A 144,179-nucleotide genomic window follows, 5' to 3' on the forward strand; every position below is an offset into this window, starting at 1 on the left:
CTAAGCACATTAAGAGTTTGGTGTCAGGAACTATGGGAAAGAACACATTTATTTATTTATTTGAATACTTCAACAACCCGTACCTAAGTCCATCAACAAGGCTAGTAGACTTATTGGCTTGAGGTGTTTAAGTATAATCTCTGGCCTGTATTTACCTCAACACTAAACTATAAAGATAAATACTAGGAAGACAGGCTTAAATATAAGAGCAAGGAAATAGAACTAAAGAATCATCAAACACATGCTCTATAGAATTAGACTGTCTAAATACAGTACATTGAAGTTACTAAACAATAAAAACAATAAAGGGATGGAGAGATGGCTCAATGTTAAAAGCCCTTGCTTAAAAACCCTAACTGCCCTGATTCAATTCCCCAGTACCCATATATGAGCATCTCCACATGTTCTATTTAGCAGTCTTCAAAGTAACTATTACATTCAGTGAAAGTAACATTTAAATAAGAAAAAAAAATCATGTGACAGTGTTAGTCCGGTGAAGAGAAGATTTCAAAGAGATTCATACAAAGGTGCACTGAAAGTTCTGGGGTTGAAGAACTACTGCAACACAGAACACAGACTGAAGTGAGGTAAGATAGACAGGCATAGGGACAAGAGGCAGACTGCATGCTGACCTTCTGCTGATGCAACCACAGAGCTGTGTTACAGTAGGATATCATGTGACCGTTCATGCAGAAAAAAACCAAACAAACAAGGCCACCCAAAGTAACCCACAACTGGCCTGACTTACCAGGACAACCACCAGCTGTCTTTTGCTTCATTCCAGTGGCATCTCCACATCATTAGCTTTGCAAAAGTGCCTGTTCCCTTCATACATCAGGCACCATGACATATCTCGAAAGCCTGTAAAAGACTAGAAGGGCACTGGATTCTATTGTGAACCCCTTCCTGGAGTTCTTCCTGCCCCTTCAAAATCATCCACCTTTCACTAAAGCTTACCCACAGGATGATAACCCAAAACCCCGGGCCAGGGGACTCTCTCCTAAGGAGCCTGCACTCACCTCCTGAGTGTGTAGTTTTGCTTTGCTCAGTAATTACTCCCCACCCCTGGCCCCATTCATTACTCTGTTTCATGTCTCAGTATGTTCTCTGATGGTGGCGAGAACCTGGAAACATTGCCTAGTGGTCTCATTCTGTGTTCTGTAGCTATGAAACCTCCTCAGTCTTTACCCATGACAAATGGTCCAATGACGCAGGAAAACAGAACAATTTTCAACATGTTTGCACCTTTAAGTATTGTTTCAAAATACACAAAACAAGAAACTGAAAGGAGAATTAGACAATAATAACAGTGCTATCTGAAAATTATATAAATTAATGACAAACTGGGTAGCAAATCAGGGTAAAGAAATACGATCAATCTTATAAGCCAACCAGTTTTATCTAACGTCTATGGAACAGTTATCTGGACTTGAGGACATACATTCTCTTAAAGGTTATTTGGAATTTTCCCCAGATAGATGATGTGTAGGGCTTCAAAATAAGTACCAACACATTGATTTTTAAAATGATATAAAGTGTGTTCTTAAGCCAAACAAAATTAAATTAGAAGTCCACAATAGAAAAAAATCGGGAAAAATTCCAACTATCTGAAAATTAAATAGCATGCTTGTAACCCTTAGCTTAAAGAAGAAAAAACTGTAAGGGAATGGTGCACCATATCTTAAAGGAACAGAAATAAAAACCAACACATCAGAATTGACAGGCTGCATCACAAGCCATGCATAAGGAAATGTGTAGATTCCCACAGATATACCACCAAAGGAGCAAAACAACACTTCAACAACTAGAAACAATACAAATGTCTATAACCTGATAATTACGGAGGTATCCCCATACAATGGAATACTATTCTGCAGTACAAAGGAAAGAAGTGATACATGTGACAACATGAATATCAACACAAACCATTCTAACAAGATACCATAGACAGGGTAGATTAAAACCATAAATATTTACTTTTCATACTTGTGGAGGCTGGATAGCCTACAATCAGGGTGCAGCAGATTTGGGGTCTGATGAAGACTTTTTTCATGGTTTACATTCAACCTGCTTCTCAAATCCTAACATGGCATAAAAAGGTTATTCTAGTCTCATTCTCATAGAAGCATGTTAATTCTGTCATGGGAATTCTACCCTCAAAATTTCTTCTAAGGTTAATTATTTCCACAAAGTCCTGTCTCCCAATACCAACTCACAAAGAGTTAGGGTTTCAGTATATGAGCTTGGAGGTGAGAACATTCAGTCTGTTAAAAATGGATTAACCTTAGATGTACTATGTTGGTTTGATTCAGGGGTTCCCCATAAATTTAGGTGTTCTGGATGCTAGGTTCCCCAGCTGATGGCAACTGGAAATTAAAGCTTCCTGGAGGCGGTGTATTGTTGGGGGCAAGCTTGTAGGTGTTATAGCCAGCTTTCCCTTGCCAGTGCTTGGCACACTCTCCTGTTGCTTTTGTCCACCTTATGTTGGCCAGGGTATGATGCCCACCCTCTGCTCATGCCGTCATTTTCCCTGCCATCATGGAGCTTCCCCTTTGAGCCTACAAGCCAAAATAAACCTAATTTTTCCCAACAGCTGTTCTTTATTGGGCAATTTCTACCAGCAATGCAAAACTGACTGCAATGAGCACCATATATGAAATACTGAAGATTGGATGACTGCATCTTCTGTGGTTCCCTTATCATGGTGTGGCCAGAAAAAGCAACTCCACAGAGGAAGTAAACAGTGGTTGACTGGAGTTTGTGATAACAGGCCTTGGCAGTAGTAAGAGGTGACAGTATTTGCAAATGAGCTTCCAAGAAAATTTGGGCAGTTATGAAACTTATTATACTCACAAGACCATATATTTACCAAAGACTATTGAGTTGAATATTTCCAGTGGTTAAAATTTATGCTATTTAAGTTACACTGCAATAAATGACATATTTTTATTTATTTATTTATTTGAGAGAGAGAGGCAGATAGAGAAAAATGGACATGCCAGGGCTTCTAGCCACTGTAAATGAACTCGAGACACATGCACCACTTTGTATCTGACTTACATCTGGGGAATTGAACCTGAGTCCTTAGGCTTTGCAGGCAAATGGCTTAACCTCTAAGCCATCTTTTCATGCCAAATGACATATTTTTAAAGCTTTTAAAATCCCTGCAGTCTGGAAGAGATCAATTTGTCTGGACAAGGCTGGCTTTGAGTATTTAGATAAAGATAGAGTTGCCCAGTGATTCTTCTTTCTCATTCTCTGACTTAATTAACTCTGCTTTTGGAAAGATGAGTTTGTGGGAATTTTAAATGCTAAATTCCCCAGAGGCCTTTTGAATTTTTCTGTTGTCTTTGGAGGAGAACTATCCAAATAACAGATGCATGAGCTTCATTAATGATTAAAACTGTTTTTTATTTTTCCATAAAAGTTTGCCAGTAGTTATATTTACTTTCCCCAAGAATATTTCCTTCCAGCAGGTGCTCACTTTCTGAAGCTTCAGCAAAGCAACTATAGGGGTTCAAGGTCTTGTGAATTCTTTATTCAAGAATAGTTATTATGAATGAAAGTATTTGGGTTGGGAATGTCAATGGTAGAGTGTTTGCCTAACATGCATTAAATCTGGGGTTTTATCACTCCAACATTGAAAGGGGAAAGCCAATAACAGATATGTTTGAGTGATTAGGAGTCAATAAATCCTAGTACATACTTTTTATATTAATTTATATTTATATATAGGTAGTTGCATACCAGTAAATAGTTACTCCGTATAAAATAACAATATAGATCTCCGATTTCAATGATAGGTTTAACTTTATGTCCACCCCCTTTTCAGTCCAAGCTGATAGGTTTTATGTAATATAAATATTTTATTATTTCAATTAATTAAGGAAAAAACATATCCAAAGAAAAATGATAGTGATGTCACTTTCAGACAGACAGACACACACACACACACACACACACAAACACACACACACACACACACACACACACACACACACACTTTTTATCTTAAAACTTATACTTGGCTGGCCATGATGGTGCCGCCTTTAATCCCAGCACTAGGGAGACAGAGGGAGGAGAAATGCCATGAGTTCGAGGCCACCCTGAGAATACATAGTGAATTCCAGGTCAGACTGAGCTAGAGTGAAACCCTACCTTGAAAACCAAAAACAAAAACCCTTATACTTCAAAAGCAAAACGGAAATAGAGGCCAAAGGTAGACCAGAAAACTGTAAGGCTATTTTCTCAGTTCCATTAGCAACAACTGTGATTCCAGGCATTTAAAAATCTTCAATTTTCTTTTCTCCATATATTGAATGTGGTTAATAATGACAGTAATTTCATGATGTTGCTATGATGAAAAAACAAAATTAATATGTTGCCTATCTTAAGTAACATATTGTCAGGCCCCATAACCCTAAAGTGCACACAAAAGAGGTGACATTAACAGTTACAACCAAAATATCAGGACTAGGGAGATGGCTCAATGGGTAAGAGTATTTGCTGTAAGCATGAGGACTGGAGTTCGGATCTTCTGTATCCATAAAACAATCCAGGCATAACCACACTTGCTTATAACACAAGCATTGAGAGGAATGGAGTCTAGCCAAAACAATAGCAACCTTCAGGTTTGGTGAGAGGTCCTGTCTTATGGAAATAAGGCAGAAGAGCAATAGAAGACATCCTCCTCTAGCCTTTGCACATATACACATAGGTGCACACATCTGCATACATCTGCATGCATCACATACACATACACAAGCTCTAAAAAAAAATACATAGTAACTAAAATGTTCCTACCTTAGAGTCTCAAACTGGATCAGGATCATGAACCTCTACACCTAATCAAAGAATCTTTGTCTCATAAACACTCAGGAATGACTTGAATCACTCTGTTCTTGCTTCACTTTTTAAAAGATATGCTTTGATATTTATTTATCTGGACAGAGAGAGAGAAAGAAAAAGTAGGGGTGAATATAGGCATGCCAGTGCCTCCTTTCACTATAAACAATCTGCAGATTCATGCACCACTTTGTGCATCTGGATTTACATGGGTACTAGCAATTTGTGATTCACACCTGGACCATCAATGTTTGCAATCAAGTAGCTTTAACTACTGAGCCAGCTCTCCAGCTCTTGCTTCATCTTTATTGAAGGCCACTCTATTACTGTCTTGTCTTATCTGTGAAGCATTTTAAGCCCTTCTCGAGCTTGTGACAACTTCTTTAGAGCAATGAGGAGATGCTGATTTTTCCCATCTCTGCATCAGACTATTACCTAGGCCATAAAACAGTAAATTCAGATCCAATGAAGGTCATTGTTCCTAATGAAGAAAGCCACTACAGCTCTGTCTATAAATAGTGTCATACCATTTAGAGCAACTTATCTTCTTGTATTTGTTCAGGAAATAAATATCATGTCTTAATTTTCATGGGTATGGAATATAAAAACTTCACTTCAAGATCACTTCACCCCATCCCCACCAACATGTAGATAGATTTTTGGCTATTTTTATTCACATATGTACATTAGCAAATTGACTTCTAGTATAAGTTCAGGCATGACCTTGCCAAATCTAACTATTGTATTTGTATGAAATTTTTCAGAAAGCACAATTTTCAATTTCATGGTTTTGCCTGGGCACTGTGGTCTTCCCCTCCCTTATCTAACTCATCGGCTTCTAAGCAGCATTAACCTATTTGCATTCATTATGACTTTGGAACAAATTCGGCATAAGAATGCCATATGTGGCTTTGCAGATGTCACCTGCACACTCTAGGAAGCACAGTTCATAACCAGGCTCAATCCTGGCATTGCTGGATCTTTCAATCCAGAACTGTGTAAGTGAAGAATAATGTGGGGATAATGTTAACAGAAAGGCCACACAGCTGCATGAGGTGAACAAATCATTCCTGGCAGGATTGGCACAGAAGTGCCACAAGCAACACCATCACCGTGTCTTGGCTTGTGCTGCTATAACAAACACCTTGGACTGACTGGCTTCAATGGCAGACTTTCATTTTTCTCAGTTCTGGGTGCTGGCAAGGGTAAGATCAAGGTGATGACTGAATGCACTCTTGAGGAAGACTCTCCCTGGTTTGCAACAGCCATTTTTTTGAGAAAGAGAGAAGGGGAGAGATTATCTTCTGATACCTTTTCTTATGAGGGCACCAATGTTATCATGGTATCTTCAGTCTTCACAACCTCTCCGAATCCTACTTATCTTCTAAAGATGTCAACTCAAAATCTCACACATTGCAAGTTGGAGCTTCAACGTGTGCATTTGGAAGAGATATGTTCAGTGCATAATAACAACACGATGATGGAATTTCTTAAAACTGTCAACCATATAGTTTTCACAAAACTATGATCTCTCTCTGTAATGAACTTTAAGCTTATTAATTTGATATCATGTTATTCTACTCATTTTTAAATACTCATTTTCTAACACCATGTCTTTTCAATGCTTATAGAAAATTAGGAGTCTTTAGGTACATTAGTATATATTGAGAATATGTCAGCAAATAAGAATGCCTTTGCTTTTTCCTGATTTACAATCCAGAGAAGGTGATAATATGCTAAACACAATAAAATATCAAAGATATAGTGGTGTCAAATCCAGACAAAGCAAATTAATAACACAAAAGAGGAAACACTCATTCTACCCAAGAGAGAAGCTATGAGACAATAGAATAAAAAAAAAGAGAGAGAATAGAATAAAAGTTCAGAGAGAATAATAAATTTGTGGTAAAATTTGAATATGGAATACATATTTATAGGCAGATTTTTAGGGGTGTGGACATGAAAATGTTAAAGCAAGGTGTGGACTGAGATCACTGCCAACCCTATTTGACCCAAAGGGTTTAGACTTTACCCTGAAAAAATTAGGGATTTGCAGAAGAAAAGCAAGGTGCTTCAGAATCATTATCATGGTAATCGTAGCTATGCAAGTCCACAGAAGTAAAAACATGTTAGTTGACATTGGCAAGAACCCATAAAGACATAATGAAAGCCTGAATTAAGTAAGTAGCTATGGGATATGTATAAGAAGTAGCAGAGACTATCCAAAGGATCTGATTGGAGACTGGGTAGTATGAAGGCTTAAGTACAAAGAAAGAGATTAGAATGACTCTCAGTTTTCTGCCTTAGATAACTGGGTCTTGCCATAAGCTGGAACTGGCATAAAAATGGAGTAAAAAATCTGAGGTGGATGTGGTGGCCAATGGCAGGTGCTAGGTGATAAGTTCAACATTAGAATTCTTTTGGCCTAGATGTTGACATTTTCTGTGGTTTCCCAGAAGAGTCTCAGAGGCAGTTGGGCTAACAAATATAGGCCCCAGGGAGAGGTTTAGGCTGGAAATATAAACTTCACAGGCATCTCTTTAGGGTTTTATTGAAACCCAAGAGAGCATATAAAACAAAAATAGATGAATGCCATGGATATAGCCCTTTGAATTATTCACTTGTAAGGAGTAGGCAAGAAGATGAAAAGCCAGAAAAGAAGAAATGGTTATGAATATAGGTATAATAACAAAGCAGTGAAAAGACAATTACACAGAACTGTAAGAAAGAGCAAAGAAAAGAAATTGAAACATAAATGCATCTTTTGGATTTGAAAATAAATCAATCTATAGGTATAGAGGAGGTGGTCCTCTGAGAAGTCACTTGAGGGTTGAAAGAAAAGAGTATACCGTTGTTTGAGGAATTTAGCTATAATAAAGGAGAGATGTATAGGCATAGTATGTGAAGTTTATACATTAGAAGGACATGATATAGTAATAGTAATTATTACTAGTAGGTCTTGATCATATTTATAGCCTGTTTGAGAAAGTCAGAAAAGAAAAGGTTAAAGTCAGGTATGGTGGCCCACATCTGTAATCCCAGCACTTGAGAAGTAGAGGCAGGAAGATCAAGAGTTCAAAGGCCATCCTCAGCTACATAGCAATTTGAGTTTCAGAGCAGCCTGTGGTATATGAGATTCTGTCCCAAATAATTGATTAAAAAGAATTGAAAAGAAGATCAAAAGAAAGAAAGAAAGAAAGAAAGAAAGAAAGAAAGAAAGAAAGAAAGAAAGAAAGAAAGAGAGAGAGAGAGAAAGAAAGGAAGAAAGGAAGGAAGAAAGGAAGATGGAGAGAGAGAAGGAAAGGAGGGTAGGTAGGGGAAGGATCAAAGCAAAGAGAAAGAATATTAAATAAAGTTTAGAAGATTGTGAAGGTATAAACTGTGAATAGGATATAAAATATACCAAAGATGTGAAAAAATTAAAATTTATCTGGAGAAGAAAAAGTGTTTTTCTCCCATATATAAGTGGAAAGAGTACATTGAGTGTGATGCACATTCCTATACTCTTAGCATTCAGAAGGCTGAAGGAGGAGGGCATCTAGTTCGAGGCCCGGGTATATATGCCTCAAAACAAAACAATACAGAAACGTAATGAAAAGGGGAATGGAAATAACAAGGAAAATGTTCATTTGAAATTGTAAGTTTGTGGGCTCTGAGTAAAGATGCTCATATAGTTTATATCTGAGAGCTACATTTTGTGTTTTTTTTTTTTTTTTTTTTGAAGCAAGCCCAATAGATTAACCTTTCTTTATGAAAGAGAATGACAGTGAGCAAGAGAGAGACAGAGATTTGGCACACCAGGGCCTTCAACCACTGTAATTGAACTCAAGTCATATGTGCCAACTTGTGTGCCTGGCTTATGTGGGACCTGGGGAGTAGAACATAGGTAGGTCTTTAGGCTTCATCGGCAAGTGCCTTAACCACTAAGCCATCTCTCCAGCCAAGAGAAAGCTACATTTTTATTCTACAAACTTAAGGGTATGGTCACTGAAGTTTCAGCAGAGATAGGACTTTGCATTGTGCACTGTAAGGAAGTATGGTCTAGCTCCCTGTGAGAAACAGAAGAAAAACTTAAACATAAATAGTTAAAGGATTGACAAAAAATATGGATTAACCACTGGTTTTAATTCTATAAGTTTCTCATTATTAATGATGTTTAGCATTGCTCAGCCATCCAAATACATGAGTTGAGAAGGCATGGGGCTGGGTTTATCAATGGCAATGGATTATCAGAGGTAATACAGAGGGATGAAGTCTATGGGCTTTGAAGTGCTGGTGAGAGATTCACCATAGACCCATATTGGGTAGAAAGAGAAACTTTCAAGAGAGTGATGAAGTTGGAAGAAAGGAAAAGATTTTAGAACAGTCTCTCTCTCTCTCTTTCATTCTATTTATCTTCCTATCTCCCTCCCTCTGTTTTCTTTTGTTTGTTTGTTTTGTGTTTTAGGTAAGGTCTCACTCTACATACCAGACTAGCTCAGCTTTCCATCCTGAGTGCTAGGGATTACAGGCTTCAACTATGTGATGATTAATCTTCATTGTAAACTTGATTGGTTTACAACCATCATGGGACTGCTTCTCTGGGTGCATCGATAAGGGTGATTCTTTATAGAAAGGTTTACCTCAAGAGGGAAGACCTAACCTGAATTTGAGGGATGTCCTCCCATGGACTGGGGTTCTGGGCTGGACATCAGCCCCGCTGTCTCTCTGCTTCCTGACTGCAGGTGCTTTGTGATCACCTGCTCACTCTCCTGCTGCCATGCCTCCCACTATGACACACTGTACACTCAAACCACAAGCCAAAGAAGCCTTCCTTCCTTATGCTGTTATTGTCAGGCATTTAGAATTAGAACAAAGAACTGTAGAACAACTTTCAACGACATTCAAGAGACTGACAACATTGGAGGAGTATAATAGTGTTAAGGAGGGAAAATGACAACTGGATCTTTGAATAATGGAATTTACCAAGAGGCTCTTTCATGATTGTAGATTCAGCTACATGTTTGGGTTGCTGGAATGGAAGGACTTTGGAGTCAAGTAAGATCTGGCTATTGGATAGGCTTCCACATGCATGATGCAGTTGTGAGTGATGGTGGCAAAAGTTGGGGATCAAGAATGTGAGTCATACCAGAGGGTTTAGTGATGACAGGCAGCATAGTGTGCAGTGTAGATAATGAATAAATGAACATATTCAATTCAAAGACTAAAAAGTGTTAGTCATAGATGGGGTTTCACATAATCTTCTTAATCTATGAGGTAGACATGACTATTCATGTAATTTTTAGATAAAGAAACAGATTTAAGTTGGAACTTGCCATGAAAAAAAAAAAAAAAAACTGAGCCCATAATGACAGAGCAAAAACCCCTGCCCATATTTTCTGACTATAGCTCCTAAGTACTTTTCACAATAACACTGTCTTTACTGAGATTAAAAGTTTACCTGCTAGAGCACACATTTCACACAAGCTATAATGCATAATCCAAACAAAAGATATGTGAAATTTAAGACCTATTAGTAGATAAGTTGTACTCTCCCTGAAGCTACTGGTTGAAAGAGGAAAAAAGAAGTATTTCTCTCAGCTTGTGTTGAAGGAAACAAAAGGCCTATGTATATACACACTTGTCAAATCCTCTTTCCAAGTATAGAGAGATGTCTTTGAAGGTAAAATCACTTTCCACCAAAGCATGAGGGCCTCATTTGCTTATGTTCGATTTTCCAGCACCAATGTACTTGGCATGACTATGGATGCCTGGAACACCAGTCCTGTGGGGGATCTGAGACCAGAGAACATCTAGGGCTTGCTGGTCAGCCAGTTTGATTGACAAAACCACTCCATGTTCAGTGAGACTCTGTCTAAAGAAACAATGGATTAGTGATGGAGAAGACACTCAACAATCTCCTCTGGTTAACACACACGCACACACACACACACACACTCAAAAACCTCTCCTCAACTGGCTAAGGGAAATATAACTCTCTTAAGCATCCCATAAGAGCTTCTTGATATACAATTTATTTGCTATTTATTTTGTAGTTTTTTTTTTTTTTTTTTTCGAGGTAGGGTCTCACTCTAGCCCAGACTGACCTGGAATTCACTATGTAATCTCAGGGTGGCCTCAAACTCATGGTGATCCTACTACCACCTCCCATGTCACCACACCCAGCTTATTTTGCAGGTTTTTTAATACTAGCTTTGAATTCCTGTTCCTCCTGTTGGCTCCTCCCTAATGCTGACATGGCAATCAGGCACACCACAGTTCCTGACATATGATTTAACTCTGTTATACCAGGCTGAGAATGTCAGCTGAAAGGGGCAGGAGATAAGGCAAGGAAGAATACAGCATACTAGCTATTTAAAAATTATCACAAAGAAGTAGATGGTTCACATCTTAGTGTTCATCAACCTTGCAGGATTATCATATCCTCTCAATGATAGAACACTGATAAATTTGTTAAAGGAAATGTTTCCAATCTGTCAGACTTTCTCAGAGCAAGAATCATGCTGTTAGACATTATGATGATTTATTCTTTTCTTTTATGCTCAACATAACTATTAAAGCATAAAACAAACAAAACCAGAATTGATTCTTCTTTTCCATTTTGCTAGATGTTTTTTTTTTTCCATTTTCTACATGTTTTTCATTAAGTTTAATCATGACAATAATATTGAAGGTAGGAAATTAGCTTTTGGAATAGCTGGTGTTTCTTCTCCACCTAGTCACAAAAGCTAGAATATGGCAAAAACTAAGAAATGGTGAAAAAATGATGTTTTGCCTAATAATTAGTTGATAAAACATCTAAAAGAACAAACAAGCGACAAAGATAGGTGAAAAATACCTAAAGCAATCTTTAGCAAAGCTTAAAATGAAGAAGATGAATGGATGGCACAAGAAAGGGCTCTGTGTGTAAGGAAATGCCTAATGGGAAGATCACCATGAAGACAGGTAAAGTGAAATTATATATGGCAAAACAGAAGAGGATTGAAACAGTAGACATCCGTGAAATTTTGAGCATGGTCCTTACCTGCTAGACCTCGTGAAAGGGACGTGGGTTGTAAGTCAAGATAGTGGATCCTTCTGAGAGCCTTTGTTCCAGAAGATGTGGGTTTAGTGGGACTAAGGAAGAAGCTGCATCGAGAGGTGAGCTGCAGTCAGATGCCACAGACACCAGTTTTCCTCATGACCCACTAGATCATTTTCCACTACTCAAAGAAACACAAGGATCCCCAACTCATGGATATGCCTAGGGGTTAGAAGACATCTGATAACAGTAGAAGCAACATTAAACAAAACTCACCAAGGAGTCTTATTCCGGGGGAGGCTTCACAATGCAATAAGAGCAATCATTGGAGAACCTGGCCACTGAGTGTCAGGAGATAGTAATGATGGCCACACAGAGTGGTATGGGAGTCCTCGGAAGACCATTCCCTATCAAGCCTCTGAAGCAGAGATAGCGGCCTGACACCAAGCGCAAAATCCTAGATATTTACAATACATAAAAGCCAGGCATGGTGGCACATGCCTTTAATCCCAGCACTCGGTAGGCAGAGGTAGTAGGATCACTGTGAGATCGAGGCTAGCCTGAGACTACATAGTGAATTCTAGGTCATTCTAGGTCAGTCTGAGCTACAGTGAGACTCTACCTTGAAAAATAAATAAATAAATAAATAATAAATAAATGACAGTTAAACAGACACCAGTCTAGAACCTCTAGCAATGTACCATCTCTGAACAAGATGCACATTAATTATTGGGAACTCTTGTTCTGTTATAACAGTAATGATTAAAATGTTGACGTTATATCAATGCATTGAGTAAATGCCTCAGAAGAGCACTTCATGGAGTTGAATTAAATATAATGAGGCACAGAATATTCAGCTCTACTGGAGTACAAACTAGTTTCTCAGTCCCAGCACTGACCATGTCAGCAAGACTGACTACTGACTTCCGACCTCCAGATTACTAGCTCCATGGGAAGGGCAGGTTATTTGCTCTTATGTGCATTACTTTGCTCTAGGATCTAATCTCCCTCAACAGCCTAATTTGAGAAAGATGTAGGTTCTATTCTTGGAGGACCAGCTGTCTAAGCAGAACCTGGGAAAGGTGACAAAACTCTACTGGGAAAATGTTTGCCTAGAGTCTCTAGGTAAAGAGATCCAAAGACAATCTTTAAGAGGGAGCTGGAAAGGTTATATGTGTAAGCACGATGGGTCAGAGCGAACTGTCAGACCTAGAGTATCCACTGTGAAAGGACCAAAGGGAATTATATTTCTGTTTTATGTGGACAAATGAGCGAAATACAGATGTCATCCTTCCTAAGCCTGTGAAGTATTATGGCATAATGGAGAAAAATTATACATGGCCTGTGGGTCTAAATTTATGATTCAGATATTTCTACTATGTTACTTTAGGCAAGTTCGTTAACTTTTCTCTCCCTTTTTAAATCCTAATTTTCTCTATATAAAAGGAAGTGAGGATATATATATATATATATATATATATATATATATATATATATATATATATTCATTTATTTATGAGGGAGAAAAAGAGGTAGATAGATAGAAAGAGAGAGAGAGAGAATGGACATGCCAGGGTCTCCAGCCACTGCAAATAAAGTACAGACACATGTGCCACCTTGTACATCTGGTTCATGTGGGTACTAGGGAATCAAACCTGGGTCCTTGGACTTTGCAGGTAAGTTCCTGAACTGCTAAGTCATTTTTTTTTTCAGTCCAGAAGTTAGGATTTCTAAACTCACTGGATTTGAAAGACATAGCTAATATTATTAAAAAATTATGGAGGGGCTCAATAGATAAAGCACTTGTCAGCAAATGTGATAACTAGGGTTTGGATCTCCAGCACCCACCTAAATACTGGCTGGACAAGGACGTCATCTTTAAACTTGGGAGGCAGAGATGGGGTCCTCAGGAGAAGGTGACTAGCTAGACTAGCAGATTTAATAAGGCTCTGGATTCTAGTGAGAAACCCTTCCTCAGTAAATACCATTGAGATTGGTCAAGGAATATTTTTTTTATAAAATATTTTTATTTATTTATTTGAGAGTGACAGACAGAGAAAGAGGCAGATAGAGAGAGAGAGAGAGAAGATGGGCGCGCCAGGGCCTTCAGCCACTGCAAATGAATTCCAGACGTGTGCACCCCCTTGTGCATCTGACTAACGTGGGTCCTGGGGGTCAAGCCTCGAACTGGGGTCCTTAGGCTTCACAGGCAAGTGCTTAACTGCTAAGCCATCTCTCCAGCCCAAGGAATATTTTTAACATCAATGTCTGGCCTGCACATCTATGCTCACACACATGCACCTGCATACGTGTGTGCCCATATGCATGCAACTATGTATACACATACATGCAAAACACACACATACACACAAATATTATGCAATATAAGCACTCAATAAGTGAAAATCATTAAAAACTACCTTCCATGTATCTATAGCACATATACGTTGATTGCAAATTGAGATAGAAATGGAAATAATATATAGTGGTGATAGTTCATTGCTTTATGAACAGAATAGAATGTGAAGAGATTTTGAGGTATTCAGACTGTATCCTTGGAATTCACACTTGGCTTCCCTTTCCAGCTTATCTTCTCTTCCTCTTAAAGGATGCAGTCACTTTATTCCTTGCATATCCAGTGCTCAGGGAATCTGCCTCGCCTGCAATCCTCCCAACTAAGCCTTTGACCCCTACCATCACCTTGGGGTTGCTAATGTAATTGATGGCTCAGTTCTCTCCCTTCTCTCCTCCTTTGTATCCTTTATAATTCTCTTTTGTAAGTGTCCTTCCTTATACTCAAGCTATCTGAAACTTCCCAATGGACTCCTAACAAGTTATATGTTTCTAACAGGTGTTGAAGAATGGCTAGTTGCCAGTAACTATGGAATAACTACTGGCTTTCAGGAGTCAGGTATATACACCCACCCTGTCTCCAACTGCACTTGACATTGAGATTATGTCTTATATTTTCATTTAACTACAATGTTTGATGCAAATGGGGATTACAAATATACTTCAACAAAAAGGAAATCAAAGCCGGGTGTGGTGGTGCACACCTTTAACCTCAGCACTTGGAAGGCAGAGGTAGGAGCATCACTGTGAATTCAAGGCCACCCTGAGACTACATAGTGAATTCCAGGTCAGCCTGGACCAGAGTGAGACCCTACCTGAAAAAACAAAAAAAGAAATCAACCACCACTATCATGATGTAGTACCCATAGGATACTGTGGGGTTTTTTGCCAGGCATTATGCTCATAATTTTACATATATCAAGATAGGATTTTTTTTGTATTCTTGTTGTAAAGATAAGTCTGAGTTTTAGTTAAATAACTTCAGTTATACACATGAGGAAAGTTTGTGAGACTAAACCAGTGTGTCAGTAAAGATAGAAACATTTTAGCTGATGAAAGCCTTTAGCTTTTCCAAATCACATAGTAATGCAGATGCATTTTTTCTGTTTTTGTGTAATAGCAACTTTATCTTTGGGGCCTAAGGGGAGAGAGCTCTGTCACACTGATGTCACCACTATTTACTCCAGATTTATAGCCTTCGCTTACCCACTCTCAACTCAATTCTGAAAATGGAATGATTTTCTAGAGACCATCTGAAATATAAGATACTGGACACTGAAAATTTCTCACAACAGTGGTGTTGAAAAACTAGCTGGGCTTCTTCTCTAACAACATTTAAAACCAAAAATTACTTTTATTTCTATGAACAGATTCAAACCACAAAGATTTAGATGGCAGTAGAAGAAACCACACTGGCTATGGGCATAAATATTTTCCTCACCAAGGAATGAAACTTGCTTCCATTCTAATTCTGCAGAGACAATTAGGACCCATGGGAATGCAGCCACTTGGCCTAGCAGCCCTGGGCCATGGATCTCCCTGGGGAGCACTGTCTTTTAAGGTGCCATGGGGATCAGTTGTTGAGGCTAGTTTAAGGTCCTTGGGTCATTGTCTGAAAGAGGAAACAACAAAATCTTCATGGGAAAATTATGTAAAAATGAAAATAGCCTGAAAATACAAGTATTATCTAGCACTCTAGGGAGATGGTAAGTATAGTCTGAGAGGGGAGGGAAAAAAGTGCTAAGGAAAGATAATGGAAAAATGAAAAGAAAATAGGAATAGAACCCTACAGTTGTGTTAGGATCCTCCAGTGTGTCACTCTTTCTCTCTGCACCACAATTTCCTTACTGGAAACGATCCTTCCAGATATGTTCTGTGAGATACTGTCAAGGCTTGCCATTCTGTGGGGCTGTTTTCCAGTAAATCACTTGGTTGAAAGCAAAACATTTTTAAAACACAAAATTATGTATGTGTAAAAAGTAATATCATACAATGGAAAGGGGGAGAATTTTTCCATTTGCTTTCTTATCAGAAGTTTGGGGCTGTCTATTTAGCTCCATCCAACCTAACCTCTTAGGCACCCACTAACTCCACACCTACAAAAGAACAAAGCCGGTGATTCTAGAGCCTCAGAGTGGAGCTCCTGTTTGACTATGAAGTCTTTTCTAATCTTACTTTGCCTAACTATATATCCATGCTCCACCAGTGTGGGTCCCACTCACCCAGGCAGAAATAAACTTGCTTCTTTTTTGCATTCAGTAGCCCAGAGAACATATGTCAGAAACACCATGTCACATGACACATGATGTTGCCACTATTTCTTTTGTTGTCCAAACTAGGCTAGTCTAGACTCAAACACCAGCTGCTTGATGCCAGAGACTGTGCGCCAATCATCTGAGGGTTCTCAAAGATATTTGGTAACTCTTGACCCATATGGTAAAATGTCAAAAAGTGTGGTAAGTGGAAAAATGAATGATTATGTTGAAAAAGAAAACTGAGCCCAGACAAAAGAGAAAGGTAGTTGGTAGTAGATGACCTTGGAAATACTTTCCAAATCTAAGATGGTTAAATATTTTTGACACCAGTAATGTAATAGCTTTTGAAATATAAACACGATTTTATGTTTATGTTCTTCTGTCTTTACACTCATTATCTGTTGAGGTGCACGTGTTTCTGCCCCTCTTCCTTCCAGCATTATGGTATAAGCATTTTTCGGCTGACTACTGCTTCCCATCCTGCTCTCCCCTTCGCATACGTGCAGAAGTTTTTGTTCTCTAGTTACAGAGTGACGGATCGGAAGAAAAATATCTTTTAAACTGTTTTCCCAATTGCCAGGAGATGTACCTTTCTTTGTGGAGTTCTTTCTGAGCAAGGATGCTGTTACAATTAATTGTAAGCCAGTCCTGATGATGCACTCATACATAGACATCAACTTCCTCCTCTTTGATTCCTGCTTCCTGCCATCCCCCAACCCTGACTTACTTAAGAGAAAAATTCCACAACCCTTCAGGTTTAATGTGGATAGGGATTACAAATTAAAACAAAACAATCAGTGTGTATATTTCAAAAATACTGCAACACAGAAAACAGATAGACAGAACATTTGAACCATTTCCTCCTATAAGAAGCAAAAAATATCTTGTGTTTTTATTAAGATGGTACTATTAAAATATTGGTTCATTTTTCAGGAATTGGGGTTTCTTTAAGCATAGTCAATGCTTATATTATGTCTTTGAGTGTCCCAAATCAGGATTATGCCACATTTTTGTCACAGATAAGATCTCATCTGCAATGGGACATTGTATTGTGATTTAGAAACATTTATACACACACACACACACACACACACACACACACACACACACACACACATATGTGTGTGTGTGTGTGTGTGTATGTATAACAGAAAACTCAAACCCAGGTTGGAGTGTCTTATCCAAAGTCACAGTCACATTTATTGCAAAATCCTAGACAAGAGTCTACATCTAATGCTTCTCTGTTACAATATAAATAACTTCAATAAGCTCTCATATAGACTAAAATGCCCACCCTTTATTTCACTTGTTTATCTCCAGAAACTCCTCTGGAAAATGCCATCTATACTTTAGAAGTATATTGTATTCTTGGAGTACTCACTGCCACAGATTTGGTTTTCAGGTTAGTTCCTGGTCCCTAGTAGAGAGCAGAACTCTGAGAGAACTGTGTTCATCAGACAGGTATATTTGAATGTTGTGAGCAGAAGTCAGAACATGGCTGGAACAACATTCTATAACTGTAGCTTACAGATTATTTGTGATCTTTAAGATGATAATTAAATCAATTATGAAATATTGGAACATACAAAGTTAAAAGCATTTTAAATTTTTCTCTGAAAATCACTTCATGTAGGTCATGACAAGACACAATGTATGATGATACTTTTCTGTAATCCCGGCACTGAATGAGGAGGAGAACAAGTTTGATGCTAGCCTGGGCTACCTAGGAAGACCCTATTTCTCAAAAGTTGAGGAGCAGTAGAGATGGCTCAGTGACTAAAAGTGCTTGTTGTGCACATCTGACAACTGGAATTTAGAACCTAAGTACCCAAAAGTCTGTAATCCCAATGCCACTAAGGCAATCAAAGGTAGAGTTAGGAGAATCCCAAAGCTTTCAAGCCAGCTATTCTGGCATTTACAATGGCAAATAGCAAGAGATATCCTGTCTCAAACAAGGTTCAGGCAAGGACCCGTACTTGAGGTTTTCCTCTGACCTTGGCACAGGTGCTCCCATACATGCTGTATCAGTAATTTTTCATTGTTGGGACCAAATGCCAGAAGCAACTTAGGGAAATAAAGAGTTTATTTTGGTTTATGGTTTTAAAAGGCAGTTTTATTCTAGCTGGGAAGGCATGGCAGACCAGAATTCCAGTGTCACATCTTCACATCAATGGGAAGGAAGTAGAGAAGCAAGACAAGCAAGTTGGAATTCAGCATCACAAAGCCTGAGCCCAATGACACACTTCCTTTAGCAAAACTACTTTCTAAAGGTTGCATAACCTTCCCAAGCAATGCGATCTTACTGGGGATCAAATATTCAAACTCATGAGGCTACTGGGATCATTTTACATTCAGACTCTCAAACAGTTAACTACAGAGAGTATATTTTGAAGCCACATACCCTATATCTAACAATACATTTATATAGAAATTAAAGGAACTTTAAATCTCAGCAGTATAATAAGAAAATGCATTTGGAAAATGGTCAAATGCATTAAAAAACAATCATTTAGAGGCATGTATAGGTGAAAAATGGGTACATGAAAAGACATTCAATATCCTTAATCATTAAGGAAATGGAAAATTATATACAATGATGTCTCACTATACATTATTTACAAGGGCTATCATCAAAGAGCCATGTGACACCAAATGTTGGCAAAGATATAGAGAAACCATCTATTCACATGTTTCTGATGGGAAAAATAAAATGGTACAGTTATTTTGGAAAATAATGTGGGAGTTCCTTGGAAAACTAAATATAAATTTAACATATGACTCAGTAATCACACTCCTGCACATTTATTCCAGTGAAATGAAAACATGTGTACACCATATATATATATATATATATATATATGTTTTAATTATAACAGAAAAATCAGAAATAATTGAAGAACGTTTTAGTAGATGACTGTTTAAATAAATAGTGCTGCACGAAGATGAATAGGCCACTAACATACACAGCACCATGGATGAATCTCAAGGAAATTATGCTCAGTTTTAAAAAAGGACAACATGAAAAGTGAACATATCAAATGATGTTGTTTATATAACTTTCTGGAAGGGACAAAATTGCAGAGCTAGAGATAGTAGTGCTGAAGGATAGGATGGGTACCATTCTAATGATGTAGTGGAATAGCTATGTAGAACTTACAAAACTAAGAGCCAATGGCTGGTAGACATCACTGATAGACATAGGCTGGATGAAATCCCTTTGGGATAAGTGAAGATAGAGAGGATAGGAAGTCTGAGGCCTAACCCTTTGGGCCAAATACACTTAAAAAGAACTGTAAGTACAGGTTGGTAAGGGAACAATTAGAATGGAAAAGAGAAGATAAAGATGAGGCCAAGATTAGTTATATACTTGGCCAGACATGGGCGTGGTTTGGACTTGGGGGAACGTTAGAGTGGTAGGACTTAGACTGATTTCTCTCTGTGTTTAATATTTTCTATGTTACAGTGCTAGAACATTAAACATGAAAATATAATAGTTGAGGGCTGGAGGGATGGCTTAGTGGTTAAGGCATCTGTCTGCAAAGCCAAAGGACCCAGGTTTGATTCCGCAGGACCCACGTTTGCCAGATGCACAAGATGACACATATGTCTAGAGTTCATTTGTAGTGGCTAGAGGCCCTAACATACCCATTCACTCTCTATCTCTTTTTCTGTCAAATAAATAAATAAATAAAAATAAAATATTTTTGAAAGGTAATAAAATAATTGAAATATTCATTATTGGTTTGTTTTAAAAATCCTTTAGATAGAGTAAATTGATTTCTTACCCTGTAATATTTCATTTATTCCAATGACACTTTGAAACCATCATTCTTCATGGAAAAAGAGCTGGTTATTCAAGACCTTACTGAAGGCATTTCACAGGCATGATCAAGATTGTGTTCATGTCATACATGTTTGGCTGTCTTATATGAAATGTAATATGAGGAAAGTAAATTCATAATTTGTTACTGATAACTTTCAGTGTTAAATTTGCCCTCCTCCATAATCTGAGCTTTGTAAGATCAGAGACAATATCTAATCCTTCATACAGTGTGTTATACTTTGTAAGGCTCCATGATGTTTAAAATATTTAAGTCTATAAAAACACTCTAACACCTATACCATACATTTAAGTAAAGCTCCCTTGTTAATGACTATGCCCTGAGAAGAATTTATCTATAATTTTATATGCCCACAATGTTCCCTTTTATGGGTAGAATTTTATAGATCATAAATTCAAATGTTCAGAGAACCTTAAACGTTATTTATTTTACCATCTCTACCAATCCTCTAGTACTGAATTACTGACAGGACTTAGTTGAAACTGGCACTATTCTAACATTAATAATATTTCCTATGTTTTTGTTGGAATCTTTCTTCCAAGAACATTAAAAAGTAGTGAGGTAAGCAGAAAAAAAAAATTCTTCTCCAAAGGTCAAATCTTTAAAGTTTACCCTTGCATTGGCTACCATAAGATTTTCTCCATTTTTGCCTGACTTCAACAAGTTTTCTTCAGCAGAATTTTAGGGTACCTCAATTCTATTTGTAGATGAGTTATTTGCTCTTGAAGCCACAATGACTCAATTATAATGTCATGATACCACATTGCTCTTATCACCTTACATTTGAGACAAGGTTTATGAGTGGATTCAAACCATATTGCTAGTTAAAGGCCACTAAGTATTTGTCTTTGGCTTTCTTTTCTCCACTTACAATAACTGCAGTGATTGCTTCCAAAAAAAATGAAATCTGCACCTTGGTTCTCTAGTGTATCCACTCTAGATAATCAGCAGACAATCAACCAGACCTTAGTCATGTTTGCAGAATATCTTGAGACCCATCTGGGAACCTAGTTCTTTGAGGTCTTTTGTCCTAGATCAACCAAGATACATTAGGTAATATAAGATTAATTAATGAATGAGTACTGCAAATTTCAAATTCATATTAATATGGGATCTGTTGCAGAGTTGTACCTGACAATTGGAATACCATACACTGAGCAGAAATAGCTAGGGTAAGACAGAGGAAAAGAAACTTAAAGAAGATAGCCAGCACTTGTTCATTAATGGAACAAACTCACCTAATTTCTCTACTCTCTCTCTGTCTCTGTCTCTCTCTCTCTCTCTTTGCTCCATATATACATGCATAGACTTTTCATTGTGTACCAGTCACTTTCTCATTACTTTGACAAAATTCCCTACCAGAAGCAAATTCGGAAAAGGTTTGCAGTTACAGGTGTTTCAGAGTCCATCATAGTGGGAAAGGCATGGTAGGCTGGAGCAGAAATCAGGCATCACATCTTCATACCAGCACACAGGAAGGAGAAAGAGAGAGAGACAGAGAATATACTTCCTCCAGAAATGCATGCTAAAGGTTCCACAGCCTTCCTGAGCAGCTTTACCAGCTGCAGATCAAGTATTCAATCCCATGAGCCTATGGGGACATTTTACATTCAAACCACCACACATTACAATGACCATCTTCCTTGCTGTATACAACTGGAAACTAAACCATGAAAAGAGTGACAGTTTGCAAGTTGGAGGTTTGTTTTATCTGAAAAGATCTTACATATTGTGAAAAAAGAAAACTTTTCTCCCTCTCTTTCTTTCTCTGCTTACAAATAAATAAGTAAAAATTTAAAAACCCTTGATAACAAACAACCATGCTAATTTAGAGGCTCTTGCTACAGTATAGTGAGAAGTGATAAAAACTAAGCTAACGAGTTCAACAAGAACTCATTCTCCCTTTCTTTTATTTTCATACTAGACACATGTTTATATTACTCCCTACAAACAGTGGACTGACATAGACAAGTCCTTTCTCTACATATTTATTACAACTGAGGGAGCAAGGGCAGTTGATTTTAAATGCGAGAGCTTCCTGCTCAATTAAATAGTAACTTCACTTAAGATGTGTTTGTCAAATCAAAGGACAGTATGTGTGTCCTTTCCTTCTTTGGAATTTTGTGCCCTCCATATTACAAGACAGCACAGGGCTCTCACCTATTCCCCCCACTGTGGAGCAAGCAAAAGACGACATTTGCTGTCCCAGTTGGTGGAATAGACCCTCTCCAACTTCTCCCTTGATGTTTGGATACAAATTGAATCCAACTCTTCCTATTGATAATACAGATAGTCAAAATTAGGGTTACAGGTTAAAATGGCCAGAAGTAGATCTTAGCTATAGTCTCAAACACAGATTTATCAAGACATTTTGTATTTTGCTAAATAACTATTAACACAGCTGACTCTTCCTATCCTCTGCCTTTCTCTATTCCTAGTAGGTTCCTAAGGAAAGAAAGTAGTTTAACATCCAAGTGTCCTGAATAAGCTGCAGGAAGAATGCATACTTGTGTTCACTAAGTGTGTTTACTGTTTTCCAGGGAAATTCTTATTCCTGATGCTTTGAGGAAACTGCTTCCATGCCCTGCCTGTGCTAGAACAAGAAAATGAGTTAAAAGTCTTGTGAACCTTAGGCTTCTTATTTGCAAAACAAGGATAACTCATTTTAAATAACAATAATTCTGTTTCTTCTCCCTTCCCCTTTTAAGTTCATCATAGGTTTTATATATAATAAAAATGGTAAGTTTTCTGTCATCTCATATTGAGAATGAAATCAGAGTTTTCTCTTGGGTCTCTGGGAAACCCTGATAGAGTGTCAGACATCATTAATGGGAAAGAACAAAGATAAACAACAGGAGTCTTTGATCTTTGGGCCTGCTAATCAGTCCATTAAAAAAATAATAAACAGTGAGCTCAAACAACACTCTCTAACCACATTAAAAGCCAGGCAGTCTCTGGATATCAGCATGTTTCAGGGCCTGTTTGTCTCAACCAGATCTAATAAATAAGGTGGTTTTATCTCTGTCCTGAAAAGTAACATGGGCAAGGAAAAAAATGTGGAAAGCTGATCACTAGAACTGATCACATCTCTGAGCACCCTCAAGGGTCAATCTGTTGGATCCAATGTCTTTTCTATAGAGATTGTCAGTAGGGTAGGAAAAACTGATAAAATGTTTTACTTTATTAAAAGAATACATATTCACAGATCATTTATCATGTCTAACATTGTGTTGGATTCTAAAAGTGAGAATAAAAATATGAATAAATATTATCCCTTGCCACTCAGAAAAAAAACTTTATCAAAAAGTTATATAACTGGGTAAGGGGGAGAAGGGAAGGAATCTCGAGTTCAAGACCATCCAAGGCTATATTATGAGACCTTGTCTCAAAACATAGCAAACATCTGTATGTAAAATTGTGTTCATCTATGTATGTACGTATATAGATAGATAAACATGTTCACTTATATTTATATATACATATATAAGCTTCAATCTAATCAAATTATAATATTAGATCCATAACTAAGGAGTCATACTTAGATGCTTTGAAATTATTTTTTAGCAAAATTAGATGTATTTGCTTGGTTTCTTGCCTGACAGTCAATCTTTTCTTTTTTTCCAATGGATTGAAGAAATGGACTTTTCTAATCTTTTAGTTGTAAAGATTTCTTAGCAAATAAAAACCAAATTAACATCCTTCAAATAAAATAAATAGAATCTGCAAAGCTTACGACAGTTGTTCTGAAGGGGAAGAAATGGAGGCATTTTCTGTAAAGTCAGGATATGATAAAGATAGCCACAGTCAGTAATTCTATTCATCACTGAACCAGAAGCCCTAGACAGAAGACTAAGGAAAGAAGAAAAGAGAAGTCTCATAGAATTTGTCATGGAAGAAACAAAACAAAAATTCTTTTCCAATAATATTTTTTTAAATGCCACAAAATCTTCAAATAAGCTATCAGAGCAAAGACTACTGGATCACTAGATAAAATCCATTGCTTTATTATTAACCCAGTGAAACTATAAATAGATTATGCAAAAATTATATCAGTGTTAGCTGTTATAAATATTAAATAAGGCAATTAATCTCAAATAAATTCTTGTGCGCTAATGCTAATTTTTGAATAAAATTATTGGACTATCAAAAATTATGTGTAACCATGTCCTCCTAGGGTTAAGAATAAAGTGCAAGAGGGGTCAGAAAGAATGTAATAGCCAGAGGATGGGAAGGAGTGATGTCAAATGTTCTCATCTAGGCATGAGATGGCTATTTCACTTATAACCTCACAGTGACCTGACAATCTTTTTTAAAAAATATATTACTTATTTATTTATTTGAAAGATGAGACAGAATACAAACACACACATACACACACACACACAGAGAGGAAAACATGAATGTGCCAGGGCATCTAGCCACTGCAAATGAACTTCAGTTGCATGTATCACTTTGTGCATCTGGCTTTATGTGGGTACTGGCAAACAGAACCTGGGTGGGTAGGCTTTGCAAGCAAGTGCTTTAATTATGGGCCAATCTCTCCAGCCCCCTAGTAATCAATTGTAATAGTCCTTGATTACATATTAAACTGGTCTAAACTGACAAGTAACCGATGCCATAGATGATAAAATTACAAATCATAATGGAGCCTATGGTGGTTAATCACTGTTGTCAACTTGACTAGATTTGGAATTGCCCAGGATAAATACCTGTGGGTGTATCTATGAGGGTATTTCCAGATAACTTTAACTGGGTTCAACCTGAATGTGGGTGGCACCATTCTTTGCGTCCTAGATGAACAGTGGCCTCAGCTCCTGCCACCCTGTCTTTTCGCCATTATGGACTGTAATAAGGACTTAAACAATGAGCACAAATAACCCTTTTTTACCTTAAGCTACTTCTTGCCACGTATTTTGCCATAGACATGTAAAAGTAAATAACATAGCACCATACCACAGGTCTGAGAGCCTTAAAAGATTACCCATCCATTCCAACAGAATGAAAACTTCCTATCAAACATTTTCTTAAAATTATCCAAATTGCTATCCAATGTCTTGTGGAAAGTTTTTAAAGTATATTTTTGCAATAAATCATAGAGGGATCAGCAGATAATACTAGATTCATTTTAAATTGTTCACAGAGACAAGTGGCATTGTTCGCAATGTCACACTGAGAAGAGCTGTTTTTTTCCAGCAGACTAGACTTGTCATTAAGTGTCTAGATACTCATTGTCATAAGTGGCTATTTTGTTTTTAACTGAAGGCAAAGTTGAGGGCATAATCTGAGTGACTTCTGTGGAGAAGATAATTATTATACTGTACCACGAAGGACCACAGAATTTGTTTTAAGCTCCAATTTACTGGGTGCAAACAATGGATCAAAAGCTATTTTAAGCACTTTATATATGTTTTCATAGTTAATTCCTGCAGCAAACCATTAAAATTGACATTATCAGGCTCATTTTTACAGATGCATAACTAGAAATTCAAAGAATTAAAATAACATACCTACCTTTACAGAAATTGTAATAAAGCTGGCATTTAGTTTTATATCCTCAGCTATGACACAGTAAACAATATGTCAGGCATTTCCAAAGTCTTGGTTTCAATTGGTAGGATCTAACAATATGCTTGGGGAACAAATATTTATGAAAGCAAAGTGGTATCAATGCCAAGGCCTTAGAAGTGATGTCTTATAGCAGTGTTTAAAAAGAAACATATTGGGCTAGAGAGATGGTTTAGTGGTTAATGTGCTTGCCTGCAAAGTCAAAGGACCCGGGTTCAATTCCCCAGTACCCAAATAAGGCAGATGCACAAAGTGATTCATGCATCTGGAATTCATTTGTAGTTGTTGAAGGCTCTGGAGCACCAAGTCTCTCTCTCTCCCTCTCTCTCTCTCTCTCTTTCTCTCTCTCTCTCTCTCTGACTCTCTCTCTTAAATAAAGAAAGAAGGGCTGGAGAGATGGCTTAGCGGTTAAGCGCTTGCCTGTGAAGCCTAAGGACCCCAGTTCAAGGCTTGGTTCCCCAGTTCCCATGTTAGCCAGATGCACAAGGGGGCGCACGCATCTGGAGTTCGTTTGCAGAGGCTGGAAGCCCTGGTGCGCCCATTCTCTCTCTCTCCCTCTATCTGTCTTTCTCTCTGTGTCTGTCGCTCTCAAATAAATAAATAAAAATTAAAAAAAAAAAGAAAGAAAAAGAAAAGTATCTCAGAGAGATTTGTTGAGGGAGATGAGAATTTTTCAAAAGAAAATTGTTTCTACAAGTTACAGAGAAAAATGGATTCTAGGTAAAGATTATTGTAGAAGTTTATAGTTATACTCAAAGGATGGTGGGCAGATGGGCAAGTAGAGGTCACAGTTTATAAGTGAGGATAAGGATAAAAAGTAGAGATGAGTGAATGGAAGAAGACCTCAAACAACCCCTTCCTCCCTGTAAAAGTAGGAAAACTTATAAAGGTTCAGAAATTATGACTGTATTTTAGGGGTGTGTATGTGTGTGTGTGTGTGTGTGTGTGTGTGTGTGTGTGTGTGTGTGCACATGCATGCAAGCTTGCACTTGCATTAGTGTGTAGAAATCTTTTCAACTAATATTTTTAAAAATCTGCTCAGAAAAATACACAGTGATATCCAGGAATGTAGCATGAGGCTTATTTCTCAACTTCTCTTACTGACTTCTTCTTCAGTCCTTTCTCATAAATAACATGGAGACAGGGAGAAGGAATGAATATAGACCCTTGTTCTGGAACAAGGGAACACTGGAGGCAGAACTCAGATGTTCTCAGGGAGCCAGGTCTCCTCAGTCATGGAGGCTTCTTGATCATATTGCTGGCCTTGTTACAGATGAGTGGTTGTAAGGAAGGCTTTTTGGTTAATTAAGCATTCTGAATGTTTCTGCATGATGCTGAACTATGTGATTCATTGTGGAGCAAGCATATAGCCTTTCCCTCATGGAGTTCTGTGTCAGTGAACAAGTGAAGTGGTTTGCTGTTTGCCACCTCATACACAGTGAGTCAGTTGCTAGATTGAGGACTAATTACCCTTATAGTCTGCTCCAATGATTTCACTTGTTTTATTTTTCCTTTGTTGATAGTATCATTTCCCCCAGCCTGATTGTTTTTTTTAAATACCTGTCAAAAAAGAGAAAAGGAATCACTTGTAATCTTTGTTACTTGTTCCCACTGAATCCTAGAGTCTGTGGTAGGACAAACCCCATGTAGTTGTAAGCAATGTGTTTGATAAACTCTGCTGTGTTAATAGCTTTGGGGAGCATTTCTGAGCAGAAAGAAGCCCACTAAATTAGTAAGAGAATGATGAAGATGCAGTGAAGATGGGAAGTATTCACTCACTGAAGTAATTTCTGAGAAGAAGAAAAAACTTGAGACAGACTATGGAGGATTCTGTGTTCTCTGTCTGGTTCTTCTTTTGTTAAAACTACAAAGCCACACCCTTGGCGAATACCTACCTGACTTTGTAGGTCCCAAGCTGCTTCTGGTAAATTCTGTTGTGAAATTATTCACTGACTTTGTGTAGGACTCACATTGAGCACGTTAGTGAAAAGGGCAACAGTAGTCCTGTTAGCTCTCAGGTACTGCTTACTTACTACAGTTCAGAGATATAATGTATAATGTAATCACATTGAACGCTTAACAAAACTGTGAACTATTTTTAATTCCCCTCTCTTTCAGAGAGTTTAAATACCTTAAGCAAAGTTAAATAGCTAGTGTCAGAAGCAAACTTTTAACTGATTGATTCTAGAGCTCATGCCCTCAACAATATTCTACCTCTCAGGTTCACTGCCAGCCAAACTTGTGTGAACATGTGTGCACGTGTGTGTTTCATTTAAATAATAATACTCTATGTAGTGCATAAAGACCCTCACATAGGGCTGGAGAGATGGCTTAGCGGTTAAGCGCTTGCCTGTGAAGCCTAAGGACCCCGGTTCGAGGCTCGGTTCCCCAGGTCCCACGTTAGCCAGATGCACAAGGGGGCGCACGCGTCTGGAGTTCGTTTGCAGAGGCTGGAAGCCCTGGCGCGCCCATTCTCTCTCTCTCCCTCTATCTGTCTTTCTCTCTGTGTCTGTCGCTCTCAAATAAAAGACCCTCACATAAATGTATCTCTGCTCTTTTGAGTTTAGAATGTTTGTTCATACCCAAAAGAATTAATTTCCCTCTTTGTTTGTTATGGCCACCTATAGAAACTGCCTTATAATACCCCCTGCAGCCCATTCAGCATGTCTTTACAGAAGTAGCTTTTATAAACACAGATTTAATCATGTCCATTTAATATTCAGAAAACACAAGTGGTTCCATATGGAAAATGTAATAAAGTCTAAACTTCTCAGCCCTCCACCAATATTCCCCCTACTGAACTGACCTTGCATCTCAGTATATCATTCCTCTTTATTGAAGTTTTTCTTACAGTTGACTACAACCAATCCTCCCAGTGAGGCAGGCAGGGTCACCTTTTCAGAGATAAAAACTGACTACATAGTTGAGGGTAATAGCTCCACCCCCCAAAGTGAACAGTTTTGTTCTCCTCCTGGCCAAAGCAGAAAATGTTTGTAAGCCTATAAGGGGATATTTTTTTTTTTCCTTATCCCTTTTTCCCTAAGGGAGGCCTGCTTCCCTAGAAGCCTGACATGACTCTGTCAGTAAGATTATAAAATGCCTGAAACCATAGCATGGGATCTGGAATTTCCTGATCTCTTCTTCCTTAAAGGAAATCCCCTTCCCTAGAAATCTGACAGGAAGATATGAAGAAGAACCCAAAGTACCTAGACATCTGGCTTGACCAGCTAGGTCCTATCCAGTAAATTCCATTAAAAGACCCCAATCTGAGTCACAAGGCAGGTTTTCTCATTCTGGGGATCTCTTTCTGGTTTACAGGAGCCCTGCCTTCCTTTCTTCTCTTAAGTTCTATAACAGAATCTTTCTAAACTTCACCCTATAGGGTCATTGGACTTCATTCTCTGAATTTTTAAGAAAAGTGTCAGGCCACTGACTCACTGGAAGTTGTGTGTGACTGTGACCACCAGGTACCCTAACTCCCAGGTTAAAGCCCAACTAAGAGACAAGAAAGATTGAATCTCAGACGCTCCAAACGCCCATTTCCCAGGACTTGTGCTATCCATCCTTTTCCACATCACCTCTTCTTCCTTGAGTCTCTTACCTGTCACAAGTTTTGTTTTTTTTTTTTTTTTTTTTGGTTTTTTGAGGTAGGGTCTCACTCTGGCTCAAGCTGACCTGGAATTCAGTATGTAGTCTCAGGGTGGCCTCGAACTCTCGGCGATCCTCCTACCTCTGCCTCCTGAGTGCTGGGATTAAAGGCGTGCGCCACCACGCCCAGCTTGTCACAAGTTTTAAATGATTTAAGAATCATGTGAAAACATCCAATACAAAATCCACCCTTTTATTTTCTGATTGCACACTATGTTTGGATATGTTGTTTTAGTATGCATTTGAGCACATGCTTAATTGATTATGTATGTATGCATGTGTGTGTGTCTTATCTCATAGCTCTGTCTTATCTCATAGCTTCCTTTCACACAGAATCCTTTTAAGCAGAGGATAGGCACCTGATTAATTTAGTATTCATCATGCCTAGCATAATGTCAAGACAGTTGCATAAAAATTTGGTTACGTTGAATCACATATTCACTACATATTTCTTTGTATGTAGCTTTCTATAGCATACAGAGTGTTCTTATGCCATGAACTGACTGGCATGGACATTCTTTTTTTTTTTTTTTTTTTTTTTTTTTTTTTTTTTTTTTTTTAGGTAGGATCTTACTCTACTTTAGGCTGACCTGGAATTCACTCTATAGTTTCAGGCTGGCTTCAAACTCATGGTGATCCTCCTTCCTCTGTCTCCTGAATGCTGAGAATAAAGGGGTGTGCCACATGCCTGGCTACATCTTTTGATTTTAGTCCATTTTCTACTTCATACAGCAATTAATTCAGATGTTTAAGTCAAAAATTTTACAGAACTTATCCATAAAGTATGAACCAAATAATTTAAAGACATTATTTTTCATGAAGGATCTTTCTGTGCAATGAAGATTCCCACTCAATTAAATTTAAATGTTAGAGAGTGGCCAATAGTCTCTTGCCTAAGGATAAATGTGCAGGAACCAAAAGGAAGCGAAGAAACAAGCCATGAAAAGGTCTTGAGAAGTGTTTCAAGAAATAAGAACAGCAAATGCTTCAAGAATATTTTCTGGGTTTGAGAAATAGCAAGAACCTCACGATGCCTGAAGCATAGTGAGCTATGGATACTGTGGTAGGAGGTCATATAGGACCAACATGAAGATTCTTTTGTAATTGAAGTAAAATTTATGTACAGTGAAGTGAACAGATCTGAGGTGGAAAATTAGTAATATATATTTTTTCTTTGCCTTTCATTAGTGAGTATTCTAGTATATGAACGTACATAATTTCTCATGCTATTAGTTTCTGACTACTATAAATAAGACTATTATTAGTATTAAATAAATTATTGTGCTTATATCTTAATTTTCCTTGAGTAAATATATAAAGTGGAATTTCTGGGTCCTAGGACAAATGTATTTTTTAATTGAAATGTAACAAAACAGCTGTTTTTCAAAAGTCATTTTACTATTTCTCATTATTTTCAGCAATAGAGAAGAATTCTGGTTCTTCCATATTCTTTTTAATATCAAGCGTTGCTAGTCTTGAAAGCTTCGTTGTATGAACATACTGCACATTAGTCATATTTCCATCAAGTTATACTTTCGTGTTCCCTTTCCTTTGCCCCATTTCACTTAGGGCTCTCCTCAGAGGGGATGTCAGTGTTCACAGTGAAGCCATGAATAAAACAGTCTCTGCAGGGGAGACAGGGCCTCAGAGCACACCTTCCCAGCCTGTGACTCATAAATTTTTTCCATTCCTTTCTTGCACAGTGTTTCCTGAGCCTTGAAGGGTATGTTATAGGGTCTCCTTTAGTGTTGAGCTCTCAGCAGCCTCTGATTTTCTGCTTTGATGAATTTTAAGTTTCCTAATGTCTTCTGCCATCTCCTTGGAACAGGTTCTCAAGCTAGTGGTGAGAGCAGCACTCATATTTAGTCTGTCACTGCCTCTATAATGTTTCCTAGGCCCTTGTAGATGTGATAGAGATGACATGTCACATGCTAGGCAGTTGGCTTTCTTTTCTTGTCATACTGATGGGACTTAGGTCTCCCTGGTATTCACTGCCATCTCTAGATATCAGATTCTCTAACCAAGACTGAGAGCAGCATATATCATAGTTGATAAACATATTAATTATACACTGAAGACTTTTTATGGGCATAACTTCTCCTTTTAGCCCAAAAGCAGTGGAAGCTTCCTTCTAGGCTCTTTGTTCTCAGTACTAGATATGAGTTCCTTCCCATGAGCAAGCCTCATATCCAATCAGAGGGCAGCTGATTACCACCATAGCCTATGTGCCATTATTACACTGCTATGTTCATCTTGGTTGAGTTTGTTTTATAGCTTCAAGAATTCTGCTGGTTTATGTTGTTGATACCATTTTCCTCCAGAAGCTCCCATGGCACTTTAAAACACTGTGAGGACTAGCCAGCATAGAACTGGATGCCTTCTCAGTGCAGCATGATCTCTTTTTTTTTTTTAATTTTTATTTATTTATTTGAGAGCGATAGACACAGAGAGAAAGACAGGGAGAGGGAGAGAGAGAGAATGGGCGCGCCAGGGCTTCCAGCCTCTGCAAACGAACTCCAGACGTGTGCGCCCCCTTGTGCATCTGGCTAACGTGGGACCTGGGGAACCGAGCCTCGAACCGGGGTCCTTAGGCTTCACAGGCAAGCGCTTAACTGATAAGCCATCTCTCCAGCCCCAGCATGATCTCTTGATGTCCTACAACTTCAGCTTGTGGTGTCTTCAATAATAATGACTTACTATTTATATATTGTGGGTAACCAAGTGCTTTGGCAATGACCTGCATTGTTTTGAGGATCTCATGGATCTCCCTGACCAAGAACTCACTGTGGGCTAGGTAATCCAATTCAGGTACTTGGATTTGCCAGCAGTAGCTTAAGGCTTTAGTGTACAGCTTTCTCTATTCCTACAGGGTGATTTTACCCAACGTTTTCCTCCTTTCTCTTATTAAGAGAGTTATATATTTTAATTAGCTAACCATAAGGTAGGTTATTTTTTTTTCAGCTTTTGTTTTGCGGTAGGGTCTCACTCTAGCTAAGGGTGACCTGGAACTCACTCTATAGTCTCCAGGTATGTGGCCTTGGGTTCTAGCTCAGTACCAGAACAAAAGAGTGAAAAATACTGAGAAAAGGGCTGGAGAGATGACTTATCAGTTAAGACACTTACCCACAAAGCAAAAGGACCCAGGTTTAAGTCCCCAGGACCTTCAAAAGGCAGATGCACAAGGTGGCACATGTGTCAGAGTTTGTTTGCAGTGATTGGAGGCCCTGATGTGCCTGTTCTGTCTCTCTCTCTTTCCCTTTTACTCTCTCAGTTAAATAAATAAGAAATAAAATATTACAAAAATAAAAAAGAAATCAGTAAAATTAGAAATGGAAAGAAATCGTACTGACAAAGAACATTTATGAAAGTCTCACAGCTAACAGACTGCTTTCTCCCCCAAATCCAAAACAAGGCAAGGATGACGGCTTCTACTCAACATTGCACTTTGTGTCTAGTCCAGCAATAGATGAAGGGACAGAAATAAAAGGTTTGAGATTAGAAATGAATAAATATTGGCTGATTGCTTTATTTAAATGTTTATTTTAAAATAACCATTGTGTACATAGGAAAGTTCAAATAATCCTATTCCTACTTGGAATTTTTAAAATAAATAGATAATTTGTACATGAATTATCCATGGAAGACAAAGCCATGTCCCCAAAATTTAATGAAAACATCATTGAAAAATATCTCTTATTATAGACTACTTGTTATTGACAAAGAGAAAATGGAGAACCTTTCAGAGATCATTTTAATCAAGCCATCAAAATTAATGTCATCAATGGTAAGACACAAAATGGGGCAAAGTAAATGTCACCAGTCACAGTGTTCTCGATGGCACTCTGAGAAGGAAAATGAATTGTGAAGTAATAATATCCTTGTATAAGGGTTAAAACCTAAATCTCAATATGAAGATAGTTAAACACAAACTAACAAACAAATCTACGGAAAGTAAATATGTAAAACCAAGATGTACTTAGAACTCCAATACATATGAACAGAAAACAACCTCTTCATAACATGCCATTGACAAAAGGCCAAAATTTTAGCACAAAGAAAAAAATTGTCTCTCTCTCTCTCTCTCTACTTACAAATAAGTAGATAAAAATATTTGTTTAAAGGAGGCTGGAGAGATTGCTCAGTATTAAGATGTTTGCCTGCTAAGTCTAATAACCTGGGTTCGATTCCCGAGTATCTGTGTAAGCCAGGTGCATAAGGTGGCACATGTGTTTTGGGTTTGCAGTGGCTGGAGGCCCTGATGCACCCATCTTTCCTCCCTCCCTCCCTTCCTCTCTCTCTCTCTCTTTGTCTCTCCTCTTTCTTGCCAATAAATAAACTAAAACTATTAAAAAATGAAAAAAAGACCTAAAACTAGCTCACTCATCAGAGTAACACCAGACCCTTCAGCAAAAGCCCTAATGAAGGAGAAACAGGAGAAAGCCAGCTTTTTAAATATAGTTTCAACTAAAAATTGAGGCCCAGAGAGAACCAGGAGATGATACCCCATATGTCTCCTTTGCACCAACAGAACTCTTGATATGAATGGAACTTGTGTCTGCACAAGACTAATTGACAAGACATACCTACACCCATATACAATGCTCCTAGTTGCCCACAGTGTGGCATACTACCTAGGTAGGCTGGCTCTGGGGTTTCCAATCCAAATCTACAAACCAAGTGGGTCTCCACCTTACATAACTGAATCTGATGAAAGGATACATTTTCTATACTATAAAGACTAAGGTCCTTTGGGGCTGGAGAGATGGCTTAGCGGTTAAGGCGTTTGCCTGCAAAGCCAAAGGATCCTCGTTAGATTCTCCAGAACCCACTAAGCCAGATGCACAAAGGAGCACATGCATCTGGAGTTCATTTGCAGTGGCTGGAGACCCTGGCATGTCCATGCTCTCTCTCTCTCTCTCTCTCTCTCTCTCTCTCTCTCTCTCTCTCTCTCCCCCCACTTTCCTGCTCTCTCTCAAAAAAAAAAAAAAAAAAAAAAGACTGAGGCCTTCTGATTGAAGCTCTTTCTCTCTGCTTCTCCTCACTCTGGCCACAGAGATACATGTGAGTCTGGCCTCTCCCTTCCACCCAGACTGACTGCTCTGGAACCCCCAAATCCTACATCACTAACATCCAGCAAAGTATGGAATGATGTACTTCCATACTGGCCTGGTGGAAGGGACAGCATAATACTGTTTCCTGGTCTGGGAGAACTTTTCTGCTTGACTCTGCTTTATAGTTTGGGGTAACTTCTCACTTTGACTACATATATGGTTTTTCTCTGATCTGTAAATCTACCACTCGTGTATTTCCCTTCACTACCATCTACCACATGGATGCTTTCACTAACTCTAAACCTATTCCTTGTATATCTAAATTCCAGATAGCCATCATCTGATTGTTTTGGTCTCTGCTTTGATATTTTTCTTCTGTTATTCTTCTTTAAGCTCCCACTTTCTGCCCTTACCTTTCTTCCATGGAGAAGCACAAGGCAGATACTATATTGTGTTTCTTCTAACTCTTCCTATCTATGCACCTAAGTTCTATCTTCCATGATCTTGTGGCTCTACTACAGTCCTTCCCTAAATGTCTCAGTTTCTCTTAAATGAGCTATGAACTTTTCTCCATGTTCTTGTGGTTCTATTCCAGTCTTTCCTTTAAAAACTTCAATTTCTCAGGCTGGTGAGATTGCTTAGTGGTTAAGGAACTTGTCTGCAAAGCCTAAGGACTCATGTTCAACTCCTCAGATCCCATGTAAGCCAGGCACACAAGGTGATGCAAGCACTCAAGGTCGTACATGTGGTGCATGTGTCTGGATTTCAATGACAGTGGCTGGAGGCCCTGGCAACCAATTCTCAATCTCTCTTTCTCTCTTACTTGCTCTTGCTCTCTCACATAAGAAAGAGCCAGTTTGTTTGGCTTGCCTCCAAAAAAAAAAAGCTCAATTTCTCTTCAATGAACCTCATGAACTATACAGTGTTCTCCACCTGAATGCATGATTCTCACTTCCCACGTGCCTGTGGCTCTGCTCTAGCCTTCATCCTAGATTCCAATTTGCCTTAAATAAACCTTCGAATTTATGATTTCTGCTTAAGTAAGCTTAACAACCCATAATTTATCCTTCTTGAGCTGACTTTTAGCAATTATTTGTTAAAAATAGAATAGGACACAAAATTGGGATTCATGGACTTATGGGACCCCTGGAAATCCAAAGTCCTGCATCACTAACATCCAGTAAAGTATGGAATTATGTAATTCCAGCACTGAGTCAGTTGTTGGTCATATATATATATAGGACATTTACCATAAATATGTCATTTACTTTTTAAAATTAAGGAATAAATAAAATAAATAAATATACACATAAATTAAAGCAACTGAAGACCACCAAGGAAGCAAGCATTGTGGAAGATACTTAGAAGACTCTGATAGGTACAGTGATATATACATGTAATTCTCACACTTGGGAGACAGACCAGAGATCACTGTGAGTTTAGTGTCAGTATGGGCTACATACATACTGAGTTTCAGGCTATCTTGGGCTATAAAAATGACACATTGTATCAAAAGCCAATATTTTTTCGAGAAATGCACAGGAGTTAAGAAAAAAGTTCAAGCATGTCCAAATCAGGACCAAAACCAAAAACAAAATGAAAATACCACAACATGAATATGGAGAAAGATAAAGTAGAAACAGTATTTGAACTTACCAAAAAAGTATTCAGGCAAAGAAAACCTCTCAATAGTCACTCTAGCCATAAATGATCTTTACACTCCAATTTAAACATACACAGTGCTGAATTATGAAACAAGGTACCAGTTCTTCTTATCTATAAGAAACACAGCTCACTGGCAAAGATGCAAACACACTGAAAATTTGAAAATAATGGAAAATTATATACCACACAAGTAGAAGCCAAAAGCCAGTAGAAACAGATTATATTATCTCCCCAAAATAGATCCACACCAAAATTAGAAGAGGTAAAAAAATAATAGGGACTGGAGAAATGGCTTAGTAGTTAAAGCATTTGCCTGCAAAGCCAAAGGATCTGTTTGACTCTCCAGGACCCACATCCACAAGGAGGTGCATGTTCATTTGCAGTGGCTGGAGACCCTGTAGCACCCATTCTGTCTCCCTCCCACTCTCTCTCTTCTCTCTCCACCTCTTTCTCTCTGTCAAATAAATAAATAAAAAATATAAAAAATAGTTCAGTGCATATCAATAAAGGAAGAAATCTAGTAAGAAGATATGATTGTAAATATATGTGCATTGAATGTTGGTACACTCAGTTTCATAAAACAAATTCTGTTAGACCTAAAAGGTACAAGTTTGTCCAGATGTGCTTATTGTGGATTACTTCAATATTCCACACTCATTAATGGAACCAGACAAAAAAAAAAACAGAAAAGAAACTTTAGAGTTAAACTGTATCATAGAGCACACAGGAATAATTGGTTGGTAAAGTATTCAGTCTAACAGCATTAGAATATACATTCTTCTCAGAATCCTATAGCAATTTCTCCAAAATAGTTACTATTTGGGGCCATAAAGCCAGTCATAACAAAGTTAAGAAATAATAAAGATCAAGAGGCAATGTTTGGTGTTCACCAAGTACTTTGACCCTAAAGAGATGATTTTTTTTTTCATTTTATCTTAGAGTTCACCACTTACTCTTTCAAAAACACCAGATAGAGTTTTAAGAAGCATAAATGGTCTTGAGGGCTTATAACTAGAGCTTGGGCACAGGGAAACAGAATCAAGTAAGTTTAGTTTATTCCTCACCACACAAAACACATTCCTTCAGGCTTAGTTGAACCTTGGGCATACCATTGGACTAAAAATAGATGTAACATTTCTTCCTAGAACATTGTTTGGTTTACTATTGTTAAATTCTCCAAGCAAAGTTGTTTCCCCCAGAGGTTATATTTGGGAATTAGAAAACAAGGATCCTCCTTCATATGAAGGCAAGTTTTGTCTTTTACCAGGGTGCAAACTTCAGCAACCCAACTATTATCTCTGTGTCCAGTTAAATAAATATGGACTTTGTATGCATTTTCAAATGATCCAAATGTAATAAATTATTATGGCTGTCAGGGCCCTTTGCCTGATCTTGTCTCATTCTCTTGCTGATGTGTCCCTCCTGATGTACAGAGGTGATGTCCAGTCTTTCCTTATGCCCATCTTTTTACTGCCTTCATGGAGCTTCCCCTTGAGACTGTAAGCCCTCCCCCCCCCCCAAAAAAAAACCCTACCCTTCCATAAGTTGCTTTTGGTCAGTTATTTTGTGCCTGAAATGCAAAGGTAACTACAATGGGAAGCTGGTGAGGGCCAGACTTCACAGCCCTGCTGATTCTCCTCTCAAGTGTTAGGGTTTCAGGAGTGCATCACCATGCCTAGCCTTGGAATAGTGATTAAAAAATACCTGAAGGGTTTGAGTAATACAAAGTAACATGTGTCCTTGAAAGGTGGAGAGTAAAACATTTTATTTACCTCCAATAATGAACTTTTAACTGTTTGAATCTCTGCCTTGAAAGATATGATAAAGTACCACCAAGGATTCACTTTTTACATAAAACTGAGTCCAATTTTCAATTGTTTTTCTACTATTGATAAAAAGGGCAATTCTTCACATTATTTCTTCTTTGAATATATAATTGGCATCTGATTCACAAACAGAAGTTGTGGAACATTCTTTGGTCACTATATTGAGCATATTGATGAGAGTGAAGGCATATTCAGAAACCATAATCAGGTCTTGGTGCCAGCTCCAACATGCCCATCCTTGGAGTCTGGACACTCTGGTATGAGCTACACAGTAATCCTCCTCATAGGGTTACAGACCCATGAGGTCACTCATCCAAACCTTCAATTCAATTCCAAACTGATCACTTGTTCCCCCAAGGCAACAGGTGGAAGCACCTTCTTGTAGTTGCTCTCTTCATGAAGATTTTGTTTCCATTTTGCACTCTAAAATGTATCCACTTAACACATTTTACATACAAGTATTTGTTCTTCATGCTAAACTCCTCTTTTTCTAGTAAATTGTTACATTTGCCTCATAACTGGACAATGGTTGATTCAGAAATTAGAAACAGTATTATCCAGGAAGCATTTCTTTTTTAAATAGTATTTTTTCATTTTTAAAAGTTACTTATGAGAGAGAGAGAGAGGGAGAGAAAGAGAATGAATGGGCATGCTAGGGTCTCTAGCCACTGCCAAAAACTCCAGATGCATGTGCCACCATGTGAATCTGGCTTACCTGAGTTCTGGGGAATCAAACCAGGGTCCGTAGGCTTCACACGCAAGCACTTTAACCACTAAGCATCTCTCCAGCTGCAAGAAGCATTTTGTCAAAGATGGAACTTTGACATTGGTTCAGTTTGGGCTTAAAGTCGGTGCTGTATTTCTGGGATAGAAAATGGAATTTTGGTGGTATGACATTTCTTTAGGTATTAATTTTGATTGATTGACTGAAATAATATGTCTACTGAAGCAAGATTCTGAAGAGTTCAATTGTCTCTTCTGCTGAATCTTGATATTTATTTATTTATTTGGTTTTTTTTTTTTTTTTTCCATTTTCTGAGGTAGGGTATCATCCTAGCCTAGGCTGCCCTGGAATTCACTATGTCTTAGGGTGGCCTTGAATTCACAGCGATCCTTCTACCTCTGCCTCCCAATGTTGAGATTAAAGGACTGTGCCACCATGTCCAGCCAGTGCTACGTCTTTGTATTAGGAATCTAGTTTTCCCTTGCTTGAAGATCCTGTAATAACTACATCCAAGTGCTGATTCTCAAAGCCTACCCTAATGACCATTTGTTTATTCTGGAGAAAAGACAGGCAAGAACTGAGAGGAAATAGTCTATAACCAAGACACTTACAAGACTTTGCTATTTTCTATAATTTACACTGGTAGAATGTTTGCAAACACCTTCTGAGTAGAGCAAAGAGGATTGTGAACTTAACCTTAGGTTTATTTCAGATTCCTGATATGAATACTGCCCCCCATCAGATGTTCTGGGTTGCAGTTGGAAGTAGATTTAATAGTTTATTTGATGACTTGGCTGAAATAGGGGGCTATGTACAATAGTGTTAAAGTTGTCAGTTATTCCCCAGTTTCATGTGGAGGAAAGAAACCAAAGTTCTAAAGATGTAGAAATGATGAAGTTTAGTTATCATTTATAATTTCAATCCCCTTTTTCTTAACCTTTTGATAGGGTTCTTTTAAAATCTTTTATATTTATTTATTTATGAGACAGAGAGAAAAAGGAAGAGAAAGAGAATGGTGTGAATGGTGGACCAGGGCCTCTAGTTGCTGCAAATGAATTCCAGATGCATGTGTCATCATGGGTATCTGGCCTACGTGGGCTCTGGGGAATCAATCCCGCTTCCTTAGGCTTTGTAGTCAAGTACCTTAACCATTAATACATCTCTCAAGCCCTATTTAGGGTTCTTATAGAAACTTGTTTCCCAAGGCAATGAGTAATTCATGAGTGGGAAGAGCATCCTTGGGAGGTAAGCTATAGCTGTTCCATCATGCCATAGTGGCAGTGGGAGATGCTATCATGGAGGTGGATGTATACATCAGTGAGGATGTTGGAATTCTGAGGTAAAAAGGCCATCAGCAGTGCTTCATCACCTATGATAAGGCAGATGATTTTGTGGTGAGAAACAGCAAAAACAAAAGACACTTTTTATAACTCAGAACACTCAGTAGTGGCCAAATAATCTTTAAGAGAAAAATATAGAAACATCCCACCAAATTTTGATTTATGGAGCATGAAAATTTTCCCAAAGGGAGCTATAGCAACTTAATAAAGTGATTATTCACAAAGGAAAAAGATACACCACTCTTTTAGGGTTTACTATACACTTCCTTTTGAATCTGTTAGTAAATTGAGGTCTTAAGAGAGTCAGATAATACCTGGATTTTTGCTTGTCAGCATTTTCACCCACCTCATCACTATCTAGTTCTTGAATACAAAACTGAAAAAGGGTAAACTAGCAGAGAACAGAATCTGCACATGGGATCTCTGATTATTATAGGATGTGCCAGGTGAAATCCCATAAAATCTTTCCTTCTTTGCAAGATAGTAAACCATGACAGGGCTGGATTCCTGGGAGAACTGTAGATATTAGTATCATCATCGAAGATATGAAAGATGTGGTAGGGATGTACACAGCTCTATTAGCCCCATCTAATATAATTCTAGACTCTAAGTTTGATAAGGGAGTGACTCATCATAGGAACTATTCCAGATATGATACTTTTCACTAAATTAAGTCGACACAGCCCCCAGATATAGTAAATGTAGCTATTGCACTCCCAGATTTTCTCCTATACCATTGTGGAACAAACAACAGCAACAACTGTTTTGTCTGATAGCACTGACAACGAAACTGCACGGACTAGCCTGAGGCTACATCGACTCTACAGCCCTTTTCCACTGTATAGCCTACAGACAATTTAACTGTCTTCACATTCCATACAACATCACACCAGGGAAAGAGTTGATATACATCCATAGAAGGTTTTATTTTGCATACAATTGCCAGGACCAACACAGAGTGGCTCCTCGTTTTAATGACTAAAATGTGTTATATTGGCTTCCTACCAGAGATTACTTGTCAAAGACTGCCACAAACATAGTTTTTAAAAATTTCTTTCAGAAGTCTATAGCCAATGTACTTAGTTTAGAAGCACCAGAGGAGAAGTTCTTTGGCTTCTAGAGGCAGTGTGCATTTATTGTCCCATGTCCCATTCTTTGCCTCACTGTTACCTGTTGTTTCTATCACTGCAGGCATTAGATTCTTAACTCTCACTCTCCTGCCTCCCTCCTTGCAAGGACTCTTGTAATAACATATGTCCACTGAGATAATCCAGGATAAGTGTTCCTCTCCAGGTTTTCATCCTTAATTACATTACATGCAAAAGTCTCCTTTACTATGTAAGTTGACATTTATATGTTGTGAGAATTAGGACATGGACATCTCTGGTTTAAGGAAGGAGGAATGTTACTCTGATTACCACAGGGGCCTAGCACTGGTCATGTGCAAATACTAGATGAACTAAGTTTGAAAGTCACCACACAGAATGAAGGAGTTGAATCTGCTAAGACTGTCAAAGACAGAAAAGAAATGAAATTAGGAACTAGGATATATTTAAGACAGATAACCTATGATGGATAAATGCAACACAGGAGAAATGGCTCAGCAGTTAAGGAACTTGCCTACAAAACCTACCAACCTGGGATCAATTCCCTAGTGTACACGTAAAGCCAGATTCACAAAGTGGCACATGTGTCTAGAGTTTGTTTGCAATGGCTAGAATCCCTGGCATGCCCATTCTCTCTCCCCATCTCTCTCTGCAAATAAAGAGATAAAATAAAATAAAATAAAATAAAATAAAATAAAATAAAAATAAAGTTTGAATACTTAGTAAAATTTTAGTGGGGTCTGTGGATTGGACAATGTGGCAAACATTGAAGATATTGTTGGCTTGGTTTGAGACCACCTCAATAGAGCAAACACTTCAATAAAGTAAGTCAAAGTTTTGCCTCCTGGTGCACCTAAAAAGTTATATTAACATTATATCACAGCCTATTAAATATGTGGTATCATTACTTCAACAACTGTACACATCTTAATTAAAATGTTTTATTGTTAAAATGCCAATATTCACCTGAGCCATCAGCCAGTTATAATTGCTTTCCTCGAGGAGGGTTAGGCCCTGATGCTGATGGGTGCTAACTGATCCAAGTGGCGGTTGGTAACAGCTGGAGTAGCCATTTCAGCTTCTCAAAACTAGACAGCAGTGAAGTTACCTCATTGAATGGGTATTCCCTTTACAAATGACTTTTCCTGTAGTATGCAGTGCTATTTCATGGCCTTTCTTCTGTGGCAGAACATCTACCAAAGTGAGTCAATTATCTCAAATGATGCCACTGCTGTCACCTTGACCTTCTGTAACATTCTGAGTCCTTGGCGGTAATCTCAGCAGAGTTCTAGTGTCTTTCCCAAGACCAGAGTCCATCTTGAGAAAGTACTTTCTTTGTTCATCCAGAAAAAAGTAACTCCTCATCCACTAGAGTGTTTTCATAAGACGCCTACAACCCTTAAAGCTCTGCTTATGTTTCTCATTCTTTTGCTATTTTTACTACACCTATAATTATTTCCTCAATTCAAAGTTCCTCAAAGTCATCCATGGGGGTTGTAAGTCAGCTTCTCCCAAACCCTGCTAATGCTGACACTTCCAACTTCTATGAATAATGAGTGTTCTTAATGGCAAAAAAATGAGTGTTCAGAATGGCAAAAGTATCCCACAAGTTGTCTCAATTTATCTTGCTCAAATTCATCAGAAGATCACACCATCTATGGCAATTATAGTCTCCAGTGATGGCTAATCTCGATTGTCAACTTGATTGGATCAAGCATCTCCCAGAAGACAAACCTCTGAGTATGTCTATGAGGGATTTTCTTGATTAGATTAACTGAGATAGGAAGGTCCACCCTAAGTATGGGCAGTACTATTCCATGGCCTAAGAGCCTAGACAAAATTAAAAGAGGGAAACACACTCAGCACCAACATTCCTTTCTCTCCAACCCCCTCCCACTCTCTTTCCTTAATGAGAATGCAATGTGACCAGTTACCTCACTCTCCTGGGGCTCCAATTTCCCTGCCATGACGAATTTCACCCCCAAACTGTGATCCAAAACAAACCCTTCTTCCCTTATGTTGCTTCATGCCAGGGATTTGATCACAGCAGTGAGCAAAGCAACATGCCTCCCAAATGCACTTCTCAAAATCATGTCTTGACGGAACTTTTAGTCCTTGGCCATGGGCTGCAGAATGGTTGGTACATGACCAGGCATGAGAACAACTTCCATTGCTTTGTACTTTTCCAGGTGAGCTCTTAGGTGACCCAAAATTACCAATAAGAAGGAATGTTTTGCAAGGAAGTTCTTTGATCCATAAGTATCAACTGATGGTTTAAAATGCTCAGAAAGAACATGTTATAAGTAGGTGTACTATTTACCAAGCTTATTTGTTACATTTGTAGAGCATAGGAAGAATTGATTTAGCATAATTCTTAAGAGCCCCAGGACTTTTTTTTTTTGAATGGTAAATGAATGCTGGCTTCAACCCAATGACACCAGCTGCATCAGCCCACAGTGCGTGAGTCAACCTGCACTGTGAGGCTTCGAAGATGTGCATTAACTTGTCCTCTCTAGGTGGCATCTTCCAGTATAATCTGCTTAGTCTATACCCAAGTCTTTTTTTTTTTTTTTTTTTTTTTTTAGTGCAGCCACCTCTATCAGTTTATTTTAACTCGGTCTGGATGACTTGCTTGTTAGTAGTTTTCATATCGCTGTGATGAAATGTATGACATAAACAAGTTAACAGATGATTTTTTTTTTTTTTTGGCTCATGGCGTCAGAGGATTCAGTCCATGGTTGCTTGGCCCAAGTGCTTGGGAGAATATTGTGATGATGAGGATATATGGTCGACGCTGTTTGAAGAGGAATGAGACAGAGGGGAGGCATATGCTAGGAGGCCAGGCAAAGAATAGCTCTGTTCACCCAATTGGGTTCCATCTTGTGCCTTTCACCATCTCTCAGTAATTCATCATATTGTGAATCCATCAAGGGCTTCATCTGCTGATTAGCTTGGAGCCCTTACAGGCAGGACCTTAGGTATTTCTTACATTTTTTTTGTTTATTTTTATTTATTTATTTGAGAGCGACAGACAGAGAGAAAGAGGCAGAGAGAGAGAGAGAGAGAGAGACTGGGCATGCCAGGGCCACCAGCCACTGCAAATGAACTCCAGATGCATGTGCCCCCTTGTGCATCTGGCTAACATGGGTCCTGCGGAATCAAGCCTTGAACTGGGTTCCTTAAGCTTCACAGGCAAGCTCTTAACCGCCAAGCCACCTCTCCAGCCCCAGGTATTTCTTAACACAATCAAGCTGACAATGAAAATCACCCATCACTGTTAATCATCATCATTGTTGTGTCTTCTATGCTGGCATTTTCAGTGTCAACTTGCTCTATTCTTTAAAGTTCATTTATTCACAAGAGAAAGAGAGAGAGAAGAGGGAATGGGTATTCCAGGGTCTTTTGCCACTGAAAGCAATCTCCAGGAACATGTGCCATTCTGTGCATCTGGCTTTACTTGGGTACTAGGGAATTGAACCCAGACTGACAGACTTTGCAAGCAAGCATCCCCAACTGCTGAGCCCTCCCCTCAGCTTCATTGCCTTGTGCTCTCATGATACTCAAGTTTAGTTTTCTTTCTTTAAACTGATGAGCTGACCTTTATTGCTTTATGCTTTTCTCCTATAACTCCCTCACCATGCACAGTTTTCATAGAACAGAAGATCTGAGCCTTGTTATGAATTAATCATAAGGGAATGTTGGGATTGACTTAGTTTTCTCTGCAAATTACTGGAACTTTCTATCTCAGCAATGAGCCTGTTTTGCTTCCTTCTCAGTTTTGTGCTCATTAGAATAGCTCTTGTAACTTCCTTTAAGAACTTTCCATTTGCATTCACAACTTGGTTACTAGAAGAGATGTGTCAGAAAACATAAAGTGAGACTTAAGACTCTTCACTTCTCCTGAACATTCAGGGGTTACTGTAGAGTTAAATGACCAAATGTTGATCTTGTGAGCTCAGATAGTAGAGAAGTAGCCTGTGCAGCAATCAGACACATATACATTTATGGTTTGTTGCTTCATATGGGTGCCACTCATGGAGCTCCCCAAACAATTTTCATAGTAACAACAAAGATCTCTGGTCACAAATCACCACAGCATAATAAACATCCTATAATAATAATGAAAGATTTGAAACATTATTAGAATTACAAAAGGTGGCACAGGGACACAAGTGAACACATATATGCTGTTGTGAAAAGAGTGCTGATGGGAATTCCCCACCAGGGTTGCAACAAATACTCAATTTTTAAAAATTCAAACCTGTAAATTGATTTTAAAAACACAGGTTCTATAAAGCACAATACAGGGAGCATGCCCCTACATAAGTACTGCCATCCTTAGCTCAAAGGGCTGGGTATGAGTACTTCACACTGAAGTGTTCACACTGGCATGGTGTCATTTTAGAGAAAGGTTATTTGTCTGCTTATGTTTGTATGTACATGTATGCAGAAAAAGTAGGGGAAGAAAAGAAGAATTAAAAAATTATAAATCCTAGGCAAGTAAAGTATAGCATTAATTTATATTAGTACTGAATTTTGTAGGTTTAAAATTATTCCAAACTAGAAAACTTTAAAGTAAAAACAGACAAGAACATTATCCTTACTGACTCCTCGAAATGCTTAAAGATTTAAAGAGGATGTTTTAACACTTCATACAAAATATATTTGATAATGCTTTTTAAATAAGTTCCTCAAGATATCTTCTTAAAATAAGCAGATGAAGTAGAAAATCTGGAGTGTTATTTACTAAAAACATTGAATTTGTTATTGAAAATCTTCCTATAAAAAGTACTCTGAGCCTGGGTGACTTAATGGATAAGTTCATTCTGACATTTGAGAGGAAATTACACCAATATTTCCAAAAATAAATAAAAGGAACCTTTTCTAATTCAGTTTAGTATGTCAGTATAAACTTGATTGCAAAGTACATTAAAAAAGGAAAATTATTCACTAATTTCTCTCAAGAATACAGATTTTAAAAAAAATCCTTTGGAATTAGCAAATGAGCCTGGTCAAATAAAAAGAGTCATTCTGACCAACTAAAGTTATCCAAAGTTTCAATGGTAATCTAACTCTTAAAAAAGCTATCAACATACTACACAGAGAGGAGAGATGAAGGGAGGGTTGAGAGGGGAGGATCATTTCAATGGATGGATGAAAAGATTTAAAAAGTTAATTCCTACAAATCAGTAAGAAAGGATACTCAGCCCATTAGAAAAATGCATAGCATAACTTAACAATTTAGAAGAGAATACTCAAATGCTCAATATGCACATATAAAGTATTCAATTTAACTTGTGAGCAGAAGAATGCATATTATCACTCTGATAACTACTAAACTACCAACAGAACAGCTCCAGTGCTCCAATGTTAGCAGTCACTACTGTTGTAGGACTACAGAGGAGCTCTTGATGCTCCATTCCGTAATCCGGGTGTGTGTGTGTCATAAATGGGTGTTCAGCTGGAAAAAAAAAAACAAAAAAAAACCATAGCGCTGTACACTTTTTTTGTATACATGCACAAATCCAGGCACAGAAACACAAGCACCACATGATCTTATGTATAAAGTATAAATACTTGATCCCACAGACTTTGAGAGTAGAAATGGTGGTGACTAAAGGCTGAGGAGGGTAGTGAGTTGGGAAGGAGAGTCAGGAAAATTTCAATCAATGGGTACAAGTTATAGTTAAATAGGAGCAAAAAGTGTACTTTTCGTTTTTGGTTTTTAGTTTTTGGCTTTTCAAGGTAGAGTCTCAATCTAGCCTAGGCTGACCTGGAATTCCGTCTGTATTCTCAGGGTGGCCTCAAACTCACAGCGATCCTCCTACCTCTGCCTCCCGAGTGCTAGTAATAAAGGCGTGCACCACCATGCCTGGCAGGAGTAAGAAGTTTTGATGTGCACATATGGAGTACTATGACTACAGATATGATTATGTGCTGAAAAACAATAAAGCTAGAAGAAAAAATACTGAGTGTCTCCACCACAAAATGATAATGGGATCCCATTAACATGCAAAAATTTTATGTCTTTATGAAAATTTTTTATTTATTTATAAATTATATAATTTTTATTTATTTATAAAATTTAAATTTTATTTATAAAATTTATTTATATTGTTAGTTATTTATAAATTAAATAATTTATAAATTATTTATAAAATAAAGTTAATAAATATTGAAACAAATAAAAAATGCAGTGAAGAATGAGCTGCTGATCTTCTATTTCCATTCAGAGCAAGGAATTCCATCCCCAGTCTTGAGCTTGATAATTCTATATTCTCAGTAATCATCCTGGCTCACCACAATGCACTATGCCTGGAGCAATTATAAACAATAGTTTTGCATGTAGAAACACCCCCATAATCTATCTCTTGCTCCTAAGCTCTTTCCTAGCTGTCCTCACCATAAATATTTGTATCTCATTTGGTGGGGAGAAGAACACTTATTAAGATATACTAGAAGTGACCTGAGGCAGTCTGTTTGCCTTTACTATATCCCATTCCTAAAACTCTTGTCTCCCTATCTTTTCTCTCATGAACACAACCATGGGTAAATGTTCTAACCTTTCTTGCATGGAGTCTCTTTTGGAACTTTGATGACTCTCACAAAGATTTTCTCAGAAGACTGTCTTATGCACTTAAGATTAAAATGCACAAGGCACCAAAAAAAAAAAAAAAGAGATAGTTGTGAGAATATTGAAAAAAAGTGTGGCATAATGTTTACTCATAAATTTAATATTTAATATATCTGATATTTATTAGCAGTAGATCTACTGAAATGTCAAATAATTTTTAACGTGTTGTTTTTAATAGTCTCTGTACCAACTGTAATGTGAAATAAAAATATTCACAAAATCTATTGGAAAGCCCCATCTGCAGGTATGTTTATTGTACATTTATAAATGGATGAGATGCTATCTTTCAGTTATGTGCTATTTTAAAATGATGTACAACCAACCTTCAATTCTTTTGGAGGATTGGATCCAGTACCCCTGTGAATAGCAGAATTCAAAAGGATGATTGGGTTCTTTATTTTTAAAAAGGCCACATAAGTATTTACCTATAACAACATACCTCTTTCCATGTATTTGTAAATTATCTATAGAATACTTAAAATACTTACTAAGACCGAATACTACATGAACAGTTATCATATTCTATCATATGGGGATGATGACAGAAAAAAACTGTACATGTTTAGTCCAAACATAATTTTAAAAGTATTTTGAGACCAAGCCTGGTGGCACACACTTTTCACTCCAGTACATGGGAGGCTGAGATAGAAGGATTACAGTGAAGGCAAGGCCAACCGGGGGCTACAGAGTGAATGAGTTCCAGGAAAGCCTGGACTAGAGTGAGATCCTTCCTTAAAAATTTAAAAGAAAAAGACTTTGATCTGCAATTGTTGAATCCAAGAATGTAGAACTTGCAAAAATAAAAGGCCAGCTGTCATTTATTTTTTCCCATCCAAGCACACTGATGCACTAAATTTCATCAACAGTCTCAGTGCCTAAAATACTTGGATCACAGATTAAGAAGTTGTGTGTCAGAATCATTTTTTTCCATCCTAGCATAGTTCTAAATGATCAGACACCTTGGTTTATTTGGACTACAAGGTATAGCAATGACATGATTGCTAATTTTTTTTTTTTTGTTTGCCAGTTTCCTATAGCCCACTTGCTTCTATATTGAATAAAACTATAATAAATCATTTAAATATTTTGCCCATGTTGTGGGGTTGTTTTCTTGCTAAGTGCTGTTAGTTGCTTTCTTGCTTTCTAGGACAGAGCACCCAACCAAAAGCAGGTGATGAGAGGAAAGTTTTTACCTCAAGGGAAGCTCCATGATGACAGGGGAAAGCAAGGCATGAGCACAGACTGGAAATCACCTCTGCCACAGAAAGTGGGAAACAGCAGCAGGAGGGTGAACCAAATACTGGCAATGGGGAGATGGCCCCAAACCCCAATGTTTACCCACAACAACACACCTCCTCCTGAAAGGCTCCACCTCCCAAATTGCCACCAGCTGGGAAGCAAGCACTCAGAACACATGAGTTTATGGGGCACAGCTGATACAAACCATGCTGCTAAGTTTAAAACATCCTTTGTATATATGTATATTTAGGGAAAAGATATGAAGAGGTCCATTTTCTATCCTGGCTTTACTCTGTAAGCAGTTCATCATTTAGTGAGGAACTCACCTATTCATCAATGAATGTATGCAGCCGGTGCCAGGTTTATTAGGGAGTTCGGGCACAGGAAGCAGTATGCATATTCTGAGCAAGGGGCCAATCAGAAGCCCTTATAGACCAGTCTATTCCCATGCATACTTGTATACTGTCACGAGTTGATCTTGACCTACATCTTGCTTTTGTGGGGCCAGATGACACCAGTGGAATGGGTGTAATTTGAAGCAGACCATACAGAGACTTCTTTCTACCTTGGGTTTTGGTGTCCTCTTTCTTTGGAGAAGGCTTAAGTGTCTGCATATATGAATCTATCTGCATATATGAAATTTTACAGATAGTTTTAATACAAACCAAGCAACTAGTAGTGGTTTCTTTGGGAAGGAAAAATAATAAAACTAGAGAGATTATTTTAATTTATTTGTAATAATTTGTTTTCTCATGTTACACTTGTTTTGTTCTGGCCTACAAAAGCTAACAGCTTCCTTTCTGTGAGATGATCACTGGAAAAATGTACTATTCCTTGTAGTTTCCCTATTCTCTGCCTATGCTTTGGTAACTACTTCCCTTAAAAGGAAAGCTTCCTCCAATTATCCCAATGTGAGTATGCCATCCATGTTCCTCCTGACACACTAAAATTGCCTGTTTACTATGGGACAGGAAGGTTTTCTCATTCCACATGTCAACTCAATGAATCCAAATACATAGCTGCATTTAACATTACATTTTTTATAGATAAAGTGACTAATAGAGGGTTTAAGTAACTTGCATAACAGCTGGTAACACAGGCCAGGATTAAACCAAAGCAGCTTGGGCTAGATCCCCTCCTCTTTCCCACTCTGCTGATGGCATTTGCCAAAGAGCAAATCATACCATAATTTTATGGGGTGGCCTGGGGAAAGAGAGGAGTGGAGGGCTAGAGAGAAAATCAGAGTTCAATATATTTGTTTAGAAATGAATCTTCAAAGATGTTTAGGTAGAAGTATTGATCAGGGCTTCCCTCTGACTACCAATGTCACTGTGGATGGAGGGTCAAAACCTGGCCTTTGTAGCCTCAGAGGACAAATCGGGAGGAAGAAGTGAGTTTTATTTGATTCAAACATTAATTAGATAGTTTTGTTTTGCATTTCTAATGGGAAGTTTGACTACAAGCTCTCTAGACTGACATAACAGCTATGTGGCATCATTAATCTCCTTTTTAAAACAATTTCCTGTAAACCATGTTTAATTTGTGGCTTCTGAGATCATAGTTGCTACTTCATGGCTATTAAGATTCAGCATTAAGTTGATATCATACTCAGCAAGGAAGGGAGAAAAGCACAAAAGTAGAGGAAAGCTTACTCTCACCCTGCCCCCAAGGCCTTCAGATGAGTTGCTGCAAATTCTGCTGACTCACTTCACATTAGCTAAAAACATATGATTTGGCTAACTCAGTTACAAGGAGAACATATTTTGTCCATAAAGTACTAGAAATATTGTTTCTCACTATAGAATTAGGTTTATCTTTTGGTAAGTAAAAGGGAATAACGCATAGGTAAGTGGTGGTGTTGCAGACAGAATGGTATGATGAAGAGGAAAGCTTTACTTCTGGGAGTCTGAAGTAAACATCCTGTCTTAATCTGCTTTCCCTTGTTACAACAAATTACCTGAGACTCCATGACTTATGAAGAGCAGGGTTTTACTTTCATACCTGGTTCTATAAACTGAGAAGTCTAAGATTCGAGAGTTGTATCTAGTGAGGGCCTCCTTTTCCCTCAGCTCGTGGTGGAAAGTGGGAGGGCAAGCAAGGACATGTGAAAGAAGCAAAACACTAGGGACAGCCTTGCTCCTTAACAACTCATTCTCAAGAACATCCCTGGAGGGCAGACTTACTTGAGAAAGGCATTTATCCATTTATGAGGGCTTCACTGATATGACCAAAAAAATAAAAAAGAAAAAAGAACAGGACTGGGCCTCACCTCCCAACACTGCCACATGGCAAACGAGCCTTAGTGTGAGGTTTTGGTCAGACAAACCACATTTATGTCATGGCAGGGACCCAAGGCTAACCAACAGCGCTTCTAAGGAGGGTGTGTATTTTGGTCATGGTCTACATGGTTAGTTGGCAAGTCTCTGAGGGAACTAAAGTCGAGCCTGGTCCTCACACTTCAGTATAGTTAAACTGTAGTATGACAAGGGCTGAGATCCTTAGCCCAGCTTTGGGAGGTTGTATTCTACACAGGAACCCATGACCAACAGGGGAGATAGAGGCTACCATATAGCAGGCACTCCACTATCTAATTCACACACTGAAGTGGGTCCACACAACAGGACTTGTCTAATTCTCATTAAGATAACATTCTTAGACAATGCTATGATACTGGGAGATATTTCTACTTGTTTAATGAATTTGTTTATGTTTTCAGTATCGGAGATGTACTGGTGGTACAGGTACTCCATCTTACTTGTTTCAAGGGTTCCAAAGAGAAGTAAAACCAGCTTTAGAAATAGCCCAAGAAGTTTAGCATACCCTAAGGAAACAGATATAAACCTCTGTAATTATTCATATTCAAAGAACCCCAGAAAATTAAAAATAGTAGGGAACTTAGAGGTCATCTATTCAAATCCCTCATTCAGATGTGGGAATGAAAACCTTTTTAAAAAATATTGTGAAGAAGATGGAGACAAAAGATCGAAATCTCCTCCATCATCCAACTATGATGCTTATACTGTGGAAAGAGAATTGAGTCCGAGACATATTGGCTTAGAAAGATCAAGAAAGAAAGACATTGCTTTTAAAATGTCCTCCAGTGCTGTGTTAGATGATATGATGTAGTGAGGACATGGACTAACAGAATGTTCTTCCAACAGATTGTTTGTCTGGGGAGGATGTTGTTCTCCAGGGAAAGGGACAGCCTTTACAACAGCCACAGCTGACCTTGGGGATAAGTACTACATTAGGGTAATTACACCAGAGAAGCAGCTCTCACAGAACTATGTCAACTGTCTGTTCCCTTTAGAGACAGAGCAGGACTCCTTGTTTTCAGAATCTCCTGGTCAAAGAAGCATGGGGTCTGGACTCAGCACCATCCTGCTTGGGATGCCAGCTAGCTGGGGAAAGGCCAGTAAACAAAGTATGCCCCTCTCCCTTTGTTAGCTCCTGGTCTTGTTGGGGACTGTAGTGTTCTTGACTTGGATCTTCTCTCTATATGATCAAGATACTTAAAACTCTTCCTTCTCTACCCCAGCCTTTAGGGTCCAGCCAAGACATCTTCACAAGACCCAGTTTAAAAACCTTGTGTGATGGCTACAGCATGACAGGCTCAGTATAGAAACCTGAATACCACACAAAGGTGTCATCTCACATCCCATTGGCACCCTTGGAAGAAACTCTTTCTCTTTCTTTCTTTTCTTTTCTTTTATTTCTCTATTTTTTCAGGGTAGGGTCTCACTCTAGCCTGGCTGACCTGAAATTCACTATGAGTCTCAGGGTGGCCTCAAACTCGCAGTAATCCTCCTAACTCTGACCCCTGATTGCTGGGATTAAAGGCATAAACCACCATGCCCAATATGCTGGTTTGATTCAGGTGTCCCCATAAACTTAGGTGTATTGAATGCTAGGTTTGCAGCTGATAGAGATTTGGGAATTAAAGCCTCCTGGAGGCAGTGTATTATTGGGGGCAGGGTTATGGGTCTTACAGCCAGTTTTCCCTTGCCGGTGTTTGGCATAGTTTCCTGTTGCTCTTGTCTACCTTCTGTTGGCCTGGGGGTGACATTCACCCTCTGCTCATGTCATCATTTCCCCCCCACCATCATGGAGCGTCCCCTCAAGTCTGTAAGCCAAAATAAACCCTTTTCTCCCAAAAGCTGATGTTGGTTGGGCGATTTCTGCCAGCAATTTGAACCTTACTGCCACACTTGGCTTGAAACACTTTTTAAATATTTTTATTTTGTTTATGAGAGAGAGAGAGGTAGAAAGAGAAATGGAATGAGCATGCCAGGACCTTCAGGGGCTGCAAACAAACTCTACCTTGTGTATCTGGCTTATGGGATCCTGGGAAATGAACCTGGGTCCTTTTGCTTTGCAGGCAAATGCTTTAACCATTAAGCTATCTCTCCAGTAGGGAAGAAACTCTTTCAGGATTCAGTTTTCCAATGATGAAGTCTAATACAGAAATTGAAAGCCTTAAGGAACTTCAGTGTCAAGGGAAAGTTAAAGATAACAGAGATAATTTCAATAGCATCTGTTTTCCAGGAGCTCACTTTGTGAAATGTCTCATAAGCACTTTCCTGGCCCTTGTCCTCTTTTTGCTTCACTTTATAGAAGCCATTGAGGTGCCAAAGTCTTAATGTTCCCAAGGCACAGCAAAGAAGTGATACAATTGTATTTTTAACCCTGTCTTCACTCAGTTTTCTTTCCCACTCTGTTCTTCTGCCTTCTGAGAAGTCACTGAAAACTTTTGAGATAAATGTTTATAAAAAGCTCAAGACAATAAAGCAGATCGTAAAACATAACATATCATGACGTAGACTTGCTACAGCTAAATTTCAAATTAGTGAACTGGAAGATAACATTGAGAATACTCCTTGAAAACGCTACCCAGAAATTTAAGTGAAAATGTTCTTAAGTAGAATGGGATTCTCAGCTTCATCCATGGAAGGTCCCAGTGGAGCACAAGCAACCGTGGAAAGAAGTTATGTGAAAATAATGGTGAAGATTACCTAAAAACTGAAGAAAGATGTGAGATCATATTGAAAAGTTCAGTCAAGGTGTGACAGACTTGTTTAGCCACAGTTGGGCACATGGCTCTTAAGGAAGGGGTTTTATATTTTATGTCACATCCTTGCCACACCTACCATGAAGGCTTCAGTCGCAGAACTCAGCTCACCCAGTCAGATTTCTCTCAAATATGCACCCTTCCCAGGAGTGGGTAGACTCCTCCTCTCAGCCCCATTGGCTGGGATACCTCATGCAGGTGTGCCCACCTCTTCCTGAGCATGGACTCCATAATACATCTCATTTGCACCCAAGAGGAAGGTCTTCTCTCCTCACTGGGCTTTGAGCTGCACACAACTCTGGCCTGGGTCTTCTGAAAGATTATTTTTCTCCCACCCTGGCAGCCTGGCTAGGAAGGGACATATTATTACTGTTTTTAATCTCTTTGGAAGCATACACTTTTAAAAAACCCTTTCTCGCAGCTTTTGGATCTAAGGTCCATGTTGGTTTATATGGGCTTCTGGAACACATGGTGTATTTTCTCTGATCTTTCTGGTCACTTTCCCATCCCCTTTGGCCCTGAAACCCTCCACCCATCTCCCTCTATAATGTCCCTTTATGTCTGACTAAAGTGTGTTGGTATAAAAATCAGTCTCAGTCTGAGTTGCCAATGTTTTGGTTAATTAACAGACATGAACTCAGTGTTTGGGGTTCCAGGAAACACTCTGCTCCCCCCTACAACTTTTCTGTAACAAAGGAGTATTAAAAGCAAAGCCACAGTTCAAAAGGTTTGCTGTCCTGAAAGACTGCTCTCTATGGAGCAACCCCCGTGACAGGAGAGTTCAGCTAGTGAGGCCCTGCCAAGAAAATCCCTTCCAAGTGCTCAGAGCAAAGGACCCTGAACCACAATGCCCCAGCTAACCCAACTTTCTTTTTGAAATTCAAAAATTTACAATCTACTGCTATGAATCCATGAGAGAAGAACTGTGAGCTAAAATATACAGAAAAATGACTCAAAAAAAGAATAAAAAGAGGGGGAGAGAGGAAAAGTAATTATAGGAAGTACATAAATATATAAACAAAAAACAGTATAATGTACTGACAAACCTTTCTGAATAGAGACCAAAATCTTAGGAAAGTAACAACTTACTGCTGTGTGTGTGTGTGTGTGTGTGTGTGTGTGTGTGTGTGTGTAAGAGAGAGAGAGAAAGAGACAGAGAAAGACAGAAGCAGATAAAGCTTACATGTTGTCCTTAGCTAGAAATATAATGATGAGTAAAAATAACAGTAGAGGAGGAGCTACTGGATACAAGGCAACCCAAACCTTTTGTTTTGTTTGGTAAAGAAAAATATACTGTTTAGTCTGTTAAACAAAATTCACTTACTATATATATGTATGAAAAATTAATATATTTATTATATGTAGTTAGTCATTGAAATAACAGAATGTCTAAGCTCCCAAATAAGTAAAGCATAATAAGGATAGCTAAAATTGAAGGTTATTATATTAATAAATAGAAGATAGTACTGCAAGAGTACAGGTAAATATATCAATAAGCATAAAAGATGAAAGATTACTATACTTACCAATTATCAAAAAAATGTGGATGGACTCTGGTATTTGGCACATTCAGAGAAATATTTTTAACTTAAAAATCTAAGTGGAAAAGAAAAATAATCAACTACTAACAAGAGACAAATATTTTTTAAAGGTGATGTACAAAAGGTCATGTCAGATTTTTATACCAAATATTATTGAAAGACAGTGGCAGATATAATAAAAAATTAAATAACAATTAGAGATAAAGTGATCAAGACCTTGGAGAAATCTAAATACAGCTTCATAGCATTCAAAACAAATATTGATTTTTTTTTTAATCACTAAAAGGAGCTAAAAAGTTTATGTAATTCTCTGGGTATAGTGGTACACATCTGTAATCCTAGCCTTTGGGAGGTAGGGGCAGAAGGATCAGGAGTTTGGAGGACAGCTTTAAGGACATAGTAATTTAATAAGTTCATAATCAGGATGTGGGCTTGGGGAAGGTTTCGCAGGTAAAAATCTTAGCTGTACAAGTGTGATGACCTGAATTCAGACCCTCAGAGCATACATAAAAGCCAGACATAATCATGAGGATCTGCAGTCCCATCACACATACAAAGACATGGAGGCAGAGAAATGAGACTTCCAAGAAGCTTAGGAGCCAGTTAGCCTGGAATATGCAGTGGCAAACAAGAGAGCCTGCCTCAAACAAGGTGGGAGGTGAGAACTGACTGACAGCCAATGCTGTCTTTTGACCTCCCATAGGGGCCATGGCCTATGTGCACTCACACACACCATTGTGTAAGCAATACACACACACATACACACACTTAGCAAATTGGCTTGGGCTACAAGAGATTCTCGAAAGTAAACCATTATACATATAATTATCAGTGATCTAATTGTACATTTTCCTTCTACTAGTTTTGGTTTCATCATTCCTATACAGATATTATCACACAGTACTGAAAATCAAATAGTAAAAACATGGACATATAAAATGAAGAGAAGAAAAACTCCATGACAAGTATAGAAATAAACCAAATCTCAAATTCACTACTATTCACATAGGTAAAAATTAAAACGGCATGCTTTTTAACAGCTGTCACTGGAAAACTCTAAAGGCTGGAAGATGTTGAAAACTGGAAAAAATGAGAAGGAAGTGATAAGTTAGGGGACCAGATTCATATTATCACTCTATGATCTTGCAGTATTACACTTCATGAGCCAGTAATTTTCCTTTATGAACTACATTAGAGAAACTGCTGCAAGAGACAAATGCAGGGATGCTAAAATGCTGTCGCCAAAACAAACAAAAAAATTGTAAGTGACCTACATGTTTGAGGATGGACCTACAGAGAAATGCATTGATATTTGCATGAAGTAGAAGTGTCTCTAGCAATGACATCAGGGATCCCGTGTATACATGATTCAGTTAAAATGAATCAGAGCAGGTGATTAGGCAGGAGACTCAGTGAATGGAGACTTCCAGTGACTCCCATACTAGCACTCTGGAGTCTACACTCCTGTGGCATCATTAGGCACAGATAGATATATCTTTCAAGTATCCCTTGAGCTCCTTCTCCATCTCATTAGTTAGCCATTTTGAGTTTATGCTTCAGAATGTCTTGACCTGTTTCTCCCTTTTTTGCCATTTTAACTAATTGCCTTTTCTATACACTTACTATCATTTTGCTATGTGGATTTAGTTACTTTTCTTGTTTCTGTGACAAAATTACTGATGAAAGCAACTTAAGAAAGGATCTGCTTATTTTGGCTTACCATTTTAGGGTTTACTCCATTATAATGAGCAGGAACACAAGGCAGCTGGTCACATTGCCCCAGTAGTCACCCGGTGCCCAAAGATGTGACTGCTGCTGCTCAGCTTGCTTTTCCTATTTTATATAGTCCCCAACCCCAGCCCTAGAAGTGGCATTGTCCCATGCTTAGGACGGGTCTTCCCATCTCAATTAACCCAATCTACAAACTCAAGATATACCCAGAGGTTTGTCGCCTAGGTTTTTCTAGATCTTGTCAAGTTGCAAATTAATCATCATTGTATGTGTGTATGTATGTATGTATTTATGTACTTCAGAGAGAAAGGGATAAGAGGTGGCATTAATATCTTTTTAATTATGACCTACGGGAAGAAATAAACTTTACCTAGGATCCTGTGTACATATACATATTGATAACTAAAGCAGAATTTTTTTTTTCCTGAAATCAATACTTACTATTGCCATGCATTTTGTTATTTTAATTTTTATTTAATATAAAGCACTAGGTCAGAAAACACTAAGTTGACTTTATAAGACTTTATAGGTCTTCATCAACAATTTTAAAATTGGAGAACCACGTAATACAAATAATTTTAGAACAAAGTGAAAATTATTATAATGATATTTATTACCAGATTTAGAGCTTTTCTCAGAGATTACACAATGCTGATTATTTTCAGCTTGTACTCATGCCTGTTGTAGGCATTTGCATATTAATTTATCTGTATCTTCAGCAGGATGAGACACAGTTCAGGTAAATTTTGAGCTACATACTTCATGAGTAATAAGAGGCCAGGAAAGGTTGAAGAGCAAGGAAACGCAAGCCTAGCCAAGCATTACCAGGAGAGGGGTTGTGGGGATGGGTCTAAGTAATTACCAAAACCAGTTATCCATTTAAGGAATAACAAAATAATACGAAATTAGGAGCCTCTTACTGAACCTGGAGCTGCTGATTTTTTCTTTAGACTTGCTGACCAGGGAATCTCCTGCTTCTACCCCTCAGCCCTGGGGTTCCAAGCCTCCTTGGCTTTTCACATGTGTTGGAAACCCGTCCTCCTCTTGAGGCAGAAAGCGTTCCTACCCAGTAACCCATCTCCCCAGCCTCGCTATGTGTCTCGATTTACATAAATCGCAATTTTGTTGCCTCCATCACTAAACTCCAAAGAATCTTGCCTAAAGGCCCTGGACAGCTCACAACATCCTGGGCCTGCTTCCATGGCTCACACACCTGGTGTAATAGAGGATGCATTCGGATCTCGTGAGCAGAGGGCGTGCCTCTTCTCTGAATTCCCAGCGCCCATCTGAGTGTCTGGCACATGGCCATTACTCACGTACACATTCCCCCCACCATGAAAGAAAGATTTTTATTACACTGTAAAGGAAAAAGGAGCTAAATGATGTATGCAAGATTCCTTGCCAATATCTTTGACAGATCAAAAATGGCTAAAGATACTTTGCTTCTCCAAGAAACCTCACATCTCTGTTGTGGCTCACCTAGAATTCCAAACTTCAAACAAGAATGGCCTGTGTACAGCTTAGGGCCCAACCAGGCCCTGGAAGAATCAGTAACAGATGTCTGTGATAAGAACAGTCAGAAGTTCTGTTAACAGCAGTGCCTGCCGCCAGGAAGGGTCCCAGCCTCGCTGGCCTCCTGCACAACTGCTTCTGTTCTCCAGCGTGCAATTTCCCCTACGGCTCTGGATTGGTCCACAGAGCCACGGGGGGGGCGGGGAGAGAGCCTGTATATAGCTTGCAGAGGGAAAGGAAGTCCTGACAGTTTGAAAGTTTACAGAGACCCACTCCTCCTTAAAGAAGTTTATCTTCAACGCCGAGGAGCTGAACCACTCGCCAAAATGTGTAAAGGACTTGCAGCTCTGCCCCATTCCTGCCTGGAAAGGTGAGAGCCGAGCTATTCTAGATAGATTCCAGTTATGCAGGCGTGGGGAGTCTGCTCAGGGAAGGATAGCAAGAGGCAAGAGAGGTACTGGAGCTTGGGCTAAACTGAGGTGAAACAGGTGCTTCATTGGAGATGGGAATTCTTTCTTATCTGTAAGCAGTCCAGAGATGGTTAAAGAACTCAGTTTAGAGGCACACGAAGGGATATTTCATATTTCATTTAATACCCAGAACATCATTTTCTTCAAGATGCCTGTTCTGTAGGAGATGTATGTTTCAGTAGGTACATTCTACTGTCAAGTTGCCTGGGTTTGAAACCTAGCTCCACTACTTACTATTTGTACGGCTTTGGACACTTTGTTTACCCTTTCTATATCTCAGTTTCCATATCTGTAAAATAGAGTTCTGAAAAAGCATCTATCTCGCAGGCCAATTATAAGGATGGAGTGAATTTTCATGTGTTTGAAATGCTCAGAAGATTGACACCTAAGGGTGCTACATAAATGATGACCTTTGTTAATGCCTAGAGACTAGGGGAAGGAGAATTTCTCGTTGTTTTGGTGCTCTGCCTTCTCTAGCTAGAAGTAGATGAAATGCTGGGTAGAAGATAAGCCCTTAGGACACAGGCATTATTTGTTAGCAGAAGTGCTCAGATAAAAGAGTTGTCCCCGGGCTACACAATATTCTGGGAGGAATCCTAAATGTCTAAAGAACATAGAAGAGCCAACATCTTGTTAGAAGACTGCTTCTCCTTTTGTTAACAAATTTGCCTAAATTTACTTTGATCTGTGATTATTAGAAGAAACAACAGTTTACCCTTATTACTAACTCTAGCCTTAAAGACACTGCTAATGTTTATCTGAGAAGGTCATATTGTTTTAGTTGGCTTTATTTTTAACCTCTGCTTTTTAAAAGTTCAGGTTTTTTTGTCACGATTCCCATCCTAGAAATAAATTCAAAATAATTTCTGAGGAGATACCAATGTAGGGTAATCATTGCTTCCACTAAGGCTTTCTAGTGATTGGAAATGAAACTTTGAGGGAGCCTTTCAAAATCTCAGATTCTTCAGATAGATGAACATAAAAGCAGCTTTTAAGTCTAGTAGATTGTAACTGTGGCCTCAGTTCTGTTCACTGGACTACGAGGAGGAAGATGGGTTCCAGGGCAGGATAGGGTGGATTGGGCTGTGTCTTGCCACTTACTGTGGAAAACCTCAGAAACGGGGAGCTGAAAGGCAGCCAAGCTTCTTTGAATATGAGATGATGCACAATTGCTTCTTTTTCCGCTATTGCAAGTCTGAGGATGGCGCCTTGATGTTCTGATATGAATGGATGCCTTTAACCCATGTGCAACTGGCAGACGTTGCACAGGTGCACACAGTAGATAAATCTTGCTTCATTACCAGCTGAACAGCTGACTCTGAAAAGACTGTTACATCAGTCTACCAGGGGTTCTGTGATCCTATGACACGTGGTTGGCTTGGACTTGGTGAGTAATTGATAAACATTTGTTGAAATCTTAGCATTGTTACTATTTCTCTATATATTCATGCAAATATACATAATGTTTATGGAGACAGGACAGAACATTTTATCATTTATTTCTGTTACTGTTATGTACCTGATTTACTACTGATATAAGTATTTGTTTATGCTGAAGACTAAACCCCAAATTTTCATGAATGCTGAGCAAAAGGTCTATGACTAAACTGTTGCCCCTGCCTCTTGCTTTGTGAATCTTTTAATACTTAATAAATTCTTATGCTTTGCCACATAACTAGTGTTTGTGCAGGAAATACCAATAACTATCAAATTTTTTAGTAGATTGATTCTTTTTAATCTGTTAGAGTGTGTAGAAACCAGCAGTTATAATATGCTATTCTATGTGATTTCGTGATTTGTTACCATTTTTAATTAAGTCACATTTCTAGATGCAATTCTGCCTCTCCTTGTTCCAAAGAAATGGAATCATGAGGTGTTGCAGCTATATCACCCACCCATGGGCAGGACCTGAGACTGGCATACATTCCTGTGAATACCTGTTTTCAAACTTGCCTTCAGTGACCCTTCCCTCCCTTACCTGCACAGGCTCCGCCTTTTCACATCTTTTCTCTACACAGTGTGGTAAGGCCCAATGTTTACATAAACACATTTTAAAATCCATATAAAATAAATTAGAATAACAAAGATGCATTACAAACAACTAAGGAGAGCAATAGGCCAGAGCCAATTTTTATATATTTATAGAAACTATTCTACATTGATTTAGAGTTTAAGACAGTTGCTCATTAAAACTCCCAGTAGAGAGACCTTATATATTCTGTATTTTTAAAGGGCCACATAATCCAGACATTTGAGCAGCAAGTCACCACCATCACAGGATTTCCACCCTCTGCCATATTGAGTTCTGTATAGGGGGAATCCTATAAAGCCAATATGGTTAAGAAAGAATTGAGTCCATATTGAAAGTCATTTTTCTACTATGATTTTCAAATTTAAGTTTTAGGCTTCTTTTGAAATTCATTTCAGGGTCTCTCAGAGGTGTAAAGACATAATGACAGAGCCTCTACTGGGCTTATTTACATGTTGTTCAACAAGCTGACAGGCTTAGGATATCACTGAGAGGATGATAGACTTCATAGTGTTAAGAAAATGCATTACCTAATAAAATTCAAAGTGAGAAAGTCACTAAGAAACCCTTTCTCAGCTCTTATTGATGAAACAACTTTAATTGTTTCTCCAGATTATCTTCAATGCCCTGTGCACAAGCATCCTTTAGGCATCTAGATAAATGAACCAGACCCTCCCAACAACAAAATTTTATCCCAATTGGGGAAGCAAAATAGGAAAAGTTAGTCAGCAGTGTTTCAATATAGTATAAACAAATGAATACATGGAGTATGAAGAAGAACAAAAGTGAGTACGTGGGTGGTAGTGGGGGAAGATGTGATGAGAAGCTGCAGGAAAGATGTTTGAACTAAGTTTTAGAGGACAAGGATTAATGATGTCCAAATATGAAGGGGACATACAAGGAATGTCTTTGAGACCAAGGTGATAGGGCAACATGTACAAAGACATGAAGGTGAGAGAGCCTAGAAAGTTTAGCCAATGTTATGGCATCACTGTACAATCCCTATTAACTTTCAAATACAATCAAAGAGAGAAACCATGTTTGGGCACAAGCTCCTAGAGAGCACATCTCGTATATGGTCCCATGGTATCATGGTTTGTATACTAAGGATTAATATGCTGGAGGGTTGGTATGGCCTTTGAACAATGGTGTTGAATTTTTGAAGAGTGAAGGCTGTGATAAGAATCTTTCTGTCATTATAAAAAACACCTAAGAAAGTCTACTTGTCCAAGGTGAAGCTTCACATTGGCTTCTATTTTTGGAGCTTATAATTCATAGTCAATTGGCTCCATTGCTTTTGGGCCTGCTGCAAGGCAGCATGTCTTATAACAGGAGAGAGTGGCAAAGCAAAACTTCTCACTTCATAACCAGTAAGCAAAGAGAAAGATGAAGGAGTAGAGTCCCGCTAACCCATATGAGGACACGCACCCAATGGCCCACTGACTCCTGCCTCTTGAAAGTGCCACTACCTCCCAGTAGCATGTCCCTAGGGACCAAGCCTGGAACATGGATTGCTGGGGGACATTCGTATCCAAACAGCAGAGAGATTAGTGAGCTGGTCCCCACCCTGGCTCTCCTTTCCTGTTTTCTGTACATTCTCTCCTCTCACGGGTTCTCCCGCAGTGATGCCATATGCCAAGGGATCCTCAGGAGATCCAAGCTGATGCCAGGACCATGCCCTAGAACTGCAGACCCCACAGAGCTCCTGCGTGTGGAGTACTTAGCCTCAGGTATTTTGTTGTAATATCAGAAAACAAACTAATATGTTTGGGAACTTCTAAAGTGCCCACTCACAGGCTGGGAAGATGGCATGTGGGTAAAGTGCTCAACTACACAGGGGTGAGTACGTGAGTTGGGATCTCCACTCCCCCGTAAAAAGCTGAGCCCAGTGGCATCCACCTACAATTCCAGCATTGGGAAGCCCAGAACAGGAATCCCTGGGGTTTACTAGTGTGTTCTCGGTTTAGCAAGAGACCATGTCTCAAAGAATAAGTAGGAACGTGATTAAGGAGACACCCAGTGACAACCTCTGGCCTCTACACACACCCAGTGTACATGCACCCCCCCCCACATATACCCACATGCACATACATACACATGCATGCAAACATGCTACATGCACATATACCACAGACACACAAAATCCATTTATAGTATTCTTGTCTTTGAGAACTGAAGATATTTGCTTAGGGGAAAGATTGTTTTCCCTTATTGCCTTAATGAATTCAATTATGGAAAAGATAATCAGACTTTAGTACCTAATAGGTCCCTAATAAATATTTTTTTCTTCAGCTATTGCTTTGATAATTTCTGGTAAATAGAGATAGGACTGCTCACAGTCAGCCTGGTATTTTCTCTGCTTTCCATAGGGATTTGGAAGAGCAAACATTGGCAGTGACTAGGTAGGGCATGATGAGAGAAAAGACCCTGTTTGTAAATCAAGACAGGTTCTGGCTGGGGATTGGTGAAGTCAGTAGGGGTAGGTGAAGAAGGAAGGTATGGAATGCTATCATCCAGGCATGACATGACCATTGCATTCATGACCTCACAGTGACTTCTGAAACCTTCACAGGACCCACAAAATACTGGGCCCTTCAACATTGCTTCATGGATGCTAGAGAAAGGTGTGGGGCTCCTGTTCCTCCTTGAGGAGTTATAAGCTGTTCATAATGGCTGTGGGAGTGCGAGATATTTTCCACAGTGGTAGGATTCACATGCTGCAGTCACTAATCACTGGCTCATATCCATGCAGAGAACCTTAACTGTGTGTGTGTGTGTGTGTGTGTGTGTGTGTGTGTGTGTGTGTGTGTCATTCAAACACAAGGCAAACAGAGACACCAAAGTAGAAGATAGATTAGTTGGGAAGAAGTGTTCAGAAGAAGGGAGACAGAGGAGGCATCAACAGAAGGTAATGGAAAGAGCTTATGATCAAAATCCATTACATACATGTATAAAATCGTCAATAAAAAAGACAATCTCTCGGGGCTAGAGAGATGGCTTAGCAGTTAAGCACTTGCCTGTGAAGCATAAGGATCCTGGTTCGAGGCTTGATTCCCCAGTACCCATGTAAACCACATGCACAAGGTGGCACAAGCATCTGGAGTTCGTTTGCAATGGCTGGAGGCCTTGGTATGCCCATTCTCTCTCTCTCTCTCGCTCTCGCTCTCTCCTCTCTCGCTCTCTCCCTCTTTCTCTCTCAGTCTGTCACCCTCAAATAAATAAATAAATAAAATAAAACCAAACTGCCTGTATTTACTGAAAAGAAAACTAATAAATTAAATTAAAAAAAAAATAAATAAATAAATAAAATAAACAACAAAAAAATTTTTTTAAAGACAATCTCTTGAATTTCTGTCATCACAACAGAAACCCTTGATAAAGGAACGAGTTGTTTGTTCATAATGATGGTGTGCCTTGGCTATTGGTGAACATTAGGGTGTTGCACAGCTCGGGCTATTTCTCATGGAGTTATGATCACAGTTTTTCTAGTGACTTTCCTTTTATATTCTAACTAGCTGCTTCTTTCCAGCCTTTCATTTAGTCTGGACTCTATGGAATCACTAGATAACAATTCAAACTACTTTCGCATCCCAAAAATGTACATTATGAAGGGTCCTTGAAGGGTTATCAAGTCTGTTTTCCTCTTCCTAACAAGAACTATAGATATAGTGGAATAGATTATATCTAAGGAGAAAGTTTATTTAAGTTTCTCTGGGCAGTGTTAATGGCTTTTTGTCTGTCATGCTGGCCAGAGAACAAAGTAGTTAAACTTTAATTAATTCAGTCTGGATCTATCATTAGAAACAGGATATGGCTGGAGGCCAGCAGATAACAGGTTTTTATCTCTTACTCCTTTAAAGTTTCAATCAGTTCTCAGATAACATTGGATCTGAGATATATTTTAAAGACTGGGTTTCAGGAGAATAAGGACAGTGAATGCCTGTTTCTGATTGCCTGAGAAAGTTACTTCAGAGATCTCACACTTGAGGAACACAGCAAACAATGCAAAGTAGGAAAGGATGTGAATTTACAATCTATCCCCTGCCTCCATATCAACACCTGAACAATTTTAGGAGTAAGGAAGGAACAGTGATAATAACTTTTCTCTTTTGCTTCCTCTTGAGGAAGCCACCAGATTTCTCCTAGCTTCATTTCCTCACCTGAAAATGAGAGTATTTATCCAGTTGGAAGGAACTATTTTGAGAAGTGAATGAAACAATGTAAACAAAATGACAAGTTTTGTAGGTAGAGCCCCTTCTATCCTTCTTTTCTTTTCCATAGGAAATCAGGAAAACATCACTTATAACTCATAAGTTACATACCAAGGCCTTGGATAAAGCTTACTTCTTTTTATACTGCTGTATCATAGACTCATCTTTTATTCAAATAATAAAGATGAATTTGTACCATTCATTTGTACCATTTCATTTATAATCTTCTCAACAGACTTTGTTAGAAAACATTAGAAACAGTCTTATAAAATATTAGAAATCTTCTTGAAAACCAAGATTAATACTAAAAATTAATAGTAACTCTTTAATACTAGTAAATATCCAATAATAATGCAAATACAGTGTCTTATTGCAACTAGAATGTATGAAATAGTTCCAAAATCTCATACATTTGAGGCTAGGTGAATCTCTTAAGCCTTCTATCATCAATAGTCTCTCTCTTTCTCATATAATATAGCATTTTACATACAATTGAAGCTATATAATACATAAGAAAGTTCCCAGGGAGGGAACATAGGCAGAGGTCCTGAACTGTAAACTTGGCTTTTACTAACTAGTCAAGGCCACCCTCTCTGGGCATAACTATATTATTTTCCATACGGCATTATCAGTGATATGTTCCTCTAAACTCCTAGCTCCATCACTTGGTTATTCTGAATTTGGGCACCATGCATTATTAGGAAAGATTCCATTTGCCTAATAAGTTAGCATTTCATTCAAGTCATGAGGAAGACCAGGGAACAAACTACTGGATGGAGCATAACAGAAGCAATCAGTATAAAATATGCATTTTTCTGTCTACTAATTTCAATCTTAATGGACTTGGTTAAGAGCTGCATAATTCTTTAAAAGATGTGTGTAATTTTAACTTGTGTGTGGAGACACAGTGAAAAATGGTGAATTCTGAGAAGGAAAAAGATGGTCTCAGCCTCTTGCTCAATAGAGGGTGAACTAGATTAGTGACTCTATCCATCATTATCCTTGAACTTTATATTAACTTTATTCCTTGGAACTTACACTGTAAGTTACTTGAGAACAGGGAGGAAAATGTAAGTCAAGACCATGAACAGGGCTGGAAAGATGGCTTAACGATTAAGCACTTGCCTGTGAAGCCTAAGGACCCTGGTTCGAGGCTCGATTCTCCAGGACCCACATTAGTCAGATGCACAAGGGGGCACACACATCTGGAGTTTGTTTGCAGTGGCTGGAAGCCCTAGTGTGCCCATTCTCTCTCTCACTCTCTCTATCTGCCTCTTTCTCTCTCTGTCACTCTCAAATAAATAAATAAAAATGAACAAAAAAATTTAAAAAATTAAATTGAAAAAAAGACCATGAACACATATGACTAAGGGAGGATGACAGTATTGCCACCATACCATATCACAGCTTTGTTTTGTTTTTTGAGTCCATGGACAGGGTGACATGCTTGTGCTTTTCTGGATATTGACCAGAGGAAAATTGGTTTGCCTAATCAGTGAAAGAGTTCCCACAACTTTGTAACATAGTTTTATTGTTTTTCTGATAGAACTTTAGTAACTTATTTCCTCTCTAGAACTCTGTAAAATTACATCAGAGGAATGAGAACTGATAAATCAAAAAATTAAAACCCGGATTATATACCTAAATTAAAAATTTTATTAAAAGTGAAAAAAAAAAAGAGTTCCCACAACTGATGTAGAGACAGACAAGAAGGATGCGGCAAGGTGTCTAGGTCTTTCTGTAATTAACCAGTTTTTATCTATCAGTTGGGTAGATCCTGGAATCCTGACAATTGTTGAAGGTCTATGAATTCAGCTGTGGCAGTGTAAACTCATGTCATATATACACCGTGCTGCAGTTTCAAGCCAAAGTGTTGACATGTGGTATTAGAAACTGGGTAATTTCTGGAGTCTGTATAGGTAACTGCTGCCTAATGGTAGGAAGCATGCATTATCTACACAGAGAATATACGTGTGCATCTTTGGGCTGTTATGCCAAATCCAGGTAATATAACCAGATTGTTCTTATGCTTCAAAATGAAATGTTTAAAGATTTAAAGGAGTTTGCCAAATAGCTTTTAAATACCCTGGGCAATAGATATTTAGGCATCCTGGCTTTATGATAATAACAGACTAATCACACTATTCTGTTATCTCTATTTTACTTCTGAACTCCTTCCTAAGATACTTTGTAAAGGAGCACATAACTCATATGGGCAGAGTCTCATGTAAACCCTCAAAACTCTGCATTCAAGAAAGATGTTGGAGCTCTCACATTAAAGCCAGAGGAGGAGGTGTAGCATAAATTAAAATACTTGTAGAAGCATGAAGTGCTACACTCTGAAAGTGTTTGTTATTAGTAGTGAAGTATGGAGAGTTATTTTGGTCAGGTTTTACTTTGGGGTGTGTGTGTGTGTGTGTGTGTAAAATATCTCTTTCTTCACTAGGCGCTTGTCTATGGATTTCGAGACATATAGGAAGAATCAAGATGTTTCATTGAGAAAGCATCTTCCTGTATTTTGGCAGCTTATTTTAAAATATATTTGTTATTTTTATTTATTTATTTGAGAGTGACAGAGAGAAAGAGGGAGAGGGAGGGAGGGAGGGAGGGAGGGAGAGAGAGAGAGAGAGAGAGAGAGAGAGAGAGAGAGGGAGGGAGGGAGGGAGGGAGGGAGGGAGGGAGAGAGAGAGAGACAATGGATGTGCCAGGGCCTCCAGCCACTGAAAACGAACTCCAGGTGCTTGTGCCCCCTTGTGCATCTGGCTAACATGGGTCCTGGAGAATCAAGCCTGAACCAGGGTCCTTGAGCTTCACAGGCAAGTGCTTAACCACTAAGCCATCTCTCCATCCCTGGCAGCTTATTTTAAATGATAGCTTAAAAGGGATGCATGGGCCCTCAGCAGTGTCATATCTAGACCAAATGTGTATTTTGGGAACGTTCTCAGAATGTCTGGTGGTCTGGTGCTCTCTGGATTACAAATTTCCAGAATTTTCAGTGTTGCTTCTGAATACTCTGAAATACATTGCACATGAGTTATGTTGGAGGAGAACCATATTCAAACCATGTCAACCCAGTGTTGATATTATCTATCTGGAATTAAAATCAAATCCACAGGTTAAGGGCTCCATCCTACAAGACTTCCTCCACTTTACATGTTAATTATGAGTGTGGCTATATACAGAGGGTTGTCACAAGTATGTGTCGGGGTTCAGTTTTAGGAGATCGGTGTGAGAAACTAGGGACAGAGACCAGATGTATACTTCTCATTGTGCCAAAGTAGAGCTCCCAAGCTCTGGGGCCTTGTCCAAACAAGGTGAGAGTTTTTGATCGTTTGTCTCTATTTGGACAGGGACTCTATAATGCATTTCTTTCTCTTTATTCTTTATAGTTTGCACATCAGTGTTTCCTTTATTTACCTTACTTCTTAATAGCATTGTAATATTGTTGAGAAGACCTTTGACTCTCTCTGTCTTGTTCCTACCTTTTCCCATCCTCTTGCTAATTAATCTGCCACTTTTAACTTGGATCTTACCAATATGAAGACCCATGACAGGAATCCCATATGGAAAATTCATTAAGGCTTTCTAGAGTCCTGCTAAGTTTTTCATCAGGAAGACTATATCCATGCAGTAGTCACTATGTCCTGAGTAATGGGCATATTCCATAGATGGACATCCTGACCATCACAGAGCCAGCCCCACATGCATACTTCCATGCTTTGTATACTATGCACATTGACTGCCAAGTCTGGGGTGTTTCAGTTAACATTTGTGTGGAAAAAGGATAGCCCCCATTATGGGACAAGCAGAGCTTATCTAGTGTAGCAAGTAGGGAATTCCCCTGAGGTTAATCTTCCCTATGAACGGCTATGTGTAACCCTCTGGCTGATCTGTAGTATCTATGGGTCTGTATTAATACAGAATCCGTGTTAGTAAAAGCTTTACAGGAAACTAATGCAAACGTTCCTTCCCACTATGCATGCTGGTTTCAGCAGCATCTCTGCTTTGCCCCCCCCCCCCCCACAGTGACTGCCAGCTGGTCACCAGGCACCTTAGAGGTAGTTTCTGTTCTTTTGAATGAAGTTTTCCCATTACAGGCAGCTTCCAAGCTATTAGTTAAAGCTTAGAAGGGTCCAAACCTGAACTCATACATCAGCAAAGTCTGAGCTAGCCCTTTTACATGTTAATGATTACATATAGCAATAACCACCTAGCATGCTTCTTATTTTGCATTTTCTTACATAATTTTCATTGGTACCTACTTCTTAGGAATTTGATTGCCCATGTTACTATACTCCACTAATAACGTTGTCCTTCAGTAACTGATCACAGTACAAGTGCAGTTGTAACCAGAGAATGACTAAGTAGTCACATTTATAAGCTAGAAACACTGATAAAGTTAGACTTTCTCAAAATTCTCTTCTGAGCATTCAGAAAAATATAAGTTAAAAAAAAAAACAAAACATGATGTATTGTAGTGATGGTCCAGTCAGAAAAGGGCTTGCCACTTAAGTGTGAGGACCTGAGTTTGAAGCCCTGGAATCTACACAGAAGCGTTGGGCATAGTGGCCTGTGTTTCTGATCTGCAGCACTAAGGAGGCAGAGCTTAGGTATCCCTGGGTCTCTGTGACCAGCTAGACTAGCCAAATCAATAGGCCATAGGTTAGAAAGAAACCCGACCTCAAAAAATAAGGTAAAGAGTGACTGAGAAAGATACCCAACATCAACCTCTGACTTCCACACTTATGTGCATACATGTACATGTGTACCTTCACACACACACACACACACACACACACACACACACACACACACATCCATGCAAAAAATTAAAAAGCAAATGACCTCCAATCTGTGAATCTTCAGATCCAGTAAGTATAGTTCAACTTTTGCCTCTTTACTGATGCAGAGTGGACCTGATGTTTTATGTGAGTGCAGTTGGCTGGTGAAGAGCTCATTTTGATAAATAGACACTAGCTGAAGAGAAAGAATACAAAAAAAGAAATCCCCAAAACAACTGTTAATTGTGACAGTCTGGAATAAATGCCCAGAACAATTTTGATCACACAGTAAATCTATTGAATTGAATTGAATATACTCTGCAAATAGATTTTCTTTTCTAATATCCTACCTTAGAGTCATAGACTCTATTCAAGTTCAAAGACTTCATTTATTTTTATATGTTATGTGCCTGCATGTGTACATGGTACACATGTGTGCCCATGAGTGTGGAGGACCAGAGGGCAGCCTCAAATGTCATCTCAGGGATCCTCCTGTCTCGGACTCTCCAGTTCTGGGATTACAAATTCATGCTACAACATCCTGCATTTTTAATAATATTTTTGTTGCTGTTGTTTATTTGTGAGCAACAGAGAGAGAGGGAGGGAGAAAGACAGAGAGAGAGAGAATGGGCGTGCCAGGGCCTCCAGCCATGGCAAACAAACTCCAGATGCGTGCACCCCCTTGTGCCTCTGATTAGCGTGGGTCTGGGGAATTGTGCCTTGAACTGCGGTCCTTAGGCTTCACAGTCAAGCGCTTAGCCACTAAGCAATCTCTCCAGCCCAACACCCTGCATTTTTATGTGGCTACTGAGGATTGAACTCAAGTTTTAATGCTTGTGAATGAAGCACTTTACTGACTGAGCTATGTCCTCTACCTCAAACTCCTTTTGCAGATGAGAAAACAGGTCTCAGTGGCTTGAGTGACTTGTCCCAACTCACATATCCAATTATAATTGGGGTTAATGATAGGTGCTTCTGCATTTATGTATCACCTTCATTTGTTTTGCCTGATGAACTTTTATTATGAATTTTTATTATGCAGCCATAATGTTGTATGTCTTTACTTTTAATGTACTTACTTTTCTGGTAAAATACGTCAAAAAAAGTTTATTTTGCTGCTTTGTGCTTTTTACAGAACTGAGGATTGAATGCAGGGCTTCACATATGCTAGACAAGCTCTCTACAACTGAGCTGCAATCCTAGTCCTCTATTTCACTCTTCTGTTTTGAAGCAGGGTGTTGCTAAATTGCCCACGCTGTTCTTAATCTTATGATCCTTCTGCATCAGGCTTGGAAGTAGTTGGGATTACAGGTATGTGCCACAAGAGCCAGATCTATTTTCAAAGGTTTTCGAAGACGCCACTGCAGCCATCAGCTACTTAGAGCTACAATGTGAATATGTAAGCAACAGGAGAGAGAGAGAGAGAGAGAGAGAGAGAGAGAGAGAGAGAGAGAACAGAGATACTGAAATGAGCCTGTTTAGGGTCCTGTCATTTACTCGATGAATTTGGGCAGATCACTTGGTTTCTCTATGAAGAAGGTAGCAAGCAGTTAAACTTCCTGTGGGGGCTTGCCGTCAGCCCCATATGAAGGTGTGTACTTCGTACATGGAGTGAGCCACTCACTTAGCTGGGAAACATAGTTTCTCTCTGACTGTGCTTCACCTGGTTACCATTGTGCTGAGACAGCATTGAGGCTGAGTCTCAGAAAGGGTTTCTACAGGGGAACTTGGGAGCATGAAACTCTCTACAGAGCCCAACAGGAAGCATGAGAGTGACGTCTGTCACACAGAATGTGAGGAAGCAAGGGAGGCATGTGGAAAACAGGAGGAAGGAGAGAAAGGGTCCCAGACAACCCAGTTGAGCCTGGGGGTTAAGAGGGTCAGTAGATGATGACAGGATGTGGGTGTCTGGAAAGAAGATCCTTCTAGAAATAGGTCAGAGTTTATGCTTCTGAACTCTGCCCTCTTTTTTTTTTTTTTTTTTGAGATGATATCAGGTTAGAATCTTTTCCTGATTAAATTTCTAAATTTGTGTTTAAATAATTGCTGATAATTAATTTGATTTAAGTAACAGCTGTGATTTCCATGTGCGAGACTCTGAGAATCAGTTCATAACCTATGCTGGATAAGTGTGTGTGTGTGTGTGTGTGTGTGTGTGTGTGTGTGTGTGAAGATGATGCCTGTAGGACCCAGTGTCTGTTTGTTTTTAACTTTTGAGAAAAAGACAGATGGAGAAATGTGGAGACAAACAGTGGGTCCACGGGAGGAAGAGTCAATAACTAAAGGCTGAAAAATGACCTACAATAAAGGTGAACATAACTAGGAGTAAGCCCACACGGAGAACAGAGCAATGAATTGGGGACCTGGGAACCCTGGCTGGCTTTCAGCCCATCCTTTACCTATAGTTGAGCAAGTCTAACAAGTGAATGGAATGCGGATGGATACATTTCCTGTTGCTGCTGGGACAATTGTCCCAAGCTTGGTGGCTTGGGGCAGCAGATTGATTCTCATGTAGTTCTAGAGGTCAAAAGTCTGACAAGGGTCCCACAGGGTGGATTATCTTCTGCAGATTCTAAGAGAAATTCTAAGAGAAATTGATCCATCGCCTGGAGGCCACCAGCATTCTTCAGCTTATGGTCTCATCTTTTATCTTCAGAGCCATCAGTGAGCAGTTTTACAATATTGCTATTTCCATTGTCACATTAGCTTAGCTGATTTCCCCTTGCCTTCCTCTTACATTGATCCTGTGATTACAATATGATCAGAGTGAGACCACCCAGAAAGTGAGAGTCAGAAAGGCTCTCCTCACCTCAGGATCCTTAACATTACCACATCTGCAAAAGCTATCTGCCACACAAGTTACCAGCATGTCCCAGAGACTAAGATGTGGACCTCTTTGGAGTGCTATGACTCAGCCTGCAATGGAGAGAGATAAGGGAGTGGAATTGCATGTGACTCCCTTGGGCCTATCTCTTTTCCTCTTGGCTATTATTCTAGCATCATTAGAGGAAATGTCTCAGACATATGACATGTTTATCACAGGATTGCAAAGATATTTTGCCCACTTAGGAGATGATGCTCTTCCCTTCTGTTTTCTGCCAGACATTCCTAGCCCATCTTCTAGCCACACTCCCCCAAGTTCCTAGGTCTTTTTACCTTTGGTGTGCTCTGCATCTGTTAGTCTTCTGTCAATTATGACTGCCATTTGCAATGTAGTGTTACATTTGCATGTGTGTAAGATGGCTCATGCCTCTTCTCTAGAAGAGGGGACTCTGCCCCTAGACTGATGTTATATATGCTAGTGTCTGTCAAGATCATGGCTTCTGGGCTTGAGAGATGGATCAGAGGTTAAGAGCACTTGCATCAAAAGACTTTGAATTCCCCAGTATTCAAGTAAACCCAGATATAAGTGATGGAATGCCTGTGAATATTTATTAAGTTCTCAGTTAATTTTCCTCTACTTCTCTGCTGTCTTCTTCATTATCCAATGCCATTCACTACTTCTTTTATCTTTTCTGAGATGTTAACTGAGCTGAAGGTAGTGCCATGTACAATCGGAACTTTGATTCTGTGAAATCCCTCTTAATAATTGTAAGTCGAAGGACACGGAGATGTTCAGCTGTGGCTAACACCAGCTTTCACAGACCTCTCATGGAAACTTCTGACCCCTCCACCTTTGGAGCTCAAAATAGCCATAAATATCTGTCTTCTTTAACTGAAGGACCATTTCCCACTGTTCATTATCTAGCTTCCCAACTAAATTACCAAAAGTCCAGCAACCATGTCAATAATATTTTGAACAAGATGGGGAGACCAAGGTCAATCAGAAATGACCTGCTTTTGTCCTGTCCATCTTGTCCCTGCACTCTCTTGTTTGTCACCCCAATAACCTACTCTGTGTGATGAATATGCCAGAAACAGACCAGAAAAAACCATGGGAAATGTCTCAATTTACATGGAAATCCTTGAGTAAGGAGAGGACAGTACTTGGGGAAAACAGGGATTGTACCCTAAAACTTCCAACCCTCAGTCCAGAGAGATTTGCTCAACCATGTTTATAGCTGCTCAATTCATAATAGCTAAGAGCTACAGATGTCCATCAGTAGACGAATGGATAACCAAGATGTGGTATATCTACATGATGGGATTCTACACAGCAGTAAGAGAAAACGACACATGAAATTTGAAGAAAAGTGGTCCAACCTGGAACAGATCATTCTCAGTGAATTTACCCAATCACAGAAAGATAATCACCACATAGTCTTATTCATCTACAGAACCTAACCTGAATCTACCCAAGATGCCAACATACCTAGCAAGCATCTCCAGAGCTATTTAAAAATCTGAAAGAACAGCACTCGGGAGGCAGAGGTAGGAGGATTGATGTGAGTTCAAGGCCACCTTGAGACTCCATAGTGAATTCCAGGTCAGCCTGGGCTAGAGCGAGACCCTACCTTGAAAAACCAAAAAAATAAAAAGAAAAGAAAAGAAAAGAAAGAAAGAAAGAAAGAAAACAATATCACAAGGGGAATGATATTACAGTGTGATTGAATTATTCTAGACAACCTCCGAGGTCTCAGAACTCCCTTCCTTAGTTACGTCACATGTGTCCTCAGTGGAGAGACTAGCAGTCTGCCTTCACTATACTTTCAGAATTGGTTGCATTGTTATGGGTAGAGACCTTGTGAAAGGAGCTTTTCTTGAATGTCAGCCAAACAGACCTCCGTGGTACATATGCTGCTCCCTCCTCTCCATGCATCCATTCAATACTCAGTGCACATAATGCCACAGTAAAGATGGCAGCAGTGATAATAATTCACAATATTTAACAGATATTGTCTCTGTGCCAAGTGCAATTCTAGACAGTTTAATACATGAGCTTATTATCCTCACAACCTATTGTCATTACCACTTTTCATTGAAAAGGGAATTATTAAATTTAAGAAACCTGTTAAAGACACCCTGCCTGATGGTAGGAGTTGAGTATGAACTCTGTTAGATTGGACTGGTCTGAATCTGTGGTTTTAGCTTCCATCCATCACAACAGTTAAAGCAACTTGGCAGTACTTCATCACTTTCAAGAGGCTCTGGGGGAGATCATGAACCCACCTTCAAGGAGATTCCTAGTTCACTGGGAGTACATACATCTGGAAATTCTAGATGTAAATTCACACACACACACACACACACACACACACACACACACACACACACAAATGAACAAAGCCTTGGATAACTTCATGAATCCACACTTGCCTCATTGTTAGCAGAAGAAATGTGTTCTGTCTCTTGCTCTGCAAATTATTAATGAGAACTTTGAAATGTCTTTTAATTTCTGTAAACTCAGGTTATTTTTAACTTTTAAAATGAGGAAAGAAAATTAAAACTCTCTAAGGTGCTTTAACTATGCCCAGGCATGGTGGTCCATAATTGTAAACCCAGCACCTTGGAGGTAGAAAAGGGAGGATCAGAAGTTCAAAGTCATTCTCAGCTGCATAACCAAGGGGAGACTAGGTATGTAACTCAGTGGGTAGAATTCTTGCCCAGCTACACAGTACATGAAGTCCCAAGTTTGATCCTAGCATCACATAAAACTGGATATGGTGGCTCATATCTGTAATCCCAGGACCTAGGAGGTAAAGGCAAGAGGATCAGAAGTTCAAGGTAATCCTCATATGAGTTCCAGGCCAGCATCAGCTACATGAGACTGTCTAAAAAAGCCTGTATTTTGTAATTTTGTAGCAGGGAATAGAGGAAGCAGACAGGGCTAGGGTGGGAACAGAGACTTGGGGAAAAGAATGAGGCTTATCTGGGCCTTGAGGATCAGAAGAGATTCAAACTGGAGTATGGGAGAATGGTGAGATGGAGGAGGTGTGCTTGTGAGGTACTGAGGAGACCAGTATGACTCTGCAGGCAAAGAGTTGTGGGGACTAATGGGAAAATAAGGTGGACTTTGAAAGCCATAAAGTAGTATTTCAAGTTCATATGACAGATCACCTCAGAGAAGAAAATTTCCTGGCCTGTCCAAAGAGCTTCTGAATCAGAGACTCAGGAGCAGGGTGGCAGTCTGTATGTTTAACCAGACTCTATGTCATCCAGGTGCACACTCAAGTGTGAAAAACCACTGTGGTTGGTAAGAGAGCAATTACAGCTGAGCAGAGAAGTTGAAAGTTCAGTCCAGTAGTGAGTCCAGGAAACATTGAAGGAGGATCATGGGAATAATACAGTTGCATGTAACAATAATTCAGTCCTGAAGAAAAATGGTAGATTTAGGCATGGAGGGGAAAAAAAGACACATTTAAAGAATATTCTAGAAAGAACAATATATGTGGTAGATTAGCTATTGACTGATATTGTTCCAAGAGAGTACAGATTATGAGAGTAAATTTGTTGCACTAAAAGATAAAATGGGGGCTGGAGGGATGGCTTAGCAGTTAAGGTATTTGCCTGCAAAGCCAAAGGACCCAGGTTCAATTCCCCAGGACCCACCTTAGCCAGATGCACAAGGGGGCACATGCATCTGGAGTTCGTTTGCAGTGGCTGGAGGCCCTGGTATGCCCATTCTGTCTCTCTCTCTCTCTCCTCTCTTTCTCTGTCAAATAAATAAATAAAAATAAAATATTTACAAAAAATGAAATGGGATATTGAAACCATCTCAGGTCCTGGGTTTCTAGTTTACATATCAAAGATACTAAATGTTTTAATTATAAAACCTTAACTTACTAAGGTATGGAGCTAACAGAGATGTTGCCACTAAGTTTATCTCTTTTCTTTTATAATTAAAAACAAAAGAAGTCAAACAACTTACTCGGGATCCCATAGCAAATTGGTGACGGATTGAGAGTAGGGTTCAGTCAAAGGCAAACTGTTACTGTGTTTTCTCCTTACTCCCAATTATTGTCTTCTTTGTTGAAGGCTGCCATTTTTCTTGTGAATGAGCTACGTGGTTTTCTTCCTTAGCACAGAAGTTTCCGAAAGTAATAATCATATTAGGAATAGTAAACCGTGCCATTTATGGAGTACCATGGCAAGTGAGGCCAGGCACAAATATAATTGTCTCCCATATGTTAGCTCATTTCATCATCGCATAAGAAACTGATGAGGTAGGTGCTGTTCTGGTCTCATCTTCCAAACACGAAAACAACTAAAGTATGGTTTGGAAACTTGCTGAAAGTCACACATGCAGTGAGATGAATGTGGCTTCCTTCAGTTTGATAGGCATGCCCTTAAACACTATGCTATTCTGTTGCACATCTGTAAAGTAAAGGGGTTTGGGAATTCACTGAGCCTTCTGGATAAGAGCTCAGTGTTCCATTTGGCCTCCCTCTCAGAGCAGTCTCTGTACATATAAGCTGGTTGCTATATAAACCTTTACTGTTACATAACCAGAGATGGGATCCTCACCAGCTGGATTTTTTTTTCTGCCAAGTTCAAGGAAGAGATTAAACACAGTTGAATGTATTATTTGTGTCTGTAAAATGAACTGCAGGTCTGGAAAGGATCATATGATGTCACTTGGTCAGATCCAGGTGGTCATATGACTCTCCCCTGAGGACTTTTCTGAGTAATGGAAATTTCTCCACATCTATTGTTCACTATTTCCATGGCTTCATCACATCTATGGGTCTTAAATTCTCCTGAACACTTATTTTAATGAGCAATCTCTTTTTGTGTGGGAGCTTTTATATACTTATACAAGGCTGATTTAAATCATTTTAATTGGATACACTTTTATAATTTTCTTGTTTGAAACCTCATAGTCCCTGGCAGTCACTCCAGATTCTGTTGCTTAGAGGTGGGACTTGCGAATCATCTTGGGTACGGCTGCGAGCTCTGCTGCTTACAGTCCTACATCTTTATGGGCAGCATCCACCCGTCCATCACCCACCCATCATCTCTGCAGTCCTCCCATTGCCCTGGCGTTAGGGATGTGTGAAATGGTGTGCGTCAACAGCAGGAATGCGTTCACTTAGTTCTAGACAAGAGCTTTAAACTCCAGTAATCTAGCCCTATCTCTGCGAATCTCTCGCTGCTTGCTCTTAATTTATTTGTTTCTGATTTTACCTCACATTAAAAGTAGCATTCTTGGGCCTGCTTATTGAAAATAAGCCAGAACAACTCCTCAGTGAATTGAGGGTTTGGAAACCAGACTAAAGTATAATACATCCTCCATCACCATTTGCTTTTAGCTCATGATACAACCCCCCGAGATAGAAAAGCACAAATGTCTGTTGCTACCTTTTGAGCGAGAGGAAAACTATGTGCTTTTGTATGTGTATGTGTGTGTTTTATATTTATTTACTTTATATAGCCATTTATTTGTTTTTTATGTATGCATGTGTGTATGTATGGGCATAGTACAGCTTCTTGTCACTGCAAATGAACACCACTTGTTTGCATATGTGGTTGGCTTGGGAATTGAACACAGACCAGCAGGCTTTGCAAGCAATTTCTTGCAATCTTCCCAGCCCTTGTGTTATTATTTTAAAAGGATGACAGAACCACCTAATTTCTTTTTGTTTATGCTTTGAGATGTCTCATATAGCCCATGCTGGCCTCTGAGCCAGGACCATACTCCGAGGACTGCAGATCTGTTGTATGAACTTGATGCACCATTTTCTGGCTTGTAAACTTCACCATTACCAGCCTTACTTTCCACTGTATCACACAACTTCCTGCATGCATAGTGCATTGGTCTCCTTAGAATCTCGCAAATACGTGATTCTCCCCTTCCCTACCACACACCAGATAAAAACCCTTCTTATCTTCTAGGCCTAGAACTATCTCAGCTCATGAAAGTGAGATCATTATACATCATAAATATATAACAGAATTAAATACATAGTATACATATAGTGAAGCTAAAATGCTTGACAAACTCACACAGTGTTCACATAATTTATTCCAAAATTTCAATAGAACTCTGTCTTTGTGCCTGGGTTACACTATGTAGGAAAAGCTTGCTAACTCCCAGGATTATCTGAGGTGGGATTTTGATACTGTTGTCATTAATATTAGGAAACAAAAAAAAAATCTCAGAATCAATTTCTGGCAATAGAATCATGCATAGATCAAACCACAGGTACAATCTCTGATGGTAAAGACATGATTGCATTTCTACAAACCATATGCTATGGGCAGGGGTTCCCTCAATAGTGTCACCAGTCTAGAAGACCTCAGTGCTATTACTGTGACTAAAGAGGGACCACGATCTAGTGAACATGTAAGAACTTATTTCTAGCATATATTCTGTTAGTTGACAATGCATCTGGTGTTAATCTTCATAAGGCCAGCTGAGACACCTACCAAAATCCCCACCGGAGCCTGGACTTTGTAAAAGCTTTCAGACCATGACCAAGATGTGAAATCCTGATTAGAGCAAGTAGAACAAGTTTCTCCTACATGGATGTCACACTGCAGCAGTTACTCCCTGCTGAAATCATAGCCAACTAGCACTTTTCATTGCTTTGACCCCTCTTGTGTGAATATAACACCAAACTAAAATATAATTTCTGTGAGATGGCCTTGTCTTTTTGTTGCTCAGGGAATTTCAAAACATATAATCATGTATGGCATACATCAGGCATACAGCAAAGGCATTTTTAGTTTGTTAGGTACATAAATAAGCAAAAGGAGAAATTATATATAGGCATTTTCATAGCCTCCATGATCTTATGAAATAAAGCTAACTTATTTTACAACATGCCTAAGGTCTCCTCAGAGGAGTTCTGAGGGACAGTTTGGTTCAGTTTAGCTCAGAGTTTGGACACAAAGATGGTTATAATTGTTATTTAACAAGGACAGTGTCTCACATCCCTTATCATTCCCTTCAAATTGTCATCAGTTGAATCACTGAGGAATAATTCATACTAACTACTAAATAATGTACATCAGCCTTTTAAGGATTTCCTCAACAACTTATTTTCATAATACTTACATATATAGTGATCTTGCTTTCATAAACAGATAGTGAATTTGTGGAAAAATAATCACCCTCAATTTACTTAGTCATTTGCCATATTATAACATATGTTAAATATGTAAATCAGGTAAGAATGTAATTATATATTTTTAAAATTTATTTCTTTATTTGAAAGCACAGAGAGAGAAAGAGAGAGAGAGAATGGGTGCACCAGGGCCTCTAGCTGCAGCAAATGAACTCCAAATACATGTGCCACTTTGTGCATCTGGCTCTACGTGGATACTGGAGAACTGAACTCTGGTCATTAGGCTTTGTAGGTAGCATCTTATCTGCTGAGCCATCTCTCCAGCCCAGTATATATTTTCATATATCACAGTCCATTCCATAACTTCTCTTTCATACTCCATTAAAGCATGGCCACATTTCTTTTTGGTGCAAACTGAAGGAAGTTAAATCAGAAAAGGATAGACACTAAACTGATGGACACTCTATTAAAATGCCCCTGAGGTGGGCTGGAGAGATGGCTTAGCGGTTAAGTGCTTGCCTGTGAAGCCTAAGGACCGCGGCTCGAGGCTCGGTTCCCCAGGTCCCACGTTAGCCAGATGCACAAGGGGGCACACGTGTCTGGAGTTCGTTTGCAGAGGCTGGAAGCCCTGGCGCGCCCATTCTCTCTCTCTCCCTCTATCTGTCTTTCTCTCTGTGTCTGTCGCTCTCAAATAAATAAATAAAAAATATTTTAAAAAAATGCCCCTGAGGTGTCTTCTTCTCAGCCTTGAGAATTGATCTTGATTTTAAGTAGTCTTGCTCTGGGGATGAAGGGACATTGAGAATTTCAGTTCCACAACTGACCTGATTTCCACCAACATGTTTTTATACTTCCCTGAGGTTTCTCAGGATTTTTAATCCCCTTGCCTCTCCTGATAATCCATGAGCATCAAACTCCACTACTCTTTATTATTATTATTTTAGAGAGAGAGAGAGAGGCAGGCAGAGAGAGAGATAATTAGCATACCAGGGCCTCAGCCACTGCAATAAAACTCCAGATACTTGTGTCACCTAGGAGGCATGTGCAACCTTGTACTTGCCTCACCTTTGTGTATCTGGCTTAGGTGGGATCTGGAAAGTTGAACATGAGTCCTTAGGCTTTGCAGGCAAGTGCCTTAACCACTAAGCAATCTCTCCATCTCTTTAGTACTCAGTGACAGGCGCAGGAAGGTCTCCAGGCTTCCACCAGATCAACCCTTCAGGCTCTGTTATATGCAGGCCCGAGTATGGTATCTTCTGTGTCATTCAGATCTCTGCTCATTTCTTCTTCTGGATCTTAGGCTCTACTGATAACTGCACTCCCCAGATCTGGAGATTGGTGATAACGAGTATTGTACAGGATTGTGTATCCTCAATGGGTATTTATTTTATGTTCAGGAAGCAAGAAAGGATGTGGTCTTTTTATTTTTCTGGAAATGAGCTTCACAGTGCTTCTTCAGGAGAAGCTTAGCCTTAAAAACCTGTCCTTAGCAATTGGAACTCATGCCTTCCCATGGCCAGCAGGGGGCGACTGCAACACAGGCTTGAGTTAGATTGAGTTTAAATTGAATTGTCCCATGCTGGGACACCTCTTTGGAAAATGTGTTTTGGAAACTGCCCTCGACATCCCAACAGTACTACAGCGTTTTCTTTGAGACTGTCCTCAACATGTGTGGAGTCTAGAATGAAACCTGGCTGTGATTACCAAAAGATTTCTGTGTATCAGGTTCATTTCTATCTTTAAAACCTAGTGAGATGTAGTCTCATAATTATTTTTAGATTTCTCTTCTCATTAAAATACACCCTATATGACATAAAGAACTGAATTCACACTTAGTCTGAACCCAGCATAACTTTTTTTCTTTTCTTTGTTCCTTTTAGTAATATCATTTCTTTCCCTTCTTTCTCCTTCCCTCCCATTCTTTCCTTTTCTTTTTCATTTTCATGCTGGCAATCATACCCAGCCCTTGGTCATGCTAAGTAAACTCTTTCCCTCTGAGGCACCCCAAGTCTCTGTCTCCCACTGTTCTATTTCCAACTACTTTATAGGGTATAAATTGACTCAATCATTTTATGGTCCCGGTGGCCATCTAATGGCTTCAGTTCTCTCCATTTAACAGAATTAGAGACATTTAATCCTCTGTGACTCATTCCCTGTCACCCCTCCATATTCCACCTACCTTGCCCTGAAATACAGTTTTACTATAACCTACCAATTCAACTCATTCACACGTTTATTCATTCATCAATTGATCCAGTGTCTGTTAAGTACCAGAACCTGGGTGAGGTTTTAAAACTAATTGTGAACCAAACAGCTACTGGCTCCATTCTAGGGGACCCATGACCTAGACAGGCAATACTCAAAATATTCATGCAAAGCTGTAAGACAAATTGACAAATATTATGAAAGAAAAGCACAGTGAGCTCTGAGAATCCATCACATGAGTATGCATTTGAGCTTCTGAGGCTAGAGCCTGCCTGCATTATTATTATCATATCCCACCCACTGTTTTCAATGATTAGAAAAAGTCCCTACTATAATTTACACAGAGCTCACATGTGCCCTTCAATTGTTACAAATGTTTCTAAGTCATAAAACACCTTTGAAACCCTTGAAACACCTAGTATGAGATTCCTTATGTAGATGCATCTCAGTTTTTCTTGAATATAGTTGTATTTCTTACAAGTCAGCTGTGTTTCTGATTTCGTGTTACTTGCACTGGCTTCCCACACATCTGCATCTTAAGGTAACAGCTTTGATTCAGTTCACTGATTGTCAGGCCAGACTACGGGGAGCCATGGCTCCTTGGGTTGTGGTTTTATACCCCCAGAGGGAGTGGATTTAACCCCGCAAATCCTGGAATTATTCAGACCCTTAGCAGTTTTAACTCACCAGCTTGAGTCACCTCTAGGAAGAATTGTCTTCTTCTGAGCCTTTAATTAAACTCTCACCCAGGCATTTCCTTTTGATTTTACTTTCAAACCCAGTTTTTTCTTTGTAACACAAAAGGATAACATGAGGAGGGGGAGGAGGAGAGGAGATAAAAATCATTTCTTGCTAACAAGCGTTAATGTAATTTAGCAAGGGAAAATTGCCCTGTGTGTGGTCACATGATGTCACAGACCGAAGCTGAAATGGTAAACAAATTAGAAAGTTTTCTTCTCCTGATAGAGTTGTTTTTAAAATTAAATCAGTGTCAGATACTGTCATGTTACTCTCTAGAGGAGAAACTGCCATGGTAAGTCTGAGCTGTATTTGGGTTTCCCAAGCAAGTGGTTTCATTCCCGTATTTGCTTGTGGCAGTGACGGAGTGAAACGGGAAAGGGAGGATGGAAGAGCTTTCCAGGAACTCTTGAGGAAAACAAAACAACAAACAGCAGCACTGTTTTCTTGTGAACGGAGTAAAATGTTGATTGGTTTTGGACATCACTTATCATCTTTAAGCTATTTCCACTTTGTGAGAATGAATACAGTATTTTTTGCTGTCTGCGTGGCATTAAGTGGATAATTAAATCAGTGGGACTTCCTCCCTTCTATACCGAAACTTTGCGTGTACATAGTGGTGTGTGTGGTGTGTGCAGATGCGTGTGAACCATGCACATTGAGGTCAGAGGAGAACGTCAGCTATGACCCCTTCTCTTTTGCTCCACCATGTGTTTATTTATTTATTTTTTTCTTGAGACAGAGTCTCTCACTGATTCTGAGAGCCCCAGCAATTATCCCTACAGGACTGGGGTTATACACACTGTGATCACACATTGTTGTTTATGTGGATGTGGGGGAACTGAACTCAGGGGAAACCAGGCCCACTCATCCCCTCATGTATGTAGGAAATATTTTTACCTGCTGAACCATCTCTCAATTCTAACTGTCACATCCTATTCTTTTTTTAAATTTTTAATTATTATTTAAAACATTTTTTTGGTTTTTATTTTTATTTATTTATTTATTTGAGAGCGACAGACAGAGAGAGAAAGAGGCAGAGAGAGAGAGAGAGAATGGGCATGCCAGGGCTTCCAGCCACTGCAAACAAACTCCAGACGTGTGTACCCCCTTGTGCATCTGGTAACATGGGTCCTGGGGAATGAGTCTCAGACCGGAGTCCTTAGGCTTCACAGGCAAGTGCTTAACCACTAAGCTATCTCTCCAGCCCTCACATCCTATTCTTGAACCTATGCTAAACCAGAATTTGAAGCCTAAGAAATGAGTGTTTTCCAAGGCAGAGCCCTTCCTTTCTCTTCTGGAGCACCCACAGAGCCAATCTGTAGATAAGAATAGCTGAGCTGTTGGTATGTTTATTTGCTCTGAGAAAATGCAATATCTATCTATCTATCTATCTATCTATCTATCTATCTATCTATCTATTTTTTTTTTGAGCCAAGGTGTCGTGTAGACCAAGCTGGCCTTGAATTTGTTGTGTAATTCTTTGAGCTTCTGTTCTTCCTGCTTCCAACTTTCTGGGACTTAGTGTTGGGGTTATAGGTGTATGCCATCATGCCTAATTTATGGGGTGCTAGGAATTAAACCTATGTCTTTTCACATGCTAGGCAAGTACCTAACCAACTGAACTAGATCTTCAGCCCTCAAATATGAATTTTGTAGGTGATACTATAAACATTATTTGTTTTCTAGATCATTTCATAACATTTAAAATCCATTTAAGAAGAAATAAAGATAAAATATTTCTAGAATTCCAGTGTATCCTGGTTTTAAAAGGCATTATGTGTCACAGGCACCTTGAAAACAAAGACAAAGCCCCGTGACTGTTTGCATATAGATTCTGTGCTGCTTGACAGAATGAATACACTGAAGAGCAAGCTAGTAAGGAATGAATGCATGGATGACATCCAACAAAACAAAACATCTTTATTTTCAGTATCCTTTCAGATACAATTTGTCTCTTGCACATCGGATTATACACCAGTATTTTTCTACCTTTTACAAAATCAAATGACTCAAGTGAGGCAAAAGGAAGAAAGAAGTAAAAAAAAAAAAAAAAAAAAAAGAACTTGAGAGAGACAAGGTAGTCTGATACCAGAAGGACCAACTAAACAAACAACAAAAGCAAACATGAGTCTCATTAAATAATCTTTATCCATGCATTGAGGGATGCCTTGTTGGGTCAAGGTTGACAGTAAGAACCATTTCCACATGCATTCCCGTTGTACAGGAAGCAAGAGGCCAGTGGAGCCTGAGAGGTGGGGTGTGAAGGAAGTCCTGCATGTACTGAGTTAGTGTGTCCAGACAGAAAGGATGGCTTTTCCATCTTGGACTGCAGTACTGGGTACTAGCCAGCAGAGGCCAGCCACAAAGACTCCATGCATTTTCTACTTTACCCCCATAACATTTTTTTTTTTTTCATATTCCAGATAGATGTAGCATTGGGAATGCTTGCCTCCAGAGGTAGAACATGAAAGGTGCAGTTTTAGTGATATTTTTAGTAGCTTATGTAATTTTTTTTGATCTTTCAATTTGATATGCATAGTTAGGAAATGTGTTAAGCTTGTTTGGAGGGTAAAAAACTATACAGTTAAAACTGACTTTGTAGATACAGAATTATATGCCAGATGCTGTGCTCAGTGACTCACACAGGTTAAGATTTTTAATAATCTCAAAGTCTGAGGACAATCCATTGTACCCCAATTACCAGGGCAGAAAAATAGCATTAGCTAATTTAAGTAACTTGTGGAACCTGGAATGAAAGCAAGACTTTTTATTTCTCATGGTGTTCTATAAGCCCCACAGCAGAACAGTCCCAGCTTCTACCATAATGCTTTACTCAGCTGCGTTCACGTCAGTGCTAAGGTGAATCAGGACAGAAAAATCACATTGATGTAGCAGGGCACCCAAGTAGACGGCAGCCAGTATGAAAGTTCTACAGAAAGACCAGGAGCAAAAGAAATGCAAAGGACAAACACAGAGGAGATAACTATTTGTAAATCATAGTTTCAAAATCACATTTGCTGTGCTAAAATGCTATAATTAGATGTTATGGTATTTTATCAGTTATGAGAATATGCTTTCATAACTTTTTTTCTCGATAACATCCACAATTGCTAACCCTGGGCTCTCTGATTACTTAAACTGCCTCTTTGCCATTTCTCTGTGGCTAAATGGAGAAAGTGTGTTTGGAACATCAAAATCCTGACTGGCCACAATATGAACCCCTTCATATCTCTTTGAGACTTTGCTTATGACTAATCCTGACTTGAAGACAAATGTTAGCAGATTTGGGAGAAACAAAGCCAAGATATTTTTAGTTCACAGTGACAAATATTATCAAATGTTTACTATGTTGCCAAGCAATTGTACCAGGTACAGAAGTTAAAAGGTAGTTAAGACTCAATTCCTACTTTCAAAGTGTTCTACCCAGCTTGAAAAACAGACACAAATCAATAACCATAATGTAATGTGATTAACTGTCTCTTAAAAGCATGCGTTAAGTGCCACAGTGATGGTGAAAGACAGCTTGGCGTCTCCTAATATATGCTAATGTGCACTGTGAACTAATCCTTAAGGTTTTCATGATCCTTAGAGAGTTTAGAATCATGGTGAAGGGATAGGTAGCTTCGAAGACTGGTTTTAAAGACCCAGTATGAAAACTGTTTCATCTGATGTTGGAGGAATGCCCAGAATTCTAACTGCATCTACTCACTAAAATACTAAGGACACAAAGGTAGGTTTCATGCTTCTCATAGTCCATCTACCAGTAACTGATACTCATCTACAAAAGAGACTACATGCAGGACACTTCCACAGCTGTAATGAGACCATAGGCAAGGCTTTGTAGAGAAACCAAATGATAAGGCAAAATAATTTAAATTTATGGCTGTAAATGGCTCACAAAACATCGATCTTTACTTAGTCCCAAAACTTGTCAGTAAACTTTTCTTTTTTTTTGCAAATGTAGTATATATAATTAATTGCTGCAACTAGAGCCCTCAGAAGACTGGTAGCCAGTATAGTTAGCAATTATTGTAACTGGTATAATTCTAGACACACACGACTTAGCTTGAGCTCCATCACATCATGTCTGGTTTGTATTAACCTATTTAAACTCCCTTTCATTTGCTTCCCCTACACCCTGTGTCTCTCTCTGTGTGTTTTTTTTTTTTTTTTTTTCTTTCTTAAAGTGAGGTCTCACTCTAGCCTAGCTTACTCTATAGCTCAGGCTGGCTCAAACTCCTGGTGATCCTTCTACCTGAGCCTCAACAGTGCTGAGATTATAAGCATGTGCCACCATGTTTGGCTCCATTCTGTTTCCTTATCTGTGAAACGGGAATACTACTATACAGTGTGCTTTATAAAAATAAACAAACACAAATAAAGTAATCAATATTGTGATGAGATAATGCAAGTTATTCCAGGTCATGATAACAGCTTGGTGAACATTAATTATTGAGACCCAGGTATCTGTTTTCTGTGTTGATATTCTTTCTCCACAAGGATGTCATAAGTGTATTGAGGCTTTGTTCACGTTCATTTCTCTGATGCAAAAAGACGTATCTCTTTTAGGTCTGTATGTTCATGTGTTATCCTGGCTCCCCTTTCTGTCTCTTCTTGCAGGGCCAAGGAGATTAAGATCAAGTTGGGAATTCTCCTCCAGAAGCCAGACTCGGCTATAGACCTTGTCATCCCATATAATGAGAAGCCGGAGAAACCAGTCAAGACCCAGAAGTGAGTCATAAATATGCATTCTACCATTTTCCTCCAGACACTGTGGCTATTTTTCATGTGTCCAGCACCACCTCTCAACTGTACAATGACCCCTTCTGCTGCACACTGAAGTACATTAGAGTCTTCACAGGGTTAGATATTAAATACTCATGTTTTAACTCATCCATATCTGTATCATAATATTGAATACTGCCAGAATTAAACACAAATTCAAGCCTTGACTTATCACTGGAGAGATAGGCCATACTTCATTAAAAAAATATTAGCAACTGCATTGTTGACAACACAGAAGAGAGGCCTGATAACTTACTGCCTTGGGCCACATCTCCCTCCCAAGTCCAATTAATTATGAGCCTGTGCACTCACCACTAAGAAATAACCCAAGCCTCTTCCTAAGAAGGGAAATGGGAGTGAGGCCATTTCCATCTGCAGATGCTAAGGAGGCTGATTTAAGACTGTTTCTTTTCTCATATAGTGTCCCTCCAAGATCCCACAGAGAACAGAAGATTGCCACTTTAGGGAGAGACAAATACTTGTAGCTGTTTCTACATCTTCCTTTTCTCACCTTTACCCCTGCACCCACCTCTGATCCCCCATCACCCATCAACTTAGGTATGGTAGGAAAATCTGATTCTGAAGTCAGATGTTATGTTAGGGAACACAATTGTCATAGTTCATAATAGCCCTGTGTTAGCTCAGTTATAGCACTCTCACCATCTTCACTATTATCTACTTAGACTCCTACCGCCCAGGCAGATAGATACATTTAGTCTTCCTCCTAAAACAGACATAACCACAGAGAACATGAATGGGAAGAGGGAACAAGAAAATCTAAATGTATTAGAATGCCTTCATTCTGCTACCTAAAAACTTTGAGATCACAGAAGTGAACAGAGGTGAATGGAAGTACAGGAATCACTTTTAACTTCATTTTCCTTTTTAACATTTGTCAAAATTGGACAATCCATCCTTTGACCAAATGACCTTCACCTTAATGTAGTTGATTGGCTGGGAGATATAGAAATGGGTTATCCTGTTTTAAAATCATTTTTCACCATCCTAAGTGGATATTTCCATTCTCCTCCTTTTATTACTTCAAAGTGTCTGCAAACCGGAAGTGAGACATAATTGAATTTTCTGCATTTAAGGAGAGGAAGCTAATTCAATGAGAAGCAGCAGGCTGCAGGCCCTGGTGGAGAGTCAGAGCCACATTTCATTGCCACAGTAGATCAAAAGATCTATTTTAAAGTAAACAATGTAGTAATTATTGATCTGTTGGGATTAACTTTTTTAAATGTGGTACTCCATTTCCTGCTTTGAATCTTTGCTTCAGTACCCCACATAGATACTTGAACCGTTCTGTTTAATGGATTCTGAGAGAAGCAGTTTAGGAAGAAAAACTGAGGCTGACATTTATCAGTTCATTTCTTCTCTTGTCTGCTATGCCCTTCCTTCTTCCAAAAAGTTGAATTGTTTTAGAAAAATCCTTTATCTTCCTAGATAATACTTATGTGTATCTACTATATTTAAAATTATTTTTTATTGTTATTTGTTTATATGCAGAGATAGAGAGAAGACAGACAGACAGATGAAGAGTGAATGAAAATTAATGGATATTCCAGGGCTTCCATCAACTGCAAATGAACTTCAGATGCACATGCCACTTTGTGCATCTGGCTTTATGTAGGTACTGGAGAATTGAACACAAGCCACCAAGCTTTGTAGGCAAGCACCTTAACAGCTAAGCCATCTCTCCAGCCCTGTATTTTTAATAGTACCCACAAAAGATGGTTCCTACTCTTTTTCAACTCTTATGTCCCTCCACATAAAGATCATACTCTTTACAACCCTCCCCAGTCCTTTACCTAAACAGTCCTTCGTATTTTCTTATCCCATGTTCTCAGTAAATAAAATAAACCTTCTCTGGGTTGAAGGAATCTTGAGCCCCCTCATCTTTCTTGGAGAATTGTTTTTAGGAACCACTTTCTAGATTTTTACTTTTTTTTTTTTCCTGGTTTTCTGAGATAGGGTCTCACTCTGGCCCAGGCTGACCTGGAATTAACTGTATAGTCTCAGGGTGACCTTGAACTAACAGTGATCCTCCTACTCCTGTCTCCCAAGTGCTGGGATGAAAGGCATGTGCCACCACACCCAGTTTAGCTTTTGTTTTTTTTTAAATATTTTATGTTTTTTTATTTATATTTGAGAGAGAGGGAAGGAGAGAAAGAATAGGTGCCTCCAACTACTGCAAATGAACTCCAGATGCATGTGCTACCTTGTACATCTGGCTTATGTGGGTCTAGGGGATTGAACCTGGGTCCTTTGGCTTTGCAGGCAAGTGCCTTAATGGCTAAGTAACCTCTCCAGCCATTTCGGATTTTTGTTTGTTTGTTTTTCTAGTCATTGCTTTTGTCCGTTTGTTGAACATCTAAATCCCCTTACATGGTCGTTTTTTTTTTTAAACATTTTATTGACCTCTTACATAAGTATAGCCAATAAGCTATTATAATTCCCTTCCCCCACTCCCATCCTATTTGATTAAAAAATAGACCCCTAAAAATAGAAAAAAAGGATCTACCTATATCCTCGCACCATAACCTTCACCCTCTCCTACATTTTAATATTCATAACTGGACTTTCTCCTCTTATGTTTTCTTCCACTAGGTGTAAACAAGCATTCATATGGTTGAGGTGCTTGCCTTCAAAGTGTGGGAACCCAGGTTCTATTCTCTAGTGCCCGGATAAGCCAGATGCACAAGGTGGCATATGTGTCTGGAGTTATTTGCAGTGGCTAGACGCTCTGACTCACCCATTCTCTCGATTCCTTCTGCCTTTCTGTCAAATGAATAAATAAATAAATAATATATTTTTTTAAAAAAACAGTTAATCATCTCTGTAAATGTTGGTTGAGCGTTTAATTTGAACTAGCTTCCTCTCCCTCCCTCACATCCACATATGGAGAGGAGACTTGGTGCTCACCCTTTGTGGTCAGCTATGACCTATAAACCAGGATGCTTATTGGTCATTTAGATTTGTATCTATCTTGTTACCAAACAAGTCACACTTAATGAGAGCTGGAAAATTCTGAGAATCCAGACAGGCAGTATGAACCTGTTACCTCCAAGGCTGGTAATAAGAACACTGGGCTACGTGCTGCGGGGGATGTGTCCTGCTTGACTTTGTCCTTAAATCAATTTGGACTAATTTCACTCTGAAGCAGGCTCTGCACATATCCTTTTGAGGAATTTAATCTTGGTTGTGATGTGCTCCTGATATTGAGCATTGCTTTAGTTTTAACAAGACCATTTGGGACAAATTGGGCCTCATAACATCCTTAAGTTTACAGCACCTGCTCATGCCATTGTTTCCTCTTATGCTTCTTTAAACCAACCAAAGCAGAACAGGGTCAGGAGAGTGGTTTCATTTCACAACAGTGTCCATAAATCTGGGAGACTCAGAGAGTGAACAAGGCCATCTCTTTGCTCTGAGCCACTTCCTTTTTGCTCAGTAACCTTGTTGCTTCTGAGAACAACTGCACTTGATGGGTCTGTTTTGTGCAAAGTATTGACCCCACTGTAGTGGAGAAATTAAGATGTGTAAGTCTTGTGTTTAACATGTATACATAAAATAACATATACATAGGAAATGTTCTTAGGAAGAAGCAATACAGAAAAGACAAAGAGTTGTTGGTCCTTACAAAATAAGTCCTTCATATGCATAACTCTAAAATGGATGAGAAAAATATACATTCTCTTTTGTGACCCCATCTTATGATATTTTCCCCAACCTGTGTTCTTTTATATTAACCAGAGGGTTAGAGAGAGAGAGAGAGAGAGAGAGTAGTTTGCGTGTTAGAAGTAAATTGGTGAGGAATTGGTATGTTTATATCTAGTATTTGTAATTCTAGCCTGGAAAACAGAAACCCTTTAAGATTATTTCAAAAGATTTATTGCCCTCATTTGTGTCAAGTTTGGCTTTCAAAGTGTGAACAAATAAAATTGAAAAAATGTAATATAATTAGAACATAACAATGTAGACATGTTCTGCAAAGTAGAATAGGGAGAAATTAGGAAATAATTATAATACTTGGGCCAAATCCCTACTCCATCTTGGACTCTTTATGCAGATAAACTGTGGTTAAATGTGTAGTGGAAAAATGTGAAAGATAAAAAATTTTAAAGTCTTAGCAACTTCAATGATTCCAATGCTCCAAAAAAAAAGTCTCATCAAAACTAGAAGCAAGAATTTTCCTGGTTTGTCTGGACAGTTAGTAAACAGTATAGGAACTAAGGAAATTCCAATTTGGGAAAAACACCTCCATAATATAATACATGCTTTGAAGGTGTGATTTGATTTGATGATGAAGCGCTCTCATGGAATCGCCAGGGTTCAAGCAGGGTGAGCCCAGGAAGAGCATGTTTCCATTTGCCCTGAGAAAGCAGCTTGCTTAGATATATCCTGATGGGAAAGAGAATTGGTGGTTGAACCAAAAGATAGCCACAGGACTTTGATGTTAAAACAAAAAGTAGCCAAGGAGGAAGAAATATGTTAGCACTTACCTTCTCGTTTTGAGTCAACAACACCCCAATTCAGGAGATATTAACCTCTTTTCTTATGAAAGTAAATTATTAAAAAATATTACCCTGTTTTCATTGAACAGGAAAAGTTAATGTCTGTCCTTTTTGTAAATGTGGACTGGCTATGACATTCTCAGCACGGAGCAAAATGATGCATACCACCTTCTACTATCCTTAATGAAATGACCTTGGGATTTGGGAACAGAACCAAATACCTTGCGCTGGTGAAGCTGGTTGATTAATGTGCAGCATTGGTGAGGCAGAGAACATGAATTCAGCCTCTCTAACGGATGTAATTAACCAAAATTTAGAATCAAGGTTAGCCATGGAGCCAGTCTCATGGGATATGTAAGAGGACTAAGACACAACTTCATGAGAGACTCTGCTTCTGAAAGGTAGCGGACCTAATCAGATTGTTCACAAAGAAGTGAGAACATGCAATCTAACATGTGGAAGAGGGGAAAGAAAGAATGTAAGAACCGCAGGACTGAAGAGTGCTAGGGAAATATGTCTTCTAAACACGAAGTGGTTGTTGCATGACCCCACAGTGGCTGGCACTACCTACACAAGACCTGCACAATATTGAGCCCATCACCATCGTGCCATGGGTGGTAGGGGATGGCCAAAATAAAGGACTAGCTGGAAAGAAGAAGGGGTCAGTGGAAGGAGGACAGGGGTGGGAAACAAGAGAATGTAACAGGAGAAGTTTAAACAAAATGGAATGAATAATTCATTAAAAATTTGCAGTGTAGAGCTCTGAAAGCAAACTAGCTAATTAGACCTAATTATTAGAAAATAACTTTGTCCTTATCCTGAGGATATCTTACCAGCTGTGTCATTTCCACCTAGATAATGAGGGTCAAGGCATTGTCATATATGTGGTTAACTCTGCACTCACACACCACCCTTTTCTGCCCTTATTCTTGATTCAGACCCTCGCTGAACGAGGCCCTGCAGTGGCGTGAGTCGCTGGACAAGCTCCTGCACAGCAACTGTAAGTTCACATTTCTCCTGAGGCTCAGGGCAGGAACAAGACACCACCACCTAATTTGCTTTCCTAAGGCCTCCGTCCCTAGCTTTGAGATGTCGTCAGTTTTTCAGTGTTGTCCACGAGGGCAGGGTGCCAGGCTACTCTGGCATATAGGTGCCGTGGGATGATGTGCCTCTAGTTTACTTACTTGCCTTTGTGAACATTATCAAGGGGCCTTGACCTGTGTGCTTCTTGCTCTTTGTTTGTTTGTTTGTTTGTTTGTTTTTGAGACAAGATGTCACGTAACCCAGGTTGGTGTCAAACTTGCTATATCTGAGGATAGCTTTGAACTCATGATCCACTTGTCAAGTGCTGGGATTACAGACATGCACCACCATGTCCAGCTTCTGTTTGTTAACAGAAGTAAACTTGAAGAAGCACCTGTCCCTGCTCTGCAGCATCATGGATTGGAAAGGAATGAAATTAGAGCTGCACAGATTCCGGCGGGCCGTGAATAGTCCATCCTAGCTCAGGCGGCTTCAACTGCTCTGGTGACCTGACATGGGTCTCTCTCCTCCCCAGGTCCTAGCCTCAGTTTTTTTTTTTTTCCTTTTGGCAGCATACCTTTATATCTTTATTCAAGAAACAACAAAGACACAAGACTTTTCTGAGCTCAAAACCAGTACAATGAGTTCTGCTTACGATCCTTCAAATCCAAAGTCCCTCCTAACTCCCAAGGCTCACAGTATCAGATTCAGATTTCAAACATTCAAGATTCACCAATATTTATTTTTTATCAATTGAATACTGTCTTACCTCATGTTTTGTGGTCAGTAAAAATTTGTGGGCTGGAGAGATGGCTTAGTGGTTAAGGTATTTGCCTGTGAAGCATAAGACACCAACTCCCCAGAACCCATGTAAACCAGATGCACATGGTGGCACATGTGTCTACAGTTTGTTTGCAGTGGCCAGAGGTCCTGGTACACGCCCATTCCTTCCCTCTCTCTCTCTCCCCTATAAACAAATAAATAAATATAATAAAAATTAAATATAAATTTGTCAGATGATGGGTTGATATATCATGAATGTTAAGACCCTGAATATGGGTATTGTTATCTGGGAGTTAGAAGAACTACATTTTCATAACTGTTGGGAAGAAAGGTAAGCATTTATGTGTTCATATGTCATCCTTTCAGTCAGATTAATTCTGTGACCCACATGTTGATATATTTTAGACTTTAAGGAGGCAAAGGGCTATAAGAATAAGAGAGCTGGGCACAGAGGCCAAGTTGGAAGTAGGGCTAAGCCGGAAGTGGCTAGAGTTAAGACCTTGGCTTTGTTGAGGAACCAACATCTTTCAGAATGCAAACAGATGGTTTCCCTTAGTATGAGCATGAATTCTGATATTTTCACAGTAAATGTTTTCTACTTCTTAGAGTACAAAATATATTTGACTCTACATTTTTGTTTATATATCATTTAATTTCCTCAATGCAATAAATATATAAGCATTTGGTACCTATTCTAGCCAACCAACTCTTTCCTTAAAACAAGATATCCATCCACTTAAATGAGTTCTAGCAATAAAACAGGTTTGTGGAGTGGCTATGAATGATCTCATTTTGTTTTCTCTGTTCCCATCCCTTTCCTCTTTGTATCCCCGTCTCTCTCTGACCCTCCTTTCAGTGTCTTTCTTACCATTCTGTCTAATCTCAGCATTTCCCAGATATTCCTAAAGAATCAGTGCAAGGACAAGAATGCCCAAATAATTCTATCCTAGCATCCTCTATCTGGGGAAGTAGTGTTTGGCTTATTTATTGATAAATCCATATTAGGCATCATGAATAACTAAAACTCAGACTTCGGTTATTTAATGTCTTCTATGAGAGATTCCTTTTGAATCTGCTAAAACTAATAATTTATAATCATAAAATAGCTACTATTCACTGTGGTATATACAAAACAGGGGAGAAAGACAGATACATTGAGAAATAGCATCTAAAATTTCTCAATCCCCTATTGCATGCTTGATTTGACTAAAACCATTTTAAAACAAGGCACAGTTGTTTATGCCAGTGATTCTAGTATATGGGAGTCTAAAGCAGGAGGATTGCTATGAGTTTGAAGCCAACCTGGGCTACACTGTGAGATTTTGTTACAAAAAATAAATAAATAGGGCTGGAGAAACGTCCTGTTAACTTACTTGCCTGCAAAGCCTAACAACCTGGTTAAATTTCCCAGTACCCATGTAAAGCCAGATGAACAAAGTGGCTCAAGTGGAGATCATTTGTAGTAGTTAGAGGCCCTGGTGCACCTCTTTCTCTTCTCTTTATGTTTAAAAATAAATAAGTAAAAAAATTGAAATAATTTTAAAATCCCTTAAGCTTGAGGAATACCTTTGTTGATTTATCAGGAATGTTTGGCATTCTGGCATGTTAATATTGTTCCTCACTGTTGATATAGTTACTCAACATACCTTAAATAAAAATTTTCTTGAGAGGAAATAAGATCAGTTAGTGCCATACTTTCAAAAGAAAAGGTTAGGCTGTCCTCAATCTCTTCTACCTAATAGTGATCCTCTTTCCCTTCTGCATTTTAAAAGTGATTTTTAACCATCTAGTGCCTTTGACTTTTTCTTCAAATATGCCAAATTCTTAAAAGTTTCACCTGCAATTCTGTAAGTGGGACAATTTGTCTTTATTTATTAGGTATCTGAGGCAGTAAGAATATGTTATTTTTTAAGTACAAAAATAGAATACACATGGGAGCTTGTTTACTGGCACTAAGTAATTCTCCCACAGGGTCATTTTTAAGAGCAAAGGAAAGAAAAAACAGTCTAGCAACAGCAAAGTGTTTACATCCTCTCCTCCTAGGAGCTTGGAAAGGTCATAGCATTTCCGGAGACACCCTTGAGACTTGCACTCTACTGTGAGGCTTGAACCAGCCTGGGCTAGGCAGAGCTTTCTGTTTCCATCTTCACACTCTCCCATTGTGCCTTTCTTTGGTTCCCAGTTTTCTTCACTAACTTTTTTTCTGGTTCATCTTTATCATTGTCTGACTGCCAACCATAATTTTCACTTAGACAATGATTATAATAATGAAAGTGATAGCTACCATTTATTATTCATATGTGATTTATGTTATTCTAAACATTTCTCCAGCCCTATTTATTTGTTGTAACAAAATCTCACACTGTAGCCCAGGTTGGCTTCAAACTCATAGCAATCCTCCTGTCTTAGACTCCCATATGCTAGAATCACTGGCATATGCAAAATTCTTTACCCACTATATATTCTTTCCTCTTTGGTAGTTAATATATTTCCAGAATGGCATCAGCATCCATAATGTTCCTTGCTGTCATCAACAGGTAACATTTATCTCCAAAATATACACTGCATTGTTGCAGAGTCCCTGTGAGTATCTCTGATGAGCAAGGCTGTTCTCTCTCTCTCCTAAAGCCCTGTGCCACCCATCCTTATCTCCATGAGTGGAGAGGGTAGTGCAGGCAGGGACTAACTAAAATTTTATGCATTGGACATCATTAATGAACCTTCATCCATCATCTTTGTGGTAAATTTGTGGTGGCATCGTATTTTCTTTCCATCCAAGTGCGGTAGAGAGCAGACAACCCTCACAGAGTATTTTCTATTCCAAGAATCTGAATCATGCATCTTTGGAGAAGTAACTTAGGACAATGAACAAATGTGTGGGACTGTTGAGTCAGACAACCTAGGCTCAAAATCCTGGCTTCGCCACTTACCAGCCGGGCATTTGGGGACAGTCACTTGACTTGTGTGACTTCATTTACAAAATAGGATCCTTATAGCACCTGTTTCTTGGGCGTACAATGAGAATTTAATGAATATACATCAATAAGGTTATGACATTAGTGATGGAATATATTGGAAGTAAGTCTAGACCATACACCAAGGTAAACTGCTCTTTAAATCAACTAATACATTTCCTCACTGACTTTTTTTTGCTAGATGGACTTGCCAGTTTCAAGAGTTTTCTGATGTCTGAATTCAGTGAGGAAAACCTCGAGTTCTGGATTGCCTGTGAGGAATACAAGAAGATCAAGTGCCCTATCAAAATGGCTGAAAAGGCAAAGCAAATTTATGAAGAATTCATACAGACGGAGGCACCTAAGGAGGTAGGTCGTGAAAGGGCAGCAGGTGACTGTGACAATATAAGGGTCAAATTAGTACATTCCTAGGATGGATTTTTAAAATTTTAATTTTATTAGATATGGGCATACTTGGTATGTAAAGAACACATGTCAGTACCATCATTTCTCTCATCCCTGCCACTTTTCCAAAGAGTCCCTCCTCGTTGGGGATGTGGGTTAACCCCTGAGGATTGTGGGTCATGCATTATGGGGGAAGCAGTCAGTTATGGGAGTGTCTCTGTGCATAATATCCCAACATGTAGCTCTAACAGTCTTTCTGTCCCTTCTTCCAAAAAATTGCCTGAGCCATGTTGGGTACATTTTAAGTCTTCATCAGTGATGTGCTCTTAGGAGCCTCTTGATCTTTGCTTTAGTAGGTGTTGAGTGTCCTCAGTGTCTATGTCCATCACCTTTGTGCTGATACCAGGTTCACCAAGGAAGCAGCATTCTTGCTTATTTCCCCAATTCCTCTGTGGTTTCAGCTGGGGCCAGGGTAAAATGTGCTAGGTCGTTTATCTCCTTAGGTCCCACTCCCACGTGAAAAAGAGAAGCAGAATCTCCAGTAGAGAGTGAAGTCAGCACCAGTAAAAGGGAATAACCATTATATAAGTTAAAGAGAATTTAAAGGGTGTAGACCCTCATATAGCCCAAGATTAGTGGGAGCTTGACATTGGAAAGCAAAATTGTTATCTGGATATGATTCTGACTTGTTTCCCAGTTTCAGATATGACTTCCTTTCCACTGAGAAGATCTGTTAGCCAATTCAAGAACAATCGGTTACCCACCATGGCTGTGTGCCAGTATTACACTTGTGTGAGCATCACATAAGCTTGTGTGCTTCTGAGTAGCTTAGATTTTGAGTTGCTTGGACAGATGTTGACCACTTTTCCCCAGTTTCTCATGTAGTGCCTTCCAGCACTAGATGGGCTAACTGTCAGAGGACTGGCAATCTTCCAGGTTCCAACCAGGTCTCTCCATGGTCCATGCTGACAGCATATGGTGTCTTCATCAGTAAGGTCTTACCCTTAACATCTGGTGGTAATCAAGTGCTCTGACAGAAGTCTGTCTTGTTTGTTTTGGGAGAACTTGTAGGTCTGTCTAATCAACAGCTTGTTGTGGATGTTAACTACATCCTGGTACAGGGAATTAAAAGCCAGTTCCAAGAGAGAAGAAAAAGAAAAAGACAGAAAAAAAAGAGAAACAGGAAAAATTTAAGGTTAATCTTTATCTCACCCTCTCCAAGGCCCTTTGATTCAGGTGTTCCCCCTAAGGTCCTGTTAAAGGTTCAACATTTTATTCTAATTTCCAGGATATAGGATTCTATGGTATCAATTCAATTTGGATTCAAAACACTTCTTCCCTCAAGCCTTACCCTCTCTATTGTCCAAGACTCAAGATGCCATTCAGGTCTGTCAACAACTTGGGCAGATGATTGAGACCATGTAATGATTATCTTTCTGTGATTGTTTGAGTTCACTTAGTATGATCTGTACCAAGTTCGACTACTTTTCTACAAATTTCATTGCGTCATTTTTTTTCTTACTGTTGACTAGAATTCCATTGTGTAGATACACCACATCTTGGTTGTCCTTTCATACAATGATGGGCACCTGGTTTGATTCCAGCTCTTAGCTAGTATGAATTGAGCATCTGTAAACATGGTTGAGCAAATATTTCTGAACTGAGGTGAGGAGCTTTTAGGGTAAATGCCCTGTAAGGGAATAACAGGGTCTGTTGGTAACTCTATATTCATCTTTTTCAGGAGTCTCCATATTGATTTCCATAGTAGTTGTACCAGCTTACATTCCCACCAAGAGTGAATGAGTGTTCCTATATCTCCACAGCCTCACCAACATTTGTTTTCATTTGATCTTTTAATGTTTGATATTCTTACTAGGGTAAGGTAGAATCTCTTATATGTTTTAATTTGTATGTCCTTAATGATTAGGGATGTTGAACATTTTCTTAAGTGTGTATTAGATATTTATAATTCTTCCTCTGAGAACTCCCTATTCAGTTATCTGCCCCACTTTTGGAGTGGGTGTTTTATTTTTTTATTTAGTTTTTTGGGTTCTTTGTTGATTCTAGATATTAGGTTTCGGTCAGTGGTATAGCTTGCAAAGATTTTTCTCCCATTCAGTGGGTAATATATTAGCTTTTCTTATGGTATGTTTTGTCTGTGTAAAAGCTTCTAAGCTTCATGAAATCACATTGGTTGAGTGCTTGTTTAATTTCCAGGGCTACTGGGGTTTTGTTCAGGAAGTCTTTTCTGAGTCCTATATCATGGAACATGCCTCCTATTTTTCTTCCAATAGTTGAAGACTTTCAGGTCTTATATTGAGGTCTTTAATCCATTTGGACTTTACTTTTGCATATGGAGAAATGAGTGGGTCTAATTATTTTTCTACATATGGGTATCCAATTTGTCCAATACCATTTGCTGAAGATGCTATCTTTTCTCCAGTCTACAATATTGGTACCTTTGTCAAAGATCAAGTAGCTTAGTTACTTAACCTAATGTCTGGGTCTTCAATTCTGTTCTATTTGTCTATGTTTCTGTTTTTATTCCAGCACCATGTTGTTTTTTTTAGTATGGCTTTGTAATTTAGCTTGAGATCAGATATGGTGATACCTCCCGAGGTGCTTTGTTTGTTTGTTTTTGCTGAGTATATGTTTTGATATCTGAGGCCTGCTGCCATTGCATATGAATTTTGAGATAATTTTTTCAAACTCTGTGAAGAATGATGCTGATATTTTTGTTGGTATTGCACTAAATCTGTAGGCAGAATTAATATTGTGAACATAGCAATACTACCAAAAGTAATATACAGATTTCTTTCTTGAGTTATTTTATGTTCTTATTATATAGGTGTTTCACATCTTTGGTTAATGTTATTCTAGGGTATTGAAGTTTTTTGTTGTTGCTATTGAAAATGAGACAGCCTCACTGATTTCTTTCACTGTATATTTGTCCTTTGCATGTAGAAGAGCACTGATTTTTGTGCATTGATTTTGTATCCTTCACTTTACTGAAAGAATGAATCACCTTTAGAATTTTTGAGATGGAGACTTTCAGATCACTTATGTCAGGAACATGTCATCTGCAAATAGGAACTTGACTTCTTCCTTTCCAATTTGAATCCATTTTGTTTCTTTCTCCTGTCTTATATCTTGGGCTAGTACTTCTAGTACTATGTTGAAAAGCAGTGGTGAGAGTGGCCACCCCTGTCTTGTTTCTGATCTCAGCAGGAACTCCTTGAGTCTTTCCCCATTAAGTATTATTTGGGCTTTAGAGGCTTTATATATAGCCTTTACTTTATTGAGATGTAAACCCTCCATGCCTATTCTTTCCAGCATTTTGATCATGAAGTGGTGTTGTATTTTGTCAAATGCTTTCTATGCATCAATTGCAATGACCATTTGGTTATTATGGTTAAGTTTATTTATGTGGTATATTACATTGACCAATTTCTATAGGTTGAACAATCCCTGCATCACTGGGATGAGGCCTACTTGGTCAAGATAGCTGTGATGTGTTGTTGAATTTGATTTGCAAGCATTTTGTTCAAGATCTTTGTATCTAATTTCATCAGGGATATAGGCTTTTCTTACCTTGTTGCATCTCTGTCTGGTTTTGGTATTAAGGTGACACTAGCTTCATAAAAGGAGTTAGGAAGGATTCCCTAGTCTCTGATTATATGAAACAGTTTGAGAAAAATTGGTTTCAGTTCCTCAACGAAGGTTTGATAGAATTCATCTGAGAAGCTATCCAGTCCTGGATTTTTCTTTTGGGGGAGGTTTTTGATTACCTTTCCAATCTCCATGGATGGGATAGATTTGTTCAGGAGATTAATCTGATCTGGGTTTAGTTTTTGTAGGTGGTATGTGTCTAGGAATTTATCCATTTCTTCCAAATCATTCAATTTTGTGGATTAGAGGTTTTGGAAGTATGCCATGATGAATCCTCCAATTTCACTGTTTGTTGCATTCTCTCCTTTTTTATTTATGATTTTGTTAATTTAAGACTTTATTTTTTTTGCTTGATCAGTTTGGCCAGGGGTTTGTCAATCTTGTTTATTTTTTTTCAAAGAACCAGCCCTTTGTTTTATTTATTTATTTAAAAATTGTTTTACTGGTTTTCAATTTATTAATTTTTTTCTCTAATCTTATTTCTCTCCATCTGGAGCTCTTTGGGTTGGATTCTTCTTGTTTTTCCAATGCCTTTAAGTGGACAGTTACGTTATTAATTTGGTATCTCTCTGCCTTTGTAATGAAGGCATTTAACACTACGATTTTTCCCCTTTGGACTGCCTTCATTGTTTCCCATGATTTTTTGTAGGTTGTCTTTTCATTATCATTCAATTCTAGAAATTTTATAATTTCTTTTTTGATTTCTTCTGTAACCCATCCATCATTCTAAAGTGGGTTGTTTAGTGTCCAGGAGCTGGTGGAATTCTTGATGTGTCCCTGGTTGATAATATCTAACTTTAAAGCATTCTGATCTGACATGATGCAATAAATTACTTCAATTTTCCTGACTTTATGAAGGCATGCTTTATGGCCTATTATATAGTCAGTTTTTGAGAAGGTTCTGTTTCATGGGCTGCTGGGAAGAATGTGTATTCTGAAGAGTTGGGTTGGAAAGTTCTGTAGATGTCTGCTAGACCTAGTTCATCTACAATGCTATTGAGCTCTATTACTTCCCTGTTGATATTCTTCATGGATGATCTGGATGGGCCTCTCTTTTGAGAGATTCAGAAAATTTCTTCAGTAATTTTGTTTTGCCTGGATTATTTATCCTTCTGGTAGAACCATGGACCAGTTGGTTGGTCATTTTGGGGTATCCCACAGTGTAGGGTGGATTTTAACTGAGACATAGGCCCAGCATTTGGAGTTGAAAGCAACTCCCATCTAATAAGGAACCTCATGAAGCTCTGACTTAATACAGAGGCAGTGTGATATATGGTCAAGCAGATTTCACCTGACTCCTCTTTAGACCCCTTTCCAACCAGCCAGGTATCACTTCGGTAGCATGTAACCTCAAGTAGGAATGACATCAGTGTGTAATCCTGGATGGATCATGGAGTCTAGTCTCCTCCTTCTTCAAAGTAAGAATAAAGGAGACTATTTTCTAGAGTTGTTATGAGGATTAAGCAAATAGTAGATATGGAAACATATATCAGTAGACTAGTTAATGCATGATGAGTGTTCCTATATCTTGCCTTTCCTTTGTTCATTTTCAACGTATAATAATTTTATCCAGGCAAATAGTAACCTAAGTTTTCTCTCTCTCTGAATATTTACCTTAGCTCCTAAATACCAGGATTTCACTGCGAGTGAGATCTGGCTCAGTACTCTTCAGTGATATTTTTGCATTCTAGCCTCCAGTGGTAAGAATGGGAAGGTTTGAAAAGGAAAAGTGGTCACATGTAATTCAATAGATAATTTATGCATTGCAAGTTATCATTTGGCCTTATATAAGTGAATAAACTAATATTTACCTTACAGATCAAAGAATAGGTATCAGAATTGCTTGTTATAAGTGTCCTTTGTCAGCCAGTCCCCAACAAGAAACACTTTCAGGGAGGATGGGTTTAAGTTTAGCCTGCAGTTTCAGGGGACGCAGCAAGAGGTAGCTGGTCCCATTGCATCCACAGTATGAATGCAGGATAGGAAGAGGGGCCAGCCTTTCAAACTGCGAGGCCTACCTACAATGGCTCACTTCCCCCAGCAAGGCTCCACCTTCTGAGGAGTCTATACCCTTCCCAAACAGTACCACAAGTGGCAACCAAGTCTTCAAATACATGGGCCTATAGGGAACATTCTCCACTCAAATCACTACAAAGAGAAACAGCTGCTATTTATTGATGAACCCTATGTTAGAAACTCTTAAATGCAACACTTGAAAAATATGATTAGAAACTTTAAAAAGAAATTATTTTATTTATGAGGGAGAGAGAGGCATAGAGAATGGCACTCCAGGCCCTTCAGCCACTGTAAATGAACCCCAGATGCACCTTGTATATCTGGCTTACATGGATTCTGGGGAATCGAATCAGGATCTTTTGACTTCACAGGCAAATGCATTAATCACTAAGCCATATCTCCAGCCCATAGAGAAACTTTTATGTATGTTGAGGCATGTGATGATCCAGGGTAAGACTGCTTACACCCTGTTCCATTACATGACTGCTGGATTATCTGAATTCTAACTCTTTCTCTGTTACTCTCAAACCTCTTGAAAATCATGAAAGCATGTAATCTGTAGTATAAATATTTGCTTTAGCTCATGCTTTGCAAAGTTCATATAACCTGGACCCTGCCCAGCTCCAAGGCCCTATTGTGAAAGCTATTCCAGTAAGTTGTGCAGTGAGGAAATCCTGCAGTCAGGGCCTCTGAGCTGTAATTTCTTCCAGTGTTGATGTCTACTGACAACACTCTGGAGTCACAGTGCAGGCTTCCAATCTCCCCTTTGGTACTTATGACTCCATATAAAGCATAAACAGTGCTATGTCTGTTTTACCCAACTGAAAATGGGGATGATAGTCTGTACTTCTTAGAAGCAACAACTTAAATGAATCCATTCATGGGGTGTTCTTAGCACGTCATCTGGAATAGTCTCAATACTAATCAATATCAAATATCAGTGCTGGTTGGTGGCCTTGTCTATGATACTTTCAGAACTGCTGTTTTCTGGCTTTGTTTTTAGATAAATGATAAAGCTATGCAAAATGGCATGATCATAATTCCTGGTCAGAATTTCTTTCTTCCTCTCTATTCCCACCACATGGCAAAAAAAAAAAAATGGTAGACTGTGAAATTTAAGCAGCAGGACACTTACATTTAAAATATGATTCTCTGGATTTAACACATAGAAGCAATCTTGAAGCCATTTAACTTTATGCATGTGTGTGGGTGTGTCACTTAAGTTTGTATATATATATATATATATATATATATATATATATATATATATATATATATATACACAATAATTTTTAGGATCTTGCTGGGATTAAATAAAACATGTGCATGATGGTTACTGGTGGAAAACCCAACACATGGGTGTCTAATGCTGTTGGCATCTGAATATGAATCACATGTTTGTGTACTGGGCAACAGTTGCCTTACCTCATTGCCTATACAACAGAAGTGGTATTTGTCACTTTTCATGGTTTTCCTCCCATACTGTTTTTATTGGTGAATAATTATGCTCCTCTGGAGCCCTTGTCAAATCCTATATCCTGGACTGGTAAAGTAACTCTGTTTCCTGGTCCACAGGTGAATATTGACCACTTCACCAAGGCCATCACAATGAAGAACCTGGTGGAACCTTCCTTGAACAGCTTTGATGTGGCCCAGAAGAGAATCCATGCCCTGATGGAGAAGGATTCGCTGCCTCGCTTTGTGCGCTCTGAGTTTTATCAGGAATTAATCAAGTAGTAATTGGGTCAGAATTTCGAGATTGTCCCATGAGCTAAGTTCTCACGAGAAATAGCATTTTCCTATCACCTTCATATCTTCCCATAGCACCTTTGCACAAAGACTTCAAGCAGGGAAACCCCTGGAGTGTTACTTGCTTTTTTTTTGCTGACTTCCACTTCTTCTCCATTTCCCCCTTTTAACTAGGGCTACAAAGTTTCCATCAGTCTCAGAGTCACAGAAAAATCCTGCCCAACACAAACCTAAGAAAAGCATAGACTACCATCAAATGTAGGCTGAGGAAATAGATTTCCACCTAAATGAGGCTGACAAAGAATATTGACATGAAAGACTAGTTTGGTCTGTCTCATCATGATTCCATTCTAGTCTTCATGCTGATCACCTTCTAATGATTTCTGAATTTGGTTAGTTAAAAGCAGTAAGCGTTTATGTGCCAGCCACTATTTGATTTTTTTATATATCATTTAAAATATTGATTTCCCCCAGAGCATCTTTGTGTTAATTGGATAATATAAATACAACAATTAATATATTGTGTTTGTACACAATATGAACAAAATGCATTTAAATTCTGCCCTTAAACCTCTTTCACTGCTCTTCTCATATATTTACTAAATTCTGTTTTGTATCAATGACCTAAGATTGACAATGGACTTTTACTAATATGTCTATTACTGAGCTATGGCACATTTTAATATTCAAATTAATTTAATCCTTGTAAGCATAAAGTGAATACCAAAATTTCTAAGAATAATCATATGAAATAAAATGGCTACTATCCATTAAAGTGGCCTCCCATTTCAATATTATGAGCAATATACTTAAAATGGAAAATGTTATCCAACTTAATTATGGTTAATTATCTTATGATACCATCTGTTTAGTAAATCATGATTATCTTCAAAACACCAACTTATCTCTGGAAAAATTCATATAACTCTATGTGGAGACTTTTTGAGCTGAGAGTTTTAGAGTATCTTGCATTTTACAAAGCACTGATAGCCTTTTGCAACCCCAGTCTTCCCTCACTATTTTGCTTCCTACCTTAATGAGTTACAATTATAGTCAGAACTTCATATTTTTACTGCTGACATACCACACACAGTTCATTGTATCTTTTTAATAAGCTTAAGTTTGAAGTTTGCATTTCATTATTATAAGATTTCCTTAAATTTCTTTTCCTTGGTAGAATTGGGTAGGCAATGACTCACATAACAGTAATAGTTTCAAACTGACCATGTATTGAGGGTATTCAAGGTGAGGATTTGGGTTGATTCATAAGAAAGAAGGTGGGCTTTTCTAAAGCATTAATAAAATTCTGAAATGTTTAAATAGAAAAAATGACATTGCTCAGTCTGGTATTTTCTTTCTAGTTCCCTTTTTTATTCACATGCACCTAGTTTTCCGTGCATCTAGCTCATTTACTCAGAGATGTCCCTGGAATATTGAAAATAAAACAGCTACATTACTTTATTATTCAGGTAAACACTGTCTGCCTGCATTGCCTTTTCTGTGGTTTTGTGATTTCGAAAGAAAATCTGGCTGAATTGTTGGCGTTTTTGCATTCTGAAAATGGACTGGAGTGACTGTGTCTGCTGCCAGCAGTCACAATTGGTAGAACTCATTCATATTTGTCAAGATTGTTCACTGCAGAAAAGTTCTTTTCCCAGTCAGTCTACAGCTAAGTGGAAACAACTCTATGGGCATGGGGTCTTCAGTGTTGCATTTGTGTGGGACTGACAAAGAACCCAGATTAAAACAAAACAAAACAAAACAAAATGCCAAGTTGTACTTGAGAAGCCTCCCTTAGTATTTGTCCATTATGCTTCAAAGCAGTAGGTAGGAAAAAGACAACAGCTTTCTCAACAGCTAGAAACACTAAATACCAAAGAATTTAGTTAGTTGTTTTTCTTGAACTTTGATCATTAAAAAACAACGTTAATTAAAATTTTAAATATTCTATTCACATTATTTGAAATACTCAAATGCTTGAAAATGCCCAGAGAGTTGACTAGATGTTAGAGATAGTTGCTGTTATGAAAGTTCCAGCTGATGGTATTCACTACTGATTTCAACTGTCACTGGAGGATGAGGAGAGTGGGAATGGCTTCCTCAAGGGCGGTGCTGTGATGGCATTAAAGAAGGAAGAGAGGAATGCCCTGAAGTCAAATGGTGACTTTACATATCTCCATATCTATCCATATATCTACAGTTGCGCATTTAAAACGGTATATAAGACATTTAGAACAGCATATACACATATAATACATATATATATATATACATGTATATTCTTCTAATATATTAAGTAGCAAAACAAATATAAGCATCCATTCCCAAATCAAATATATTAAACTTGGCCTAGAAAAATTTTGAAAAGCTTTTTGAAACTCAGAGAAGAAAAACTTCTATGTGAGTAGTTGTTTCCATAGTAACACAAAGAAAATACATTCCTTTAAATTGGAGAATTTAGCAAAGTTGGGATGACCTTTACAGGAAAAGAATGTGTAACATCTATTTATCACTTTTCCCCTCCTCCCCCTCCTTTCTATGTTCCCTTGAGGAAATTGCCTGGGAAAGTATGAAGCTTAATGCAAGAGCCCTGTGGTGCTTGCATTTTCCTCCCCTGGTATGGAAATAGAGCTACAGTTGTAAGTGGTCTGGGATGTAGGAGAAAGGTGTCAGGACCATATTGTGGTCAATGGAGCAGGAGTATCTGCTCCTTATTATTGAGAGAAACCTACGTGTACCCTAGGTACTAGCCCATAACCTGGTTTTCTGCCTGTGTTTGATGTAGTTTGGGGTTAGAGTCAAATTAAAATTAAAAAAAAGACCAGGGAAAAGATACAGGCCATCCATTCTTGGGTAAATTAGGAAGATAATTAGGAAGGTATTTCTCATGTTCGTTAAGGCTGTGGCTGTTCATGGGGACAGCATACACACACACACTTTCTCCTAGACAGGCATCTTTCAAATGAGAGTCAAATGCATGAAAAAATATTTTATTATCCTTTCTCATATTCTGTGTGCTACAATTCTTTATTGTATAAATTGTTCTTTGACTTTTGCTGGTAATACATAAGAAGAATAACTTGATGTGAACAATAATTTGTACTTACATCCTTCTTGAAGTCATGGAATTTATTTGGCTGATATGTTCTTTGTACACAGTCCACTTCAATAAGATGAGCTCAGTTATTGCTTAAAGAATAGTAGAAATCCATTAGCAAATCCATAGATAAACTATATCTTCCAGGGTTTTGCCAAATTATCTAGACTATCATAAAATTTCTGGCTTGATACTCACTCATTTCAATGGCCACATATATTTTTGGAAAATGATTTATACTCTTGAAACTAGATCCTCTAGCAGATCATTTCTTCTGCTTCTTAGGAATTTAGCATTTGGGAGGGAAAAATGGTTTACAAGAACAAGGGGAAGAAAGCTGAGAGGGGCAATTCTAACAAAGTAAGGGCCCAGTCCTATGAAATTGCTCCATTGGCTAGGAGACATTTAGGAGCAGCCCAGCTTGATGAAAAATCAAACTGCGTCTTGCTCTTGTTTTGCGGATTTGCTGGGAGGCATTTTGTGACTCATAAATGCAGCTCTATGAGTATTCATTTTAACTTCCCATAGAACCTCTACTAAAGAAGGGAGCAAACGTGGAGGGCATCCTTCCACTATTTTATTCACGGGCACCAGAAAGAACTATCTCTAACATCTAGTCAACTCTCTGGGCATTTTCAAACATGCAATCATCCAAACTTGAGAGCTAAGCAACTCAGTGGAGGCTTTGGATGTCAGTCTTGGTGTAAGTTGGTATACTCTGTCGAAATTGTCACTAGGCTTGTCTAGTTTAAGTCTCTTAGGCCTGCATTCTTTACAGCATACACTTAACATTTTCTTGGTGCAAGACCCTGGTCAGCAATTTAAAAGCTATTACTTGTGTTAAACACACTTTTTACCAAATAGTTCTTGGCAAATGAGAGCAATTGAAAATTAAAGAGAGGATTTTCCCAGCATCAGTAAACCATCCTGGAACTGAGGAGGTCAACCCCTCTACATGAGGAGACATCTGTGACTCTGAATGAAAACACAGCAGCAAATGAGAAATAAAACATACAAAACTATTAGAGTTTTATCCTCAAGTTACCATTTAATAATGTTTTCCTAATAGATAAGCTGCAAACCACCTTATCAATACCCAGTTCAATATGCTTCTTGCAGGTTACTTCTCTCACTAAAATTGTTTTTCTTCCCCACCCACTGTATTTTACATAGGCAATATTGAGTATATTAAGAGCATTTCACTTCTCATCTAGGATGACATACAGGCTAAAGTATAGACAAAAGGAAAGGAAACACTGAAAATTTTGTCACAGAAGACAAGTAAAATGAGTGATGTTTGCTAAATATTCTTTTTATATCATAATGTATCTGGTTTTAAGGAAAATCATTTTGAGAATATGTAGTGAGGAGACTGGAGTAGAAATTTAAGGTATATCAAACTATTTGTCACTTATAAGTTTTAAATTCTGAACCAATTATGTTTATTTCCTGATTTTTGTATACCATGTTTTATGTACTGTGACTCGTGTTTCTTGGTAGTGGAACAACAAATAATTATCTGTAACCACAACCACAGTATTATATTAAATATATCTATGTACTAACCTCCTGAGTTCTTCTTGACTCCCATGCATTCTTCATGAAGCCTTGTTTCTACTCCATGCTTCTTACAACAACTGAACTCTTATCTTTGGATTCCTTTTTTTTTTTTTAAATATTTTTTTGTTCATTATTTATTTATTTATTTGAGAGCGACAGACACAGAGAGAAAGACAGATAGAGGGAAAGAGAAAGAATGGGCGTGCCAGGGCTTCCAGCCACTGCAAACGAACTCCAGACGCATGCGCCCCCTTGTGCATCTGGCTAACGTGGGACCTGGGGAACCGAGCCTCAAACCGGGGTCCTTTGGCTTCACAGGCAAGCGCTTAACCGCAAAGCCATCTCTCCAGCCCTATCTTTGGATTCTTAATAACAAGGCACAATTCCAACATCAGCTAATCTACACAATTCAGTGAATGAGATACAAAACACAAATATCACAACCCCTAGTAAAAATCATTTATTGACCTGGCTGCTATCACTTTTCATGGTAGACTGCTCATGTCATCATATTTTAATCCTGCACTACTCAATGAATATTGTATTATATAACAGACATTGGTGAAAGGTGTCACTATAAGCAACTCAGGATCTGTCACTTTAAAGGTGGTGGTCAATTTAGGTGATATGTTCAAGTCACACAACTATGGGATCTGAAACTGGGTGAAAGAGGAAAGGTTGAATTCAAAAAAAAGAGAGAGAGAAATAGCATCAAATATCATGGATTTCATTCCAAGCAAAAAAATTGCCCATACTAGGAATCACAGGATCTGCAAGAATTATGACATTATCCAGATATATAACTTTGGGTGAATCCTTGAATTCTATAGACCTGGAATTCCTCCCTGATGACAAGGAGATCAGTGGAGAAGTATTGATAAAAACTAAGAGAAGAAAGGTAGACAGAGGCAGACATGCAGAGACAGAAGATAGAAAAGACAATGAAGTGTATATCTTTCGTGGTTTCTGACAAATATTTTGGTTTTCCAGGTCCCATGTGCCTCCAGTGCATTTTGCACTTGAATGAGCCAATAAGAAAGTTTCTGGTCTTTTCATATTATCCACTTTTTTTTGGTCAAATCCTGTCTGCTTAATGTTTGACATGTTAAAGCAACAAAGTATATTGATGGAAGTCTTATTTAAGAGCAAAGATCATGAAGGGACTGGCAGTCTTTGTTAAGTCTGGCGAATTGGCCTCATGACCAAGTAGCCTGGGCTCTGTCATTAGACAATATTTGCCAGTTGCTGCCACCACAGGAGGATGTTGTGATGGCAGACAGGCAGGTGTAAGATGCTCACACTTGAAAACTTAATGCCTTGTGACTTCCACTGGCGGGAACAGTCTGTCACATGTGGGGAAAGAATGACTATCTTAAATTGTGCTATTAAATGCCCACAGCCTTTTACTCCCAAGCAGAATTCTTAGAAAACATAAAAGACACTTAGAAAGGGCTTAGAGCTCAAAGGTTTTAATGAACAAGGATAAATAGAGATTGATGTTCTCTTATTTCTTTTAACTGAACATTCATTCGGACTGATTCTTAATTTAGCCACTAAAACCCTAGCCTACTTGAATTTCTCAATTTTTACTGATGATGAGTGGGGAAATGATGAAGAAACAAATTTCAGGTTCTGGGGCTGGAAAGATAGCTCAGCAGTAAATGAATTTGCCTGCAAAGCTTAATGACCTGGGCTTGATTCCCCAGAACCCATATAAAGGCAGATTCACAAAGTACTATATGCATCTGGAGTTTATTTTCAGGGGCTATAGGCCCTCTCACACCTATTCTCTCTCTCTCTGTCTCTCTCTCTCTCTCTGCCTCTCTCTCTCTCTCTCTCCTTACATAAAAATACATAAATAAAAATGCAAAAGATCCAGGTTCTATAAAACATTGTTACTCTCATATGGCTGGGATGGAAGCTCATCTCCCCTCTCTCTGAAGAGAGGCCAGGACCCGGGGGCACAAAGAGTTGGCACTGATTTACCTGCACAGGCCAGTGAGCTACATTGCCCCAGGGATTATCTTCTCCACACAGTTCACACCAAAGAAAATTACTCAGGCTATCCCAATGATTCACCCCATCTCCATAACATCAGTGAGGAACTCAAGGTCTATGGAAGTCTAAGAATCTGTTCCAAGTTCTGTCTATCTAGATAGTGTCATAATTCTTACAGATCTTATGGTTCCTAAGATGGACCATTCTTTAGAATGAAACCCATGTTATGCCATGATAACACATCTACAGCATGATAGATGCTCTTAAATTTGACATCACGGAGTTATGAAATACTGACATCTTCCCCCCCCAAAAAATGTTGCTTCTCATAAAGGATGCTTTTCCCTGTTGCTATGGTAATTTCTCAGCTAGATATCCTTTTGAAGTCATATGCAACCCCTTTGAGTATAAAATACCCATTAGAAAATTCCATTTATTCATACTTTAGCTTGCACAACTCTACTTGGATTATAGACATTATTTATTTCTTAAAATCTTCCTAAAGACAACCAAAGGTAAATATTGCTTTGATCAATGGAGACAAAAGTATATCTAATGTTATATTTTGATAGTAATATAGATACTGGTCCCATTCTCTGACATCAACAGGGTAAATTTGTGGGCATAGAGCAATCTTTGGATAAACAGAAATAAGTGAACACACAACAATATTATAGCTTAAACATCACCCAAGCAACAATTGTGTATTGCTTTATTCTTTATTTGGATGTAAAAAACTGGCAAAGTTCCCATGCTAAATTTTCCAGTTTACAACTTGTTCCATTTTGCTTAGGGTTTTCCATCACTTAACAGCTCTCTCTTAAATGCTACTCTTCATGTAAGGAGTAACAGGTAAGATACTTAACAGCTTTTAGGAGACAAGGAAGAAAATTATTTACAGTATCTGAACATATTGTTCTCAACTAGCGATGGCTTCTGATGCTCTGAAGCCTTGGTGGGCTCCAGACTCAGGAGACACAGTTTTGTGGAATATGTGCACCTCCACTCTCCATTTACCAAACAACACTTCACCTATCCAAGCATTTAAACCCACTCAGGGGCTGAGGATGGAGCTCAGTTGACAGTGTGCTTGCCTAACATGCACAGGGCCGTGGATGCCATACCCACATAAGCCAGACATGGTTGTGCATACCTGGAATCCCCACACTTGGGAGGAAAAGCAGAAGGATCAATAATTTAAACTAATCCTCCTTGTCTAATAGAGAGTTCAAAACCACCCCAAAAGATATGAGATCCTGTCTAAATAAATAAATATATAAATTATTAATTAATTAATAAAAGAAACTCAGGCACAGCAATGATCAAATTCACTTAACAATTCCTAAATACCAGACATCAAAATATCCGACAACAGAGGAATGGATAGAGAAAATGTAATATAGATGTGAACTTTTTTCAGCTATAAAGAAAAATGAAATTACTCCATTTGTAGGAAAATGGATACAATTTAAAATATGCATATTTAGCAAATTTAGCCAATCACATAAAGTGAAACATTAAGGTTTGCACTCACTTTTACTTTCTAGATTTTACATAGATATATGAAATAAAGTAAAATTGTCTAGGGGGAACAAAGACCAAAGGGAGTGAAAAGAGGAGAGAAGGAAGAATAAGAAAGAATAAGGAAAGCATGTTTGACACACACGTGTAAAAGCTTCAAAATGGGCTGCAGAGATGGCTTAGTGGTTAAGCACTTGCCTGTGAAGCCTAAGGACCCCAGTTCGAGGCTCGATTCCCCAGGACCCACGTTAGCCAGATGCACAAGGGGGTGCACGCGTCTGGAATTCGTTTGCAGTGGCTAGAAGCCCTGGTGCACCCATTCTCTCTCTCTTTCTCTCTCTCTCTCTCTCTCTCTCTCTCTGCCTCCTTCTCTCTGTCTGTCTCTCTCAAATAAATAAATAAAAATAAAGAACAGAAAAAAAAATTTTTAAGCTTCAAAATAAAATATCTCACTTATTTGCAAGCAGAGAGAGAGAGAGAGAGAGAGAGAGAGAGAAAATGGTGCAACAAGGCCTCCTGACACTGCAAATAAATCCAGATACATGTACCGATTCGTGTAATCTGCATTTATGTGAGTAAGGGGAACCTGAACACAGGCTGCCAGGCTTTGTAAGCAAGCACCTTTAATATCGCAATCATCTCTCTAGCTCTTTCTTTAAAAATTTTATTTACTTACTTATTGGCAAATGTGTGTGTGTGTGTGTGTGTGTACATGAATTCATCAGGGTCTTTTGCCACTGTAAACAAATGATAGGGAATTGAACCTGGGCCACCAAGCTTTTAAAGCAAATACCTTTAAATGCTGAACCAGCTTCCAAAACCCATAAATTACTTTTTAATTCTAAATACCTACTAGCTTCCTATACTTAGAATATTTTAAATTAATAGATAATTATATTATAACTGATTTCTCATGGAGCCCTTGGAACATCCCTCTTACTGCTCAAAGGTTGTACTAATTCTAAAATTTGATTTTACATCCTGAACTGCATCCTGAGTCCTCAGTGGAAAACAAAGTTCCCTGAACTAGCCTTTCAGATGCAACTTCTCTCATTCCCTAGTGTACCATGCTTCCTCCTGCTCAAGAAGAGAAATGCCTCTTGTTACTATAGTGCTTTGAATGTACGATGTCCTCCATAAGCTCATGTGTTTTAATACTTGGTGCCAATTTGATGGAACTGTTTGGGAAGTCTGTGGAATCTTTAGAAGGTAGAGTGTTACTGGAGGAAGTGGGTCCGTTGTGGGTGAGGCTGGGTCCACTTCCCATTAATTCTATTTTTCCTGATTCTGGCTGAAATGTGATGAGGTGGGATTCCGTGCCTCCCTGTCATGAAACTTTCCTTTGAAACCACAAACCACAATAAACGACTTCCTTTCTTAAGCTGCTTCTGTTCAGGTATTTGAAAAACTAACGAATGCAGAAGTGTTGCATCTGTGTTGCCTAGCCAACACATGTATTTTTTTAAAAAACATTAGCAAACAAATAGTCACCTTCTCCAGATATGCTGTCTTGTCACCTGACAAGCCCTAGCCACAGTTGATGACATCATCCAAGTTTAGTGCACTTCTACTAAAGATATTTCCACAGCCAGTTGATAGGAAAGTTGTGTGGGACAGTTAGGGACTTCTCTCTGAAGAGTGTTAGCAAATCAAAAGTCCTAAATTCCCAGGAAGATAGGCCAATAAAGGGAGTAAAAATTGCTGTGTTTTCTACACATGCCCTCAGGAAATGGTAGTGCTCCTACACACTGATGTTGTCTGGTGATAAATACCAAGTCATGGAGAAGGAATGGAAATGAAAAGCTGGTGGGACCATCAATAGCCTCAGACATCTTTAGGCAGGTAGACCCTGCTCCACTTCCTTCAAAGTCTGAAGTCCCTGGGCTCGGGAACTGTGCTCTTTATCTAGGTAAGTAGGTCAGACATATATCAAATTATTTGTCTCCATGCATCCCCAGCCAGTTGGAATAGAGGAAATAGAGAAAAATAAATAAATTATCCTTGATTATTTTGTAGCAGGTGACTACTGTGTGTGACTTGTCATTCTTATTCGATTTCTATTTCACTGTAGGGGGTAGACAAAGGTAGAACTCTAATCTTGCTCATTTGAAGCCATCCTTTATTCCTTTAAAAGGGTTTAATGACATTTGTGGATTGTCTGACTTCCCAGCCTAGTCTTTCAAAATGACTCAGTATAAATAAAGGAAGTAAAACAACATATAATTTTAGCTTGTATGAAGGACCCTCTGTCTTCTTAATCAGCAGTCTATAAAGTGTCTGCATATGGGAATAAAGGAAGTTGAAATCAAATGAAAGCACTTATTCAGCTACTAGCTCCCCAAATTATACAACACACTAAAAGAAGACCTCAAAGGCTCAGATGGCATGTCTTTACAAACACTAGATCAACGGCCTTTTGAACTGTGAGTGCAGACCTGAGAAACTAGTGCCCAGGCTATATTGGACTGTAATGCTAGGACAATGGCTTTTCTAGGAATAATGTTCATCTCCGTGTAGACTCGGTAGCAGGTGCTTTAGAGTCACATACTTTGAATCAGAGGCTTCGTACTTCATCACTATAACTTAAGCAGCAGACATTCTTCCTGAACGGTGATTTGACGCTTTTGAAAAAAAAGGGGTAGCCCGATATTCTATAATGCAGAGAAATTACGCAGAGTAAATGAAATAAAATAGGAAAAAGGTTTTCTAACTTGTGAAATGAAGTTTCTTTCTTGGGTTTCCATATAGGTAAGGGTTCCTTCCTTATCCTGGTATAGCTCACATGGTCAGAAAAAGGAAGAACTTCTTTAGGTATCACCAGGAAAAAGAGTGGCAGCATGCTGCCATTTTCATCTCTCTACCAGGTCCTATCCATAAGCTATAAAAATCCTGGAGTTATGTCTTATTCTTTGTGTCCTGAGAATACAGCATTGACTCAGGAAAGGACACAAAGCTGTGAGAAGACAACTGGTCTACCCGATGACAGCTGGAGTGCTTTGCCCTCTTCCACTCTGGACTACTCAACATAGTAACTGTTCATGATGTAGTTTTTCTGTACTTTATTTCATTTTATCATCACTACAACTCACTGAAATAGGTAGGATTCAAAAGGCCCACTTCATACTTAAGAAGTCAGAAGATCAAAATTCAAATGACTTGGCAAAGTCACACCATTAATACCAGAGCTAAACCTGCAGGACATGTCTTGTGGCCTGTGGCTTGGGATCACCATGTCTCCCTTCCTTCCTTTGTTTATTCATTCTTCCTTACCCCTTCCCTCTCTCCCTCCTTTATTTCTTTCTTCCCTTATTTTCTCCTTCCCTCCCTTTTTTCCTTCCTCTCTCCATCTTTCCCCTCTTTCCTTGCTCCTCTTCTCCCTCCTTCCCTTCCAACACAGAATTTCAAGTAAATAAATGATCTACCAGATGTCTGTTGGAGTGTTTTGGCCTTCTCAGATATACCTATTTTGAGACAGGGTCTCACTATCTAGCCCAACTAGCCTCTAACTGCAAACCTTTCAACCCTCCTGACTCAGTTCCCAAGTGATTGGATTACAGACATGAGACACCACACCCAATTCTGGGGATGTTTTCCCTATGACAGACTCTACAGTATGCTGTTAAGATACTAAACACTATTAGCATCTTCGTGGAGATGATAATATGGACCTTGAATATACATAATTTTTTTCTTTTAAAAATTTTTATTAGAAGGCCACCTCAACAGATTGAGCGCTTATCTAAGAACTTGAGGAACCAGAGAAGGTGGTAAGAGCACATATATGAGCCTGTCCTCATTCAGTTTGTCATTAGCCTTGCAATGAAGCCTCTGCATTTATTCTTTGTTCTAATTGGCATTCTATCTCAAATAGCCTTCATCTGGAGGCCAGCTGGCACTGTTTACTCAAGGATGGAGCTCTTGACTAACCTCTGAGATTATGCCCACTTATGAAAGTCTAGTACTGGTTTTTATCTTGCCTCAGCATTTAATGACTTTTTATGCCTGGATATTTCCTTTAAAATTCCAAATCCAATTCTACTTTCTGGTCCACCAAAGTTGTTGTTACTACCCTGGCTCTGGTATACAGCAGAGCTGTTTGGAGTTACACATGTATCATCTGTTCTCTGGATTAATCTTTCTTTCCCTTTTCTATGCATTATCTTTTTCTTTCTCATTTCAAACCTTCCTATGATTTTGTCTTACTTTAAAAAAATATTTTATTTTTATTTATTTGAGAGAGAGAGAGAGAGAGAGAGAGAGAGAGAGAGAGAGAGAGAATGGGTGTGCCAGAGCTTCTAGCTACTGCAAATTAATTCCAGAAACATGCACCATCATGTACATATGGTTTGCATGAAGCCCGGGGAATCAAACCTGGGTCTTTAGGCTTCATAGGGAAGCACTTTAACTGCAAGGCAATCTCTCTAGGCCGATTTATTTTAATTTGTATAGCAGAGCCTCTTACTCAAAGTCTAACAGCTTATAATCTTAATGGCACAAGTGTTTCACAAAATAAATTTAGTGATAAAAGAATTTTTACTCTATTTATTTTGAGGCCCTTTTTTATGAGAAAGAGGGAGAAAAAGAAAGATAGAGAGTCCTTAGGCTTTGCAGGCATGTACCTTAACTGCTAAGACACTTATCAAGCCCCACTACTTTTATTATGAGGAAATAAGTCTCAAAATCAGTGATGACTATAAATTCACAGTTATGGAGAAGCTGAATGAGGATCATAATCACAATGAACACTGAGTTTTCTTTCTCCTTTCTCTTATTTTCATTTTCTTTCCCTTTTAAACTTCAAACCATATTATTTTACTGTGAAGAAGGCCTGAATTTTATTTTATTTACTCAGAGATATATAATTCCAATGTGTACAGGCACCTCTTCTATATTCCCTTCTTACCCTCTTGCATATTATGTACCTGTCAGGAGTCCACGGAATCTTATCCTTTCACTCAATCCCACCCTATAAGCCATAGAACTTCACCTAGGGAAGGGACTATGAGGAACTCACATGTTCTCTGAGCACAAGGAAGGCTAAACCAACAGCTACAAGTGGCTACATAGATTTTTTTTTTTTAAGACAGAGGCTATTTCAAATATGCTACTCTGTTTTCTTTCACCCATGCACTTAGTAGGCTATGTACTTCAGCTCTGAGTTTAGAAAGCTTAATTCATTCAGCCAAGCTTTTACTCAGCCCAGACAGACCATGTTTGTATAACTGTAATAATGTTAATAAATCAGCAGCCATAGAAAAATACATTCCTCAGCTCCAAAGGACAAACAGATAAATCTTCTAAATCATTCAGCATCACTGGAACACATTGAACCCCCCAAAAAAATCTCTTTCAGAAAATAGTAAAGGTTGGGTTTGCTTCTGACGGATTTTACTGCTTACAAAACCTTTGCCATCACATAGCAAAGTCCTTTACTGCATCTTCACATTCGAAAACTGTGTCCCAAAGCTGAGGAGATGGCTTAATGGGTAAAGCACTTGCTGTATAAGCATTAGGACCCCAGTATGGATCCCGGGACGCATGAAAAACTAAGCACAGTAATCTGTGTCTGTAAAGCTGGTCCTTCCACAGTGAGATGAGAGGTGGAGACAGAAGAGTCTCCAGGAGCTTTCAGGCCAGCTAGCCTGGCACACAGTATGAACCACAGAGATGCTGTCTGAAATGGCTTACAAGCTAAGTACACACACACACACACACACACACACACACACACACACACACAATAAAATAATAAAAAAAAAACTGTGTCCTAAACTTGTCTATGGTACACATTTTAGTTGTTCCATATGTACACATGCATTGAATCCTGACTGCATACCAGGCCCCATGCTAGATAGGAATATATATATATGTATGTATGTATGTATATATATACTTACAGAAAATCCAATCTCTCCATGGAGGTTAGAATTTTATTGGGAAGATATATGTACAAACACAGTTTCAAAATCAGTCTGTAAGTAACATACTAGAGCTCACAATGTGGAATTCTAGAACAGGGACCTCTAGCTGACCCTCCCTGAGTAGTGCAGTGCTGCAGGTGAATCGCTATATATTCAAATCCATAGCACATGCTCACCCCATTTACATCCCACCGGAAGTTGTTAAAAGGGTCCCACATAAAAAGAGCCACACCCACTACCCTCACTCCCAGCTTCACTCCTTCTTACTCTTATCTGTAAGAACTTTCTCCTCCCGCATTCACTCTTGAAAAGCTCTGCTAAAAGGCCACTTAGAGATAGATGTATTGTACAACTCTTGCTAAGCATGCTCCAAATCCTGGGTTCTATGCTCAGTACTCCAAAATCCATATGTGTTGGTTCATGCCTGTAACCCCAGAGCTTGGAATACGAAGACAGAAAAATCAATGGGGATATTCTCACCATAGCTCTGAAGATTGACACCTCTGCTCAGTGCCATTTCCTTAAAGTAGCGTCATTAATGACCAGAACAGAATTGTTTGTATTATCTGCTAAACACTTTTCCTAGCCTTTTCTGTCCATTTTCACAACAACCTTGGGAAACTTACTTTAGTTATTAGCACTCCTGTTTTGACAATGAGAAAAACAAGCTCAGTGACTTACTGAAGTTTGCAACATTTCTTTATCTTTGCAGCCTATGAACTCCAGGTCTTATTGAATTGTGTGCTAATAGAGGTGGGTCATGATACTGAGTGTTCTAAATTACAAGCTTAAAGTGGTAAATGAATGAATGTCAGACACAAGTGAGCTTCCGTTTGAGCTGGTAAGGAAGGAAAATCAAGTATCATTATACCAATGCTATAGTTGAAGAAATTCAGGAAGATTAAATTCTCTGTACAAATCCCATGGGCAGAAGGGATCAGCCTAAAGCTTGTCCACTACCACAGCCTCAAGTCAAACCCACAGTGTCCCCAAAGCCCATCTTATCATTCCTCCCATCCAAATATGGCTTGTTTCTCTTACTCGTATGTATACTGAGAATTAAACCAAGTTCTGTGATTTCATAAGCTGTCATCTCCTCCCCCAGAGCACTGAATTTTGTGTTCATTAATCATAAATGCCCAGCAGTCACACATTGTTTCCATTCTGGGTTTTTATAAAATAGCTTTGGTCGCAAAGGATTTCTCCTAGCACAGGCCAACCCAATGAGCATCTGATTAAAAAACCTTTGGGACTTATTCATAGATCTTTACACTAAAATAGGTCTAGGTAATCTTTGCTAATTTTTAAAATTTGTTTAGTGGAGTGGGCACACATGCATCACTTTGCATCTGGCTTTACATGGGTGCTGGGGAATTGAACCTGGGTCAATAGGCTGTATAAGCCAGTGCCTTTAGCCACTAAGCCCTTTTCATATCTCCAATTTAAAGTTAGCCATTCCAACTTGCAGAGACAACAATCATTATTTAATAAATACATCTCAATTTTTTCCTGTTCTTGATATTCAGAGCAATTTTACCTGGAAGTTTCAATTTCATTATAAAAAATATCCTGTAGCAAATGAAAGTGTGCCCATGACTTAAGGGTTAGGTTTTTTCATCATTGTCTGAAATTAGCATCTCATTTTCCAGATTCTGATAGTTGTTTTTATGTGTAATGATAACACGGAAGGATGTGTAGTGAAGGATAGGGCTGTGGGATCTATTTCCAGAAATTCTAAGTAAAGTGCAGCACAGCAAGATCAAGTAAGCTGCTCTCATGAGCCAAGGAACACAGGACAGACAGAAACCTGTTTCTGCTCTTGGTGGTCGTGTCCCACAGAAGCCTGTCATGTCATCTCAGAGAGAGGTATCCATGTGTGCAGGGGAAAAGCTAAGGTTTTCTCTCTATTATCAGGTTCAAAACAGAGCACTCTGTGGCCTGGTGTAGAGATTTTCTTCACACCCCAAACAATTCTCCAGTGGACATCAGCTGGTGTCCTTTAATTTAGCTCAATTATCACTGTCTACAGCAAACCTCAGTTAAGAGCCCAGTCCCACCATTGTCCCCACTTCAGATGTCAATTGAAAGTAGAATGTTGTCACCTCTCTCCTAGATGGCTTCCTGTAAGTTGTGTTTCCACTTGTTAGTGTGGCTCTAAGAACTCAGGGAAGCACATTTGCTGGTTTAAGATAAAGGATAGAACAAGGCATATAGATATTCATCAGGCAGGAGAGAGATGGGGCAAGATATGAGGGTGGGCCACAAAGCTTTCATGTACTTTCTGGGTTCACCCAGAGGCATGTTTCCATGGGGACTCTAAATTTAATCAGACAACAAATTCCAGGCAATGAGAAGCAATTCAGAGAACCCATCTCTAAGATTCTATTTCTCTGAAGCCACTGACAATATAAATTCTTTGCATAGTTTAATCAGAAAATCAGAATTAGACCTGGCTGTGGTATAACACAGCTAGAATGCCAGCATGTGGGAGGCTCATGCAGGAGAATAATAAGTTCATGGCCAGTATATGGTGTACAGCAAGTCACTGACTCAGAGAATCAAATAAAACAACAAAGGAAAGGCAGAATCACTGGGATGTAGACACGGAATGAAAAGAGGCACAGACAAGTTGTAGGGTACAGATATTTGCCACAACAAGTGAAATGTGCGAATGTGGAAATTGGTTAAACGGTCCCTGTGAACACCATAGTCTTCATGTCTGAAGAAGGATCTGGAAGTCCACAGAAAAGACATTTGAAGAAGTATGTAAAGAGAGAGAGAGAGAATAAATAAAACCAAACTAGCTACAAGCTGGAGCCAGAAGACAAGATTAAAACTGATGCCAGTTTTCATTGCCTGCTACTTTGATGGGATAGGTTATCAACAAAATGTAAGTATTTTTATCTTAAAAAGTTTAGTTCAGTTGGAAAACTGAAAGCAGATGCAGGGTAAGGTGGAGAGCAATTGCAGGCCCCAAACCTCCTCCCATTAATGGAATAAAATCACAAAATAAATGAAGCATGGTCTATTATTTTATTTTTAAAGCTAGGTTCTTCAGTTTCCCTCTCTCTCATCCCTCAGAAGTAGTTTTCTTATGTGTCACTCCAAGTGGAAGCATACCAGGGAAGGAATTCAGATCCGTGAAGTTCACCTTGGTCAAGTTGACATGTGACCAAAAAAAAAAAAAAAAAGGCAGAGAGAATGCGTATGGGTGAGCTAGGGCCTCCTGCTACTGCAAACTCCAGACACATGCGTCACTTAGTGCATCTATCTGGCTGTACATGGATACTGGAAAATTGAATCCAGGCTGTCAGAGTTAGCAAGCAAGTGATTTAACCACTGAGAAATCTCTCCAGCCCCCATTTTACCTATTTTTATTGAATTAGTTTTCTTATTACTATTGAAATACAGACTTCTTTTTTTTTAATATTAATTTATCTGCTAGCAGAGAGATATGAGAAAGAAAAAAAGAGATAATGGTACACCAGTGCTTCTTGTCTCTGCAAAATAAATCCAAACATATGTTCCACTTTATACATCTGGCTTTACATAGGTACTGAGGATTTGAACCCAAGTCATCAGGATTTATAAGTAAGCACCTTTAATCACTAAGTCATCTCTCCAGTCCCATGTTTCTGTATATATTTTATATGTAGGTCATTGTCATTTATTAGATCTATTTATTTCAAATTTTGTTTTATTTTCTTCACAATATTATCTACTAAGCACCGCTTTTAAAATTACATTAAGACTCTTTCATTTTCTCTTTAATGTATATTACTTTCTGTGTTTTAAAATGTCCTGATATAACTTAAGGCATGAAGATATTTCCCAATAGTATCATCTAAAAATTATATTGTTGAGCTTTCAGTTCAGGCATGGTTTGAAGCAGAGGTCAAGGTTCATTATTATCACACATATGTATAGAATCTTTCATCCAACAGTTGTTGAGCATACTTCTCTCATTAGATTTATTTAGCACATTTTTAAAATGTCACTAACCATAGAAATGTAAATGTAGATTATTTGGTTTTAATTTGATTTCTCTAACTATGCTAGCAGTTATCATTCCATCTTTATTACTATATTTTAAGAATCACTCTTGAAAGTAGATAATTTAAGTCCAGACACAAAGTGGCTGTGATATTCATGACCTCATAGTGGCTGATACTACCTACACAAGACCTGAATAACAGGAGGTGAAAAAAATGATGACATCAAAATTGAACAAAAGACTAGTTGGAAAGAAAGGGTTCAGTAGAGAGGGATTTGGGAGGGGGAAAGGGGAGAGAAGTGGGAAGGGATTAAGATCATGGTATACCGTCTATATTTATAGAAGTTTTCAATAAAAAGTTTTTTTAAATTGACTCATCCAATCCAGAAACAAAGAAATTTAAAAGCATTTGTACTGGTTTACTTTATTCATACAGAATATCCTGGTATTTTCAGCAAAGATGATCATCAATTTATGATAGGATTATATAACTTGATTAAATTCATCATACATTACAAATATTGGTAAACCAAGGTGTATCTAACATACCTCTTATTGAATGTCATGGCTCCCTCTAGCCCAACTAAAGCATACTTATAACATTTACACGAGCCTGTGTCTATGCACAAACCCATTTTACAGCACAGTGTTGTTTATCTTATGTAACTGAATGTTCATTGGACTAAAAATAAAAAAGAGAAATGTTGGGTAAAAGTTCACATGATAACAAAGTATAAAATTACAGTTTGAGCCACAATTAAGTTGGGAATCAGCTACTGAGGGAATTAGTAGGACTTTTAAATTTATTCCTATGTATTTCTAATTTAAATATTATTTTAAAATGTCTAATTTTTACTTATAATATTTATTTTATTTATTTTATTTATTTTATTTATTTATTTATTTGAGAGCGACAGACACAGAGAGAAAGACAAATTGAGGGGGAGAGAGAGAGAATGGGCACGCCAGGGCTTCCAGCCTCTGCAAACGAACTCCAGACGCGTGCGCCCCCTTGTGCATCTGGCTAACGTGGGACCTGGGGAACTGAGCCTCGAACTGGCGTCCTTAGGCTTCACAGGCAAGCACTTAACTGCTAAGCCATCTCTCCAGCCCCTACTTATAATATTTAGATACAGGTGACTCTCCATGGACAATGAGAAGGTTGACGGTTAATTTTGATGGTCAGATTGTCAACTTGATTGGATTAAGAAATGCTGAGGGGACCAGTGAGTCACACCACTGGGTGTTCCTGTGAGAGTGGCTTTAGAGAGGATTACTGGAAGAGGGAAGACTCCTCAATGTGTGGTCACACTTTCTCATAGGCAGGAGGCGCTCAGTCATAAAGTAAAAAACTATCTCTGCCACACGCTCTTGCTACCAAGATGTTGTGGCCAACACAGGATTAAATCCTCTAAAACTTTAAGCCTCCCTTAAGTTGTTTAAGTTGTCACACCTCTGCCCCTGTGATGAGCAGAGAAACTAATATAGATATTTAACTTGAAGGACACTTGAGTCCTTCATATAAAATGATGTGGCATTTGCCTGTAACCTAAGCACATCCTCCTATTTACTTGAAATCTCTAAATTACATTATCTAAAGCAATGTTGTGATGGCTACTTTTTCCACTGCCCTGATAAAACGTCTAGCAAAAGTATTTTAAAGAAGGCAGGGTCCATCATGGTGGGGGAAGGACGGCAGCAGGAGCTCGAGGCAGCTGGTCCCATTGAATCTGCAGTCAGGAAACAGGGAGCGATGAATACTGGTGCTTAGCTGACTATCCCTTCTTCACACAGTCTAGGAACCCCAGCCCATGGAATGGTGCCCCCCACAGTTATTGTGCATGCATCAGTTACTTTCTTATTGATGTAAACAGGTACCCACCAGAAGGAATTTATGGGAAGAAAAGGGTTTAATTCTGCTTCCCATTGTTGAGAAGTTTCACCATGACTGCGATGGCTTTGCAAGACAGTGGATGTTGGCCTCACAATGTCACAGGAAGCAAAGAGAGAACTGGACTTGGAGCTGGGCTCTAAAACTTCAATGCCATCCCCAGTGGCATACTTCCTCAGCAAAATACTACCTCTTAAAGGTTTCACCACCTTCCAGAACAGCACAAGCAGCTGAAATTAGGTATTCAAACACATGATCCTGTGGGGATATTTTATACTCAAGCCACTACATGGATGTTCCTACTGCAATTAACCTTATTTAGAAACTTCCTCATAACCATGCCCAGAGATTTGTTTCCATGGTGATTCCAAACCCTGACAAATTTAAAACTGAGATTAATTACCATAAATTTAAATAGTTTTGCTGTATTCTTCAGAGGGTAATGACAAGAAAATAAATTCTATACATGCTCAGTAGAGATGCAATCAGCAAAGCCTTATTTACATCTTCCTTTCTTGGTTGGGTAAGTCCTGGGTTTTGGAACCTGCAGTTATGAAAGACAAGCTGCACGATTTTATTTACTAGCTCAACTCTTTGACCAGAGTTCTGAGTTTTCTTTTTTTAAACTTTATTTTCTTATTTTTATTCTATTGTACATTTTGTGTATGTGGAGATTTGTGCCTGTGTGCATGTTCATGTATATGCATGTGCACATGTGTGGCAGGTACTGGTGTACATATGAGAAAGTGTGTTTGGAGACCAGAGGGGTGCCCTCATTTTTTCTTTTCTTTTTTTTTTCTTTTTTGAAACAGGGCCTCTCATTGGTCTGGAGCTGGCTAACCAGGCTACACTGGCTAGCCAGAGAGAGCCAGAGATCTACCTGTCTCCACCTCCCCAGGCTTGGCTTAAAAATATATTTTAATTTATTTATTTGTGAGGAGGGAGTGAAAGAGAAAAAAGAGAAAGAGGGATTATGTATATGCATGTCAAGGCCTCTTGCTGTTGCAAATGAACTCCGGATACATATGCCACTTTGTGCATCTGGCATTATGTGGGTACTGGGGATTAGAGTACAGGTTGGCAGGTTTTGCAGTTGCTTTCTTATTGTTGGAACAAATACCTGACCAGAAGCAGCTTATGAGAGGAAAGTATTTTCAGGCTTTCTGATTTCAGGAGAAACTTCATCATGGTGGAAGAAGCTGACTTACTTCCATAGATCCATAGCATAAAGTCACTACCAACAGCTAGCAAACATGAACAGCCAAAGTTCCAACTGTTCTTTCCACACCTTAGGGCTGGACTCAAAGATCTGCCCCCAGTGACATATCCTCCAGCTGGCTGATGGAAACTTAAGTTGCAAGCTTAATTTTAAATACCTCAGGCTGTGGGAGGGAAGACATGCATTCACATTAAAGCCACCATAGCATATTTGGAAAAAAAAAAATAAAAACATTTTTTTAAAAAAGCACCTTTAACTGCAGAGTCATCTCCCCAGGCTTCCTTTTGAGTTCTAGGGATCTAACTCCTGATCCTCATGCTAGCGTGACAACTCCCATGCTGACTGAGCCAATCCCCAGGTCCCTTCCCTCCTTTTTTTTTTTTTTTTTTTGGTAGATTGCTTAAAAACAGTAAAGATATACAATGGAATTATCAAAAATAGATAAAATCTAATTTCTTTCAGAGGTTTGTACAATTTTCTCCTTTGCTGATTTATTGATTTCACTCACTGGCACCTACAGAGTTATTGGATAGAAACAGGGACAGCATTCATCTCAACCTTATTTCTCATTTTCATGACTATTTGTCATTAAGTGTGATGTTAACTACAGGATTTTCATAGGTGTTCTTCAGTTTGTCACAGAACTTTTCTATATTAACTTGGGGATCAAACTTTTTTACTGACTTTATTCTGTAAATGGCATGAACTATATATATATCATATTGGAAAGGTTCTATCAGTCTTGTCTTCTGGTCAAGTCTCCTATTGGTCCCTATGTTAACATTTTAATACACCACTACATTTGAACTGCTAGTATTTTGTTAAGGAACTTTAAAACTCAAAAACCTTGTCTTGTTTTGGTATCAGTTATTTTATTCTCATAAATCAGCTATAATATTTACTCTTCCATTTTTTTTTTCTTTCTTGATCTAAAGACATCCTCTTAGTATAAATAAAAGAACCCATATCTGGAATTGGGAACCATATCAGAATCCTACAAAGATTATGCTCTCCAGTGTCAAGCTCTCATTAGTCTTTGGCTAAAAGAGGGATTGCATACATCAAATTCTCCTTAAATTAATAATGCTTATCCCACTTAAACTGTGCTGACTTAACTCTTTGTTGGGGAATTTGCTCTTCTTTTTCAGAATGCAGCAAGACCTGAGTAGATAAACTACCCCTCACAGCTGAAACCACAGAGGAATTGACAAGATGAGCATGAGTGCTGCTTCCATTCTAAACCTACTGATCAGCACTAGGACGTAGGAGGCAGACCCTGAGGATACTCAGCACCTACCAAAACAGAGATCCAGAGGCTCCTAAGAGCTCATCACTGAAGTAGACTTAAAACTCACCCACAATGGCTCAGGGAATCTTGTGAAAGAGGGGGTGGAAAGATTGTAAGTGCCACAGATTGAAACATCCAGAGGCATTCCCTCCCCTCCCCCCCCCAATTAACTGACTGCTGCTCCCAGAGTGCATAAACCACAACCCTACAGGGAATACCTGCAACCCCACTGAGGAGCATCCCCAATGGAATGGGGGCAAGAACTAGGGAAAAGAGGGTACCAACACCATGATATATCCATTTGAAATTTGTTGTTTATAATAAGAATAAGAACAAAAGAAAAAAAAAAGAAGGAGACAGACAGCATGTGCAAGAGAGAGAATGGACAAGCCAGGGCCTATAACCACCACAGACAAACTCCAGATGCATGTGCTACCTTGTACAGCTGGCTTATATGAGTGCTGGGGTATCAGACCTGGGTCCTTAAGGCTTTGCAGCCAACTGCCTTAGCCACTAAGCCATCTCTCCAGCCCCAAACAGAAGACATTTTAAAGACTTCTTTGTTTCTACTTTTATTTTTGAGGCACACACACACACACACACAGAGAGAGAGAGAGAGAGAGAGAGAGAGAGAGAGAGAGAGAGGGAGAGAGAAGAGAGAGAGAAGCAAAGATAATGGGCATGCCAGGGCTTTTCAACTGCTGTGAATGCACTCCAGATGTGTGCACCCCCACGTAGCACATGTGCAACATTCCACACTTGTGTCACTTTGTGTCTAGCTTATATGGGACGGGAAGATTAGAACATGAGCTCTTATGCTTCACAGGCAAGTGCCTTAACTGCTAAGCCATCTCTCCAGCCCCCAGAAGAAATTTTAAATCCTCTTTTATTTTTAAAAAATGAAGAAAATTTGCAAACTGTATATTGTATTCATTGTTCAATTATTTAAGTAAATATATATGAAATGAGAAATTCTTATGAATTTTAATGGGTGGAAAATGTGATATTCAGTAAAATTATATATACATACAGTCTAACTAAGGAAACAATTGAAAGTTGTGTATGTTACTTCATATAATGCAGCACTGCTCTAAGTGCTTAATGTCTGAATCTTGATTCACAGGCACATAAAAGAAATAAAGATATTAGTGGATTTTTTACATGCTACCAATAATTTACCAGCAATTTCATAGAAATTGCTCTTGCTACCATCTTTATGCTTATGACCTAATTCATTTATTTTGTGCATAATTCTCAACTTATTGCAGTATAAATGACAAACAAAAGTTGCAGAGGAAGGATATTGCTTAGCGATAGAGCACTTGCCCAGCATATGCTAGGGCCTACATTCGACTTCTAGCACTCCAAAATATAAATAAATGTTTTGTACATTTGTGTGGGTTAATTTTCTCACTGCTGTGATCAAATACCTGACAAGGGAGGAAGGGTTTGTTTGGGTTTACAGTTTAAGAAGTGAAACAGTTCATCACAGTGGAAAGGCATGGGACAGGAGCCTGAGACAGCTGGTCACCTTGCATCAGGAAGCAGAGGGAGATGAAAGCTCATGCTCTGCTGGCTTTTTTTTCCTTTTAGCCTTTTTATTTTATTTTATTTTTTTTTAGTACCAGCCCATGGAATGTTATAACCCAGAGTCAGAGTGCATCTTCACACCTCAATTAATCTAATCTAGAAACTTCCTCACTGATATGTCCAAGGATTTGTGTCTTAGGTGACTCTAGATTTTGTCAAGTTGGCAATATTAACCATCACAACATTGAAGGCATAGAACTTGAGATATATGTGTGTGTGTATGTGTGTGTGTGTGTGTGTGTGTGTGTGTAAGCTGTTCTATGCTTACCACAATACTGCTAATTAGCACATTCATCACCTCACATTGCACAAGATCTTTTCATGTTTTATGATGAGAATTTAATATCTACCATCTCATATTTTAGAGTAATTTACCCCTGCTTAAAGACAGATTTCCTACATGTTACAGCTACGTACAAAATTGGTATAAGCTTATCCTTAGTTTTACAATGATAAGTGAATAACATTAAAATTCTCCAGTGAAACAAGGTATGTAAGGATTTTTTAATGCAGTCTTTTTGTTATTAAATAATGACAACAAAATAACTTGCTGGAATATAAAGATAAGAACTGAATGAGGGGCTGGAGAGATGGCTTAGCGGTTAAGCGCTTGCCTGGGAAGCCTAAGGACCCCGGTTCAAGGCTCGACTCCCCAGGGCCCACTTTAGCCAGATGCACAAGGGGGCGCATGCGTCTGGAGTTCGTTTGCAGTGGCTGGAGGCCCTGGCGCGCCCATCCTCTCTTTCTCTCTCATCTGCCTCTTTCTCTGTCTGTCACTCTCAAATAAATAAATAAAAAATAACAAAAAAAAATTAAAAAAAAAAGAACTGAATGAGCATGCCACTAATGGAGAAAGGAGCATTTTCACAGAACCAGTATTTTCCCCCATACCATCTTCATTTGATGTCAACCAAAGCAATGGCTTTTTAAATAAATATAATATGCCTTTGCACATACACCATTAACTTTCTACACAATAAAGGAATGGGGAAGGGGATAATGAGAGAATAGAGAAAACTACACTGTAGTATTCAAGATGAGGCAGAACCAAGATGCTGCAGTGAGGTAGTAGGTTCACTTTTTAGTAGACATCTCCTGTCTGTTGCTTGAACAATACCACATGAACTCTACCTTCATCTTCCATTTTCAGCTATTCAGGTGTGTCTGTTTCATTGATTGGCTGCCAGTAAAACTGAAATCTGATCTGCCTCATCCTGTTGTTCACAATAAGCTCTCTTTAGTTTATTAAGTGCTGTGTGCCTGCTTTGTTTCTTGAGTAAAGATCTAATGTAGCTCAGTCTGGCCTCAAACTTTCTATGTAACTGAATCTAGCCTTGAAGTCCTCATCCTTCCCCTTTACTCCCAAAGCGCTATGGTGATGTGTGGACCACCATATCTGGCTCTGTTATTTACATTCTTAATAGCATTTGGGATGATACTTTTTGTTTTAAATTAAGCCATACTAATCAATTTATAGTGTTCCTGTGTCATTTTAATTTGCGGTTTCCTCATCTTTCATATGCTTATATGCTATGAATAAATATTGAATAAATGAGTTATTACACACAGGCTGCATGCTCATTTATTTCAAGTAGACAGGAACACAGAAAATATATCAAGCCTCAAGCACTCAAAAAAATCCAGTAAATGGATATACAGAAGTAATTTAGCAACCAATAAACAGAAGATAACTAAACCTCTCAAATATTATTAGTAACTTGAGTAATATAATTATCTATAACCCACATGTCAATATAAATGTAATGAAAGATAATAAAGGTTTTAGCTTAACTAACTACAAAAATTAACATATAAAATATGTAAGATGTAGCCAAGTCTATGCTTACAGAATAATTTTCAACTTAAATATTTATATTAGACTGTAAAGCTGTACCAAAAAATTAACATTTTATAAGCAGATATCTCAAATGGAAGGAAGTAGAAATGCATAAGGGACTGGAGAGATGGCTTAGCAGTTAACACACTTGACTGCAAAGCCCAAGGACCCAGGTTCAATTCCCCAGTACCCAGTATACAGGCAGATGCACATAGTGGCACATGCATCTGGAGTTTGTTTACAGTCTCTATAAGCCCCGACGTGCCCATTATCTCTCTCTCTCACACACACACATACTCGCTCTTTTCCTCTGTCTCTCTTTTTTTATCTCTGTCCCTGAAAGCATATAAATAAAACCTTCTTTAAAAAAGAAATACAGCCAGGCATATTGTCACATGCCTTTAATCCCGGCACTCAGGAGATAGAGGTAGGAGGATCACTGAAAGTTCAAGAGCTACCAGAGACAGCAAAGTGAATTCCAGGTTAGCCTGAGCTAGAATGAGACCCTACCTCAAAAAAAAGAAAGAAAGAAAAATAGAAAACCTAGTGAAAATAGCAAATAGAAAATAACAGTAAACTTGAATAAAGAATGCCAAAATTTTGTCAGTTATAAATACTGATGAAATTAAGAAAGGGACACAGAAAATTGAAATTTCACATGTTGGAAAAATAAGTAGATGCCAATACAGATTATAGAAAAAGAACTCCAGTGACAAAAATAACAGGCCACACAGTAGATAAAAATATTTGCAAAATGCATATCTGACAGAGGAATGTACCCAGGATATGTAAAGAACAAAAATAGCAATAAAAGAACAAACAACTCAATAAAAATGGGGAAAAAACAGGCTGGAGAGATGGCTTCATGGTTCAGGTGCTTCCCTGAGAAGCCTAAGGACTCAGGTTTGATTCCCCAGTGCCAGGCTCCCCCCCACACACATAGTGCTGAGGAAGGACCAGGCCTGCTGGTTCCTCCCAAGGGGTTGAGGAAGAGGGTGAATGTCCGACAACTCAGAACCTCTCCTAGCTACAGGAGAAAAACCACAATGAGTCAGGAGTCTTGTCAAAGCAGGAACTTGCTTTATTGTTACAGGCGACTGCCTATATAATGTTGGGAACGAAGGCGGGGATCTCAGGAAAGGATGAGGTGTAAGGGCCAATAACATATCACCACTTTTGAAATGATTGGTCCCAAGTGCGCATAGGAATTCCAACTCCTATGTGGAAGTAGCAGGCCAGAGCCATTAGGTGTAGCTGGCCCGAGGCAGGTCACCGTTTAGCTAGGCTCAGGAAGTTCCATTAGGCCACACGTCCACGCCTTTCAAGGCCCAACACCCCAGTACTCACGTAAAAGTTGTATGTACAAGGTGGTGAAAGGTGGTCTGGAATTCATTTGCAGTGGCTAGAGGCCCTGGTGGCCCATTCTGTCTCTCTTGGACAAAAATAAATAAAAATATTTTTAAAAATGGAAAAGTCAGGCTGGAGAGATGTCTTAGTGGTTAAGTGCTTGCATGTGAAGCCTAAGGACCTGGTTTGAGGCTCGATTCCCCAGGACCCACGTTAGCCAGATGTACAAGGGGGCGCACATGTCTGGAGTTCATTTGCAGTGGCTGGAAGCCTTGGCACACCCATTCTCTTCCTCTCTCTCTCTCTCTCTCTCTCTCTCTCTCTGCCTCTTTCTTTGTCTGTGGCTCTCAAATAAATAATTAAATAAACAAACAAAAAAATTAAAAACTAAGAAAAAGGAATGGAAAAATCTTGGTAAGTTATATGCACAGTTGAATGATGAAAGAATACCAAGAAATTATATCTTCAATATATGCCAATCTCAATAATATATCCCACTTTCTATTGTCCCAGATTGTGTTGATTATTGTTTTGTTTTTCTTTTCATGCTTATCAATTATGTAACCCTAAATAGAACATTGTTTTTTTCTGTTGCTGGTATTTGAATAAATGGAATAATACATGTTTTTCTTTAATGGTTTTATTTTCTGTTACTCAAATGATGTTCTGGAAGTCATATCGGTACATGTAGCTTTAGATCATTAGTTTTCATTAGCATGTCATCAAAAGTACTTTAATTTATTCATTAATTTTAACGTTACACATTTGAGCTGCTTCTTATATCTATTCATGCATCTACTAATTTTTCCATAATGAACAATTGTGCAATGAACATTCTAATATATTTTTGATGAACATGTGCAATGATTTGCCTAAGTTATTATCTACAAATGAAATAACTAGGTTTGAGAATATATAAAAATTAAAACTGAATAAATTACCACATAGTTTTCCAAAGTGATTTGCCCAGTTTTAAATTCTACAAGCAAGGTTTGTGTCTTTTATTTTGCCAATGCCTGGTAAAAAGGTAATTAACTTTTATTATGATTATTCTTATTGAAATAGTGACATATTACTGTTGTTGCTATGCCTCTTAATATGACCGAACCTCCAGGTTGAGGAAAGAGGCTTTTGAGCACTGGTATTTGCTAACCTGACTCTCTACAAGGTCTCATCATCTGCTGAGGGTAGAAAGAAGCTGAAGAAACTGTTGTGCAGGAGGTGATGAAGATCTCTCAGCCAATGGAGCTCCTGCCAGTCTCCAGGTCTCTACCTCACGAGGACTATAGAAGGAGTAAGGAGGAAGCAGCACATGGGTGAGCTATCTCCAACTTGTTTGGACGCACAGCTCAGATTTATTTATTTATTTATTTATTTATTTATTTATTTATTTATTTATTTAATCTATTTATTTATTTATCTATTTATTTATTTATGAGAGAGAGTGTGTGTGTGTGTGTGTGTCAGAGCCTCTAGCCATTGCAAATGAACTCCAGACACATGTGTCACCATGTGCATCTGGCTTATGTGGGACCTGGATAATCAAACCTGGGTCCTTAGGCTTTGCAGGCATGCACCTTAACCACTAAGCCATCCCTCCAGCCCCACAGCTCAGCTTTTAATTCCTTCCAGTCTTCAGGGTGGAAATGCTTTTTAATAGTGGTTTACATTTAGGTCCCTCATCATTATCGACACTGGGCATCCTTTAATATGATTTCATACATCTGGACACTCTTCAAGCCACGCTTCTTCTGTGGAATTCCAAGTCCTGTCTCACCCCATTTTCTGTCTTTTTTTTTTTTTTACCTCCTTGTTTAAAAGAAATTTGGTTTTCATGAAATTCATAGAAATAACTTAGCATCTTAATTATTTTTTAGCTTTTATTTTAATTATCAAGAAATTATTATACCTATGGCAGTCCAGTGTGATGCTCACATGCAGTTAATTATTATTAATGTATTAATTATTACTATAATACATATACAGTTAATTGATTATTCTACATATTGGGAATTTCTCTATGTGAGAAAACATCTACTTCATCAATGTGTGGTGAATCATGTCTGCACTCCTAGATAATGGATGGTTGAGGCAGAAAGATTGCTGGGAGTTCAAGGCCAACCTAGGCTACATAGTGAGTTCTAAGACAGCTGGGGAATGTAGAGTGAGACTAAATCTACATTTTTTAAAAAATGACACAAATAAATAAAATCTATTTTGTTAGTAGCTTTGAAATATAAAATATATGTTCATCAACTACAGTCACCATGCAATTCAATAGACCTAAATTCATTCCTACTGTGTCAGTGGGACCTTATGTCATTAGATCCATATCTCCTCTTTCCATGTTTGCACCTCAGCCTGCACCCCAGCCTCTGGTCACCACCTTTCTACTGTCTACTTCCATGAGTCTTTTAGATTCGGTGTTTAGAGGAGACTTGGTGCTTCTGTCCTCAGCTCAGTTCACATAGCATAAAGTCCTTTTCATTCATTTATATGGTCACTGTTTTTGAGGAAGAGCTGACCTGGAACTTACTCTGTAGCCCAGCCTGGCCCCAGACTCACAGAGCTCCTTCTGTCCCAACTTCAAGAGTGCTCAGATTAAAGGCATGAATAGCCATAACCAGTTTAGTATTGTCTGTTCTACAGTTGAATATTATTCCATCTATGGATATACTATATTTGTATACATTTTGCCTATCAACAGTCATTTGAATTGTTTCCATATCTTGGCTATAATGACATCTAATTTACTTGCTAATGTCCACTTCAGCATTGTTAAGTATATTGACATTTTTGTGTGTTCCATATTCAGAACTTTTTCATCATGAAAAACTGAATTCACTCAACACAGCTCCATTTCCTTCTACTCCATATCTTTAACAAACCATCCTAATTTTTTATTTCCATGAGTTATTTCTATGAGTTTGACCACCCTAAATTCTTCATAGATATTGAATAAAACGTCATGTTTTTGATAGGTTTATGTCATTTAGCAAAATAGCCTTAATGTTCATCATATTCTTTCATTTGTTAGAATTATCTGTTTAAGGGTGAATTATATTCCAGAATTTATATTTGATTATTACATGGGATATGAATTGCCTTCCTTGAATTATTGAATCAACTTGGTTAGGGGTTATGAATTACTTCAGTTCTTAATTTTTCATGAATCAGTCTTTTCTGTGCTTTACATTTAAAAAGTATTTGCATATGTTCACAAATAGTACATGGTAATTTAAAATACTTCTCATTTTTAAAACCTATTATATGCAGTTATTTTAAACACACATTTTACTAAAATCATTTAACTGTAATCTTTTTTTGGTAGTCAGTTACCCATGAGTTAAGCTTATTATTTTAGCCTTTTAAAATACTCAAGTATTGGCTTTACTCCTTATAATTGCACAGTTCTCTTTTGTTCAGTTCTGCTCATATGTTTACAATTTCCTTCTTTCTTGTTGCAATTTATATGGTTTCATAATGTCTGAAGTTGGACGTTGAGCTAATTATTTTTAGATTTTCGTATTTTTTTGCTCTTAGCTTTTAAATCATAAATCTGCAAAGTGCTGCTTTAATATCATTATGCAAATTGTGAGCAGAAGGTTTTCATTAGTATCCAATTCTAAGTACATTTTCCTTTGCATTATAATTTTTCTTTGACTAATTAATCACTTTGAAGCATATTTCTAAACTTCCACATATGTTTTTCTGTTTATTCTTTTCATCTGTATTTCTATTCATTCTTATCTTTACTATATTATTTAATTATATGTCGCCTTTATAAATATATGTCATTGACATATATTGGGATTCTGCATCTGTTATTTTCTAGTTACTGAGACAAAATACCTGACAAATATCAGCTAAGTTGGGGAAGGGCTTGTTTCAGCTTTCAGCTTTAGGTTTCAGTCCATCATGGTGGGAAAGAAAGGTGACAAAATTTCAATGCAACCAGTCACATTCAGTCCACATGAAGGAAATGGAGCAGTGACCTTTTTATATAGTCCAGGAATGGTACGATCTACAGTTAAGGTGGGTCTGTCCCATCTTAATTAACCTAATGGAGATAATCCCTCACAGATAAGCACAGAGGCTAACCCAATCTACAAAACCCCTCACAGGTGATTCTAGGTCCTGTCAACAGTCCATATAAACCATCTCAGAATTCATTTTATATTATAGCACATGACAGATTTTTACAAAAGAAGGCTTAGAAAGAACATTAATTCTTCAACCATGGCTTTAAGATTGAGCTTATCAACTGTCAAATGTGTAAACTATGCTATTTAAGTCATCTAAACCCTTTACCAATTCATTGTGTGAGTAATTAGTTACTAAGAGGAGCATTTATCCATGGTCGGGTAACTCAAAAATTTTCCTCAGAGAAAGGCTGGTTCCTGGTGTATGCATTCTGAAGAGAGTGTGATAGTGTAGGGTTAAGAAACTGGAGACATCCATAGCTTGATAAGCCAAGATCACTGAAAGGGAGGAAAACTGCAGATGAAGGAGCCTAAAATTCAGCATGTAATTTCTCTGGGGTCAATGACAGGTCCCTGGAATAGGAGCCAGGACACCAAGAGGAAAGCATTTCTATCTTCTAAAGCAGAGCCTTTGACAGGGTTGAAGAGTCAAAAGAAAATTACATCATAGTTAGATTCTCTATATTAAGATAATGATATATTTTATAATGATTTTTGGCATACTGTTACGGTTGTATTTGCCATTAAAACTGTGTGATTCATTTGGAATTTATCCTAGCAGAAGGTCCATGATAGACTTTATTTTTACCATATGGCTACCCATTTTTCTCCAGGCCACTTACTTAATAAGCAGGTTTTGATGACTGATTTGAGATGCTGCCTTTCTTATAAACAAAATGAGTGTCTTAAAATAAATGCAACCCACATTAGTCAGACATTTTGTTCTCAAACTCAATCCGTGTCTGTCTTTCCTTTAATATTCCCCACTGCAGTGAAAGATGCCACTACTCACCCAGTTACCTACACTGAAACCTGTACCCATCCTTCCCTCCTCCCTCCTGTGCTCTTTATACTCCTTCCTTCCACAAATCCGGTGGTGCCACCTTTGTAATACATGCTCTCCTCACCTGCTACCCCTTTGCAATAAAGCTCCTATCCAGCTCTAAGTATGGTCCTCTGAGCTCATGAAGTTACCTCTCCGCTGTTGCCTACACCTCCATACTGGCCCCCATTTTCTTCACACGTTAATCTTCATGATACAGATTGAGTGATTTTTTTTTTAAAGCATAAACTAGCTCAGAGCTTTCTGATGGCTTCTCTACATACTTAGAGTCTGTCATGACCCCATATGATCAAATGCTCGCCTTCTAAACATTATCTACCATCATTTATTTCTATATTTCATCTTCTTATACTTGATCTCTGATTTTTAATATACCACTCATTCTTTTCTCTAAGCCTCTGTATTTCCTATTGTTTTACTTAATTTTTTTTCTTCCAAATGTTCACGTGGCTCATGTATTTAACTCATAATTTTATTCAAACATCCCTCTTCATCTATACGTACCTGAATATGATGTGTGTGTGGGTGTTCATATGCGTATTGATGTACATGCATGGGTATGGGTGTACATACACACGTGTACATGTGGAGGCCAGAGGTTTACGTCAAAGGGTGTTATTTTTTCTGATCACATCCCATCTTATTTTTGATACAACATTTCTCACTGAGTCCAGAGCTCACCCATTTAACTAGACTAGTGAGCCAGCAGGACCCAAGGATCTTCCTATCACTTTCTCCCCAGGTCTCTGATTCCATGCCCAGCCTTTTATGTGATTTACTGCTGTAAATCCAAATTCAGGTCCTCATGAACCATCTCCCTAGCCCTTCAAATATCCACTTTCTAGATACCCTTCCTTGTGACCAAAGATTGTCATTTTCATTTTCTACCCTTTTTCTTTACTTTTACATGAAATGGCATACACATATATCACTGCTGTTCAATTAATTAGATATTCATGTACCATAATTTGTTCATTTCACATTTTGGCAGCTGACATCCACAGATATTTTGAAGTATCATATAAAACATTCTACTAAATACAAATATATTGTCTTTGTCAGAAATTCCTTGATGTACCTTCTAGTAAATCTATCTAAAAAGGAAGAATTGAAGTCCATTGTGATTTGTTCTTTATGAATCCATGATTTCTTCCTGAAATGACTATTATTTCCTCAATAACATGGCCTTTCCAAACAATCTGCTTTGTCAACTTTTTTCAATGTTCTTTGAAACAGTTTGAGCTCTCTAGACTCTGGTACAGTTAGAGCCTGTTTTATTCTCATTTAAATAATGTAAAAATTGGAGAGTATTCATTTGATCTGAGTTTTCAATACCAATGGCCATGATTCTGTTTTTTCAGTACTCTGAAATATAATTTTCTTAGTTGTGAAAACTTGAATTCACTTTGGATAATAAAATTATCACAATAGGTGGATGCTAGGGACAGATGTGAATAGTGCTCAAAAGTTATGGCCAGGACAGAAAAGCTTTCCATGTGTGTCTGTGTGTATCAAAGACAAAATCCAACCAACTCCAGAAAATACTGCTAACCTCCTTGTGCTTTCATTCTGTGTTCACCATGAAATGTACCAGGCATGACATGTGCCTTAGGCCTCTGTGTATGAGACAGTGTATGTGTTATTCAAGAACAGGAAGTTACTAATGCTCCATTCTGGCTGGTTAGTGGTGGAGCTCATCTTATTAGCAAAGGATTCTAATGATTCCTGAGTAGATCTTCTCTGCAGTGGAATCACTATTGAAGTAAACTGTAGAACTCTTATCCATGCTGTGTCTGGCCAATTAACTTCCCTGCCGACCTTTGCGATTCATGGTTCAAGTAATAGATTCATTCGCCACAAAAATCTCCTAATCTACCAGTGACACCAATAAGAATTATAAATATCCTGAAGGGAAAAATTGAATACTCTCTAGCTGTAGAGGATGAGACTATAGAAATGCTTGACCAGCACACACACTAGGCACTAGGCTTTGAACAGCAGCCAAGCTAAAGAGCAAATGGAAAAGAGTTTAGTTTTGGAGTTGTGTCTTAGTGCTTCCTATGTATTCAAAAGGTTTAAACTGGTCTAAGTGCTGTTCGATCCACCAGGATCAATGCCAGCATATGAAACTTTTGGGAACATACACTTTCCTTAAAAAACAAACAAACCAAAACATGTCATGGGCTGAGCATTGGTGGCACATGCCTTTAATCCCAGCACTCAGGAGGCAGAGGTAGGAGAATCACCATGAGTTCAAGGCCACCCTGAGACTGCATAGTGAATTCCTGGTGAGCCTGAGCTATAGTGAGACCCTACCTTGGAGAAAAAAAAGTCACAATTAAAGTATATGATTGAACTCTCACATTATTTTCATTCATTTTTTAGACATTTCTCGGAAATAAAACCTTGTCATCTGACCACTCTTATGTCTTCTCTGACTTCTATATGATCTTTTCTGTTTAATACAGATGACAAATTGAACCGTGACCAAGTTTTTACTTACTTGCTTCAATATTATTCTATGCAAATTATAAAATGTGATGCTAAAAGTAATGTAGGTTTAAAACAAAGGATACATTAAGATAAAACCAATAATTAAAAAAATCAATGAAAAATTTTAGAGTGAAGAATTGGCCCACAAGCACCTAAACTTACCATTCTAGGATTGAATCATAGTATCTAGGCCAGGCAAATACAGTAACTTCTTGTTACAGTCAGCTCCACATGGCTGGGATGAACACCCAACCAGACCCAGTTTATGGGAGGAAGGACTCATTTCAGGTTTTCAGAGTCCTGGGGAACACCTTCAATAGTGGTAAGCAGCTGGCTCCCACTCACAGATCCACACACAGAGAAACCACCAACAGCCAACACCACAAACACAAAAATCAGAACAGCCAGAGCTCACAACTGCTCTCCACACACCTTTGAGCTGGAATTCAGATCTGCCCTCAAACACACCCTAGGGCTGGCCTCTAGAATCTAGCCCGAGTAACACCTCCTCCAGCCAGGCAGCTGGAGACCCAAGCTACAAGCTCAGTTTTAATAAAACACTTGAGTCTATGGCAGTACATTAAAATTATAATATTCAAACTATTGCATTTCTGAAATTCTGTTTCCTCTTTTAAATTAGTCAGTAGGGTAATACCATCTGATGTAGTAACTTTCCAGAAAAAAAAAAAAAAACTGTAACTATGAACTTTATTTCTTTTATAAATGTACTTTAAGAGTCTTAGAGAGAAAGAGAGAGAATGGGCATGCCAGGGCCTGCAAACAAACTTCAGACACATATGCCACCTTGTGAATCTGGTTTACATGGATCCTGGGGAATTGAACATGGGTCCTTTGGCTTTGTAGGTAAGCACCTTAAATGCTAAGTCATCTCTCCAGCCCTGAATTTTTTTTTTTTTTTTTTTTTTTTGGTAATGTTCTGGTTATTTTCTGTTTTAGGGTCAGTTTTGTTGAAAAAAAAGCTCTGAAGAGGCAAGTAACCTTGGAAGGAGAACATTGTATTTCAGTGGAAATGTCTCCATTATATTTGTCAAAACATTGAGAAATAGAATAAAAAGACTCATTTACTCATTAGGAAAATTGGAGCCTTGAAATCAATGTCCTTAAAGATAAGCAGAAAATTCCTGCCCCTTATGAGTAAAATATGCAGATCTGCTATTCATTTCCCACTAAGGAAATTTAGAAGTTCAGGGAAATTGAATTAGAAATGTTAACATTTTCTTAAGAAAATACTTTTTCTTTCTGAAAAGGTGGCCTATAGTTGAAAGTTTTTCTATCTCTAGCAGGACTATAGGGTTATCATCATCATCATCAATCATCATGATGTCATCTTATGTTTATAGTTTTCTAAGAGTTTTATGCTTTCCTTAAATATAAACATTTTTCCTTTTTCAAACATGAACTGGACATGGTGACACATGTTTGGAATCCAAACCTCTCAGGAAGGTGAAGGAGAAGGATGTGGGCTTGGAGGGTGGATGGGACTACAGGGTGAGCATTTCCCACATGTGAATGGACATACACAACACAGCATAACTTGACAGGAAATAGCAGAGTCACGTGACGAGGGGCATAAATAACCTTCCTTCTCGCTCCTTTTCCCCTCCCTCTCCCATTCTGACTCTCCTTCCCTCCCCCTCCCATTTTTTTCTTCCTTTCTTCCCTTAGCCTGTTAGCAAAATTCCTTTCTTTCACAAGCACTAGAAAAAATATTAATGATAATGATGAAAACATAATAACCAAAGAGGAGGAAACAAATATGTAGGAGATACACATACTGTGAAGCACTCAGCTTGTGGGAAAGACAGAAATAACTGTTAAATACCACAATTGGGGGAAAAAGGGAGATGGCTCAGTGAAGAAAGTGCTTGCTCTTGCTGTGCAAGCAATAGAATGTGAGTTTGGAGGCCAGAATCAATTTAAGATGCTGGGCTTGGCAGCAGTGCACCTATAATCCCAACACTGGGGAGGTGAAGACAGGGGGAGTCCAAGGCATGTTGGCCAGCTAGTTTAGCCTAATTGGAGAGCTCTGGGTTCAGTGAGAGAATCTGCCTCAAAAATAATGAAGAGTGATTGAGGAAGACACCGAAATTGACTGCTGACCTGTACATACACACCAAACACAGGCACATGCATCCAAACGCACAATGCACTCATATACATATGAACACATATGCACTAGTGTGTGCATACTACATACACATATGCACAACACACAAAATTAACAGAATGAGAGCACCTTGTTGGAGCACAGAGGAGAGGTGACCATTTCTTCCCTGGAGACTCAGAGAAGACTTCACAGAGCAGGTGATGTTAAATCTTAAGTCTTTATTTTAAAGAAACAAAATTAAGGGCTCAAAATATAGTTAAGAGGTAAAGCCCATGACTAGTATGCACAAGGTCCTGGGTTTGATTCCTTACATAGGGGGAGAGGAGGAGGAAGAAGATTGCTAGGTAAGATGGAAAAAGTTCGATGGAGACATAAGTAAGATCATGGACAAAGGACTTGCTTCCCATGAAGGCCTGATGGGAGAGGAGAGGCAAGAGATAGCTGGGTCTGCTCTCTCAGAGACGTGACTCAGGAAGCTGTTGACATTAGCAGAGCAGCTGGTGAATTATGCCTCTCAGATGCTACAAATATTTGTCAAAGCTTTTCTTGCGCAGTGTCGGGTGGAAAGATTAGAGGATGACATCAACTTCTCTAAATTTTCTGCAAGTTTCCTTCCTCTACTTTTCCTTCTCTTTGTACATTCTCACATTCATCCAGTTATGATGGTTGGTCTATTCTAAGAACAATGTACTTGAATGAAGAACATTTTTATGATTTCCTAGAGAGAAACATATAAAGCAATTGTTTTAAAAAAAAAATCACATAACCCTATACTCATACTTTCAAGCCCTACTAGGTTGGGCTCAAATTACATGAATTAAATTAACTTACTCTGAGAAAGAAAAAAAAAAAAAGAAAATTCAAATATGCCAGGCTAGGTGGGAGATGTATATTAGATTTTGTTATCAATCTGGGAAACACACATAGTTTAGGAGTGCTGTACCTGCTATTGGTCTGGCCTTACTGTCAACTGTCTTTCTTATTGTTCCTTTTCCTCCAAGCCAGTCATGAAACATGCAAAGCCTGAAACTCTTCACCTTCAGTGGTCCACATGCATCTCTCCTTGGCATGCATCTGGGCTCAGACCAAAGAAACTGTGCCTCTGACCACAGCACTCAGAACAGGAAACACTTCCCTCCACTGTTCTTCCCTAAATACAAAGTCTTACCTGCTTATTGTTGTGGTTTGAATGTGAAGTGTCCTCTCTGGGCTCCTGGGTGTGAACATTTGATCTCTGACTTAGTGGCACTGTTTTGGGAGCTTGTAGAATCTTTAGGAAGTGGGGCCTACCTGGAGGAAGTGGGTAGTTGAAGGACAGGACTCGAGCATTATAGCCAGGACACACTTCCTGCCCAAACCACCCTGCTTCCTGATCTACCAAGTGTCAGCAGGTTGTACTTCAAGCTGCCACCACCATGGACTGAGACTCTCCAGCTGCTGTGTCCTCCCCATCACGATGAACTGCTCTCTCTGACCTCTGACTAATAAGTCAATCATTAATTTCTTATATTTCTTATCAATTTTTGTCATGTATTTTCTCATCAACCTGAAAAGTAATTTCTACTTTTTATACATGAAAACTACTCTTTACTATTTATTTGCATGTGTGTATGTGACTTTTAATGCATGCATGAATGCATGCATGTATATATGTATGCATCAGGGTCTCTTGCTGCTGCAAATGAATTCCTGACTGGCTTCAAATGGATGACTGGAGAATTGAACCTCAGCCTAACAGCTTTTATAAACAAGAACCTTTAACCACTAATGTATTTCCCCCAAGACCATTTTTATTTTATATTTTAGTTATACATTTTTATTTTCTGTGCTTTATTTTCCCTTACATTATATTAGAATTGAAGTTCTATGAGTACAGGCATTTAGTGAGTGGCTAATAAATACATTTAATATGTAGAAGATACTTTATATTAATAAATGTTAGCAACTTTCTACAGATAAATAGCTTGAATTTCAAACAAGTGAAATAATTTTATGTTTC

General features: G+C 38.6%; 1 protein-coding gene across 1 annotated transcript; it reads left to right on the forward strand.

Annotated features, from left to right (window-relative positions):
- Positions 1-59,203: 59,203 nt before the first annotated feature.
- On the forward strand, positions 59,204-109,912 carry Rgs5 (regulator of G protein signaling 5). Its single transcript, XM_004663293.2, has 5 exons — positions 59,204-59,335; positions 87,970-88,080; positions 93,590-93,651; positions 97,614-97,780; positions 105,077-109,912. Exons 1-5 carry the CDS (start codon positions 59,292-59,294, stop codon positions 105,236-105,238), a joined length of 546 nt encoding a protein of 181 aa, XP_004663350.2. The 5' UTR covers positions 59,204-59,291; the 3' UTR covers positions 105,239-109,912.
- The last annotated feature ends 34,267 nt before the right edge of the window (positions 109,913-144,179 follow it).

Source organism: Jaculus jaculus, chromosome 1 (genome assembly GCF_020740685.1).
Source record: "Jaculus jaculus isolate mJacJac1 chromosome 1, mJacJac1.mat.Y.cur, whole genome shotgun sequence".
Lineage (NCBI taxonomy): Eukaryota > Metazoa > Chordata > Mammalia > Rodentia > Dipodidae > Jaculus > Jaculus jaculus.

Bases quoted from the DNA above. Each gene is read 5' to 3' on its own strand.
- Rgs5 (XM_004663293.2), top strand. From the start codon at position 59,292: ATGTGTAAAGGACTTGCAGCTCTGCCCCATTCCTGCCTGGAAAG. The intron at 59,336-87,969 runs GTGAGAGCCGAG...CTCTTCTTGCAG, and splicing joins CCCCATTCCTGCCTGGAAAG to GGCCAAGGAGATTAAGATCA. The intron at 93,652-97,613 runs GTAAGTTCACAT...TTTTTTTGCTAG, and splicing joins CAAGCTCCTGCACAGCAACT to ATGGACTTGCCAGTTTCAAG.